Source organism: Acipenser ruthenus, chromosome 8 (genome assembly GCF_902713425.1).
Source record: "Acipenser ruthenus chromosome 8, fAciRut3.2 maternal haplotype, whole genome shotgun sequence".
Classification (NCBI taxonomy): Eukaryota; Metazoa; Chordata; class Actinopteri; order Acipenseriformes; family Acipenseridae; genus Acipenser; species Acipenser ruthenus.
This window is the reverse complement of record NC_081196.1, coordinates 62,763,273-62,907,451: the sequence shown is the minus strand read 5'-3', so window position 1 is coordinate 62,907,451 and position 144,179 is coordinate 62,763,273. Positions and strand designations below refer to the sequence as shown.

At 40.2% G+C, this 144,179-nt stretch overlaps 4 protein-coding genes and 1 long non-coding RNA gene across 15 annotated transcripts in view; 3 read left to right on the top strand and 2 right to left on the bottom strand.

Annotated features, from left to right (window-relative positions):
- Positions 1–8,204, top strand: part of LOC117407217 (runt-related transcription factor 1-like) — a 71,904-nt gene extending 63,700 nt beyond the window's left edge. For all 7 annotated transcript variants that reach the window (XM_059029438.1, XM_059029433.1, XM_059029436.1 and 4 more), the window contains 2 exons: positions 3,481–3,639; positions 4,305–8,204. In XM_059029438.1, coding sequence (XP_058885421.1) covers positions 3,481–3,639; positions 4,305–4,789 — 644 coding nt within the window. In that variant the 3' untranslated portion in view covers positions 4,790–8,204. The remainder of the gene's footprint in view (positions 1–3,480; positions 3,640–4,304) is intronic.
- Positions 8,205–22,554: 14,350 nt separating this feature from the next.
- LOC117407497 (protein downstream neighbor of son homolog) lies at positions 22,555–28,822 on the top strand. Of its 2 annotated transcripts, none has more exons than XM_059029431.1 (10): positions 22,555–23,426; positions 23,717–23,806; positions 24,477–24,680; positions 25,116–25,294; positions 25,523–25,701; positions 26,172–26,280; positions 26,681–26,794; positions 26,940–27,138; positions 27,514–27,583; positions 27,950–28,822. In XM_059029431.1, the coding sequence occupies exons 1-10, from the start codon at positions 22,992–22,994 to the stop codon at positions 27,991–27,993; spliced, it is 1,623 nt and encodes a 540-aa protein (XP_058885414.1). In that variant the 5' UTR covers positions 22,555–22,991; the 3' UTR covers positions 27,994–28,822. The 2 variants fall into 2 exon arrangements, with proteins under 2 accessions (XP_058885414.1, XP_033868490.3); XM_034012599.3 differs by having other exon boundaries at positions 22,556–23,426; positions 27,514–27,726.
- Positions 28,823–29,873: 1,051 nt separating this feature from the next.
- Positions 29,874–54,771, bottom strand: LOC117962582 (serine/arginine repetitive matrix protein 2-like). Of its 4 annotated transcripts, none has more exons than XM_059029427.1 (14): positions 54,631–54,769; positions 51,857–52,020; positions 49,945–50,164; positions 49,049–49,203; positions 43,972–48,321; positions 42,794–42,990; positions 42,076–42,222; positions 41,450–41,629; positions 37,281–37,391; positions 36,330–36,446; positions 32,097–32,244; positions 31,776–31,841; positions 31,226–31,341; positions 29,874–30,936 (listed from the first exon to the last, which is right to left on the bottom strand). In XM_059029427.1, exons 1-14 carry the CDS (start codon positions 54,711–54,713, stop codon positions 30,781–30,783), a joined length of 6,210 nt encoding a protein of 2,069 aa, XP_058885410.1. In that variant the 5' UTR covers positions 54,714–54,769; the 3' UTR covers positions 29,874–30,780. The 4 variants fall into 4 exon arrangements, 3 of the variants coding, with proteins under 3 accessions (XP_058885410.1, XP_058885411.1, XP_058885412.1); XM_059029428.1 differs by having other exon boundaries at positions 49,945–50,158; XR_009329430.1 differs by lacking the exons at positions 29,874–30,936; positions 31,226–31,341; positions 31,776–31,841 and having other exon boundaries at positions 32,106–32,244; positions 34,219–36,446.
- A 45-nt stretch (positions 54,772–54,816) lies between these two features.
- LOC117407123 (uncharacterized) lies at positions 54,817–61,682 on the top strand. Its single transcript, XR_004545031.3, has 3 exons — positions 54,817–54,953; positions 58,225–58,660; positions 61,213–61,682. It is a non-coding gene; the product is annotated as an uncharacterized LOC117407123 (long non-coding RNA).
- Positions 61,683–62,281: 599 nt separating this feature from the next.
- LOC117407122 (ribosome-binding protein 1-like) lies at positions 62,282–69,276 on the bottom strand. Its single transcript, XM_059029430.1, has 7 exons — positions 69,201–69,276; positions 68,849–68,889; positions 66,840–68,459; positions 65,943–66,025; positions 63,735–63,875; positions 62,883–63,000; positions 62,282–62,597 (listed from the first exon to the last, which is right to left on the bottom strand). Exons 2-7 carry the CDS (start codon positions 68,886–68,888, stop codon positions 62,524–62,526), a joined length of 2,076 nt encoding a protein of 691 aa, XP_058885413.1. The 5' UTR covers position 68,889; positions 69,201–69,276; the 3' UTR covers positions 62,282–62,523.
- Positions 69,277–144,179: the final 74,903 nt, after the last annotated feature.

Here is a 144,179-nt window from a genome sequence, read left to right as displayed (position 1 = left end):
CTGAGCGTCACAGAGCTGGAGCGCTCCTGTAATGTTTCAAGCAGTCAGGGGGAAAGGTTGCTAGTGGTTTTGTTTGTTCTCATTATAGAAATACAGTATGCCAGTAACTGAAACCTTCCCAGATAGATCAGGTCCTGAGATCTAAGAACAAAACAAATAGAAAAATAAAGCAAGCCTTTTGTGCACCGACTGCATGCCTGAGCAAGTTACAAACACACGTCCTTAACCCTTCATAGTACCATGAGAATGGGGCAATGTAAGGCCCTGTCCACACTACATAACCGATCTCGAGAAACGTACTCGAAACTGCTCTAATTACTACAGCTCTAAGCGTCCACACTGAAGTACCGTTTCATGTTTAGTCAGGCTTAATGCGTCCACACACCATTAGAATAGTCAGTTACAATTCCCAGCAGCGCAACGAACCGCGGAAATTAATACGATAGTATACCACCATGCACTGTATTTTATTTTAAAATAATGCCCCATATTAACAGAGGTCCATATTGCATAAATGAAATATAACATTGTGGAAAAAGTAAATCCGAACACAACACACACACACACACAAGTAGGGCTTGAAGTTTTCAGGTTTTATTTTTAATCAGGTGAAGTCCCTTTAAACAAATTGAGCTGATTCTGTTTTATAATTAAACTCAGAAAAAGCTGTTAATTACAAAACAATCTTTGTTTTTACCTGCATATCTTGCCTGAGCCTAATTCTGGTCCTCTTAATTTTATTTCAAACAGAGCTGACAAATTACGTAATTTGTTCATCCCCGATCATTTTTGCATTCGTCTAATTTAACGTTGTGTTTTTGTTATTTTCCCCACTAGTTTAACAGAGATGTCCTGACCGATTTTTTGAAGCATAAAAATGAATACCTAGTGCCGAGTGTACACAGGTAGCATGTCCTTCAGGCGCCTGCTATGAGTATTTCGCCAAAGATACCACAAAGCATTTTGGGATATTGGAGGTTACACAAAAAATGTAGTTTGGTATTACAGCGTCCACGCTTCTGATAAACCGCACTACCTGATGCGATCTAATTAGAACCGGACTCGAGACTACCTCCTGAGGTGTTCTCGAGTCCGGTTCTCGAGTACGGTATTAAATGCTGCGTAGTGTGGACGCAAACCGTATTTAGCACTTTTAAGCCTGCTTAAATGCAACTAATACGGTTTAAAGGCATAGTGTGGACAGGGCCTAACACACCTGTATGCTGTAAGGGATGGGATTATACAGCTAATGTACTGCCCTTGATTTACAGCAGCTTCCATACATGCTTCAAGTTCTTATCTGCTAGTGGATCACGGTTTTGTCCTTATTGGTGTCGGCAGCTGCATGCCCACCATAGTGTTCAGGTTTGAACAATACGAGGCGAGCCGACTGATCCGACGAAATTTCATTTATTTAGTCTGCCTTCACTTTGTATCTTTCTGCTCTGGTACAAGGCTCACCGAGCAGCAGGTCAACAAAAAGGAATTGTAAAAAAAAAACTAAAACCTGTGGGAGCTGCAGCTGCTGTGTTGCAGAAACCCAAACAGCGCAGTGAGAATGTGCACAGACTGTCTGCAGCCTGCCTGCCACAGAGCTGCTGTTTGGCAGGATCTGCTCCGGGCTCAGTGTGTGTGGGTTACAGTGTGTGTGTCTGTCTGTGTGTGTTGGTGTGTCTGTGTGTGTGGGGGGGTCTGTGTGTGTGTGTGAGTGTGAGTGTGTGTGTGTGTGTGTGGGGGGGGGGTCTGTGTGTGTGAGACTGTGTGTGTGTGCGGGAGGGGGGGTCTGTGTGTGTGTGAGTGTGTATGTGTGCGGGTCTGTGTGTGTGTGGGGGGGGTCTGTGTGTCTGTCTGTGTGTGTGGGTGTGTCTGTGTGGGGGGTCTGTGTGTGTGAGTCTGTGTGTGTGTGGGGGGGTCTGTGTGTGTGTGTCTGTGTGTCTGTGTGGGTGTGTCTGAGTGTGGGGGTCTGTGTGTGGGGGGGTCTGTTTTGGTCTGTGTGTGTGGCTCTGTTTTGGTCTGTATGTGTCGGTCTGTGTTTGTGGCTCTGTGTCTTTTGGTCTGTGTGTGTGGCTGTGTGTATTGGTCTGTGTGTGTGGCTGTGTTTTTTGGTCTGTGTGTATGTGTGGCTGTGTGTTTTGGTCTGTGTGTGTGGCTCTGTGTTTTTTGGTCTGTGTGTATGTGACTGTGTGTTTTGGTCTGCGTGTGTGGCTCTGTGTTTTGGTCTGGTTTCTTGGGTTTGTTTCTGTGAAGCTGGCAGGTTAAGAGATACAGTTATCCTGCGTGAATCTGCCTCATCTTTATCCTTTAAGGTCTTGGCAGGCAGCCAGTCATTGGGAAATGAGTTGAAAGATCACAGTTGTATCTAATGTTTGTCAAGTCTTGTGTTATTCTTGAATCCTGGGCCAGTGTTTTTTCATTGCTTCTGATCTGATAGCAGTCAGTCCTCTGTCAGGTAGCCTGCAGTGTTGACTCACTCGCGAGCAGATGTAATCAGGGCATGATGGGAAGGGGCTCTTCCTGTCTGAATGATGGCTGTGTTCTGATCTCATCCCATAAATAGACGCTGGGTTTTTGCCAAAGGAAATGATTATTAAGTAATTCAAGACCTTTTTTTTGGTGTTGCTTGCGTTGCCGACATGTCAAAGATTTGCAGCAGCTGCTTCAGCCTGTTTTAAAGCTCTTCTTCCACAGCAGTTATGATGTGTGGTTGTTGGGGTCCGGCTGTGTATGAGAGGGGCCGAGGTGCTGTACACTTCTGAAACACTCAGCACAAGATCCTGCTTCTGGATTCTTTGGTTTCATATGCTAGGATCCCTGTTTCCTTATTTCATTGGCTAGCCTAAGTTAAAAGCACTGAATTATCGTCATTGAATTTGCTGGTTGTGAGAATTTAGCTTTCTGCATTGAATCAGCACACACTGGATTCTCGATACTGTATGGAATTTGCTGACCCTCAGATCACTGTTGCTCAATTCTCTATGGTTTGGAAGTGGCTGTTTCTAAAATCCTGTAGTCCAGCGATATCTGTTCTGCCTCTCTGATCGTTGTTCTATATAATGTACGGTATTTGGATGTTTAATAAAAAAAAAGAAAGGAAATACATAAACATACCCAAGGGTCAGTGCGATCTCCTGATCTGAATTGCTGCAAATCCAAGAGTCTGTGCGATCTCCTGATCTGAATTTCTGCAAATGTAAATATTTGTATAGTTAAGAAGAGCCTTTCCTAGGACTTTACATATTGTATAGACAGCAATACACCCTGGAGACACATGCCCTTTCGAGTCCTATTTGATTCAAACAGTGGCTGTATTGAGATCAAGCGAACAGGCCCTTTTACTTATACCCGTAGACCAGTCAAGCTTTTATCAGAGTAATCTGGTGTATAATGCAGTAACCCATCCTTGTGTCCTGAGACTAAGCTGCCTGTGTGTATGTCTTGCACAGCCTGCTTGATCTGAGGTGTGTGTATTCTTGTTTTCAGATTCCAGGCAGATGCAGGTGTCCCCTTCATGGTCCTATGAGCAGTCGTACCCGTACCTGGGTCAGATCTCCACCCCGTCCGTCCACCCGGCCACCCCCATCTCCCCAGGCAGGGCCAGTGGCATGGCCTCCCTGACTGAGCTCTCCAGCAGGCTCTCCGGTAAGGGCAATGCTTGGAAGCAGCACTGCCCCCCCCTGCAGAGCCAAGCCTCATTACACAATGCCAGCTTCCTTTATAGTGCTGTAGCAAATGGATGACCTTTTCCACCTGGCACTTCTGCTAAACTTCTACAGCTACGAACAAGAGTTTTGTGTCACCTAAGATTGAGACACAATTATATACATAAAAAAATATATATGAACAGAATTTAGATATTTTATTTAACATCATGTAATCAAAGAAACTACAAAATGATATCGCTAAAGTTTACCGGAAGCCATAATAGTAGTACAGTATTTCATGTTAGATTTAGAAATGTCTAATTTTTCAATTTTTGTCAGTATATGGAAAACTACAAAGCGGTATGTAATTCAATATGTTAACGTAATATTATTCAAAATTAGTTCATTCTATAGGGTGAAGGAAAACCTTTGGCCAACGCTGTACTATTAGACATCCCTAGACTAAATGCTTACGTGGTAAAGGCTCAGTTTAGCCTGCCTTTCCTAAGATTTTACTATGCATTCATTGTACTTTATCCAGGGTTATTCTTTACTTCTCTGAGATGTGCCATGCTTGCCTGTGCTTGCTTAATTTGCCATGCTTGCCTGTGCTTGCCTTGGTGAGGCTCCGTTATCTAAGATCTGTTTTAACCCTTCTCCCAGCTGCTCCAGACCTGACAGCCTTCAGCGACCCCCGGATGGGTATCGAGAGGCAGTTTCCCACCCTGCCGGACAGCCGCTTCTCGGACCCCCGCATGCACTACCCGGGAGCCTTCACCTACACCCCTACTCCGGTCACCACTGGGATTGGGATCGGCATGTCAGCCATGAGCAGCGCTGCTCGCTACCACACCTACCTGCCTCCCCCCTACCCCGGAGCCTCCTCACAGGGGCAGACCGGTGCCTTCCAGACCAGCTCGCCCCCCTACCATCTCTACTACAGCACTTCCGCTGGCTCCTACCAGTTCTCCATGATGTCCGGGGGGGAGCGCTCCCCGCCACGCATCCTCCCGCCCTGCACCAACGCCTCCACCGGCTCGGCGCTGCTCCACCCCAACCTCCCCAGCCAGAACGAGGTGGTGGAGGCCGAGGGGAGCCACAGCAACTCCCCCACCAATATGGCTGAGGCAGTGTGGCGGCCTTATTGAATCTGAGCAACTCCTCCACCAACATGGCCGAGGCGGTGTGGCAGCCTTATTGAATCTGAGCAACTCCTCCACCAACATGGCCGAGGCGGTGTGGCAGCCTTATTGAATCTGAGCAACTCCTCCACCAACATGGCCGAGGCGGTGTGGCAGCCTTATTGAATCTGAGCAACTCCTCCACCAACATGGCCGAGGCGGTGTGGCAGCCTTATTGAATCTGAAATGAAAAACAAAACAAAACATCAATATTGGTGGCCACACTGATTTTCTTTTTTTTAATCAAAATATCTGTTGACTATGCAAGATATTTGGGAAAAGTTGTGTTTTTTTATTATTATTATTATTATTTTTATTATTATTATTATTATTAGTATTATTATTATTATTATTGTTATTATTATGGACCACTAAACAGGTGGTACTAAACGTAACTGGTTAAAAATTGTGAATGATTTACATTCAGAAACGCTGTGAATAGATTTTTTTTTTTTGCATTTTCATGGGGATGTCATGTTTATTGGAAGCTCTCCTCCTCCTCCTCCTCCTCCTCCCCCCCGATGGTTTCCCTGCTCCTCCTCAGGACCTGCTTGGCTTCACAAGGGCTGGACTGAGTCAATTCCCAGGGAAATAGTTCAGAATCTGTTTTTTTTCATGAAGAAAAACTTTCTGTAGCTTCTTGTTCTTTTTTTCTTATGAACTTCTTTGAGCTCTGATTGAACTTGGTTGGAATATATATATATATATTCTTGTGACATCAGAGTTACACTGTAATTTGTACCACACACACGCACACATAGAGACAGACACACACACACAGATAGTCACACAGACACACACACTCACGGACACACACACACACACACACACACACACACTCACAGACACACACACAGAGATGTGTGTGATGGTGAAGCCAATGTGTTCATTGCAGTGGATAACATGTGGCATTACAAACTGTTTTTTATTTTGTTTTGTTGTCAATGAGATTGTTCGAAGAGTACTCTTTGTATTTCATTGTTTAAAGCTTACTTTTTAAAATGCATGTGTTTTTCCAAAGTCGTTGTCTTCCTGTAGAGAGACTGAGAAAGGGGACTGGAGCAGCACTCACTCTGTAGAGAGACTCTGAGAAAGGGATGTGGAGCAGCACTCACTCTGTAGAGAGACTCTGAGAAAGGGGAGTGGAGCAGCACTCATTCACTCTGTAGAGAGACTCTGAGAAAGGGATGTGGAGCAGCACTCACTCTGTAGAGAGACTCTGAGAAAGGGGAGTGGAGCAGCACTCACTCACTGTAGAGAGACTCTGAGAAAGGGATGTGGAGCAGCACTCACTCTGTAGAGAGACTCTGAGAAAGGGGAGTGGAGCAGCACTCACTCACTCTGTAGAGAGACTCTGAGAAAGGGGAGTGGAGCAGCACTCATTCACTCTGTGGAGAGACTCTGAGAAAGGGAAGTGGAGCAGCACTCACTCACTCTGTGGAGAGACTCTGAGAAAGGGGAGTGGAGCAGCACTCACTCACTCTGTAGAGAGACTCTGAGAAAGGGGAGTGGAGCAGCACTCACTCACTCTGTAGAGAGACTCTGAGAAAGGGGAGTGGAGCAGCACTCACTCACTCTGTAGAGAGACTCTGAGAAAGGGGAGTGGAGCAGCACTCACTCACTCTGTAGAGAGTGCAATCAGATCTCCAGCAGGGTTAGAGCGTTCAGTCTTGTCATTTCATTCTTTGTCAAACACAAAGCCTGGGTCGATTGTAGCACTATTGAAGAACAATTCACAGAAGCAATATTGTAACAACATGGGCACCCAACAGAATTTATTTTTAGTATTGTTTTAGGTTTTTGTTTGGAGCTGTTGGGTGTCAATGTAGCCATCACTGTATTCCTAACAGCCGGGTATTTCAAAGATTTGTATCTGCCTAACTTGTGATGATGGATTGAATGTTATTGAATTTGTTTTGTTGTTGTTTTTTTGTTTTGTTTTTTTAAATGAAGGCAGGGATATTGTATATTGCTGGTCAACACAAATGATCATTTGAAAAGCAGGGCTTTAAAAAGGAACCTTGTAGAAAATGTAAATGACAAGCAGGTCAGGGATGGGCTGCAGGCAGCATCCGGCTGGGACTTTATCACTGGTTTGATGTCTTACTGATCAGGACGTTTTGTTTGGTAACACTTTCAAATAATGGCCCTGAAACCCTTTGAATCCAGCATGAATATTTTAAGAATACCATTTGAATGCTACTATACATTTCATCAGCAAAACCATAATAAATTCCAAAGAAAAGAATATACATTAAAAAGCTGATATTCCAAAAGAAATCAAACGGACAGGAAGAATATTTTGTAAAATGTTACCCTTCTTCCACTTTGTTTCTGCTCCAGGACAAGATGTACAGTAGATTTTATTTTCTTGTACAGCTTGGAAATAGAAAATCCTTTTGTTAGTAATGACAGAGTTTATTATGGTTTATTATTCTCACAAACATTTGACACAAAGTGATGTGGTTTTATATTTTTATACAGTTCCTGGTCAACAATTTGGATTAGTCCAATAGGGATGAGATTCAAACTCTCATCTACTCTGTAAAAATCTGTTGTTTTCAGGCCAGACGTGGATCTTAAGAGTTTAAAATCGGTGCCATGTGGCTTTTCGAAGACGTCTCTCTCGTCGTCCCTGGCAAGGGCCCACTGTGGAGCTGAGGACAGGCAGGAATCCTAAACCGTAACATGAAACCTCAGCTGGGTTATCAGCGAGATTAAGTTTATATTTAGTAATTTATTATTTATTTGATTTATTTGCATTTTGAATCCCTCTCTGACGCAAGCGAGATGAAGCGAGTGTCACACCCTGACCACTCGTCACTACGCTGAACTCCTTGGCCTAGATGGAATCAGTTGTTTGTCTAATGTTCTTAGAGTTTTGTGGCCGGTGGTACATAACGCTTTCCTATGATGATACACTGTAGCATTTTGTGGGCAGTGGTACAGGGCAGGCCCCTAATTTTGGATAACTCTCAATCGGTCACAACAGCCATTTGAAGTCGGTTCAGCTACTCAGGTCAAGGAGGTGCTGACTGGAATTAAAAGGCCCTGCAGTGCTCTAGTCATAAAACAGTTACTTGTGTTTGGACCCACAAACCATGTTTCCCAGCCCACAGGAGCCTGCAGGGTTGCAGTTTGTGCTCCTCGTCACATCATGCGTGTCTCCCATTGTGGTAAAAGCTTCCAACAAGAGCAGAAGGAACTTTTTTGCTGATATTTTGTTTGAGGTTGATGTGATTTATTTTGTTGACATGTCTGTAAATAGCTCCACAATGTTATTGACCCTTTTATTACACAACACTTTGCTGTTTCACCTGGGAAACTAATTGCCTAATTTTGTTTTATTTTTTAAATATACTTTTCTGTTTTGTTGCTGAAATCCACTGGTGTCTGCTGTGTTTTTTTTATTATTATTATTATTATTATTATTATTATTATTATTATTATTATTATTATTATTATTAGTAGTAGTAGTAGTAGTAGTAGTAGTCCTATTTAAGGCCCGGTGGGCGGACCACACCAACTGCCCAGTGGCAGCCGGAGAAGAAATTCAATTTAGCACCCCTAAACAAAAAGGGGTGCTAACAAGGAGTGAGCCTAGTAGTCGTAGTAGCAGTAGTAGTAGTATTTACATTACTTGTCACAATGCAATTCCATTGAGAATACAGGGAGATGCACCTGTAGTCTGTTTCTACCCCAGGATCACTCATTCTGTTGAACCCCCAGATCCTTGTGATATCAGCTCTGTGCAGGAACATGCACTACATATCAGTTAGATTGCTGCTTATATCATTAAAAACATACATTGGAATGCTCTTTACAGCAGTTGTCTCAAGTAGAAATGAAAGAGGCAAACTGGAACACCTTAAGGAAAGTGTGTGTGTGTGGGGAGGGTGGGGGGAGCCCCAATCTTGTGAAGTTTTTCAGTTACCGCTAATATTAATATTATTAGTACCGTTAAAAATAATAATCAATCATATTGAGATAGTTTGAAAGAGGGCCACGATGCCCCAGGCTGGGGAGCGTCGCTGTTCGGGGGCTGCAGATACATACAGAGCCCTTTAGATCAGCAGGGGTACATTATTAGTACTGTTAAAAATAATAATCAATCATATTGAGATAGTTTGAAAGAGGGCCACGATGCCCCAGGCTGTTTGGGGGCTGCAGACACACACAGAGCGCTTTAGATCAGCAGGAGTACGTCAGCCCCTCATGTGATTAGTGGAGAGGAATGCTGCTGGGTGCAGGGGGACGCACGCCAATCCTTCGGACACGGAGGATGAAAGGCACCTCACGTCAGCAGGTGTCACATGATCGCACACACAACCTAAGACTAAGTGTGGGAAGCCTCCAGGACTGGGACTCATTAAATACAGCAATTCACCAGGGACCAAAGAATCCTCTCTGATTTCCATAAGCAGCATTTGATTTGAACCCCTGCTCACTGAATTTACCCATGCACATGCTGACACACAGACCTGAAGCCAACCAGAAAGCACATTACCAGAGACACGCATGCTGTCCAGTGAATGACTGCAGCATAGCACAGAAAAGGTACAACAAAGTGCAGTAAAATAAAGCAAGAGGAATCTCAGAGGAGTCTTTGCACATTATTTCTTGTTTTACTATTTTTACCATGCATAAAAAGTGACCCTCCCACAATACAGAAGCACCTTCTTAAAATAATCTTAATGTGAGTTTGTATTATTCAACAGTGATTGTGTAGATAAGTATCTCATACACTGCTGATCAGTTATTTATTTACATTACACACAACATGACTTGCAGGGGACGTGGGGGCTGTTTGACCATTTATTTACCCCCCCTCCTCTCTCTCTCTCTCTCTCTCTCTCTCTCTCTCTCTCTCTCTCTCTCTCTCTCTCTCTCTCCTCTCACTTCCTCACACACAGAGACAAACAATGTCACTCTCTCCTGACTGGACAGAAACACGTGGGATCCAGTGAGTGAGCCAACCCCACAGCCTCCCAGCTTATAAGCTATTCCTGAACACAGAAGGAATTCACAACACACACTTCAGAAGACAAGCCCAGACCTGACTCCAAGCAGGCCTGTTTCTGTCGGAGCGTCGTTCCCCCAGTCTGCCGGGCCAGAAGCCAGGAAGCAATAGTGAACAAATTGAGGGATAATATTTCCACCAGCGACAGGCAGATTAAGCTCACTCACCTAGTCCCATTCACTCATTGCCTCCCAGCTTTCCAATTGGAATGCGTCCGAGCCAGAGAGGCCACTTCGTCACTGCACACCAGAGAGCTGCACTGCGGGTTTGGAAATTGCTCTCACTGGTTTCTTCCCAGTTACACAGCTGATCAATCCTATTTTGGACCAGGTGCCATCCCCAAAGAGGTCATGCCTCCTTGAAAGGGTGGAACTGACAGACCCTCAGGTGGTACCACGACTAACACAGCAATCCCAATCACCACAGCCTGTTTCACTGGAAATCAAAAGTGTTTGGAAATAAACCAGGAGAATTGAGAGTTATAATGAGTTCTGCTTCCTCTTGACAGTCTTTCTGTTGTTTAAAAATAACCCCAAGTCTCTCTGGAGACACTAAGCAAATCCACCATATCACACAGGTATAGAATAGCCCAGCTATTACCTGGTATTCCAGTCCTACTCTGTTACAATAAGCACTAGCTTTAATCAATGTACATTAGCCATGAGAATGCTCTGACAGTTTATTTTGAATAAGAGAAATTCCAGGAATGGGGGCAGTTTGGATTGAAGGATATGTAATATGAAGATCGACTGAATGAGCTGAATCTGTACAGCCTAGAAAGAAGGAGAGCCAGAGGCGACTTAATAGAAGGATTTAAAATTGTTAGTGGGGTTTAACAAAGTACTGTAAGTGCTGAGAATTATTTTTCACAGGTCACAGAGAACAGAACCAGGGGCCACGGGTGGAAGCTGAAGAAGGGCATATTCCGAAGCGAGGGGAGAAGGAGCTTTTTCATAGAAAGGGTGGTGAACCATTGGAACAGCTTGCTGGACAGAGAAGTTGAAGCAGAGACTATCGGATCCTTCAAGAATAGACTGGGTGCTGTCATCAACAATACTGTATAGCCCTCTCTGTGACCTTTAGTTAGCCTCCTGGAGGAAGGGCAGTCCGTTTAGCCACGGATTGCCAGCGGTTTCATTTCCCCTAATAACTTAGTTAGGTTTTTTTTTGTTTTTCCTCTCCTGTGTGCCGACGGACCATGCTTGCATCAAAGTGAGCGAGCATAGGTGGACCGAATGGCTTTTTCTCGTTCTATTATGTTCTTATGATCTAATTGTATTTTAACATCCTCTACCAATTTCTGCTTATTTATTTAAACATCACTGCTGAATCTTCTTAATTCAACATTCCTGGTGCCATGAATTACATTTAGGTGAACACTGGGGAGGCAGCTGTGACAATAATGGGGGGTTATGTCTAAGAGAGTAGAGTTACTGACTCTGATAGCTTGTCGCAGTCTTGCTACTACCAGCACCACCACCTGTATACTATTAAGTACACCAACACCACCTACTGGACACCTAACGCATTACAGCATACATATACACAGACAGTATTAATTTCACATGACTTTTTAGACATATCACATGACTTATAAGACTATAAAAACATTATCACTGGTTCAGCCTGGGATCAGAAACAGTTACACTGTGACAATTCTTGAATAATAATAAATGTAGTCTTGGTCATGAGTCTAAATTTAAATTTATCCAAGTTTTTTATCACATTCAATAAGCTACCACTGGGCAGTCAGGTTTATAGTTAACAGGGGGTATGTTATGTGGAGCTGTATTCTTGAAGAAAGAGGGTTCATACATGAAGCATCTACATGAAGTAAAGATATTGCACCACCGACTGGAAAAATAGGGTTCAGTAGATCAGGACAAACCCCCACCACACAGAAATGTGAATAATTCATATTTTATTGATGATTATGCGATATACAAAATGAATAATCGCCTCAAACCCGCTTGGTTTGAGGGTCCATCACCTGGCCTGCTGGACGAGGCAGTAGACCTCCCATAACTGAGAGTGCCAGGGGGGGTGGAGCTACAAGGGTGGAGCTGGCGGAGGCAGAGGGATGTGGATGAAGCAAACGCAATAGAAGGGTAAGCTACCAGTCTATTTATAGAGCTCTGATTGGTCAATATTGGATGATGTAATGTGTGTAGGGGGCGGTCCTTCCTCCCGAAACTTAGGTTATAATCATTTTGGTAGCAGTTTTGATGTATCTGCCACCATGGAAAAACATGCATCCTCAAAGCACTGTGAAGGTAATGCTTTCCCTTCCCTGCCAGGAGCACACAAAGTGAGCGCCTCTTTACAGAGCCCCTCCTGCTCCTGCTCCAGGTGTGTCAGTGTGTGCGTGTGTGTGTGTGTGTGTGTGTGTGCGTGCGTGCGTGCGTATGTGTGTGTGCGTGTGTGTGTGTCAGTGTGTGTGTGCGTGTGTGTGTGTGTGTCAGTGTGTGTGTGTGCGTGCGTGTGTGTGTGCGTGTGTGTGTGTGTGCGTGCGTGCGTGCGTATGTGTGTGTGTGTGTCAGTGTGTGTGCGTGCGTGTGTGTGTGTCAGTGTGTGTGTGCGTGTGTGTGTGTGTGTGTGTCAGTGTGTGTGCGTGCGTGTGTGTGTGTCAGTGTGTGTGTGCGTGTGTGCGTGTGTGTGTGTGTGTGTGTGTGTTTGCGTCAGTGGTGTGTGAGCTGGATTACCTCTGTTCCCACTGTCAAGTCATTGCCTCTTTCCACTCACCAAACCCAAGCAATGAAAACAACGAGGAGCGCCACAGTGGCCAATGCAACCCGCTTCCTCTAAGTGACTGAATAGACACAGCGCCGCTCACAAAGCAGGACTGTATGTTTTTTATTGAATAAAAGGCCCTTAGCCTTTTATTATTCCAAGTCAATAATAGGTTTTACAGCCTCCAAAAACTGAATCAGAAATGACAAGGTTTAAACTTTTCAAAGTAACCACACCTTATCAGTGAGCAAACAGAAATTATCATTTGAGGTTGTAATGCACCTCAAATATTAGATTTAATAACGATGACAGCATTGCTGTTGATAACATTGTCCCGGCCAGGAGGGGCTGGTGTGTGTGTGTGTGTTTCAGCTCCTTGCTGCCCCCTCCCACCTCTCTCACACTGGACGCTGTGCTGTGGAAAAACACCAGGCTACTTGACAGATTGGCCAATTAAGAAAGTTTCCAAAGATAACAAACTCTAAGCTCTATTTGTGCAGGTATTGTGTGAACGCACCTGCGTGAAGTTTGTTAACAGGGTGTGATAAGAAAGCCACTGCATCTCTGCTGATGGTTGCCGAGTAACCACAGAATAAACATCGGCTTTTGATTATTATTTTACTTTCATTCAGCGCAAAATTAAACTGAAAACAATGTTGCTTGAAAAACAGGATCTCTTAACTTTGTCTTGCAGGATTCAACCTTTTTATCTTGCAGGATTCAACCTTTGTGGTAGCCAAAAGACAGTAGACTAAGGCAATAAGGGCAAATCTAATTCTGTGGTTTTCGTCCAGTCTCAGTTGAGCCTGCATGGTACCTGTAACCTGTGTGCTGTAACCTGTTTCACTATTGTGGCAAAATGCATAGAAATAAAAGTTTTGCATCAGTAGAACTAAGAGACAGCAGATTACGACAGGCCATGCATCAAACATCACTCAAGACAGACAACATTGTCTCCTCGAAGGCGTCTCACTTTGCCAGCTGATGGTCGTGCTTTTTGTCTTTGTGATGGACCTCTCTCAATAATGCTGCAGTCGATTCATAACAGGGCACTCCTGATCGGCAAATCCTCAAACCGCAGAGATACAGCAACAGACACTCCCACTGGCATCTATCTCTATACACAACAGCCCATTCACTCAAGAGCCAAGCCTATGGACATGCTTTAAATAATATTTGCATGCAGACACACAGGGCTTGCTTCAATACACTGGGAAATAGTTATTTTGATTGGGTTAGCATATCATCGGTGATGTGTTCATTTAATCACAATAAATACCGCTCTGCTTTAACTGTTTATACAGTGCTGCTTTCAAACACCCACTGTGGTTTCTAGGGTCAATCCAATAAAAAAATCTTTAAAGTGGAGCCACCTTGAACCTGCAGCAGTGCAAGAATGAACCCTTTCACACAGCGAGGCTGCTCCAGAGACAGCAGCTCCCCCTGAACCTGCAGCAGTGCAAGAATGAGCCCTTTCACACAGCCAGGCTGCACCAGAGACAGCAGCTCCCCCTGAACCTGTAGCAGTGCAAGAATGAGCCCTTTCACACAGCGAGGCTGCACCGGAGACAGCAGCTCCCCCTGAACCTGCAGCAGTGCAAGAATGAACCCTTTCACACAGCGAGGCTGCACCAGAGACAGCAGCTCCCCCTGAACCTGTAGCAGTGCAAGAATGAGCCCTTTCACACAGCCAGGCTGCACCGGAGACAGCAGCTCCCCCTGAACCTGCAGCAGTGCAAGAATGAGCCCTTTCACACAGCCAGGCTGCACCGGAGACAGCAGCTCCCCCTGAACCTGCTGCAGTGCAAGAATTAGCCCTTTCACACAGCCAGGCTGCACCAGAGACAGCAGCTCCTCCTGATCTTGCAGCAGTGCAAGAATGAGCCCTTTCACACAGCCAGACTGCACCGGAGACAGCAGCTCCCCCTAAACCTGCAGCAGTGCAAGAATGAGCCCTTTCACACAGCCAGGCTGCTCCGGAGACAGCAGCTCCCCATGAACCTGCAGCAGTGCAAGAATGAGCCCTTTCACACAGCCAGGCTGCACCGGAGACAGCAGCTCCCCATGAACCTGCAGCAGTGCAAGAATGAGCCCTTTCACACAGCCAGGCTGCTCCAGAGACAGCAGCTCCCCATGAACCTGCAGCAGTGCAAGAATGAGCCCTTTCACACAGCCAGGCTGCACCGGAGACAGCAGCTCCCCATGAACCTTGAGTCGGTTTGGAGCAGCACTGTTAGGCGTCACTCTTTAAACAAGGATGGGGAGTTCTATAGAACAATACAGCGTCAAATTCACGTGCATTATACTGAAAATGGCCCTACAAAAGACTGTTGAGTGGAGTTACCTTTCTTATAGACCTCTATACAGCTCTGCAGTGTTCAGTGGAGTTCTCTTTCCTATAGACCTCTATACAGCTCTGCAGTGTTCAGTGGAGTTCTCTTTCCTATAGACCTTGATACTGGTCTGCAGTGTACATTATACTTTATATCCTCATGCATATTATTTTGATTGTTTCTTTTTTTTACCTGTTGTTTTTTTTATCTGTTCTTAATGATCATTTTGTTCTGATTCTGCAGTTATTTGCATGTTAAATAACATCACGTTATATCTTTCCTTCAGGGCACAAGCTCTGAGTCAGCCTGTAAGGAAGCCAATAGAAAACTGTGCACGGTTCATTTCCTCCCCCCAGAAAGAGCGAGTTTGCAATGGAACATACTGTATCTAAGCCTGTGAGAACGAACCTGCATTGCAAAGGTTAGTAAAATCTCATTGCCCTTCTTTGAAGCTACCCTTTTGTGCAGGCTAAAGGTGCATGCCAAGTCCCTGCTTCAGTGTGCCAAAACTGAGTCATCACACCCATCCAGCTTGCACAAGAAACTCTTATCACAAACAGCCAGCCATACAGCTTGCACAAGAAACTCTATTGGAGCAGCACAAGTCTGCTGGCAAAGTTGCCCAATAAAAGTGCTTTCTCTGCTGCTAGGATCTCTGTGAGTAACCAGGTGATGCAGATAGCTCTGTTATTCCAGTTTCACTGCAGGTCACAACCCGCCCAGTTGATTGGGAATATAAACAGGATGTCATGATGATGATCTATCTGTATTTAAATTCTTTAGTGCTTATGTTAAGGGATGTGACACTGCTATGATCCAGCCACCCTGACTGTATTTAGTGGTGAGGAGCCCCTGCAGAGATCCCATCTGATAATCCTCTAGTCTCAGGCTGAGAGCATTTAACAGAGCTCTGAAGCATAGAGCCATTGGGCTAGACACACAGACACACACCAGTGGAGGCTTTCATAGAGACGTGCAATTAACCCACAATACACATTCATAACAAGGCAGTCCTGGTTTCCTTCTTTCAGTGCAATGGCTTGGGGGAAACAGAAATATTTAATTAAGATAACATTACCAGGGAAGCAAAGCAAAACAAAAACTCTGAAAACCTCCATGTATGAGCCTCAGTTTTATAGACCAATTGCTCCACCTTGTGGCTTGCTACCAAAACTACACCATACATATTGTCAGTTAATTAATATTACACAAACAACAATTAATATTGTAACAAATTTTTTTTTTTTTTTTGGTTCCTGGGTAGTAAGTGTTATTTCCTAATTGCTTATGCCTCAAAGTATAGAAAATGGCTTTTATTCCCCACAAACTTTGCTTTTGTGACCAGGACAGTGATATTTTGAAATTTGCCTATTTTCCAGAACATTCCAGATAGATTCAGTGCTGAGTAAACTTGGAGTAACTTCTAGAACTTTCTAGAACTTTCCAGTAATATAAATAGTAGTATAAATACAGAGGCCTTAAGCCCACCAGTTCAGTTTAGTTCCAGCTGCCTAAGTGGATACATATCTGCATTTTTCTGAGATGGCATCAAGAGGCTGCAATGGAGGCATTCCTGATGGGTCTCCAAGGCGGTTTTACCAAGTTTCCCTGCTATCTTTGCCTTTGGGACAGCAGGGACACCAAGGCGCACTACCACAGGCGGGACTGGCCACAGCGGACCGAGTTCTCTGTGGGGAGGAACAACGTCAAGTGGGAGCCACTGGTGGACCCCCGGAACGTGCTGATGCCACCACTGCACATCAAATTGGGCCTTATGAAACAATTTGTCAGAGCTCTAGATAAGGAGTTGGCAGCCTTCAAGTACCTTCAAGACTTCTTCCCTAAGCTGTCTGAGGCAAAGGTCAAAGCCGGTGTCTTCATCGGACCACAGATAAAGAAGATCCTAGAGTGCAATGAATTCCCCAAGAAGCTCAGTAGTAAGGAGAAAGCGGCTTGGAACAGCTTTGTCGCAGTGGTTCGGGGCTTCCTGGGCAATCACAAGGCCGAAAACTATGTGGAGCTGGTTGAGACTCTGGTGAAGAACTACGGCACATGGGCTGTCGGATGTCCCTCAAAGTCCATATCCTTGATGCTCATCTTGATAAATTCAAGGAGAACATGGGAGCGTACTCGGAGGAGCAAGGCGAGCGCTTCCACCAGGATATACTGGACTTTGAATGCCGCTACCAAGGACAGTATAACGAGAACATGATGGGAGACTACATTTGGGGGCTGTATAATCGTAAATCTCGAAAAACTACTCACTTCTAAATCTTTTGTAGTCATTTTTGTATTACTTTAGTATAAATACATGTTAATTTGGATTCATATGTTGTTTTTTTCTGACTTTATGTGAACGAAAAGACACAAATTCGCCCGTTTTCTCATTGGAAATAGGTAAATTTCAAAATATCACTGTCTGGTCACAAAAGCAAAGTTTGTGGGGAATAATAGCCATTTTCTATACTTTTTTGAGGCATAAGCAATTAGGAAATAACACTACCCAGGAACAAAAATTGTGTTACATAGTGTTATTTATCAATCCAACTTGCATCTGGTTTATATTCTACATCATAGGATTAGAAACCAGATCCTATACGTTTGGCGTCTGGTTTCAATCTCTGTTCAGCATCTTTCCTCACTCAGAGTATTTGTGTTGTTGTAAATCACTGGTACACTCCCCTCCAATCGATTCTGGAACAGTACAGGGAATATATTTAGGGGTCCTCAGCCCCATGTGCACTGGCTGTGCCTGCCTGTCACTCACACTCTACAAGGACAACTGCCCTGAACTTCCTCCAGTCTTCTAAACTTTGCATCATGGCCTCCTACAGACCACCCGGATTGCACTGGGCTGGAATCAGATAAACTGGAGAGTTTATACACATTTTAGGAATATTTATGCAAGTCAGAGAACCCCCTGTCAACATATAGGGTGCGTTCTTGTAACACAGATTCCTGCAGTTCTGCACAGATCTGCATAGTTCTGCACGGAATCCCGTTCTGCAAGGGATGATGCGTGACGTCACGAAGCTCCACCCTCAAAAATCTGTGCATATCCAGCACAGCCCAGCACAGCTTTGAAAAGTAGCTGCGTGAGCAGCACACAGGAATATCCCCTAGAAAGTGTCATGAGGGCATCAGATGATTCTTAATGGTTAGGTTTAGGGGTAGGTATTGGGTTTGAGGTGTCCTGAGGGCATCAGATGATTCTTAATGGTTAGGTTTAGGGTTAGGTATTGGGTTTGAGGTGTCCTGAGGGCATCAGATGATTCTTAATGGTTAGGTTTAGGGTTAGGTATTGGGTTTGAGGTGTCCTGAGAGCATCAGATGATTCTTAATGGTTAGGTTTAGGGTTAGGTATTGGGTTTGAGGTGTCCTGAGGGCATCAGATGATTCTTAATGGTTAGGTTTAGGGTTAGGTATTGGGTTTGAGGTGTCCTGAGGGCATCAGATGATTCTTAATGGTTAGGTTTAGGGTTAGGCATTGGGTTTGAGGTGTCCTGAGGGCATCAGATGATTCTTAATGGTTAGGTTTAGGGTTAGGTATTGGGTTTGAGGTGTCCTGAGGGCATCAGATGATTCTTAATGGTTAGGTTTAGGGTTAGGTATTGGGTTTGAGGTGTCCTGAGAGCATCAGATGATTCTTAATGGTTAGGTTTAGGGTTAGGCATTGGGTTTGAGGTGTCCTGAGGGCATCAGATGATTCTGAATGGTTAGGTTTAGGGTTAGGTATTGGGTTTGAGGTGTCCTGAGGGCATCAGATGATTCTTAATGGTTAGGTTTAGGGTTAGGCATTGGGTTTGAGGTGTCCTGAGGGCATCAGATGATTCTTAATGGTTAGGTTTAGGGTTAGGTATTGGGTTTGAGGTGTCCTGAGGGCATCAGATGATTCTTAATGGTTAGGTTTTGGGTTAGGTATTGGGTTTGAGGTGTCCTGAGAGCATCAGATGATTCTTAATGGTTAGGTTTAGGGTTAGGCATTGGGTTTGAGGTGTCCTGAGGGCATCAGATGATTCTGAATGGTTAGGTTTAGGGTTAGGTATTGGGTTTGAGGTGTCCTGAGAGCATCAGATGATTCTTAATGGTTAGGTTTAGGGTTAGGTATTGGGTTTGAGGTGTCCTGAGAGCATCAGATGATTCTTAATGGTTAGGTTTAGGGTTAGGTATTGGGTTTGAGGTGTCCTGAGGGCATCAGATGATTCTTAATGGTTAGGTTTAGGGTTAGGTATTGGGTTTGAGGTGTCCTGAGGGCATCAGATGATTCTTAATGGTTAGGTTTAGGGTTAGGTATTGGGTTTGAGGTGTCCTGAGAGCATCAGATGATTCTTAATGGTTAGGTTTAGGGTTAGGTATTGGGTTTGAGGTGTCCTGAGGGCATCAGATGATTCTTAATGGTTAGGTTTAGGGTTAGGTATTGGGTTTGAGGTGTCCTGAGGGCATCAGATGATTCTTAATGGTTAGGTTTAGGGTTAGGTATTGGGTTTGAGGTGTTCTGAGGGCATCAGATGATTCTTAATGGTTAGGTTTAGGGTTAGGTATTGGGTTTGAGGTGTCCTGAGAGCATCAGATGATTCTTAATTGTTAGGTTTAGGGTTAGGCATTGGGTTTGAGGTGTCCTGAGGGCATCAGATGATTCTGAATGGTTAGGTTTAGGGTTAGGTATTGGGTTTGAGGTGTCCTGAGGGCATCAGATGATTCTTAATGGTTAGGTTTAGGGTTAGGCATTGGGTTTGAGGTGTCCTGAGGGCATCAGATGATTCTTAATGGTTAGGTTTAGGGTTAGGTATTGGGTTTGAGGTGTCCTGAGGGCATCAGATGATTCTTAATGGTTAGGTTTTGGGTTAGGTATTGGGTTTGAGGTGTCCTGAGGGCATCAGATGATTCTTAATGGTTAGGTTTAGGGTTAGGTATTGGGTTTGAGGTGTCCTGAGGGCATCAGATGATTCTTAATGGTTAGGTTTAGGGTTAGGTATTGGGTTTGAGGTGTCCTGAGGGCATCAGATGATTCTTAATGGTTAGGTTTTGGGTTAGGTATTGGGTTTGAGGTGTCCTGAGGGCATCAGATGATTCTTAATGGTTAGGTTTAGGGTTAGGTATTGGGTTTGAGGTGTTCTGAGGGCATCAGATGATTCTTAATGGTTAGGTTTAGGGTTAGGTATTGGGTTTGAGGTGTCCTGAGAGCATCAGATGATTCTTAATGGTTAGGTTTAGGGTTAGGCATTGGGTTTGAGGTGTCCTGAGGGCATCAGATGATTCTGAATGGTTAGGTTTAGGGTTAGGTATTGGGTTTGAGGTGTCCTGAGGGCATCAGATGATTCTTAATGGTTAGGTTTAGGGTTAGGCATTGGGTTTGAGGTGTCCTGAGGGCATCAGATGATTCTTAATGGTTAGGTTTAGGGTTAGGTATTGGGTTTGAGGTGTCCTGAGGGCATCAGATGATTCTTAATGGTTAGGTTTTGGGTTAGGTATTGGGTTTGAGGTGTCCTGAGGGCATCAGATGATTCTTAATGGTTAGGTTTAGGGTTAGGTATTGGGTTTGAGGTGTCCTGAGGGCATCAGATGATTCTTAATGGTTAGGTTTAGGGTTAGGTATTGGGTTTGAGGTGTCCTGAGAGCATCAGATGATTCTTAATGGTTAGGTTTAGGGTTAGGTATTGGGTTTGAGGTGTCCTGAGAGCATCAGATGATTCTTAATGGTTAGGTTCAGGGTTAGGTATTGGGTTTGAGGTGTCCTGAGGGCATCAGATGATTCTTAATGGTTAGGTTTAGGGTTAGGCATTGGGTTTGAGGTGTCCTGAGGGCATCAGATGATTCTTAATGGTTAGGTTTAGGGTTAGGCATTGGGTTTGAGGTGTCCTGAGGGCATCAGATGATTCTTAATGGTTAGGTTTAGGGTTAGGTATTGGGTTTGAGGTGTCCTGAGGGCATCAGATGATTCTTAATGGTTAGGTTTAGGGTTAGGTATTGGGTTTGAGGTGTCCTGAGAGCATCAGATGATTCTTAATGGTTAGGTTTAGGGTTAGGTATTGGGTTTGAGGTGTCCTGAGAGCATCAGATGATTCTTAATGGTTAGGTTTAGGGTTAGGTATTGGGTTTGAGGTGTCCTGAGAGCATCAGATGATTCTTAATGGTTAGGTTTAGGGTTAGGTATTGGGTTTGAGGTGTCCTGAGAGCATCAGATGATTCTTAATGGTTAGGTTTAGGGTTAGGTATTGGGTTTGAGGTGTCCTGAGGGCATCAGATGATTCTTAATGGTTAGGTTTAGGGTTAGGCATTGGGTTTGAGGTGTCCTGAGGGCATCAGATGATTCTTAATGGTTAGGTTTAGGGTTAGGCATTGGGTTTGAGGTGTCCTGAGGGCATCAGATGATTCTTAATGGTTAGGTTTAGGGTTAGGTATTGGGTTTGAGGTGTCCTGAGGGCATCAGATGATTCTTAATGGTTAGGTTTAGGGTTAGGTATTGGGTTTGAGGTGTCCTGAGAGCATCAGATGATTCTTAATGGTTAGGTTTAGGGTTAGGTATTGGGTTTGAGGTGTCCTGAGAGCATCAGATGATTCTTAATGGTTAGGTTTAGGGTTAGGTATTGGGTTTGAGGTGTCCTGAGAGCATCAGATGATTCTTAATGGTTAGGTTTAGGGTTAGGTATTGGGTTTGAGGTGTCCTGAGAGCATCAGATGATTCTTAATGGTTAGGTTTGCTTGATTTCGTAGAGTTGCCGAGCTCTGGAAGTGAAAAGCAGGAGTAAATGGCGAATGCCCTCGACTCATCTGATACCCTCAGGACACTTTCTAGGGGATATTCCTTTACACTGCAGCGGGAGGCTGGCTGCGGCTGTGAACCAAAGAGAGGATGCAGAGATAATGAATGACCTGCTAATCGTAATTCAAAGAGCTACTAAAACTACTGCTGCCCCCTTGTTAGTGGAGGGGAATGACAGCTTATCATTAGAACATAAGAAAGGTTACAAACGAGAGGAGGCCATTCGGACCATCTTGCTCGCTTGGTTGTTAGTAGCTTATTGATCCTAGAATCTCTAAGTTGTTTCTTGAAGGATCCCAGGGTGTCAGCTTCAACAACATTACAGGGGAGTTGGTTTGAGACTCCCACAATTCTCTGTGTAAAAAAAGTGCCTCCTATTTTCTGTTCTAAATACCCCTTGATCTAATCTCCACACACACACACACACACACACACACACACACACACACACACACATACACACACACACAATTTATAATAATAATAATAATAATAATAATAATAATAATAATAATCAAGACAATTTTGTTTATTTATTACCTTAAAATAAGTACATAAATAAATAAACACATAAATAAATGGATGTGTTGTCATGGCAATTGGTGATCAAAGAAATAATAACACTAAATACAATCAATAAATAATAAAGCCAGTCATTAAAGTCATAACTTTGAAGTCACAACGCATTGCAAGTGTAGGGAGTGCTGTGTTTTCAAGCACTTCACTGTGCTGCGCTGCAAGGTTTGGAGACGGCGTTTCTCTAGAATCTGCGTGTGACGTCAGAAAGACAGCAGCCAAGAGCAGCCGGCGCAGCACGCTCTGCGTGACAGAACGCAACCATACCATACCGCTGCCAGCTGCGCGCGCTCGAAACGTGGACGCGCACGCAGTCTCTGACGTTTATTATTTGGCGCGGGTTTGACGTCAGCGCGTCAGTGTTTTGTTTTTCTCAGTCTCTCAGGCGCCAAATTCGTATTTTGGACTCGTCAGGGAGCGATAAGGACAGAACTGCGTTCATAGCTAAAAGATTAACAGAACTACAACTTCAGCGACCTGGTAATTGTTGCACCGTGTTGATGTTGCAGTATTTTTATATAGACTTTCAAAATTCAGTGATCGATTTGCTTGCACTAGATCGCACTGCAGTTGTGTAGTATAGACGCGGTTTGCTTGGTTTTCAGTGGTATTTGATGCGTTTCGCGGGTTCAGCAGTACCGAAAACAATAGACACGTGTTTATCAGTAAGGTGTCAGTCAAACACGTCAAATACATACGATACCAGAACTTTCTGTCAGTTCGGTGTTGACGTGAACACAATTTAAAATGTCTGAACTAGCGGGGTACTCGCCCAGCTTCAAGAGGCCGGCGGAGATTATGCGACTGAGACGGAAGAGAGCCCGAAGTGAAGCGGGCTTGGGCACTGGCCGAAGCAACTCTGAATCGAGCCCCGGAGGAGGGCTGTCTGGGGTCCGGCGCTTCTCCCCCGGACCTCTGCGTGGCTCCGAGTCCCGGGCCGGTGGGGTGAAGCGCAGGAACCCCTTCGCAAACATCGAGAACACGTACAGCAGCCCCAGAAAGAGGACCACCCCGGAGTGCGTCAGCGATGCCGTGCCCGGGAGGGGCAGCGTGGAGTCAGAGGGTGAGAACGCCACGTTGCGGATTCTCAGCCGGAATCCAAACCGAACAAAAGCGGAGGAGCTGGACCTGTTCACCGCACGCTTACTCGGAGCCGAGGCTCTCAGTAAAGACATCAAAAAGGTACGGCGTCAGCAACGTGGTAGTGTAACTACACGAAGCATGTGGCTCGCTGACATACTCTCTATGTTTACATTTACACATAGCACCTGCTGATGTCATGTTTAAGAGTGCATGCATTCGGTAGGATTGTCTCAGACTCGTTTATGCCTGACAATATAACTCTCTTAGTGACATTATTATAGTTTCCATAAGCACCCTTTCCTATTTGAGATTGTTTATCAGCTCTGTGGGTGACCACGTTGTTTGGTACTTAAAGTCCAAGTGGATCATAGCTTCTGTTTTGTTTCCAGGTCCAGGAAGCCTGCTCTCTCCCAGAGGACGAGTCCCTTTTCGAAGAGGATTTGTCCTCCGAAGCGCAGACTGCTCCTTCCCTTATCACTGTAAGTCTTTTACATGTGCATGTATTGTCTTCACAAGTGTTTCAGAAGTCACCGAGGCGTGACGGGTGTTTCCTGGGATGCCCAGGTACAGGCAGAAGTAGCAGCCTGCTTTTATTTCATACTTGTTGCGCATAATGAAGCTCTGTGTGTTTGTGACGCTCTAAAAGACCAATAGCTGGTGATGTTGCTGTCGTTGTTTGTTCACTTGGTTAAGTAGTGTACTTCCACAGATAAGGACCTCCATTTCTGATCATCTGATGAGTGCAGTCCTTCATGAGTCAAATTTCATTATAGTAAAAATAAATACCATTTAGAGCCTTTGAAGCTTTCTGACCATATCAGTTATACAATGGTATTGTCAAGTCTTATGACTAAAAGATTAATATATTGTTAATCATACTTGTGTTAGGATCAGAGGCTTGCACCATCTGACTCTTATACAAGTGACTATAGTAAAAGCATAGCACAGTGCAATGAAGCACAGTGAAAGCATGGCAAAGACCAGCGAGTTATGGTAAAGCATATTAATAAACATGGCACACTATGGTAAACGATGGTAAATGTATAGTACGCCCGTGGGAAACGGCAGCAATCCCAGAGTCAATGGCACACTCGCATGGGGCACTCATTTGAAGCCTTGTTTCTAACTCTCAGTGGATGGTTGTTTCAGAGCCCCCGAGTCCCGAGCCCAGCCCTGCAGGAGCTTCCCTCAGGCTGCACAGAGTTCCCGGCTGACTGGAGTCTGAAGACACGCCTGCTGTTCACCTCCCAGCTGCCCTTCACCTGGGCAGAGCACCTGAAGGCACAGGAGGAGGCTCAGGGGCTGAGCCAGCACTGCAGGGCAGCCGTCAGCACCCTGCCACATAGCATACCGGTACTGCCAGGGGAGAGGGGACAGGCTCGCACAGTGGCCCAGGCTTATTAATGATTTACTCCTGTGAACAGTATGTACATTAAACATTGTCAAAGTAGATACACAAATATAGGATCACTTACTGTAATTCAACTTTTGTATAAGTGATTTTATTTTTTTTGTACAAACTGGTAACTTGGCACTGGAGAAAAGCGATTCTTGGTGAACTTCGTCCATTGGATAATATTTTGTAGCCTTACAAACAAAGTCCCTTGTTGTGCACGAGTCATTTTGATTCTTGATTTGTTTTACTTTGTTTTGCAGCTCGTGCTATAACTCGGCTTAATTACTTTACTGTCATATTTGGGAGGTGCTTTCCTTAGTGGAAAGTCTCTTACAGCAATAAGGCTTAATGAGTGCCCTGGTCCTCAGTTACTGACTGGGCGTTTGTTGCAGGAGCCTCGGAGCAGCTCGGAGCTTCGCTGTGCCTTCCAGCAGAGCTTGGTGTACTGGCAGCACCCCTCCCTGCCCTGGCTGCAGCTCTTTCCTCGCATCGGCGCAGAGCGCAGGCTGGCCGGGAAGTGCACCCCCTGGGCTCAGGACGAGGCGCTGCAGCAGCTGCTCATGAGCGAGTGGTAAGAAACACAGGGCTGTCTCTCAGCAGTACCAGACTGCAGCATTGCATAATGCAGAGAGCATTGGAGAAGCTGAGGACTAGGAGAGGGTGTTTCATTAGATCATTCCTTTGCATCATTTATTTATATTAAGATAACCCGATACTTCCTTTTTTATTTTAGGGTACATAATGTACTATTTATATGTGATCTCATTATCCATTTTAAAGTGGTTTGTTTATGTTGCAGGTCTGTGAGCTTCACCTCTCTATACAACCTCCTGCGGTCCCGGCTCTGCCCCTATTTCTACCTCTGCACCTACCAGTTCACTGTGCTGTTCAGAGCAGCGGGGCTGGCAGGAAGCGAGGGCATCACCGCTCTGATCTCCCCCACAACCCGGGGCCTCCGGGAAGCCATGAAGATGGAGGGTGAGTGCTGGGCGGCCAGGTTGGGATCAGGGGTGACACCTGGGGTGTTCTTAATTAGTTGTGTTTGCAGGTCACGGATCTGCAGCATGCTTTTTATTTGAACCTTGTTACACGTTTGCTTTTTTCTAAAGTTTACAAACCTGTGGCTGATTCTTCAGGCAAGTGCACTGCATGTCCTTAAATGTATCGTCTCAGTTTAGTACGACCTGTCTTATTACAGTATTAATGCTCTTTATGCATAGCGAGGAGTCCAACCACAAAATCATTGGGAACTCCTTGAGGACCAACAACTGGCTTTAGTTTCTGATTCTTTTGACGCCAATAAAATATTATGTTAATCATAATCTGTCAGTCTTAAGTTATTTAGCAGGTGCTATTTCCAAAACTGGTCGAAAGAAGTGATGCTCCAAATATCAAATTGGCGTCCATCAAAAAAAAAAAAAAGATTGTACCTGTGTGTTTCCGTGCAGGTATAGAGTTCACACTACCTCTGCTGGAAGAAAGGAAGCGCAGAAACCCGGGGGGGTCCGAGCCCTCCCCAGACAGAGAGCAGGAGAGTGAGGATGGAGACGGCAATCCGTGAGTACATTATTTATTGTTTCTTAGCAGACGCCCTTATCCAGGGTGGCTTACAATTGTTACAATATATCACATTATTTTTACATACAATTACCCATTTTATACATTTTTTTTTTTTTTTTTACTGGAGCAATCTAGGTAAAGTTCCTTGCTCAAGGGTACAGCAGCAGTGTCCCCACCTGGGATTGAACCCACGACCCTCCGGTCAAGAATTCAGAGCCCTAACCACTACTCCACACATGCAGTAGAAACTGTGTGTGTTCTGGTGGAGTCGCGTGAAAGCCCTGCGTATTGCTTTGTACTAACAACTACAAGTTAAGCTGTGCCGTACACTACCACAATATTTTAATATCCCCACATTCATGTCTAATTCAGGTTGTATTTTTTTGTTTGGTTTCAGGGCCCAGGTGAACAGTGATGAAGATGATGATGAGGATGACGGTGGATTCTCTTGGCTGGAGGAGATGGGGGTTCAGGATAAGATCAAGAAGCCTGACACCATTTCAATCAAACTGTATCCTTTAAAAAGGAAGCTCCTGCACAAGGTGCTTGTGTGATGGCATGAGAACGAGGGGATGCAAGCACTGTTAGTGGCAATGCATTGTGGGATTTGAATGGGTTCCTGTGCAGCTGTTCCTCCTTGACCCCCACTCCCCCAGTTGTAAAGAACACAGCGAGGTTCGTCTGGATCACAAGCCTGAGTCAGTGGTGCTGGTGAAAGGGACCAACACCTTCACTCTGCTCAACTTCCTCATCAACTGTAAGAGCGTGGTGGCAGCGGCCGGGGCACAGGCAGGGCTGCCCCCCACCCTGCTGGCTCCTGCTGCCTTCAGAGGAGCCACCATGCAGACCCTCAAGGTAAGCAGCTACGCCACACACACCAAAACCATACGTACATACACATATATATTGTCAGTCCCATTCAGTAAGGCTAACAGGCAATTGTGATAGACTATTTGTGGCAAATAGTATTTTTCCCATTGAATGCACCATTCTATAACTCCTTTTAAACAGAAGAAAATCTGAATATTTGTCTTTGACTGAATGTTAATGTTGCATGCGATTTTTTTTTCTTTTTGACCGAGTGTTCAACACAGAAGCTTTCAAGAACATTTACTTAGACTATGACTTTTCTCAAATGTTATTTTCCATGTTTTCAATGTAATGCGATGTCTCTCTGAGTTGTGGGTGTCTGGTGCCGTGTGTGTGACAGTACCTCGTATTCCCCTGCAGGCGCGCAGTTCCAATGTGAAGATGCAGGTGCAGACTGGCTACAGGGACCAGTTCAGCTTGGAGATCACAGGTCCGGTCATGCCTCACTCCCTGCACAATCTGACACTCCTGCTGAAATCAGCCCAGCAAGGAGCCTTCTCTGCGGGGCTGTACACTCACGAACCCACCGCTGTCTTCAACACTGACCCCCACACCCAAGGAGAATGCACAAAGGTGACACTTAACAGCCATGATAAATGGGGGAAGAGCCTTAGAACTGGCAATGTTTAATAAAGGGACACATGACACTCTGGGAATTACCATGTACTAAGCTTAATTTAAAACCTGTATTTATATTGTGTTTTTTTCCTGTGGTGCAGTAAGGAATCACCTTGCACTCAAAATAAACAGTTTGTAGTGCTACACTGAGTGTGTTTCCCTCCTTTTGTCCCCGCAGGAATCTGTGCTGCAGGATCTGGGGGGCTGCGGGCTGCACCCTGAAACTCTGCAGAAGCTGTTGGAGCCGGCCGTGCTGGGGAAGTCTGCTCTGAGGCAGCTTGACATGAACGAGTACAAGTACAGCTGGAAATCCTGAGACACACACAACTCCCATGCTGAATACACACTGCCAAACAGTGCTCACCCAGAAGCAGCTCCTGCCAGACACACAATCAACTGGCTTTCCCTTCTTAGCACTGCCTTTATAATGTGGCAAACTGCTATGCCAGACTGCCCGCCACAGCGGTGGAGAGAGCTGCTTACAGCCAGTATTCCAAATGGAATGGTAAATCCAGCTGCCAGACAGACTAATTAAAGCACAGGTTTACTGCGTAGCTGCTGTTCTCCCAGGCAGATCAACTGCAAGCTGTATTGTAGATGTATTGACTGCAAGTGTTTCCACAGGCAGGCTTACTGCTTGCCAGTATTAAATTGGACCTACCAGCAGATATTCTCCCAGACAGAACTACATACTGCCGTATACTGTAGCATTCTCACTGACTGGACTGCTGCATGCTAGTGTTGGCCGTCTTACCCGAGACCTGCCCAGCAAACCTGCTCTTCAAAGCACATCACCATTTTTTAGATCCTGTGCACGCTGGTATTAGAACCTGCCTCCTGGAAGCCCAGGGCACATATGAATAGAGCAGGTGGTTAATGTGGATTGGAATTGAAGAACATGCCGGTCTTAAAATGAACTTGGAAGGTCTTTGTTCTCCAATCCAATTTTTTAACTCACTCTTGTTTTTGTATTTATGAAATTTGTATTTGATTTCATTTGCCCTGTTCATCATCTGGGTATATTTTAATTAAACTAAATACTTTCCCACTCCTCTGTCTGCTTCTGAAATGCTTTGGTGGAGAAGTGCCCCTGGTATGGATGATTCAGTCGATCTGTGTGATTGAACAGCCTCCTGGAGCTGCTGCTTGTTTTTCATTTAAACTCCCTTGTTGTGGGATGTAAGCTAGAATTCAGTTCTCTTTCAGTTACAGTAGTACTTATTTATAAAATAATGGGAGTGTTTTTATTTTAGTCCCACTGCTGCTAATGATTGATTTGTTAACAGATCTGATGTTCTGGTCACTTGAAAGAATTATACATACAGCAATGCTTAAGTTTTCTGGTGCTGAATGCATGCAATTCCAGCTCCCTAAAAGCAGTTTCTGTATTTACATGTCTATTGTGACAGAAATATTCTGGATAAACAGAATGTGGAAAGTCAAGACTGATTTGATGTGTGGCATGCACTGCAGCAGAGATTGGAATTTGCTGCTCTCCTACATTTCCTTTAAAAAGTAGTCAAATTAACAAAACAGAAAACGTGTGAAAGATGCTGCACACTGTCCAGTACAGCCATAAAGAAAACTGGAGTGGGGCTGATGGCATCATATGGAAAACAGCCATTAACTGCATTTTTAAGACCACATTTTCATCCTACAAAGATTTTCTGGACATGAGTAATATGGGGGTAAAAAAACCAAAAAAAAAAACACTACTGTAATATTAACCTTTACTGCCATTTACTTTCAAAATGACACCCTTCGGAATTACGTTAGATTATTACGGTCAAATAGACAATTTAATCTAAGCACCAGCGCTAAATGACACAGGTTTTTGATTAAATTATAACCTGCATAGATCCAAGCCTGGACTGTTAGAGTTTCATCTAGCACCTATTTTTAGTAATCCACAGATGGTGTTTGGTGCAATCCATGATGATTCCCTGGTGTAGTGATTTATCTGGGTACAGGTTGAACAAATCAACCTCTAGTTCTGCATATTTTAATCATACTGCCTGCTTAAAGCAAGCTGCAATGAGCTGTTTCTGGGTGAAAACCATTACATTATTTACAGTTAACAGATTCCAAAAATAACACACATGTGCAGTTTCCAAAGGCAGCCTTCAAAGACCTACCAAGATTTTATTAATTTTTTTGTCACTTGCAAAGATAACAAAATATACAGACTGATCCCAAGCCCTTACACAGAACCATCACTTGCTGGTAAAGGGAATTCCTTTGTTTTCACTCCTTATTTAAAACCACTGTGTGAACTAGGGGACATTACAAACACCAACATATTTTATTTACAAAACAACTAGAAATGAGAGGATTATGCAAAACACAGGTAGTAAAAATCCTCTACACATGAAGATGGTGAAACAGCCACACAAAGGTAAAATATTCAGGCTGAAATAAGTTGCTGGCACAGTACATCAGACAGGCTAGTCTAGGTCATGCAGCAGCCACAGAGTTAAAGTCACTGCAGCTTAGCAGAGGAAAAAGCAAAAGTGAAAAAGTGCTGAGAATTCAGAGTACAAAGGTTCCCAACACAATATGCACAGATCTGACTGCACTGTGTGTACTCAAGGTGGCGGTATAACGACACAAATCTAGGGCATAAAAAGGTCTGAAATCATCATTTGGCCCCGATTTCTGTACACGTCTAGACTGGATATTTTTCTCTCTCCTACCTCTACTGACAATGCCTGATCGAAGCCACAACACATGGTCAAGTGGCTTTTCCTCTCAAGTGGACAACTGAAACAAAAACTCTCAGTGTAATTTTAAAACACTGCATGCACCTGGGATCTACGAAAAAACAATCGTATTCTTTCTTGCAGATGTGAACATTACAGCATGATAATTACAGCAATGCTTCAACTTGGGAAAAAAAGGAATAACTGAAAGGCATAATCCCCTGGCTCTCCCTTTTTGTTAGGAGCAGGAGCGATGCATGTGTGGGGGTTGGTGTCCCTGCTGCACCCCGTGTGTTTGGGGAGCTGGCTCTTAACTGCTGGCAGAAGTGAAGGTCGGCCCGTTTCCTATGCCCTCTTTGGACAACTCGCCCATGGCCTGCAGAGCCGCAGTGGCCGCCATGGCCCTGGCGATCTTCTTGGTGGGACTTGCTTTGCTGGGCTGGTACTCACTTCCGTTCAACATCACCTAGGGAAGAAGAAAACCCAGTCAGCAACTCACTACAGCCCCTGTAATGCACCTGTTTAAATGGATGTAACCCAGTCAGCAACTCACTGCAGTCCCTGTAATGCACCCGTTTAAATGGATGTAACCCAGTCAGCAGCTCACTACAGTCCCTGTAATGCACCTGTTTAAAATCACACACACTAAGATTGCAGTGGATGGAATCTTGCATTCTAGGACCCAGCACCTGGGGTTTATATTGTAGATGTTGCATATACTTTCTATTATTGGAATGGAATGGAAAGCTGCTCACCTTGAAAAGGAAGTTCTTGCGATGGTCAGGGCCGTTGTCATGAACCAGAACGAACTCGGGGGGTGACCACTTCCTCTTGTTGCAGATCTCCATCAGTGCGGAGATCGGGTGCTTCCCTGGAGTGGAGGAGGGGAGACAGACCAGGAACTAAACACGATGTTCTCCCTAATATCTCAACTCACTTTCTCCTATCTCGGGATTGCTTTTTCATTTTTCACATCACTTTCCCAAACAAATTCTAACACTGGATGTAAAATTGAGAACTGATTATTAAGGGGTTCTGAAAGAAAAGTAACCCACATAAAAGCAAATGGAGATGTTAAGCATTTTAACACACTGGATTTCCATTAAAGCAAAGACAGGCTATCAGGGAGAGCATCCTGTTTGGACATGTTCCTCTATTTACATTGACATGACTGGCTTCATGCATCTACACTGCCTGCTACTAGCAGTGCCCTTGATGTGGCCTGTTTAAAATCACTGAGAACAGTAACAATAATACAGACAGCAGTGTTAACTGGAAATAAAATAAAATAGAAACAGCACCTACCTAAAAGATCCTTCATGACGGTTAAGTTACCAGACTTTTGAGTCTTCTCCCCCTCAGCAACCAAACCTGCATGGACAAGAAACAGCTAGTTACCATATCTGCCCTCTGCAGCCTGGTGACGCACATGGTCAGGTCAGGTCAGCCTCCCTGCAGCAGTCTAACAGGGCGGCCTGGAACACATTTCCTGCTTGCTGAAAGAGGAGTCTAAACACCTCTTCTGAGTTCATCCAAAATCATGCACAGATAACGTTGAAAAACGTTTTCTTAATGGGTATGTTTTTACACAGCAGGACTGAGTGGCTCCGGCTTGGCTGCCCTCACCTTTGCGGTCGGTTTTGAAGTCTATCAGGATGGGCTCTGTGTTCCCCTCCCTGTACTTGCCGAGACCTTCCCCCTCTCGCCAGCCCATCTTTCTCATGAGGAACTCGCCCACCCCTCCAGCCACTGGGGCCGCCCGCAGGAACTGGTCCTGAGTGGGTGAGCGTGGGGTGGAGAGAGAGAGAGAGAGAGAGAGAGAGAGAGAGAGAGAGAGAGAGAGAGAGAGACAGGCACACAGGGAAGAAACACAAAGTTAGCAGCCATTCTCCACACACCTCTACAATCGGGTTCATACAGGCTCACACTAGCGCTCAGAGATTCATGTCAAAGTTTCAAACATTCAATATTAAGACTGCTACTTCTGGCGATTGCTTTTTTGCATTATCAATCAACACCTAGGCATATTCAATTGCTAAATTTTCAATGGGCAATCTGGGGAAAGAGAGCAATTCAAGAGCACTTTGACACAAAATTCTGTCTCTGCGATTCCTTAGAAAAAGAGCTAACATTCACATTGAACTGCAATGCAATAACTAAGCTGAAATATTAAAATCAGAACTGCTCCTCACCCATATCCACAGCTCAATAGAATTCTCCACCTACAATCATGACTTCAGACTGGGAGAACATGCAAGTGAAGCTTAGGCAGCCCTGATATTTCACTAAACCTTGAACTCTTCATTTAAAATGAACAAAGCCACTGTTCTTCAAAGGTCAGTGCTTTACACTCTGCTGCCCACAATGTAAGCAGAGCTGCTACTTCTCAAGACACTGCTTTGTTAATCTCGAAGAATCTCTGGCTGTCAGTATGGAAGCTCGTCCTTGATGCTAGGACCTCTCTCCCCTCCTCTCACTCCTGACCCTGGGATCACATGTCTAGACAGGCATCGTAATTACTGCAAACAGCTCAGTGCTTAGAGATAGAATTCCTGCACTTTACTTCCCATTGACATCATTCCTTATGTTTCTGTGGCATCGGCTGGAATAATATTTTTTGTGTGTGTGTGTACAAGTGTAAGAGGAGGGCTGCAATATAGGGATAAAGATGTGGCTACACATCTATGAAATGGAGAGTGATCTCAGCCCTGGTCCATGTGGGGAAATGTATATTGTAAATAGTGTAGATTTATTGTAATTAATGAATGAAGTACCTGACGCTCCTGGCAGAGCCTGCCTGTTGTGTGCGATTACCAGGTGTGGACTCAGCAGGTAGGTCTGTTACAGTGGGGCATCAGGTCTAAAAAAGGTTCCACTTATTCACCTTACGGCTACTGCGAAACCAAAGCCAGCTGGGCTAAAATAATGCTGAAATTCGCCTACGTGTGTGTGTGTGTGTAAGAGAGAGCAAGTAAGAACCACAACTAGGGCTGGATACCGAAGAGTGAGTAAGCGAGTCAAAACCGCCTACAGCTGGGCGAGTAGCCAGAGTTAGATTATTATTGAACAGAGAAGATTAGTTCAGAGATTGTAGATCGCACCAAAATTTTCGTACACCGTGTTGTATGTACTTTGTGCGCTACCATTGCTGGTAGTGTCAAATGAGCTGTTCAATGTGTTGATATGTAAATAAATCCTGTTCGCCTGCGGGGGCGTATCAGCTTCAACCTCCGTCTCGATCTCCTGCCAGTCACTCAGCAGTGAATGCACGCACCCACATGGCAGACAGCTACCCTGTCACAAGCATTAATACCCTGTATCTTTCTAAACAAGGGAATTTGGAGAGCTCCCTAATAAAAGCTGAATCTCAAAACAATAATTGTGTAAATATAGTAGTAGTTACAGCTGTGTATAATGGTATTTAAAACAGGATTCATTTATCTGATATATCCGCTCTTAATCTGGTCCCACCGCAGTCGGATATGCGACAGACTACTGTAGTTACTGAATCCAGATGACATATAACCGGAAAAAACAGACAGCTACAGCATTGTCCTGGCTGGAAAGAGAAAGTCACAGGGGAAGGAGAGGGTCCAGGCATCAAGTGGCAATACTGTAAACAGACATGTTTGAATCCAGTCTTAACACAGTAAAACGGCACTCCACAAATCCTCAAAATGCATAGCTATTAATTTATATATATACATCCACACATATATATATAATGATTTGTTGTTTGCGTACGTACCTAGGCCTCAATGGCCGTGGTCTGTTGTGATTAGAAGGGCCTGACAGTGACCATGGCAACAAGGCAGCTACAAGGATTGACCCTGCAACAAGTTTCCATACAGAGGGGTGAAAGTTCACAGGTCAGTCTGTGAGCGTTCACCTCTCTCCTCTACTCAACCCACCCCAAACAGACACACGCCCCCTTTACTAGAAACCACTGCTAAAATTACCAGGTAGCCAGGCGTCTCTTCTTTATAGTCATACACGCGGACAACCCACATTTAATTGAAAACTCCATAAACCGCACGTAGTGAAGCTGTTTATAGTGCATGTCTGTTAGATTTTAAGGTCTTCATGTTACCGGTGCAAAGCTGAGTGCACAATACAAGGTGTGCATATAAATCACTCTCTTAAGCATTTCAAAAAGCCTGGATGATCTTTGTTTTGGGGGGAGGGAATACTAGGAGGATCAGAGCTCATGGAAACACAGGATGCCTTTTCAGTTCAGGTCGGGTCCACCTCTTGCCCAGTTTGGCGCTCTGCTAGGAACCCCGTCATCTTCACAGCAGCTGCGGTAGCCTCAGTCAGTACAGCTGGCAGTGGGCGGTGCTACGGGGGTACTTACTTCCAGTTTTCCTCCTCCCCTCTCTTTCCCAAGGAACCTCTTTATACCAAAGAGGCCACCATGCAGAGCCTGATAGAAACCCCCAGTCACAGGGGCCCAGGGGTTCCCATCCTGTTTTGTACCTGCTTTGATAGAATTTCAACATCAACATCTGTTTTATTATCTTCAGTGGTGTAGCCAGTTCACAAATTAAAACATCTCTGGGAGATCAGAAATGTTGGTCTTCATGAAACCACAGACGCATCTTTAAAATGGAATCAAGTGGCACATGAATGCCACCCACATGAATGTCTAATCACTGTGGTTAAAGCTTTAAAAAGATTATAGCTGTTTCAGTTGGGCCCTTCAAATCAGTTCTAAACTGATGAGTCAAATAAGTAATAGTGTGGTTTGCTTCCAATTATTCGTAAAGAACCAAGGGAAATATTTAAACTTGGCTGTTAGCAGCTCAGCTTCTAAACAGGAACTGAACTGTAATATGCTGAAGGCTTACAAGGGGCATGCAATTGATTCCATTGATAGAATCTCAATGCACTTGGCAACAACCTAAGTGCAATATTTGACCAAAGTTCTAGAGTTCTGCTCTTCTTTCATGAAAACCAAACTTAAATGTACTTTTTTTTTTTTTTTTTTTTAAATAAACTGAAGTAGATCCAGAGATTAGTGAAGTGTTTACATCAATGAAAATATCTGAAACAGACATCAGGAGATCCTTACGCTCTCAAGACAGGGTTAAACACCACTGAACAGGAGCTGGGTTCAGGTAACATTCAGCATGCTGCTGAGCAGAGGCCCAACGTAAAAACAGAACAAACTAACTTGTGAAGTGAATGTTTCTGAAGTACAGCTGTGGAGTACTCAACTGAGACAGGAAAACTAAGAGGTTTCTATTCTCAAATCTAATGTGTGCTGCTGATCACAAATTGATTTTGTAATTAAAACACACAGTGAGATGCAGGTATTGTAACAGATTATTTGGACAGAAGGATTTATCCCCTTCACCACCCCTCTTACTTTCTCACCCCAATTCATTTCACAAAATCCCATTTCAAATCAAGAGATATTAACCCAGATTTAAAAGGAGAGTAAAAACACAAATTTCACACTCCCAGTACTCTTCTATACAAAGCCAGGTTTTATAATAAAGCTTGCCATTTCCAACTTAGTAATGTTAGTGTGCACAAGCAACCTGTTTTAAACAGGATGCGTTTCACACAAGGCAATATAAAGATTATTATTATTTCACTGCACCAACACTAAATTCGTGAGACGATTATGTAGTTATTGCATGGCATGGCAAGCAGTGTGTGTACTGCCTGTGTCATCAAGCTGTGCTTCCCTGCTGTTTTCAAGATGTGTGCCCTGTTCTTTACTGAGCATCTGCAGATCTGTTCCAAATGCCTATGGGCTGTGCCAACCACTGGAGGTGCCCTGCGAGTTGCAGGTGGGGGGTTACTGATCAAAAGGTCTTATGAAGCCTGGCTGGCTGTGGAGCGGAGGATTACCTTTCGTATCCAGGCCTGGGGTCCGCTGGAGGAGAGCTCTTCTGCAGACAGGACCTGGGCACCGGTGCTACCTGTGAAGCGGCCCGGCAGGTTGCTGGACTGGGCCCACGCGTCCACCTGGGGAGGCAACAGCAGAGTGAACGTTCAGATCACAACTGCTTCGACACATTACTGTGGCTGTGTTTGCCACTGAAAGACAAATCGCCATTAAAAACAACAAGTGGGTAAACACGGGTTTATACATAGGTAATTCTAATTGCTATCAAGGTCATCGTCTGCACATAACATCATACATTATAAAATACAACACAGATTCATTTAGCATGACTTTCCTTTTTGTTGGAATTATTCTTGGATATAGTAGGTAAGAATCAAGTTATCTGGACTAGAGGCATTACCAATGTATTGCAATGGGAAATGAAGCACAAGTACCAATCCTAATTTCACATTGTTGCAACCAAGAGCTGCAACTAAATTAACTCCTACTGGATTGCTAACAAAATACATTGAATAGAGACAGAATATATTTGTACTTGGATCATACTGACTCACCTGTTTAAAGACGAATCTGCTGACATATCAGGGACTGTGCATGTTTCTTTTTTATTTAAGTAACAATCTGTAAGTGTATTTTGATGCGTCATTTCAAAAAGGACACAGCACAGCAAGTAAAGCTTACATTATTAGCATAATTTAACATTTTCCCCAATGCCTTCAGTTTCTTCAATCATTTTGAGAAACGGTAATGGCATGCATGTATGTATATGGCCAAGTATTTGTTTTATGGAGAGTTCAGAGTATCCTACGTTACCAATGTACAGTAGTTGGCATGACTATTTGACAAACTAATTCCTTTTTTTTGTAATCGTAATAAAAAAAGTAATTAACATAGAATATAAAAGAAATATCCACAATTTAAGAACTACATGGAAAAAGCTGTCAAGGGCTTACCTGCTCCTGTGCTCGACTCAGCATACAAATGGCGTTGACATCGAAGGGGTTTTCTGCCAGCTTCTTCTGTGCCACGGCTCTCTCGTTCATTGCCAGCGTGATGTCCACAGGCTGGGAGAGAAAGCACCACGAATCACTAAAAGAAACGGAAACAGATCCACTTCCTTCCTCCCGCTGGGCTCCCGGCACGGGGCTCTACGCACCAAGCATCACCACTGCTTGGGGTTGAATCAGGTCAAGCACACATACACTGTGATGCTTTATAGAACAGCTTGTCAAGGATGACTGGGCAAGGGCTTGGGTACTCATCACACCCATAAACATGATGCCTCTTCGGAGCCGTTACCTTTCAGTGCAGTGCAGTCCACACACGTCTGTGCAGATCATCCCTTATACTTCAGGAGTTGTAGATTGTTATTGCAAAGTACCGGGGGGGGGGGGGGGGAGGGGCAATGCATATGTACCTCATGTGTTTTGCAAAACTGTGTAGCACGAAGACAACCAATTGTTTCCACGGTACAAAAGAAGATGCCCCTCAGTAGTCAAGATGGCATTCAAATCAAGCTCAGTGCCACACACACACACACACACACACACACTGCAGCTAAGGGGTAGCAAGGAGACTCACCAAGCTGCCTGCTTCAATAGATACTATTAATGCACAATCAGGCATGGCACTTTTATGTGTTGGCACTTACATTTGAATTAACCACTTGACCGCTATATTGACCTACTAGACCCCTCATAAAAACTGGTTCTAAAGTGATGTACAAGAAAATACGACTGCCCTTGAATGGTTTCAAGAGGTCCATTGAACTAATGCAATTTCAAGTAATATAGCATTGCTCTGTGCTGGAGTTAAAAGACATTGAAAGAAATGACATGTTTGTCTGACTTTCTTTTAGTATTAATGATGTTAAAAGAGGTTTTCCCTCTGCTGGATAAAGTCATCTGCATTACAGCAAGAATTAAAACCGCTTTCCAACTCCTCCTCCCTGCTTTGGTTCCAGAGGTTCGTCAGTATCGTTTTTGAAGATCTCAATTGCCCTCCACGCCAACTGGTTCCCAATTTCTCCCTTTTTTTGTTCCACCTTTTTCCAGGATATTTTGAAATGATGTCATTGCTTTGTGCCCCTGCAGAGAATTACGTGAAGTAAAGAATTGAAGCCATGTACTTTGAGGTCTCCATCTTTACTGATAAACCACTGCACACTCACACAAACAATGATGTCTTTAACAAAGTGGAGTTGGAAACCCCTTGAAGCACAATGAGACTCTAGTACAAGCCTGTGTTGCAACTGGATAGAGAAGTGGGCATGGCCTGAATCAGAGACCTCGTTTTCACTGCCTGGTGCTCCTGGCAACAAAACAGGGTGTTTGCACTGCTCGCCCAAGCGGCTACATCATACTCTGTAGGCAAACTGGTAAAGCACTTTGTTAAATTGAACAATTTCACGCATGACAAGAATTTCCGAGGTTGTCCAGGTTTGGAAAAAAGCACCGAAACACTGTTTTGGTTTCAGCGCCTAGCTGTGGGCAGCCGAAGCCTGCAGCGCCAGGCAGTGGAAATGAGTCAACGAGATTCAATAGGACTTCCAAGTTAACCTGTATTAGTTTAGTAAACTGGATTTCAGCTGGAATATCACTTCATATTCATTTTTACACACTCCATTAAGTGCAAATGGTTCCGAAGAGCATTCGTAACAGTTCCAAAGTAACCCAGGTAAAAAGCTCAACAGGCACCGTTTCAACCAAGAGATGTTGCTTCCATCCAAACGCATGAACAAAACAGGTTAAGTATAACAGGAAGACCACATTGCAAAGAGCAGAGTCTCTGTAGTTTTGAGACATTCGGTTTGAAGAGTAATGTTCCACTCCTGAAAACCGGCTGTAACACAACCGATAAGCACTCTGTGGAAGACTGCAATACTAACTTGTCCTGGGTAATGTTTTGCAACCAATGTCTTTCTTTTTTTCAGGTAGTTCTGGGCCGCTCAAGTAGCCAATCAGATGACTTGCACACAATCTATGAACTGCAGATTTTATTGGGGAATGAACCAAGTCGTCTTACAAAGAAACTGAACAAAATCATACAAAAAACCAGCTAGATTGATTTTAGGAGCTTCCTTTAATAATCAACATTGCATTATGTACAAAGCAAACAAAATAACAGCCGACTAAAAAAAAAAAAAAAGTACTAAAAGGTCATTTTTATATAAAAAGACAAAAATGTGGTTACATCGGGGGGGGTTTGGTGGTGGTCTACTGCACCTGTTTACACAAATATGGATATAAGTAATTTATTGGAGACCATTTCATTATTGTACTGAATTCAACAAGAGCTCAGTGCTCACAACACTGCAATGCAGAAAGAGGAGAATTAACATACAATGTGTACATCTGAGTGTGTCAAAAGCACAATGGTAAAGACTGCTGCTTGAGATTACAAAGAATGAGCATTTAGGCTAACATCACTAAACACCTATTCTATCTGTGGCTCAGTGTTTACAGTATGTATGTATATAACATATACACACACACACACTAAAGTACAGTATATACACTATATACAGTGTATAGACTATAGTACATCAATGAATATGTGTGTAAATGCGTGTTCACAACAGAGCACTGCAGTGCTGAAAGCAATCACTCTGAGCTCCACCTTGGGCAAACAACAGAGCTGGACTCAGTAGTCAGGAATGACTTCAAACAGGCAGGTCAACCCCAACGTCTACAAACCCCAAAGAAACAAGGGATTCCCAGCGGCCTCACATCTCTACATGTTGTGCACCTCAGCTCTGGAGGCTTTAATGACAGCAATCAGTCTTCAGTCAAGCAGGGTGTATTGACCAACACCAGCCAAGCACAGCTCATATTTTCTGGGTGTTTTTTTTTTTTTTTTTAATTAATTCCTGTTGATTTTGTTAAGGCTGAGATTTAAACATTTTGTATTTCTTTCACATCACACAGCACTTGTAATGTCTACTTAGTGGAAGTAAAAATGACATGCTCAGTCAAATTGTCTCAGCCAGCCACCATTATAACACGAAAGATATTGAAAAAGACTTCTTGCCCAAATGTTTGTCCAATTATATTACTAAGATTTGTTTTAGTTCTGCTGTATACCACTGATACAGCTTGAGTTTAACATTTTGGATGACCATCCAGTTCTATCTAGCATCCTTCATCAACCTTTCATAGCCCAAAGACATCTAAAACATGAAAGAATTACATTCAAAAATCTATGCAATCAAAACACAACGCAATGTCCACTGCCAGACACAGACAGTATTAATACATTGAAGTTGGCAAATATCATAACCTGACCTTGAAGGGATTTACAGAAGCATTATTGATTTTAAAGACCACACAGAAAAAACATCAGTCACTGGCTCTACAAAGAAATACTGTCTTTAGACTCAAGAATCTTGCAAAAAAAGCAACCCTGCCATGTTTTCAACTAGGTTTACAATAGTTTGGGCAGCTGGTGGTTCAGCAAGTAGCACACTAGCCATTGAGCCCAGACGCTCACAGATTAAAATCTGTGATAAGAAAAAAAAAAAATCTTAATAAAAAAAAAAAATATATATATATTCCTAAACTGCAGGAACATCAAATCACACCCTTTATCCCTAACATAACTACTAACCAACAGAAACAGCTTGTCTAGTTACTGGCGAGGAGGAAAACTTGCATTGTAACCATTTTAACAAAGAAATGTCCAATGGTTTGGGAAGGAGGGAAACAGCATTTGGTTTATCCATTGGTTACTCTGAGTTTCTACCCTGTATGTACACGTGTGTGTTTGTGTGCGTGTGGGTTTTTGTGTATTTTCCAGGGAAACTTTAACATCGTTTTCACTGCGACTTCTCATGAGTCTCTAACATGCCGTGCATGTTCACAAGCTGTGTGAATATGTATGGGTTATTTTCCACCTCTGCAAAAATCAGCCTGTCAGTTCCAAGAAGGTACTTGCATGTGTGGGTTTCTCTCTCGCTTGGTTTGCCTTGTGAATTTTTATAGGCAGGGGAGCGAGTCCTACAGGCAAGGACTCTCCCCTTGCCTCTACCAGTGCTTGTTTGTTAAGGGGGATGAGTGATCTAAGAGTCTGAACCCCCCTGCAAGCCTGCAGAGGCAGGGGGGAGGAGCGGAGGTGTGATTCCCACCTGCACAGGTGTGTCTGTGAAGACGTCGTCCTTGCTTTCCTTCTCGGCCCCCTTGTCGACAAGAACCCACTCCCCATAGGCACCATCTCCCTCCTTCTTCCTGTGCTGCGAGCCCGAAGACACTGGGAAGTCCTTGGTCAGTGCCACCTCCGTCCTGGCAGCCGGCTTCACTGACGGGTTCTGCAGAGACAAGCACAGCTTACAGGCAAGGCTCTCGCAACATACAGGGAAGAGTTATTTAAAAGAGCAAGTAGCTCCAAACTTCTGTTGCTATTGTATGGGGTTTGCAATCCTTCCAAGCGGTTCTGGGTTCTGTTCCAATATTTACTTCTCTTTTCTCTAAATCTGTCTTTACTGGGCTTGTCTGGAGAATCCTAGGTGCCTGGACTGAAAAAAAGTCTTCCTCATTCCATTCAAACCAAGTGACAATGTGACCGTTCAATTATGACAACTATGGAGCAACATAACCCAGAACCACCCAGCAAGACTGCACCATAAAATAAGACAGCAAGAGAAATGGCTTTTCCATTCAGGTAGAAAAAGATAAAAGATAGATGTTGCTTTGTGACCCAAGCACTTGATTGGACTGCAGTCTATGGATGCAGTACTGAGAACAGCAGGCTTACACTGAGACTGAAGGAAATGCCCTTGAGCTCTCCCAGTCTGGCACCCTGGCCTCCGAAGGGCTGATCCTCCTCTTCATCATCAGACACGTGCGGCTTGTTCAACACCTCATTCTCATCCTCCTTGCTCTCTGCGATCTGCTTGCACTTCTGTTAAAGCACAAACAAAATAGTTATTAACAACATTAACACTGGCAATTCCGTATGTTATTTTACTGTAGTACATACTTTTTTTTTTTTAAAAGACACAAATCTGTGAAATTCACAATACAGAACACATTTTTCCTTCATAAAACTAGCTATGATATTAGTTCAATTGTCACCAAATAACCCTTGTGTTTTTTTTTTTAAATCTAAAATACTGCAGTAAACAGAACTGAATCATTCACTTTTTTTTTTGAATGCATGTATTTACTATGAAACTGCGTAGAGCAGGGAAGCCTGTAGTAGCAACTCATTTAGAAAATACTCAGGTCATGGTGACCGATCAATTTGATTAGAATATTCAATGCTATAACCCTAGTAACAGATTTAGATTTTTTTTCTGTGCATGTGTTACACTTTACTTTCAATTTGCATTAATGAAACATTTTTATTGTCTCCCCTAAACTATGCAGTATTACATTTCAGCACAATAACTCTTTATTGCAGTAATTTATTTGGTAAGACAATTGCCACAGGTGCCACCAAATTTCCTAATCTTGGAGCCCTGACAGCGTACCTCTGTGAGCTCCAGAATGGTGCTGTTGGTCACTTTCTGGACCACCTTCTTCTTCTCCTCAACAGGCGGGGGGATTGGCAGTGGTAGCGGCAGCTGCAGTATGACAGTAGGTTTCAGGCTCTGGGGTATGGGCACACCAGCCTTGGCACACATGGCAGCAGCGTTAGCTTTCGCTATCTCTAGCAGCTGGGCCTTATCTGTCAAGGAAAACACAAAAATCAATTTGGTGTTCTAACACAATGCAGTGCTTGCCTTGTTCTCAGGTTACAAACAATTTCACGTAAAGGCTGAATGGTTATACAGAAGCCAGCATACTCCTGAAACTTAGTTATAAATCTGCGCTTCATGAAAAGGACAAGTCAAAGTCCCAGCACATCCAGAAATATTGGTCCTGCTCACAAAACTTTTAGGATCATTCCAAGGAATGTTATTTATTTATTTATTATTATTATTTTTTTTTTTTAAGGACTGATTTTTGAGTTTCATAAGCAGTTCTTTGAAAACTGAGAAAAACAATCCTTCAGCGACCTGCCCACAGTGCATGGACTGCCTGGCACTCAACCTGAATTACTGCTTCTTGGCTTTCAGGGATCCGACAACTTCCAGTCTTTTTTTCACCTTGCTTCCTAGTTTTATTTTGTGAATAGGACCGATAACAGTAGTTATACCCCTATACAGAGCCATTAATCAGCATTAAAACTATATCCATTCTTTTACAGAAGTTGCAGAAAAAAAAAAAGAGCGCCCCAAGTCAATGTTTTCTCTCTCCTTACCTCCCGATGAATGCGTCACTGGATTGCCGATGCATAGGCTTCGTTTCCTAATTCTGCCTTGCTTGCTCAAGAAGACCATTCAAATCAGGCTGACAAAACAAGTTCAACTTGAGCTGGAAAATAATTCTAGTCATGGGCACTTGCATACTGGAGTGCAACCAAGGGTGAATGTGTATTATTATTATTATTATTACATAGATTTTTTTTTAACAAAGTGTCCATAATTCAAAAACCCTGATTTTTAATTATGTACCAAAACAAAAACTACATGACAAAATGGGCCATGACCATCTCTACAGCAGAAGACACACTTTGGTTGTCTATCTGGTCAAGGCAGATTAAGCCTTGTCAGACTTGTCATATTTTGTCACGTGGATAGAGAAGTATTGAGGAGGCTGTCCTTACCCAGCTCTGTGAGGCGTGGAGGGGTCTTGCTGGGGCTCCTCCGGGTCCTGGATATTGATCTTCTCCTCCTCAGCAGCAGCACCGGAGACCTGGAGACCCTCCTCCTGTTGAAGGACCTGGACCTCCTCCAGCGCTCGATGGACCTGCTCCGGTACCTGGCTCTCCTCCTCCTTTCTGCAGAGCGAGACCTCCTGCCTCGAGACACTGAGCGTGACTTCCTTCGGGGTCTTGAGACGGAGCGAGTCCTTGATCTGTGCTTGGACCTTGAGCGCCTCGCTCGAGTGGCTGATCTTGATCTCGAGCGCTTCTTTGCAGGGGATTTAGATCTAGACCGTTTCCTTCTTGCAGGCGATCTTGATTTTGAACGTCTGTTTCTTCCACGGGACCTGGATTTTGACCGCTTCTTTCTAACAGGCGATCTCGATTTTGATCGCTTCCTTTTAGGGGATCTAGATTTTGATCGCTTCTTTCTTGTTGCGGACCTAGACCTCTTTCTTCTTATGGGGGATCTAGACTTTGATCTCTTCTTTCTTGCAGGCGATCTAGATTTGGATCGCTTTTGTTTTATAGGAGACCTCGATTTAGACCTCTTCTTCTGACTGGAAGATCTAGATTTGGAACGCTTCTTTCTAACCGGGGATCTAGATCTCTTCCTCCTTGACGGAGATTTTGACTTTTTAGTAGGAGATCCAGACTTGGAACGCTGCTTCTGCTTGGAGGATTTTAAATGTTTCTTTACTGAGGGGGATCTAGATTTTGGACTCTTGTTTCTAGTGGAGGATTTAGTGTTCGGCAAAGGAGACCGAGATTTTGAACGATTCATTTTTGTAGGTACTTCAGGTTTAGTACATGCACTTTCTGCGGGAGATTTAGATTTTGAGCTCTGTTCTAGCCCTGGGGATTTTGAATGCTTTTCTGTAATGGGAGATTTTGGACATCCGTCTGTCTCGGGCAGAGATGTCGGACAATCCTCCACTGCCAGATATAGAGATTGTGAACAAGTGTCTCGAGTTGGGGATAAAGATCCTGAAGGCATCTCTGCTGCAGGGGGGCAAGCATTTTGAGGTTGATCTATACAGGGAGTGCTAGACCCTGTAAAAACATCTGCCACTGATGGTTTAGACTCAGATTGTCTGTCAGCAGGAGTTGATACTGAAGTATCTTCCCTTGTAGGGGATTCAGATTTTGAACACCGATCTGATGCAGGGGACCTAGATTTAGAGGACTCAACATTTACTGAATGACTCTGTGTTGCTGGAGATTTGGATTGTGAGTTACTGTCTGACTGGGATGATTCAAATTTAAAGCACTTGTCTGACATGGGAAATTCAGGTTTCAGGTCAAAAGTGAGAGTCAAAGGGGATGTTAAAGTTCTGTCTATAGATGGAGGCGATTTAGGAGTTAAGTCATTTTCTGTCATTGGGGATTGTGATCTTGAGCGCTGCTGTGGTTTTGGAGACCCACTTTCAGAAATCTCTGAGGACACAGATGGTGGGGACTTTTCTCTCAACAAAGAACTGGTTTTGTAACTACTATCTACTGAGGGAGATGCTGAATTTACTGGATGCTCATCTACTGTGGTGCTTTCAGTTGTTAAAAAGTTTGCTGTCATAAGAGATGATGCTGCCCAAGTAGGGCCTGTCATAATATTAGACTTTGTGTCTTCAATCGGTGATGAATCTTCTATGCATTTTCTGTTCACAAGAGATGGTGAATTGGTCACTGGCAATTCTAATTCTGAGCAATCACCTTTAATGGGAGATCCAGACTTTGAAAGTCTGTCTGCCACAAAAGATTGTGGCATTGAATCTTCTTCCATCATTGCACAGAGAGGTCCTGCAGATATATCTGTTGTTGGAGACACTGATCCTAATGTCCTTTCTGGTTTGGGGGAAGTAGATGTTCCTGCTTTTAATGGGGTTATAGATTTGGAGCACTGGTCTTTGGCAGGGGATCCAGATTTAGACTTTGTGAACTCTTTGGTTGGGGATTTACTTCCCGAGAGCTTGCTTCTTGCTGGGGATCTAGACTTGGACCTCCCGTCCTTTGAGGGCGATCTAGACTTGGACCTCCCGTCCTTTGAGGGCGATCTAGACTTGGACCTCCCGTCCTTTGAGGGCGATCTAGACTTGGACCTCCCGTCCTTTGAGGGCGATCTAGACTTGGACCTCCCGTCCTTTGAGGGCGATCTAGACTTGGACCTCCCGTCATTTGAGGGCGATCTAGACTTGGACCTCCCGTCCTTTGAGGGCGATCTAGACTTGGACCTCCCGTCCTTTGAGGGCGATCTAGACTTGGACCTCTCGTCCTTTGAGGGCGATCTAGACTTGGACCTCTCGTCCTTTGAGGGCGATCTAGACTTGGATCGCTCGTCCTTTGAGGGCGATCTAGACTTGGACCGCTTGTCTTTTGAGGGCGATCTAGACTTGGATCTCTCGTCCTTTGAGGGCGATCTAGACTTGGACCGCTTGTCTTTTGAGGGCGATCTAGACTTGGATCTCTCGTCCTTTGAGGGCGATCTAGACTTGGACCGCTTGTCTTTTGAGGGCGATCTAGACTTGGATCTCTCGTCCTTTGAGGGGGATCTAGATTTGGAGAGTTTGTTTCTTGGAGACTTGGATTTTGAATGCTTGTTTCTTTTGGGAGACTTAGATTTTGAGTGTCTTTTTTGTTTGGGTGATTTAGATTTAGACCTCCTACGTCTGCCTAGGGATCTAGATTTTGATCGCTTATTTCGTCTCTGCGATTTAGATTTAGATCTATTCCTCCTAAGAGATTTAGACCTCCTGTGTCTTGCTGGAGATCTAGATTTTGAGCGTCTGTTTCTCCTGGGGGATCTAGATTTTGAGCGCCTGTTTCTCCTGGGGGATCTAGATTTTGAGTGCCTGTTTCTCCTGGGGGATCTAGATTTTGAGTGCCTGTTTCTCTTGGGGGATGTAGATTTTGAGCGTCTGTTTCTCCTGGGGGATGCAGATTTTGACCGCCTGTTTCTCCTGGGGGACCTAGATTTTGACCGTCTGTTTCTCCTGGGGGACCTAGATTTTGACCGCCTACTCCTCTTGAGGGATCTAGATTTTGAGCGCCTGCTTCGCCAAGGTGACTTAGATTTAGACCTCCTGTTTCTCCTGGGTGACCTAGATTTCGAACGTCTGTTTCTTACTATGCATCTGGAACGGGATCGGTTGATTCGCCTGGGTGATCTAGACCTTGAATGCCTGTTCCTTGTGATGGACCTAGATTTAGACTGTCTGGTTCTTGAGTGGGATCTAGATTTTGACCGTCTGGTTCTATGCTGGGATCTAGAACGTGATCGCTTTCTTCGTCTTGGTGACCTAGACCTTCTTGATTTTGACCTTGAGCGCTTGTTTCGTGATTGGGATCGAGATTTTGAACGCTTACGCTTGGCTGATCTAGATCTAGACCTTCTGTTTCTTGTGCGAGATCTAGACTTTGAGCGCTTAGATCTTTTAAGGGATACTGATCTCGATTTACGGCTTAACTTTAGGCGAGACCGGGACCTCGACCTACGCTTGACTGAGCTCGATCTGGAATGCCTTTTTTTAGGCTTGGGTGAAGAATGACTTCGCTTCTTTTTGGAAGTCGACCTTGATCGCCTCCTTGATGAGGAACGACCCCTTCTTGAGCTAAACTTTCCTAAAGCACGTTGCCGGCTCCTTGACCGGCTGCGACTCTTCTTAGATGGGGTCCGTCTAGAGCTGCGTTTGTTGGATCTTGAAAGGGATCGAGACCTTGAAAGATTCTCTCTTGTCTTTTTCACTTCACTGCTTTCTCTTTTATCTGTCGGCGGGTTACTCATGTCTTTCTTTGTTTCAGTCTCTTTAACAAGTTCAATTTGCTTTTCCTCAGGTTTCACAACAAACTCTTCAGAGTCCTTACCGTTAGTAGAGTCTAAAATATCTGCATGAATTGGAGCAATGATAATCTCTCCTGCTGAACAACCATTTTGTTTTGAGGTGGAAACTTCTGTAATGTCTGCTGGAAGTTGCATTTCACTGACACTAGTGTCAGATACCACCCCTGTTGGAGGGCTTAAATCCTTCTCAGGTCTTGGCTCCAGCGACTTACAAGTGTCAACCACTTTATCAACTGCAGCAACAGGCCTGTCCATCTGGCTGTCTGAGGAGTTTAACATAGAATCCAACGGAAACTTTTTTAATTCAGATTCAGAATCTGTCCCAGATCCTGAAGTGCTCACCGATCTGGAGGGAGACGGTGATCTCTTCTCTTCTTTCTGCTCCTTTTTTTTCTTCTTTTTCTTTTTCTTGTTTGCATGCTTTTTTTGCTTCTTGGCTTTGCTCCTGTGTGTTTCACCACCACTCTCTTCTCCAGCTGTAGAATAAACATATTCATTAAAAAAAGAAACAGGCAAATGCCAAAAATAAATAGTGCCTACATTAAATGTCTTTAAGGCTGTATTTTTTTCCCAGTTATCACCAATTGCACAATTCCAGTGAAATGTACCCACTGCTGTACAATACGTAGTTCCCCATGAAAAGCCATATTTCTGAAAGAGTAGTGTAAATATACATATTTTGTATCAATTAAAAACAAAAAAAATACAGCAAACGTTTGCTTTACCGACACACTACCTTTCACATTTAGGAACATGGCAGCCGTTTTAGTTTGCTTCCAGTAAATGATTGAACACATTGCATAGGGATGAACGATTACTTTAAAATGTCTTCACCAAAAAAAGACACCAGCTGCAGCAAAGATGGGAAATATTTCTGGTAAATATCACTTTGTCCAGTACAAGAAGGGGACATTTAATTTATTTGTCTGGGGATATTTTTATTTACATTTTTTTTATTATTTTGTCTGAATGCACTGGGTGAAAATCAAATGTATTTAAAAGAGGGACTGAAACTGAAAATTCTGGAATTAACAACATGTTGTATAATAACTGTAAAGAGAAAGGATCAATATTGAATAGGACCATTTTTAGAAATAAGAAATTTTTACTGTGAAAAAAATAACAGCCCAGTCAATAACTAAAGAATACTCCAAAAGTGACAGCACGAATCTGCTCTCCTTATTCTTGCTCTCTCGCACTTACCTGGCTGTGTGTTCCCTTGTTCCTCTACAGTCCCAGATGAGTCCTGTTCCATTTTTTGTTCAATCTCTCCCTCCTTCTGTGCCCTGTGCGCGATGGGAGCCTCTTCACTGGCCCCAGTCTCCTTCACAGTAGGAATCACCTCTGCACTCTTCACACTACAGAAAATAACACTTTTCAATTACTTAAGCTCAATGGGGACAAATCACATTCTCATTGCTCATGGGAAGAGTAACTGGAGACAGAATTCCTATTTGGGCACAAAGGTTAAAGAGAAGCTGCTTGAGTATCAAGATTCATTTATACTTCTGTAGCTGGTCACATTGCATGATGGTCTTCCAGTGCTCATAAGAGTCAGTCCGACCACATTATATTTGCTTATAGTTTAAAAGTACTGTAGCATTTTAAATAATTTTAGTATGTTTTCATGCAATATAAATGTAACTTATATAACAGAATGCAATATAATACTGCAAAGAAATCCATTAGCATGACTGCCAACTACAACATGTGACAAAATTAATTGAAAGCATATATACAGAAATCCTGGCTTTCATGTCATTTCTGTGTTTATATTTTATTTTTATTATTTGAGTGTCCAGGATCACATTGATATTTGTTCTAAAACTGATTTAGAAAAAATTACTTTAACATTTCTTAGAAATAGAAGGCAATATATTAACACATACAACATACACAAACTGCCTTGCATAGCACTATAAAATGATCTCTCCCCACAAAGCTTCATTCATAGTATAGGATAGAAAGAGAAACCAAGAGGGATCCACCACCATGTTTTTTTCCACATTACAATAAATGTGGATACTACTAACTCTATATATTTAATAGTACAGTGTATGAAAGCGATGCCTGGTGAAATGATGTTAAATAGAGCAGACCTGGAGCGTGACCGCAGTTCCGAGTCAGACTCCACTCCAGACTCCGAGCTGCTACCCGACCGGGAGCGGGACCTCTTCTCCTCCTTCCGTTTCTTCTTTTTCTTCTTGCTCTTGTGTCTCTTGTGCTTTTTGTTCTTCTTCCTGGGGGTCTCGCTCCCTTCTTTGCTGCCACTCTCTTCTCCAGCCTGCGAGCTCTCTGCAATCACATTGGCTTCTGCATCTGCAAATAAACAATCAACCAATAAGGTACAGTACTTCTATACAAACCGCAAATGGATCTTTTTAACAAACTGCCTGGCAAATTAAGTCATAAATCCTTCTCATATTTAAGTATACTGTCTCATATTATATATATATGTATGTATGTTTTCCTTCAAATTTAAGACGCAGCCCAAACTTCCCACCCTCAATTTAAGAAAAAATAAAACATCAAAATAAAGCTGCATTTACAAAGATTCAACCTCAATTACACACAATTCCACCTATCGCACTCCATTATTATTATTTTTTTTATAAAACCTTGATGCAGCCAATGACAGCGATGGACTTTTTAGTGAATTGGAACCCTTAAGCAATAATTGAAATATGGGGACTGGTATTTAATTATGGTTAGGGATGTGATTTTGTCACGGTGGTCACAGAACCCATGAATTTTTACATGTTTTCACTCAGCGTGAAAACAGAAAGGAGTAGTTCACGTCTTTTGACTTTTGCAAAGTTAAAGCGGTTACCAAACATCCACACACCAAAAAAAAGTGGCAAAATTAAGTTCTAAGCAACTAGCAGTGCAATATGCCAAACAATTTCATGAAAGTGGAGGGAGCGGCTTTAAGGAGGAACACACTTCAAATTAACCAAAGCCTTTGGTGCAGAAAATACACCTCTGCATACACTTGATAATGCAAAGCCTAAAGGGAGGACGTTTACAGTTCTGCAGAAGCATGAACCTGTCAACAGTGTAAATGAGAACGACCCTTCTAATCTTTAATGTACATCCTGTAATACCAACACCACAGCTGTGTTTAAATAGACATTAACAAAAAGGGTATTGTAAAATTCAATTTACAACCAGAACATTTATTTTAAAAAAATGTAATTTCAGTGTTAAGATTATTACTATTATTTAATTTAATTTATTTTTACATCGGACAAGGTATACATGTTAATTAAAAGGTAAGCATAGTCTTGTTACGGTTGTTTTCTTTTTTTTTTTTTTTTTTTTAAAGAGGTACTGTTAAAACACATAATCTATATTTACTTTAGACTAGAAGACTATATATAAAAAAACACATTAAATATGTTTACTTTGCACAAATATTATAGTATATTACATGAATAAATATATATTTTTGCGTTCAAATCTTTGTAGCCGTGACCATTCTGTGAAATTGTCTATTTTTAGCCGTGACTGTGCTGTGATTTTTACCCTGACAAAAATCACATCCCTCCCTAATTATGGTTAGCGATAATAAGCTCAGCTACCCGGAGATCGCTAACAGATCCCAGAGACCTTGAGACGCAACAGAAAATCAGGAGGTTAGGCAGGTGTGGGTCACAGCCAGATAATATGCTTGACCTTGCGAATGCGAGCACCCTCGATGACTTTATGAAAAATGCTTTCCTGTTAAAACGTACCGACGGTACGCATTTGTGTCTGCTTTTTATTGATGCACATGCGAACCAGTTATGTGAACCCGATTATAAAATATTTACAAAATAAAAAAGCCTTAAAACAAATTGATTATATATAATAGAATATATGCTTTTGATTTAACCAGGACCTTTAAATGTGTCATGCATGCGTATGTGTGTAGATATATGTAGTGGAAAGAAGAACAAAAGCCTAGACTCTAACACACGGATCAGGGCTGGTCTGCCCTGGAAGGCATACTATCTGAAGAAGCAGACTTGCCAGGCTGAGAGCTCTCTTGTGCCTCAACAATTCCGGTATGAACGCTCTCTGTTGTCTGGGTCAGCTCTTCCTGGTTTCCTTCGATGCCTGGAGCCTCATCGCTGGCATTTTTCTTATCCAAATCAGGGATCACACCTCCATTTGGCTGGGCATCGCTCTCCACACTACACCAAACACAGGAGAGTCAGTATTTTTATATGCACATTTCATAATGTAACCCCTTATAGTACTACTGACTACATTCTACTCCATGTTATATTCTTTAAACATGGACACCCTGCTGAACACCATTCACACGCTGTATTACCATGTTAACTAGTTCAGCCTACACACATTTGCATAGGCTGTGCTGCTAGGAAACTGGTTTTGTGAATTATAATAGGATGAACTGACAATTGAAATGACAAAAGTCTAAGATGGTGACCCTGGAAAATGTGCCTGGGTTTGTTGATATGGCTCGGAATTACCCAGTTAGTGGATTTATTCGAAAGACAAATGATATTACCTAATGCAATGCAAGATAAGCCATCCGCAATTTGATGCTGTGTATTAGTTAAATTAAAAACAGATCAAAACAGTCATCAAAAATGAAAAATGCCTTATGATTATGGCTTCTGATTGTTGCTGTTTTACCCTGACTTTTCTACTCTGCTTTAAAAATGTAGACCCTAACTGATACCTGTTTAGCCATTTGTGTATCTCAATCACAACTGATTTTCTGTGAAACAACTAAATGAAAATACAGTTACGCATAACGATTGTAATAAAGTGTCCAGTTTAAAATACTTTATTTTTCATCATAGCTTTAGTAAAGGTCAGTCGCTTACTAACATGTTGCGATTTTGTTTGTATGTTCTGCCTGTAAATGAAAAACGCTTGACCAACTTAAAAGTCCATTTAGTTGTTTCATAGAAAACAAATGTTTTACTATGAACACGTTTCTCAGTTGTAATTAAGATATGACTGTCTCAACGGGTATGAATTTAAAGGAGAGTAGCAAAATCAGAAGCCCACTTATGATGCAAAACATTTTAATAAACTGCAACACACACTGATGGCATCTTAAAAGCTAGCTTCCATTTTACTGCACAAGGTACCCCACTGGAACACCTGAAAGTGCTGATACTTTGACATTGAAATGCACACATATTTCCAGTAAGTCCCTATGCAAGGATATTTACTGTATTATGGAAATATTTATATATTCTACAGTATTTCACTATTGTATTAAAAAAAGAAACTTTGGAGAAACTTATGATTATCAATGTTATTTCATAAGAATCAGTCTTGAAAAAAGAAAAAAAAGTGCTTTACGTTATCTAATACTAGATACAGAATATGCCTTCTGTTAAACACATTCTTACAGTTTTGACTTATGCTATCATCAGAAATGTAGACAATGCCCAATGTCACACTTCTTTAAATGTTGTTACTTTGCATATATCAATGTGTGGAGGCAAGAAAACATCCCAATACCAATTTCGAGACGCTCTTATAATACAACTCGGACTAACTGTGATTCATAAAGCATGTCATCCTGACCTGGGCAGACGTTTTCAACCTCAGAGCATCAGCCAGACTCATTGAAAAAAACAGACTCGGACCCGGGAAAGAAGCATGATGCCAAATAGTGCACAGTAATACATATAAATAAATTGATATATTTCAGAAACCACAGGGTTTACATAATGTAAACAGTGCAATACAACCTCCGTCAATCTGAAGCATATTTACCTGGATAAGGGCGCCTGCTAAGAAATAAATAATAATAATAATAATAATAATAATAATAATAATAATAATACTAACTAGCGTACCGAAGTCAATGTAGTTGCATTACTTTCAATATTAATAATTAACGGACACTGTGGCGCATTTTCATTTGTCATAGGCCGCAATGCTGTTAATGTACAGGTAAGAAAGCGGTACAAGAGGCCTATCTATGAGTTGGGCTCTTGGATAATTTTTTTCTTAAACGGTTGTTTACATGATTTATGAAATGTGTAGAGATTTGACGCTAGAATGCATCGTCGGCAGTGTATACCTGCTTCACTTCTTTACATCGTGCAGGAGATATCCGTGAAACACACGGTGTGCTGCGTGTGGTGGCAAATACAGTTTCAGTCCTTTATTAAATAAAACTGAAAGCTTAAATTAAGAAGCCATCGTTAATTTTCAATTATGGACTAACAAAATCAATCTGCGATGTAGGTACAGTTTTGAGTCGTGCTTTTCACGGAATTGTGCTCCACAGCACATTGCTTTTATTAACTAGATCTGATCACAGCTTTGCAAGACAAGGTTGCTGGCCTGGTACTAAGCGTTTGTTGTATAGTTGTAATACTTTTTCAGTTATTCGTTTTTATATTGACCGTTAATGTTGACAATCTGCAGTGCAAGCAACGCCGATTCAGCAAAAATCAAAAGCACAATCCGGCGGTAACATATGCATGCGTGTTATTAACATAACATCACCGAGACTTATGAGATATATATGTCAAAACTGTAATAATGTGTTTAACAGAAGGCACATTCTGTATCTAGTATTATATATATATATATATATATATATATATATATATATATATATATATATATATAAATATAAAATACACACACTTCTTAAAACAAACACAAAGGCCCGCAGTTTTTAACCGGCCTTAAACACAGCGTGAACGTGCAGATCACTTTTAGGGAAATAACAGAAAACGCGAACAAACTCATTTCTAAACGAACCACGCGTGGTTAGAAATATTTTTAGGGCAGATATTTACCCGGTGTGCTGCTCTTCGTCTTGAATTTCTTTGATTTTATTCATTACGAAATCACGGAAAATCTGCTCGATGTTGGTCGCCATGACACCTGGAGCAAGACGCTAAGTCCTCCGCTATCCCAGCATCCCATTCGAGTTGCGCGGTACCAGCATGCATTGCGAAAACGTTTCGGTGAGTCCTCCACGTTCCCATAAGGCCGCATCACAGCGGAGAGCAGTAAACAACATTTATAATAGATATCGCTACCTACCTGGATGTGGTGCTCAATGAGTACCTTCGAGCTCAACACATGCTTTGCCATCGTGAAATGGCAAATTAGGAATGTAAGTAGCAGTAGATTTCATAACATCATGAATAAAGTGTATGTGTAACTATCACTATTATCTGCTGTATTATTGAATTGTGGTTTGTCACACTTGAACAAAAGTTATTGTATTTCTTGCTCTTATTGTATTGCTTGTATTGTAACACTTGAAATGTATTTGCTTACGATTGTAAGTCGCCCTAGACAAGGGCGTCTGCTAAGAAATAAATAAATAATAATAATAATAATAATAATGTGTTAATATTCTGACTTATATATATATATATATATATATATATATATATATATATATATTTAAATACACAATTTCCATTATGTAATATCTCAACATTTAAATTGTAGTCTGCTGTAATGCAAATAAAGTTTGTGAAATATTTGACTTTTTTCTTTTTATGTAACTAATTGTTTACTATAAGTTTATTGTCCTTTATAAGGATGATATACCAAAGCAAGGGGGTAAACAGCAGCTGGACACCCAGCATGTTACAATAAAACATGCTTTTCTTAAGTGTTTTTACTGATTCATGCTGTACTCTCTTCAGTATTGCTATGTATGGTATATGTAAATTAATGGAAATGGTATCCCTGAGGTGTTAAGAAAAAAGCTGCATCGCCATGTTGCATGTCAGTTTCAGTCACAATGGGCAAAACAGCAGGTCTCACTGACTTTGGTAAAGGGCTGACAGGGAAATATAGTGATGCTTCTCAGACTAGCTTGGTGCTATTTTAAAACCTTGGTATATGTACTTGAAGTAAATAAACATATTTTCAAAAGTGTGTTCAAACTGTTACGTTGTTTAAGTAGTAGAGGTTTTTCTTATAAATTGATGATTAAGTACCATTGTGTCCACTGTTATGAATAGGCTTGCTGTTCAACAAAAAATAATGAAAGTCAATTAATCAGGCAATATACACAGATGGTTAGCAGTGCTGTACACCTAGGATCAGTTAAGCCCATAAATTCATCTGTTGTGTTTAGAGTTTATCTTGCATGTGTGTTTGCAATGAGTCCTACTGTCCCCTGGCTCATCCTTGCACACTGTGACACGATTGCTCTCTGACACTAGACAAGGGCATTTTGCTTCCCCTTTAACACTTGCTATTGATGCTCTGCACACGTGCTTGTAATTCAGTCACAGTACCTTATCGCCACTCCTTGTGTGGGTGAAGTAATATAGAGTTGGTCTGGCAGGTCACCCGTTATCCCTGATCACATCATGTCAGGGTGCTGATAGATGGGGCGGGTCCTCTATATCTGAACCTCTGGGTTCACAATGGCCAAAGGCAAACAGAGGAATGGAACAATTGCGGTTTACTTTGCTTTAGCAAATTACGCTTACCTTTTCTTGAAGTATCACATTTGGAAGTAAAGGCCCTACAGTTTTTAGTACAAATGTGAGAGAAGCACATATTAAAAAGGGTGCTATGTGGGTGATTTGCAATCCAAGGAGTGCTGTGTGTGTGATTTGCAATCCAAGGACGCTGTGTGGGTGATTTGCAATCCAAGGACGCTGTGTGGGTGATTTGCAATCCAAGGACTCCTATGTGTGCATTCAGTTTGCATACAGAAAGACAACCGAAAATCCTACTATACACTTACTCTTGCAGTGCTAGAGCTGAGGAGCCCAGAAGAGGACCTTCAGTAATGGGGGTAAGAAGGACACAGAACCATAGAGACGGAACAAGTCTATATATAAAGTATACAACTCTAACAGAGCAGCTGTGTTCATTACTGTTGTGCCAGTAAATGCACACACTATCCAACACACTACTGCTTAATTAATATGACCCCATGAAAAAATAAATCTGACATCTATTTAAACCAATGATCAAGGTAAGGTGACTAGGTAGACTTCACCCAAACTGAAAATACCAACTAAAAAACTGCAGCAAAATCATAAGGGGCTTCTTAGATAGTTGGAGGCCTAATGTTTTTTTTTTTTATAACTTCTGCCCACAGTGGAAGTGTTGAACTATGCACTAGATGGCACTAAACTGCTGTTTTTCAGTCTGTTATTTGATTTCATGGTAACCACGTGCTATCAGGAAGTTCTGGTTTGTGCATTTTAATAATATATATATATATATATATATATATATATATATATATATATATATATATTTTTTTTTTTTTTCTCCACAGCATTACAAATTTAAATGAATAACTCAAACAGATCCTGTAGAATAGCCTGCTGTGTGTCTGGTCTTGTGCTGCTCAAATATTTTCCAATAGGGATTTATTAATTACTCCCGGTACCTTCTGGTGCCCAAGCAGGATGGTGGCCTCAGACCAATCCTCGACTTCAGACAGGTCAACCTGTATCTGAGCTGAAGGAGGTTCACAATGTTAACGATGCAACTGCTGTTGCAGTCAATCAGGCCAGGCAACGCCTATTCCACATCCCCATAGAACCAGCGCACAGGAAGTACCAGAAGTTGGCCTTTAAGGGAACAGCGTACAACTCCTGGGTCTTGCTGTTTGGCCTCTCTCCAGCTCCCCGTGCCTTTTTGAAGTGCATGGAAGCTATCCTGGTCCCACTGAGACACAGAGGCATCAGAGTACTGAATTATTTGAATTATGTTTCCAGTCTCCAGCTCAGGCAGGCATGCACACGGAACTTGTCACTGGCCACCTTCTATGGTTGGATCTTACGGTGATTCATGTGAAGAGCCAGCTCATGCCTTGTCAGACAGCCTCCTCTCTAGGAGTGTGCTTGGACTCCGGGTCCATGCTGGCCACTCTGTCGGATGGCAAAGTGCAGAGAATAGCCGCCTGTCTAGAGCTCTTTCAGCTCAACAGAGCACTCGCGGTAGTGATGTTCCAGAAACTTCTGGACTTGATGGAGTTCAATGTTTGGATGTGTCTGGGGGAACACTACAGTGCACTCCTCAGAAGGTTAGCAATATCATCCTGGCTTGTTGTGTTTTGCACAACATAACTCTCCATAATGGATGTTGAACTTACAGAGGAAAGATTACAGTGTCTGAAGAAAGCAGATGCTGAACCTGAAGCCCCAGTGTCGGATGGTTGAAGATGATGCAAGTACCAGGCAAGTCAGACAAAGCCTTATAGACAGGGGTTCACATAACTGGTACCAGGTACACATGCGGACCAATAAAAAAAAAAAAAAAAGCGGACTTGGTTATTGTTTTTTAAGACGCAAATGTGTTTTTTTTACATGCCTAAACAGAAAAAAAAAAAAAAATGATGTAACTTAATTTTGCTTATAGATCACTTTTTAAATTTCGTATTCACTCTCCCCTTCCAGGCTGCAAAGAAAAGTGGAGCCTTGCTAGAGGGGCTTGGTCATCCTCTTCACTTGGGCTGCTGGACATTTTACATTTTTTTGCGCTTTTGTCTTCCTTCTTTTTTTTGGTTTCAAAATACACTCTATTCTTTATCGCAGACGTACAGGTGCTCTTAAAGGGAATGTTGAATCCTTATTGGTTGTAACCTCACTCCACCACTGTGCTTTGATTGGCTGGGCGCATGATGAAACTGCACACGCCTGTGATCATTTACTCAAACAAAATAATTTGGAATCACGAACACATTTGCCAGTAGTTGGATGCTACTGGTCTGAAGTAAACAGTGAGTGAAAAATGTGCCAATGCAGAGAAGACAAGGACTCAGTGAAGACGGTTATGGATCTACTCTCCACAATACCATGGGAGAGGAGCTCTATTTGTAATTCAAACTATCGGGTAAGACATGCTTCTTCAATTAACTTCGGTGAGTGACAAGTTCGCTAAATATCCCCCAAACAAAGTCATTGATGTATTTAAGATACAGCAGGGCCCAAGCATGGGGTCCTGTGGCACCCCACTGAGTACATGGCCCCAGTTTGAGGTGTCCCCTCTTACAAGTACTCTCTGCTTCCTATATTTGTGTGTTAATCCTTGCAGTGACAGGAGCACCCTTTTCTGAATCCATGTTGGCTGTCTCCTATGATGCCTTTCCATACAGATGCTCCTCTAGTTTCCTCTTCTGATTATAAGATGTGGCTCCAGGAGCCTCAATGACTGGATTTTAATCATGTCAGTCAATTGGGCAGCAGCTGTTTGGTTAAGAAGCAGGACAATGAATATCAGAGGGTCCTAGGGCATCATCTAGTTTTTTAAAGGAGGAATACCAGAAGTCAGCAAGTGCCACTCGCTATTCTTTTTTTTTTTTTTTTTTTTTTTAATTTAGTCGTTGCCAATTAGTTTTTTATTATTTGCTCCCCAATTTGAAATGCCCAATTATTTTTAGGCTCAGCTCACCGCTACCACACCTGCGCTGACTCGGGAGGGGCGAAGATGAACACACGCTGTCCTCTGATGCGTGTGCCGTCAGCCGCCCGCTTCTTTACACTCTGCAGACTCACTGTGCAGCCGCCTCAGAGCTACAGCGTCGGAGGACTACGCAGCTCTGGGCAGCTTACAGGCAAGCCCGCAGGCGCCCGGCCAGACTACAGGGGTCGCTGGTGCACGGTGAGCCGAGGACACCCTGGCCGACCTAACCCTCCCTCCCCCTGGACAACGCTCGGCCAATTGAGCGCCGCCCCCTGGGAGCTCCCGTCCACGGTCGGCTGTGGAATAGCCTGGATTCGAACCGACGACGTCCAGGCAATAGAGCGCATCCTGCACTCTAGCGAGTGCTTTTACTGGATACGCCACTCGGGGAGCCCCGCCACTCGCTATTCTAATGCTCCGTTTATACTTAAGAGATGGATCTTAGACAGCTTCTGGACAGGTGGCTGTGTAAATTCTTTTCATTTGTTACTCCAGTTTATATCTAACTTGGCACAGATCAATCATTTCCAGGCATGCACCTGCATACAGTGGCTCTCAAAAGTATTCACCCCCCTTGGACTTTTCCACATTTTATTATGTTACAACATGGAATCAAAATTGATTTAATTAGGAGTTTTTGCCAATGATCAACACAAAAAAGTCCATAATGTCAAAGTGAAAAATAAAATCTACAAATTGTTCTAAATTAATTACAAATACAAAACAGAAAATAATTGATTGCATAAGTATTCACCCCCTTTGCTATGACACACTTAAATAAGCTCTGGTGCAATCAATTGTCTTTAGAAGTCACATAATTAGTTGAATGGAGTCCACCTGTGTGCAATTAAGGTGTTTCACATGAAGAAGATTCTATGGTCTGATGAGACCAAAATAGAGCTTTTTGGCCTCAACGCTAAGCGCTATGCTAACACTGCACATCATCCTGAGAACACCATGCCTACCGTCAAGCATGGTGGCAGCATCATGCTATGGGGATGCTTCTCTGCGTCAGGGCCTGGAAGCTCGTGAAGATAGAGGGCAAAATGGATGCAGCAAAGTACAGAGAAATCCTGGTGGAAAACCTGCTGAAGTCTGCAAGAGACCTGGGGCTTGGGAGAAGATTCATCTTCCAGCAGGACAATGACCCCAAACATACTGTACAGCCAAAGCCACACTGGAGTGGCTTAAAAACAAAAAGGTCAATGTCCTGGAATTAATTCAGGGCAATTTGTAGATTTCATTTTTCACTTTGACATTATGGACTTTTTTGTGTTGATCAGTGGCAAAAACTCCTAATTAAATCAATTTTGATTCCATGTTGTGAAAAGTCAATGGGGGTTGAATACTTTTGAGAGCCACTGTACATACACCCTCAAGATAATTACGATAACGTAGTCAGTAACAGTTAGAAAATAAGAAATTCAAATTACATTCTCCGAGTTTTTTCCCTCATATTTGGATTTTGCATTATAATGATTCTGAGTGGCTCATATTTCAATTTCTCAAATACTGTTTTGTTGTATTTTCTGATAGGCAGTCAAACAAATGTAGAATGGTGCCCCATAATGGGTTCCTGCAAGGCCCCCCCCCCCAGCACAACAGGCCTGCAGGAGTGTTGCAGTTAGAACAGAAGATCAGAAGAACAAGGAGAGGAGGCCAGTTGGCCCATCACTGCTTGTTCAAGTCCAAGTAGCTGATTGATTTCAATTGTTGAACAGAAGACGATTTTTGCAGTTGAAGTTGAAAGTAGATGTACTATAGTGTATGCAGTTTTTAAAAAAAATCAAATGGGAGATTACATTATTGATACACACTGCTTGTTGTAGAAGCAAAGGCTAGAAGCTTGAGAAAAATCCAAACTGATATTAAGATAACACTTTATATAAATAATTTCCAAAAAATGTAAATGATAAAGAAAACAAATGATACACTGTAAGCCATCACTAAAGTAATTAATTTAGGTATGTTTTTCTTTTCAGCCACTGTAACAGACGCTTTTTGTGACGATAAACCAACAAGTGCTCAAAATGGGATGCTTCCTGGATGGATTCAGGGAATATTCTGTACCTTTTCAATGGAATTTGATCTAGAGACCGTTTAGACGTCGCTCCCCATTGTTTTATCCTCGTATACAATATCTCTGCTTGTTACTCGTGCACTTATGCTTTGTTTTATATTGGAATTGTCTTTTTAAATAATGTAGTGGGATCAATGTAGTTTATGCTGATAGTGAAGATAATAAAGAAATCTGTAATCTCATAAGTTTATTCTTATTTGGTCAAAGAAGCTTGCCAGGGATCAATGTCTTTGGTTCTCATATTTCTGAAGAGATCCGACATGCACAATTTCATTTCATACTTCTGAAGAGATCCATAACCTTGACCCTTGTTACTGTTCTTCTTTTTTCAAAACACAGTCATTGAAAGTGTATTTTCATGAACATGTTCATACACTTTTAAACATGCTTTCACTTTCTGTCCTACCTGACCATTTGTATTTACTAAGATAACAAACTTTGCCCGTCTAAATCCTATCCTAGGTATTAACTACTTCTGGCCAGGAATCAAAAACTACACGGTATTTGTGTGCATCACTTACATTTTTTTTTTAAAGGACCTCTGAATACACATGTTATCAATTTATCTAAAAAAATATGTTCCTTAGTTTTTCATTCCTAAGCATACCTTATTCCAAAGCATCTCAAAGAGCCTCCAAGTAAAGACACAATGATTTGAATCAGGTCTTAAATACAGATAATGTGATGTTTGGTGTTGGATCAAAGAAAGGTAAATACTGCCATTGTACTGAAGTGATAGCTTAACAAATACTTTGAGAACGCTTCTGCAGTATGAATATTGACAATTATATTCAAAGAGGCACGGTGTTGGAAAGATTGGGACAAGCAGCAGTTTTGAAAACGTATTTACGCTTCACAGCGGTGTCTTGTAGTGAACAGGCATCACTGGCTGTTCAATATTACTTTAATAGCTCAGAATAAACCAAAGAAAATTTGAAACAGAATCAGTGAATTATAAAACTGCCATTGAGAGTTTTATTATTAACGCCAAACAAAAATGACCCTGATGTAGCCCAATCATAATGAACAGGTACTGAAATACAGATAAATCAACAGCCACTTGCATAAGGACCGTCCAGCGGATCAGCTAATCTAGAGCTGATGCCCATCAAAGGTGTGAAAAGCAAAGGAGTTGGCATGGGGAGGTCTCTCTGGCAGGCTGCAGGGTAGGAGTCAGCTGATCCTCCTGCTGCACCCATGGCTTAGTGATTCATCAGGCTGGGTACGGGTAGGAACAGATGAAGGACCTCTTCTCTGAGCAGTCCGCAAGGCTCCACCACTTCAGGTCTGCGAGAGAGAGGTTGTGAAACACTTCTTTGTGGTAAATAGCGTGTACAACTTCTAGCAGGTAACAAGTGATGAATTATTATTATTATAATTATTAGTATTAGTATAAGTATTATACAGAACATAAGGGGTTATCTATTAATGGTTTTAATCCAGCATTTATTAATTAACTGTATGGAAGTGCATTTCTGTAGTGTATTTTGCTTGTACAAAATAAACACCACATGCAGCAAGTAAATAAAACATACTGTGAAACTAATGCTACAGTTCTATGGCATTGCTCACCCATCATGAACATTTGCAGGCAGTATTGGTCATCACCCTTCTTGTCATGGTTGGGCTCTCCGGGCATCCAGTAGCTGTATCCCCAATTGGACCCATCAGTCCATATGTACTGTCCAGTCTAAGAGGGACACAGGGACAGAATGGGCAGGACACAAAGCATACCAGCCACAGATGCCTATCCTGCACTCACTTAAATCTGAAACTCATGTTGCCAGTATCACAGTCACCGCTTAGCACTAATCTTGGACTTCATTCCCAAAGGTAACATTATGTAGTCCAAGATTAATACTGACTGGGATCTATCTGTGAAACTAGCCTAAAACTTTTTCTCAGTTTAGCCTACTGTTAACTTAGTAAGTAAATCAAGTATAGGTAATATCTATTAACTAATACGGTTAGCCATTTGTGCCTGATAACCTGAGTGCAGCGGAACACAAGGAGAGCACATTAAATCAATTCACATTCACAGTGCCTGTTCACATTTCTAATTAACCTCGAATGACAGACAAAGGGCTTTGTGGGAGTTACCTGCCTGCCAAGTTTATATTGGTTTACATTTTTCCGAGAATCAGCAACCTGGAATATTGCATTCATTCATTTGTGAATATCCCTAATCTAGACAGATTACTAAGGGATGCATAGGCACCATGGCAAACTGACTCCCACACCAGTAATGCTGTGTGTGCATTAACTGAATAAAGACAATCTCTGGTTCAGCTCAGTCTTGGACGGCCTCCTATAATGTTTGGTATGGCGGTCCAACATCAGTGCTTCTCAGGGTCAGTGCAACCAGACGATAGAGAGATAAGAAGCAAGGTTTCCAGGCAGAGCAATGCAGTGCAGGTCACTGACCTCCATGAAGTCGAATGCTCCCAGCCAGGTCAGGGTGGGGCTCCCGTTGGCTGCCTTCACCAAGCCGACCAGCTGGTCATGCTGAGCGGCACTGTTCACAGAGGCAAGGTGGCCACCAGCAAAAGAGTCCCTGCAGTACACCTGGAGGGAAGGAGGGCACCTGCATTAATGCATGTGTGCATGTGTGCGTGACATCTGTGTCGTGGTGGCATTTTTTGTTATCGAAAACTGTCTAAAAAGATGAGTTAATAGCTAATGCATGTTAAAGCATAGGTAAGCATTGTAAAATCCACAGAGGTTATGATGAAGCATATTTAAACATGACAAACCATGTTAAACCATGCATAGTATAGTCATGCTTGGGAAGACTGCACATTTACTGTGGTAAACTTCTTCAAGGGTTTATACTACTACTAAACAGCGCACAATGAATCCCTTGTTTGTGAATCTCAAGTTCTTATGTCATTTCACTTGTGGAACTCCACCTACAATAGTTGTCATGTAACGGACCAATAATACTGTAGATTCATACCAGTGGTGTAGTCCAGGGTATATGCAGGTAAACGATGTTTACCCACTTTTAATTTGGGCAATATAGTTTTTACTCACTTCTCATATAAGAGATACAGATTTTACTCACTTCTGCTCTCCTGTGAAATGCAAATCCTGGGTTAAAGACAAAATATTTTAACGGTGAGCGTCTGTTTTACGTTGCTGGGTGTGAGACTGAGCTGAGAGCTTTCAGTTAAAACTGTGGCATGAGCAGGGGGGGGCGTGGCCACTGGAATGCGTGTTCTGTGTCTCTGTGTGTGTGTGTGTGTGTGCGTGCGTGTGTATGCATGTGTGTGAGCGAGTATGAATGGTTGTTTATGTTCTGTTAATGTTATGTTGTTAGGCTCGCTGGACCTGCAGGGCAGTGTTAACAGCCTTCATCCTAGCCTGTGAAAGGACGCTCACAGAACTGTTCAGTGAAGTGCAGCGTCGGCTCTGTGACTGTTCATGTGAACGGCACCTCAAAGAGTAAAGGACTGTCTGGGGGGCTCTGGTTGGCTGAGGGCCTATAACAATGTATCTGTTCATGTTTATCTGTTCAATCTATCTGTTCAACTCTACCAAATAGGGCAGTGTACCCACTTTTTTATTTACCACTACACCACTGGTTCATACGGTTACGCAACCTTTGTGTGTGTATGTGTGTGTGTATCTATGTACAGTATATTTTTTAACCACATGTAAGTGTGTACTTCTGTAGGATTTTCAGTTTGCTTTTTGGGTGTGCTGTTTTAAATAAAGCCATGGCCCTACAGAGTTGGTTTTCAGTGTGCCTTTTGGGTGTGCTGTTTTGAATAAAGCCGTGGCCCTACAGATTTGATTTTCAGTGTGCTTTCTGGGTGTGCTGTTTTAAATAAAGCCGTGGCCCTACAGAGTTGGTTTTCAGTGTGCCTTTTGGGTGTGCTGTTTTGAATAAAGCCGTGGCCCTACAGAGTTGGTTTTCAGTGTGCCTTTTGGGTGTGCTGTTTTGAATAAAGCTGTGGTCCTACAGAGTTGGTTACATATGTGAGAAACTCTTCACAACAAAGGACAAACTGGGTTATTGCTATGCTGGCCTTCAGGGTGTACCACAGCACACTCTAGTGGTTTGACAAAAGAACAGCAATATTCATCAAGCATTAATGTACCAGCAAATGCACTGCAGCCCAATGCATTTACTAACATTCTACTGCTTTATGAATATGACCGCACGAAAAAGAAAACAGCTGACCTTCTTTTAAATTAATAAACATACCTGAATCAGCTGCCATAACTGATTTTATTTTACCATTCTGAATTACAATGTCTATGTGTTCGCTCTGGAAATATGCAGTAAATATGCATTTCCCGTAACACTGCAGTGTGAATTTATATATTATTATACATTAATTGCATGAATTTGTGAATCCAGGAATTCACATGCATCCCAGAAACAATAATAAAAAGTATAAGATAATGAATGTTTTTAAGCATTCCAGTCCACTAGCAGTTTGAGGAATGTGTATTTGTATATTAAGAAGCATACCACACAGCAGCTAAACTAGGAAAGGGTTCAATCGCCAGAGTAAGAAGAGCTGCACCTGTGTGTTGCAGAAGATAATTGTTGTTCAGTTTTGAAAACGTACTTGAATATTTGAATCTCAAGATCTTATTACTGATCTACAGTACTGTACATACCTCAGCTTCCCTGAAATCCTTTTTCATTTGGAAGAATCTGTAGCATTTGCCATTCATCACATACCCCCAGCACCGGACCGAGGCTGTGGAGGGAGAGAAATGTTCAGAACTGTAAACTCACACTGTAGCCCTCATCCCCTGGTCTCTCATCACATACCCCCAGCACCGGACCGAGGCTGTGGAGGGAGAGAGATGTTCAGAACTGTAAACTCACTCCCCTGGTCTCTCACTGGTGCTGGGCATGCTGTCAGACTGACTGCAAGAGGAGGGTTACTGTTCACTGCAGGAGGAAGACATGGAGAGACACAGTCCCATATTCACAAGGCATTAGCATGCCGGGGAGTGCAGTGCAGTCCTGAGTGTCCGGCTCCACTCTGGGAGTGCTAGAGAGCAGAAAGGAAAGCTGACTTTCTTCCTTAGTTTTTTTTATTAAGCAAAGCGGTGGTTCAGACAGGGAACTCAGTACTTTAACCTTAGATCTAATCACATAAACATCCATCGTAAATGCAATAGCTAGTATCTTATTTGTTCTTTGATAAACAATAAGTCCAATGATCAGCAAGGAAAGGATTTATATCTTATCTCAATCCATTGCGTCCCTGCTGTGCACCAGAGTTCACCTCCTCCCCGTCCCCACCTGTTTTTTGGCTTTGTCTAATGGGGAGGGCAGCTATCCTGCCCCCTGCCCATGGCTTCCCTATGGTCAACCTCTCCACTTATCTGCAAGCTAATTTATGGGCAGGGGTACCTCGAAAGGAGAGGCCAAAGGTCAAAGACTGTAATGTTGTCTAGTTTGTGTTTTAATAAATAATCTATCACAAGAGTTTCGTGGCTGAACTTGCTTTCTCCTTTCTTTCTTTCTTTCTTTCTTTCTTTCTTTCTTTCTTTCTTTCTTACCTCTTGTCATGTTGGACCCCTCCATTTCCCCCACAGCAGTTCTCCTGACATCACCTCTCATCACTGTCAGCTGCTGAGACGGCTCAGTGCCTTGCTGGTACCGGAGGATCTCATTTTCAGTGCCTTGCCGATACTGGATCTCATTTCCAGTGCTTTGACGTTGCTGGATTTCATTTTTAGTGTCTTGCTGTTGCTGGATCTCATTTTCAGTGTCTTTCCAGTATTGGATCTCATTTTCAGTGCCTTGTCGGTATTGGATCTCATTTTCAGTGTCTTGCTGTTGCTGGATTTCATTTTCAGTGTCTTTCCAGTACTGGATCTCATTTTCAGTACCTTGCCTGTACTGGATCTCATTGTCAGTGTCTTGCTGTTGCTGGATTTCATTTTCAGTGTCTTTCCAGTACTGGATCTCATTTTCAGTGCCTTGCTGTTGCTGGATTTCATTTTCAGTGTCTTTCCAGTACTGGATCTCATTTTCAGTACCTTGCCTGTACTGGATCTCATTGTCAGTGTCTTGCTGTTGCTGGATTTCATTTTCAGTGTCTTTCCAGTACTGGATCTCATTTTCAGTACCTTGCCTGTACTGGATCTCATTGTCAGTGTCTTTCCAGTACTGGATTGTATTTTCAGTACCTTGCCTGTACTGGATCTCATTTTCAGTGCCTTGCTGTTGCTGGATTTCATTTTCAGTGTCTTTCCAGTACTGGATCTCATTTTCAGTGCCTTGCTGTTGCTGGATTTCATTTACAGTGTCTTTCCAGTACTGGATCTCATTTTCAGTGCCTTGCTTGTACTGGATCTCATTTTCAGTGCCTTGCTGTTGCTGGATTTCATTTTCAGTGTCTTTCCAGTACTGGATCTCATTTTCAGTACCTTGCCTGTACTGGATCTCATTTTCAGTGTCTTGCTGTTGCTGGATTTCATTTTCAGTGTCTTTCCAGTACTGGATCTCATTTTCAGTGTCTTGCTGTTGCTGGATTTCATTTTCAGTGTCTTTCCAGTACTGGATCGTATTTTCAGTACCTTGCCGGTACTGGATCTCATTTTCAGTGTCTTTCCAGTACTGGATCTCATTTTCAGTGCTTTGCCCATACTGGATCTCATTTTCAGTGTCTTTCCAGTACTGGATTGTATTTTCAGTACCTTGCCTGTACTGGATCTCATTTTCAGTGCCTTGCTGTTGCTGGATTTCATTTTCAGTGTCTTTCCTGTACTGGATCGTATTTTCAGTACCTTGCCTGTACTGGATCTCATTTTCAGTGTCTTTCCAGTACTGGATCGTATTTTCAGTACCTTGCCTGTACTGGATCTCATTTTCAGTGTCTTGCTGTTGCTGGATTTCATTTTCAGTGTCTTTCCTGTACTGGATCGTATTTTCAGTACCTTGCCTGTACTGGATCTCATTTTCAGTGTCTTTCCAGTACTGGATCGTATTTTCAGTGCCTTGCCTGTACTGGATCTCATTTTCAGTGTCTTTCCAGTACTGGATCGTATTTTCAGTGCCTTGTCGGTACTGGATCTCATTTCCAGTGCTTTGATGTTGCTGGATCTCATTTTTCGTGCCTTGCTGTTGTGGGAGGATCTCCTTTTCAGCAGGGGCAACTGGTGCAGCAGTTAGGCCTGTTCAAATAGTACAAGTATTATTATTATTATAATTATTATTATGATTATTACTGTTATCACTATGAAATGTGTTGTGTATATGTGCCTCACAGCAGTTTCTTTGCTGGCTCCGATAATACAGATTCCACCCAAGTCATAGAGAAAACGTAAGTACCTTAAACTGATGAAGTCTAGCTACAAGCCAAACGTTCACCCCTGTTTTGTACACCCTAGTCTAATGAGATGTTACACCTACAGGTGTGTATGTTCTGTTTCATTAGAGACTGTCCTGTTCCAGGTAAGAACTCTAATGACAACCCAATGTAAAAAAAATGCTTAATAATAATAATAATAATAATAATAATAATAATAATAATAATAATAATAATAATTAAAATAAATATTACCTGCCACACCCAGCATCAGAAGCAATACTATCTTGTGCATTCTGAAAAAAAGATTTCCATGAATAAGAACACATATTTCAAAGCTGCATATACCATGACAATGACGTGGTGTACCATTAGACTGTTATACAGTTCAAAAAATAAAGTGTAATGGAAAATCAAGATCCCACCTACAATTTAGAATCATTTATAATATTAATAATAATGATGTGGTGTACCTGAACCGATTAAAAAATTTGAATAGAACATCATGTCAATGCTTGCCTTAAATATAATTTAAAAGCTAATAATAATAATAATAATAATAATAATAATAATAATAATAATAATAATAATAATAATAATGCATTACCTTTACTTGTACACCCTTCTCTGCAGTCCAGTCTCAGATATCAGTGTAATTGTGAATGCGGCAGAGTTTTCACTAATTTTGGGGCACAGTGATAAAACGGGCTGTCTATATCAGGTATCTTGACTGAGCTTTGCTCTTTCATATGCAAATTATCATTATTGTTGTAGCTGTATTACACGCTGGCACGAGTGCCTGGAGTTTGTACCATGTACAGCTATAAACATGGAATGCATATATTACCCCATGTCCTGGAGGGGGAGTGCTTTATCAAGAGACTTCTGCAAAGGTGCAGAGATTGCAGGAATAAGAACCACACATATGAACCCTGCAGACTGTCATGCATCTTATACTAAGTAAAGAGGACTAATACTGCTTACATTACAAACCCCACATTAGAACCCTAATTACTAGTAAATCTAATTAAGAGACAATGACCGGCATTCAGTTCTGCTCAACATAAAGTCCAATATATTCATGTTTGGTTCATGGAGCAGAGCAGCAGAGCCAGGGTGCTGCAGCCAAGGCTTTGTATTGGGAACCCTTGAACAGAGATTCTATTTAAGAACCACACTGTGAATCAAATGGTTCCATTTAGAATCTTTCAGTTTCACCCATTACATAACGGAGCCTTAAGGAAACACCAGAAACCCTATTTTCTAAGACCTGCTAAGCTTTCAAAAGCTTTTATGTATTTATTCCTGAGTTTGCAAAACAAAAAACATTCCTATTGTTTGATAACTTGGATTGCGATGGGTGTTAAACAGGTCTATTCTAAAATGAAAAGGAAGTTTCCTGAACCATCTTTTCAATTATTAATTATATTACCTCACACAAGCTAAGCAATATTGCAGTTCATTTCAGAGTGTTTTACGGTTGATAATATTGATTCCAAATTCCATTGCTGGCTGTTATTAGATAAGAAAACATAGACTGGAAACAGAAAAGGGGCATAAACAACTGTACAAGCTTTATAGAGAGACAGATACCGTGGAAAAGATCACTTTTCTAAAGACACGCAACCAAAAGACGTATTACATTCAGTGCTTCCTACTGTGTTATATTTGAGCTATGAGCTATATATATATATATATATATATATATATATATATATATATATATATATATATATATATATATAACCCCAGAAATGTTTTTGTCAGCCAAGTTCCTTCGAAGTGGAAGTGCATCATGAAAAAACAGTGCAAATGGCATTCAGTAAATTCTAAATGAAAAAACAACTTACTTGTTACCAAGATCACTAAACATTCAACGGGTAATTAAATCAACATCATAAAAAAAAATATTGAAATTCTTGGCTGTCTAAAGAAAACACATTTTTGATATGTTTTTAAACAATCAGATGTTTATGTAACTTTGAGTTAATATTCTGAATGTAATAGCAGCTATAACAGAACAATGCAATCATCTAAACTGAGTTAATATTCTGAATGTAATAGCAGGTATAATAGGACAATGCAATCATTGTTTGATTCCAGTGGCTGGAGCCTTAATTAATTATTTAATCATTTATTCAACTCACAGCTCCAGCCACATTTCCATGTGTTTTTGAAGGGACGATTTTGTCCTGTTACCGCTATATTCCCCACACATACACACACCCTGTGCACCACTGCATACATACATACATGTAACACAAAATACTCACAAGGGCGGGTGTATCACGCCACAATGACCAATAGGTTATTAGCCAAACAAATGTTATTTAACCGCATAATTAAAAAAAAAAAAACGATATTAACATAATGTAGATATGTATATCAGTCTAAGGGAACACCACGCCATTCATGTTATTATTATTATTATTATTTATTTCTTAGCAGACGCCCTTATCCAGGGCGACTTACAATCGTAAGCAAATACATTTCAAGTGTTACAATACAAGTAATACAATAAGAGCAAGAAATACAATAACTTTTGTTCAAGCAAAGTACAAGTGTGACAAACCACAATTCAATAATACAGCAGATAATAGTTATAGTTACATCAGGATATGATTAAATAGTGATAGTTACATCAGGATGTGATTAAATACAAAGTACTACAGGTTAAACACTTGGCAGATTACAGTATTCTGAAGTACAGGATTAAATGCATATATCATGTCATTGTCATGGTATATGCAGCTTTGAAATATGTGTTCTTATTCATGGGAATCTTTTTTTTTCAGAATGCACAAGATAGTTTTGCTGCTGATGCTGGGAGTGGCAGGTAATATTTGCTGTAATAATTTTTTAAATACTATAATAATTATTAATTATACATTTTCTAATATTGGGGTGTCATCTGGGAAAAAAAGGAATTGTAGGAAAGTTTTCTGGAGTTTTGTGTGTGTGTGTAGTATATATAAGAAAAAAAAAAATTATGACAACCTTGGCCTTTAGAGTATACAGTTAAAATGTAATGACTAATACACAAAAGGTTTAAATGATTAAAACATGATTTATTTCAGGACGTTTCTTTCAAAAGCCCTTCTTCAGCTGTGCAGAAAGAAAAGCAATCACAGTGCAGTACACTTGTTGTTTTTTCTTTTTACATTTTGCTCAGGCTTGAGGGCAGCTGCACGCATCAATGACTTCACTGACCCCCAGAGGGAGACCGTTGCACAGGTGGCGAGGCCTAGTGGAGGAGGAAGGGAGGATGGAGGAAATGAAAAAGCAAGATAGAGAGTAAGGGTGTGACTATAGAAGTTACAGAGAATAACCTACCACACACAAAGGTGACAAAAAAATACTAATTCTACAGCCAGTAATATTGTGATAGCCAGAAGTTAAATACAATGTGTGGAATTGTACTGAGGAAATCATAGAAGTCAGTTTGAGAGGGACCACAAGCTTCAGACAGTCTATTCATCATATTGGATCTGACCTCAGTCAGTCTGGTTGTATTATAACTGTAAAAAACATGTTGGGTGTTTTTCAGACAGCTTTCTGAAACGTAATATTTGAGCAATGGTTTCCTTCCTTCCTTTCTCCCCCTTACAGAACACTTCTCCTTGAAATAAAACACTGGGTCCAGGAAACACATTGACAAAGGCCTCTCAGAAACATGTTGTCTTGTTCCTTTTCAATACTATTGAATTTGTTAAGGTTGAGGGTTTAAAGTTATGGATTAATTTTTAGGAACTACAGAGAATTGCTGTTGAAGGAGCATTAACCCAAAATCTATGGTAACACTTTACATGTCTCTAATTACTGTGTATTTACATAGTAGTTGCATAGTAAATATATGTATACTTACACATCATTACAATGCTATTGTGTATAGTTACAATGTACTTAATATTTTGCATGATATATGTAAGTACACAATTGTATCAGAAATGGGTTAGGGTTAGATTTAGAGTTAGAGTTAGTGGGGTTAGGGTTATACCATGCAAAAAGATTTACACTTAAGTACATTGTAACTATACATAATAACATTGTAATGATGTGTAAGTACACATGTATTTACTAGGTAACTACTATGGAAATCCAGAGTAATTAGAGACACTTGATGTAAAGTGTTACCCAACCCATTGTCTTACCTCTTATTATCATTACATTTGCAATATGGCAATAATGTAATAAAATGGTATGCATGACAAGCTCACTTCCATGATCAAGAACAAATATGAGCATTTTATATGTGCTTCACATGTGTATGCAGGTATCAGGGATATGCAGGGTCACACACTGTCATTTCATATTTTGTAATGCAGGGTTTGGACACTTTGTCAGTCTTCTCTCTCTCTGTGAGATTAAAGGAGTCTTTGAATGTGCATCTCAGCTGCTTTATACAGCATTGCCTCAGACTGACTTCATTTTAATGGAGCTTCACCCTGTAAATGTCTCATGTAAAACATGCCTGTATAAATCTAGGGGTTTTATAAAAATGCATCATATGCAGTGTTGTTTTTCCTCATGGGATATTACATGACATACCTTCTTCCACTGATCCACTGTGTCAGTCTGTTTCCAGCCAGGCTTGAGCAATTTCCGTGCAAGTGACCTCAGGTTGCTACTGGAGTTACTGCAGGTGCTTCTGTAGAGTGTGTGTGGGTGGGAGTTTGGTCAGTCTGTGCACAGCACTTGGTGTTTTTGAGTTCGCTGTTTTCATCAGCACCAAGCTTTTTTTCTTTTCAAAGCCTGTCGTGGTTTCTCACTGGAGATTTGTTTTTTATTTTTAGTACTTATTGTGGTCAGAAAAAGAGCTGCAAAGCATTGAGCTCACCATTAGCCTATAAACCATTTCATTTCTATATCAATATAGACCTATGCTCTGGATATGTAATGTGTGGCTTTTCAGCATGAAGACATCTTATACAGTAACGGTAACCTTGCAGTCTACAAGTCTATTTTTAAAATTTACAGCTAAAATAGCTTTTCTGAAGTACCTGGTTTGTTTAAAGAAATGAATGAGCACTTGGTCAACTGATCAAGAAAGGGGATGACGCAGCTGATTTTGTAGGGGATCCAATATATTTATTGGTCTCTTATGAAAAATACAAGACAACAGGATGAATAAAGTAGCCATGAAACTGTGCTCCAATTAAAGCCAGCACATTGATTGGTGCATTATTATTATTATTATTATTATTATTATTATTATTATTATTATTATTATTATTATTATTATTATTTATTTATTAGCAGACTCTCTGTAGTGTTTATACTCTCTGTAGCCAAGGCAGTCTGGTTTTTTATTTTGAATATAACCTATAATATTTTATTTTTTTATATACAAGCCTGTTGTTATCTCTACTGGACCTGGCAGCCATCAATTCTTTCGTTTTGTACAAGGAATGCACAGGGGGAAAATATCAGTAGGAGAGATTTAATCTTGAAGCCACAGTGCTTCTGCAGAAACATTTTGATCAGAACAGTGCAGAGCAGCAGAGTGCTGCAGCTAAACCCTTCAGTGCTGCACCGAGTGACACCCCCCAGAGAAAACATGTTACTTTCGTTTGAAATGTATTTGTATGTACATATGCCTGTTTATTTTATTATAGTTTTTCATTTTTTGAAGTGGTGTTTTATATGTGCTAAGTTTAGAAAATAAACCCTTTTATGTTTAATTGTTCATTTAAATACGGCGTTTTGGCTGTGCAGATGTTTAATATGACGTGTTTGAATAAAGCTTTTGTGTTGTATCTGATAGTTTGTTCATTTTAATACTGATGTTGTTTAAAATGTAACAGTCATAATGACTGCCAGTGATGGTTTTAGGTCTGAGTATAACCAGGGTGGTTCTATTGTTAAAAGACAGCATAGGCCCCATTTCATTTATTTTAATAGAACATATTGAGCACCATTGCAGTTCAGATCCAGTAAATCAACCCCGCTTTCTCTTTCACAGTAACAAACAACACACAATGGCAACTAAGGGCTAGGGGGAGACACTGACATATTTATGTGTGTCCTTTTAGGCCACAACACAATTCCCCCTAAATGTGTGTGGATTCAGAGTCCGGGTTCTTGTACACCCCAGTGTGTTTCCACATTGTTTACAAGAGTGCCCTGGTGCAAGAGGGGCACTGAGATACAATCAGAACCAGTACAACATCCAGGCAAAGTCACGCCACACACTGGGCTGCTCATACAGTCAGTGCTGTTTAAATATGCACATGTCTACTGACAAGTCTCAATTAACCCCTTCACTGCTACGGCTTTTTCAACGCCCAGTGCCAGAGGTTTTTCTTGAATTTGGGACTGAATCATTTCAAAGTCAATTTTCTCACAAATCTCTAAAGGAAACACAGCACAATCTGAACTTTTTAATGATATCATTTACTTGGGCATATCTACTTAATGTATTGAGGAATCGCAAAATACTAAATGTAAAATACAATTAAAAATTATATTCTCTTTTAAATTCTATGCAACTTTAAATCCCTGGAAAAGTAATTTCCTTCATGGTAATTAGACAAATTGCATGTGTCTTGCATTGCAACTATCTATGGAGAAATAAAGGAGTTAATATGTTTCTGTCATGGCTGTGTCAACATTTTTATTAATAAATAATAATAAACATTTAAAACAAAACATTGTCGGGTCAATATGTAAACTATACATAGCTTTAAATGTAGACAAAAACTAAATTCAAAATATAATTTTCAAAAGACTAAATTCCCCTACACATGTCCTAAAATGTTGTAAGCGATTACTCACTCGCAGCCTTTAGGGCACTGACATATTTATAATATTAATATTACTGCGGATCGTGCAGCATAGCCTGGGACAGTAAACAGCAATCAATAACGATTGATCAGTTCAGAAAATAACTATTCAAAATAAAATACAATTTGACAAAAATACCTCCTGAGGGTCTGCTAAATGTTGTAGACACAGAGAAATCCTATAGGCCAGTTTAGGCATCAATCATTCACTGTTTGATTGATGTGAAAGTTGCGCCAATCAAATTACTATAAAAAATAGCAGACTTTTTTGTTTGCTTGTTTGACTTCCGCATCCGACAAGGAGAAATAGTATACAGGGCAGTTTACATGTCAATCATGCACTTTTTAAACGATGTGACCGATACACTATTCACATATTTTGAGAGCTTAAACCCTTCTACACACTCTGTAAAAAAAATGGAAATGATCGGGTGCTCGCAGCCGGCGCTACAGTGAGATTTATTTTAGGACGTACACTGTACGCCCCCTGGCACTGAAGGGGTTAAAGTGAAGTGAAATATACTGTAGTGCCAACAAAATGGTGCCAGTTCTTTTTAAAAGAGGTTGTGTACAGAATGCATTGACATGCATTTCACACTTATTCTTTACTATGTAAGATACTATAGTTGCTCATAACAAACTATAGTAAAGTATTAAAATAGTCAATAAAACCTTTATATATATTTTTTAAATAAAATATATGTAACTTTTTACATGCACCCCAGGCTTACATTTTTGTTCTGTTTTTTTTGTACTGTATACAGTATCTTTTTTTAGAACCACACACGAATGGAAAAACAAACACAAATATGTTTTTTATTGAAAGTAGGTGTGAAATGATAGCCTGCTGTCTATATTGTCATATTTCCTGGACATCACATGTCTTAATGTACAATGAGAAGGCTGATGACTGATAAGGCGTATGGAAAATTAACTGTTGACCACCGGATACAAGTACATGTTGATCAAGAAAAAAAAGGTTTTATTTGAAGCATGCGGTTTGATCTTGTAACGTAGCGACAAACCAGACTGCAGTGAATGCGTGTGTTATTGGAACTGGGCACATTTTTTTTTTTACCACAGAGGTTGATGCAAGTCAATAATATTTGCAAGCCGTATTTGCAAAGTAAAACTGAAGAAGAGAATTAAACCAAAAGCCAAACGTTACGCTGCTGGAACTCATTTTTGAAGTATGTAGAACTGACAAGAAGGGTGAGTGCTTTATGTCCACAGCCCCTGAATTTCAGAGCTGTAGAAAAATCTGTAGAGCTACGCTATGTTATACCAACATATAGCACTCCCACAGACAGACTTCCACATTTATGTCAGTCTGGCTCGGGCATGTTAAAATAATAAAACAAGTTGCATAAATCCCACATATTTATTTATATGAAATATAATTATCACTTAATGATAAAATACATGAAACCAAACTGTGATTAAACCATTTTAAGACAAAACAAAAACTCAAACAAAGCATATGACAAAGCAACAAAGTAGTCACATCAATTGACAAGTTTATATGAATTCTCCATGCAGTGAATAGTCAGAGCAAGTTACATGTAAACTTATATAGAAAACATGACCATGAAGTGATAACTGTACAATATTGAATACAAAAAAACAATGTTCTAGCAGTATAAAAGTGGGCATACAATAAACAATGACAACAGAACAAGAGAAATAAGGTGCTCCTTTAATAGCAATATCTTTGGAATGTGTTGCACTGAAATGTTCGAAACCCAGGCTGGATTAACTCTAATACTCTGGTGGCATGTGCGCTCTGTGAATCTGCAGGAAGGCTCTGTCTCAGGAGGTGGTAAATGTGATACTAAATAAAAATGTATATTTACAAATGACCTTATAGACCTACTGCAGGTTGTAATGTTATTATTCTTATATAAAATACATGTGAACAGATGCACATCTCCTAATAGTAAATTAGAAGACTGCTCATGTAAAAATGGAACATAACAATAATTGAAATAGTTTCAGCACCATCAGAAAGTATTACAAGTGATACAAAGAGTAGTTAAAGTAAAACTTATATTCAGGGTTACACTTGGAGAGGCAGAATACATGTTTGCCTCCATACAGCAAGCACTGTGCCACCCGGCTTTGATGGAACAGGGCACTTTTGCTCAAATGTTTTCTCAGTGAATTAATAAAATAAATCAATGTTTGCAGGACCCTGTGACAGGGCAGAGTTCTGCACATGTATGTTTGTTTAGTAGGGATGGGGTTGAAAACCCATCCTGCAATGTACAATCCTGCATTCTCCCCCTTCCAATAGGACAGGCCAGTCAAACATGTGAGAATGGGTGTGTTTTTATTACACTTTGCACTGGAGCAAACGCTGACTAAATCAGGTCCACTGTACAGAGCTGCTCAAAAATGTCAAGAAAGGCACTGTTGATATATGTAAGCACACAATTGTATCAGAAAAGGGTTAGGGATAGGCTTAGGGTTATATCACACAAAACATTGTAATTATGTGTATGTGTGTATGTACTAAGTAAATACTATATAAATACAAAGTGACTAGAGACACTTATTGTAAAGTGTTACTGAAAGGTCTTTGGATGGTGGCTAATATGTAATTCAATACTGTGTCTTAAAATTATTCATGCAGGGAATTATTAAAAAAAGAAATATAAAACAATCATTGAGTAAAATAAATAACATGTTTGTACACTCATACCAGACCTGCATTGTGCTTGTGTGTTTTTACTGTATACAGTGTATCTTTTTTTTAACCACAAACAAATGGAAAAACACTTTATATTTTCTCACGTCTTCAATTAAAAGCAGATGTGAACTAACAGTCGACTGCTTTTCTGACCGGGAGGTCGTTGAGTTCATGACAGTTTTATCACAACAGTTGCTTTTGAAACACCATACGAAAGTAGAAGAGGACTGTCTATATGGCATGTTGCTGTCTATAATTCCACAGCAGCAGAGGTTGAGGCAGCCCAACAGTAAGCTAACGTAAAAACAAAATGTAAAACCAGGCTGGACAACATTCTGTCTTGTGCAGTAACATTTCAAAATAATTCTTTAACAGAATGAAATCTTCAGCCATTATTTAGGCAAGTGGCACACTTTTGAAGCATGCAGAATTGAGAAGAAAGAGTGCTTTGTCTGCACAAGCCTTACATTTCAGAGCTGCACAACACACTCTACAGCTACTCTGCACAGAGCTCCCCTTATAAGGAGCTCTTTATACTACAGAACCAGTTCTCAGCAGCATGGGCATGGGGGTGAGCACTGTATTGTATTATACCGGTATGTAGCCCTCCTACACACAGACCCTGACAAATAATACCATTGAATTCATATTACATTAAAAATGAGTTGCATACATCTTATATTTTTAATGTATTTTTGGAGCCATCTTTCAAAATACAAACAGATGTGTTGAGAGCGTATTCTGGAGAGATGTGTTATTATTATTTAAATCTTAGCAGATGCCCTTACCCAGGGCGAATGTGTAAGCAGTTTATGACAATGGCTTACAGATAAAAGACCATAGACACCTTACCAATTGTTATTCTGACCCCTCTGACTGGACTAATAATGTTTGAAAATCATATGCAAACATAATGATCACTTATGACCAGTGGTGTAGTCAAGCGAATGCTGTTCTGGTACTTTGTTCTATAGGCAGAACCTTAACTTAAGAATTAACTTAATTCTAAAAGAATCTTTTCTGATTTATTATGAAAATGCTTATATGGCACCTGACCGGTCTAATTCAAGTGCCTGGACACCAATGAAGTAATCTATTTTCTGTGGGGAAAATTAAATTAAAGTCTTTACATTGAATAGGCACTAGGAACAAAAAAAACAGTGTCTGATTCCCTACATCCCAGTTTTGATGGTACATTCCGAATCGGAGTCTGATAACCGGCATATATTTTATTGTTTGCAGAGTCAAGAGTCAGACACATCTCTCACACAATTGTCTGATCCAGTCAGTCGTCCTTGTGATGGAATGAAGAGAAGATTAGGGACTTCTGTTACAAACTACAGCACTATAAGAAAGCAGTAACACTTTATATTGAGGCGGTGCTTATTAATGTTTTATAAATTACAGCACCAGAACCACTGTTTTTATCTGATGAGATGAAATGCGGCAGAGCCAGGGAAAAACAAGATATTCAGAATGTAGTGTAAAATGTAATAGTCCAGAATGTGTGGCAGATAGTCTTTAAAAAACATTAAAAAACAATTTTAATTGTAGTGATACTGTTCTTAAATTGGTGATGAATAAATAATAACCAAGTGTTTGTGTGATTTGCAATTTTATTGGATGCAGAACTCCAGAATAAAGACAGGGGGAGGACGTGATATACTATACAGGGCATCGTGGTGATTGAAGTTCTGCTCTGGGGATGACCTCATAAGTGAAAAGAATAGAAAAAAAAAAAAAACATGCATGATAAAAATAGCCAAAAAATAACCAAACCACCAAAGACAACATTTACCCACTAGATGCTTCAAAACAAGCACTGATCATGGGGGAGTAGCCACTAAGTTCAATGTACATATAAAACGTGTATTCATATCATTTGTTTTAGAACAATCAATATGTTAATTGGCGTTCCGGTACTTTAAGATTTAGGACTACACCACTGCTTCTGACTGGCTTCACAGACCCCAATTAGCACTAATCTTGGTCTACCTTACCTACAATAACATTAGGTAGTCCATGATTAGTGCCTATCAGCATATTTGAAACTAGCCCTTAATGATAAAAATCCATACAACCAAACTGTAGTTAAACCATATTAAACAAAACAACTACTAAAACAAAGCAGTCACAGATATTGTGTCAAAGTCGACTATTTACATGAATCACAAGCTTCCCATGCAATTGCAAATATATATATATATATATATATATACAGTATATATATATATACAGTATATATATATATATATATATATATATATATATATATATATATATATATATATATATATATAAAACATATATAAAACATGATCATGTATTGATATAGAGTCAAATTAAACAATATTTTAACAATATGAAACATGGAATACAATACACACAATGGAAATAGAACACAAAGAAATAAGGTATTAATTTCATAACAGTATCTACTGAATGTGCTGCATGTCAATGTTCACAGTTTAAGACCTCTAACCCAGCCTGACTTTGATGAACAAACACATTTAAACAGCTGAACACAGGCAGTTTCCTGAGAGCAAATTAGATGGCAGTACAGTATTGTTGAGCTATTTGTGCATGGAGGTCTATTCAAATGAGATGCCAGTACAGTATTGTTGAGCTATCTGTGCATGGAGGTCTATTCAAATGAGATGGCAGTACAGTATTGTTGAGCCATCTGTGCACTGGAGGTCTATTCAAATGAGATGACAGTACAGTATTGTTGAGCTACCTGTGCATGGAGGTCTATTCAAATGAGATGCTAGTACAGTATTGTTGAGCTATCTTTGCATGGAGGTCTATTCAAATGATACAAACTGCAGCAATTTTAAATACTCCAGCTCCCAATTGAAGAGTTTGAGCAAATGCTGTTATTTTGTGCCGGACAGCACTTTTAAATGCACATTCCTACACTGTCCCCACTGTTTAATCAACCCAATATAACACACAATATACCCACAGTTTATTATCTACAAGGCAGCAGTGTGGAGTAGTGGTTAGGGGCTCTGGACTCTTGACCGGAGGGTCGTGGGTGCAATCCCCAGTGGGGGACACTGCTGTTGTACCCTTGAGCAAGGTACTTTACCTAGATTGCTCCGGTAAAAACGTATGTAAAAATAATGTGATATCTGAATAATGTATAATGTGATATCTTAAGTCGCCCTGGATAAGGGCGACTGCTGAGAAATAAATAATAATAATAATATTCATAGTAAAAATACAGAGCATATGAAATGCTTTAACCCTGGAATGGCATTATAACTGCAGCTTGAGTGTTAAAGTAGCCTGTGTTTGGAAACAGTGTGGACAGAATTGTTATTGCACTCTGTACTGCACTCGCACTTCAGCGTACACACTTTCTTTATTCATGGCTATCTTCTTTTTTCCAGGTTTATTTCTTCTCTGATCGAAATCCAAGGCAGCGTAATCCAGCATTTGCTGATTCTGCAAAAGAGGCCATTATGGAACTGTTGTATTTCTCAATGTATTTCCATCAGTTATATGCAATATTTGTGTAGCACTTATTCGTAGCGATAGCAGGGTATGAACTGTAATTAAATTTTAATAACGGTGATCATTATTGTATAATTACATGGGAATGCCCTTCAGTTTGTTATGTGATGTAATACAATGGTAATAAAGTCCATTCTAATGTAATTACACCCATATGTTATCTCAAATATATACTGTACTATTATTAATATTATTTTTAATAGATTGTCAATATTTCTTATTACCAAGATGAATGAATGTACCTGATCATTTGCTGAGTCAGCATTTGTGTGGTCTTCTACGGTCTGATCTGTTAAGTATGTGAGAGAAAGAGAGAGAGAGAGAGAGCAAGAGAGAGAGAGAGAGAGTTTTTGTATTGAGTCTCTCATTAATGTTGAAGTAATGATTATCATGACATTATCAGGAGGTTTTCCTGAGGCTTGGTGTTTCTTATGAGCACCCAGCTATGAGCAATGAGAATAAAAGAATGAATCCAGTCTGTGTCCCCATTATTGGAAGTAAACCAAGTTTCTGTTTGTAAACAGCCCTGCACTTCACTGTCAGTATGTTAGCTTAAAAGCTCCGCACGGAGATATTAAATGCTGGCTACACACGTAATGGAATATAACTTTAAATACACTTGAATCAGCTCACCTGAGAAGCTCTTACATTTCCCTTCCTTGATGCGCAGGCACACAAGCACAGTCATTGAAATCAGCAGCACGATGTTTGTCACAGCCAACACAATGACAGGAGGAGTAAAAAGGGACTCATCTCCTGCTGGTTAGAGATAACATTTATAATAAGAATAATCTATTTATTACATGTTTCTTGTATTTCACTATATACAACAGTAACATCAGCCCTTTTTTTTACCTAATTCCTTTTCTGTGACTTTGAATATTACGTTGAAATGTGCATTGTAAACACAGTGCATATGTTAGACATTTGACATTTTTAGAACCCAGGATTCTTTTCATGTTCGGCATGGGGTTGTCTTGTGAATGCTCCCATCATGATGCAGAAAATGAAATTATAAATATGTACCTACATAAGCACTTCTAAGAAATGAACTGTTCATTGTGCAGAGAACATAAAAAAATCTTGTCATCATATCCAAAAACTGCAAACTAACAAGAAAAATTGGTCAGCTTTACATACTACTGTCTGTAGCAGAAGAGCTGCTAGTGTATTTTGAGAAGTGAAGGCATGTTCAGCACACAGCAGACTAGATTTACTTGAGTGTGATACTGGAACTCACTTTGACAGTAGAGAAGTAAGCGTTTTTCTGTCCAGTGAGCCTTCAGAACATAAAAAAAACCTCCCATTGATTTCTATTGCTTTGCTCCATTACGCGGTTCAGTGACTAACTTTCTATTTAAACAATCACTGCACTCAGATACGCAATCCAATGCTGCTGTGGCGGGATTGAAGTACGGAGTGCCGAAAGACACAGCAATGCGATTAACACTAGAAGCACCAGAGATATACTCATACCTAGAAGCCCCACAGCAGTCTTTCTGACGGCTGTATTCAAACCACTGTAAATAGTACCTAGAAACTGTCGGATGTATTTTTTTATTTAAATTTTACTTAGTATGTTACATACACATCTGAAAAACCGAAGCACATATATATATATATATATATATATATATATACATATATATATATATATATATATATATATATATATATATATATATATATACACTACCGGTCAAAAGTTTTAGAACACCCCCATTTTTCCAGTTTTTATTGAAATTTAAGCAGTTCAAGTCCAGTGAATAACCTGAAATGGTACAAAGGTAAGCGGTAAACTGCCAAAGGTTAAAAAAAAAAGTTTAGGTTACCAAAAACTGAAAAATAATGTACATTTCAGAGTTATACAAAAAGGCCTTTTTCAGGGAACAAGTAATGGGTTAACAACTTACAGCTGTTCTGCAGCAATGGAAGTAAATTAAGCCCTGAAAGTTGATGCTAACAATTCCTACAGGTGTCCCAACTTTTGACAAACTCTGACAGGAAGAGGTCTGGCAGACCCAAAGCCACAACAGAATCAGAAGACAAGTTTCTGAGAGTCAACAGCTTGCGTGATAGGCGGCTCACAGGACAACAGCTTCAAGCACAGCTTAACACTGGTCGAAGTAAGCAAGTCTCAGTTTCAACTGTGAAGAGAAGACTTCGAGCTGCAGGTTTGACAGGTCGAGTGGCAGTAAGAAAGCCATTGCTAAGATGGCAAAATAAGAAAAAGAGGCTTGCCTGGGCCATGAAGCACCGCCAGTGGACTACTGAAGATTGGAAGGAGGTCTTATGGACCGATGAATCAAAATTTGAAATCTTCGGTTCATCACGCAGGGTTTTTGTACGCGGTCGAGTAGGCGAAAGGATGGTTCCTCGGTGTGTGACACCAACTGTCAAACATGGAGGAGGAAGCGTGATGGTCTGGGGCTCTTTTGCTGGATCCAGAGTCGGTGACTTGTACAGAGTGACTGGCACCCTTAACCAAAACTGCTACCACAGCATTTTGCAGCACCATGCAATACCCTCTGGTATACGCCTAGTTGGTCAGGGGTTCATCCTACAGCAAGATAATGACCCAAAACATACCTCCAGGCTATGTCAGAACTACCTTAGAAGAAAAGAACAAGACGGTAGGCTTCAAATCATGGAATGGCCAGCACAGTCTCCAGACTTAAAACTCATCGAGCTGGTTTGGGATGAACTGGACAGAAGGGTGAAAGCAAAGCAACCTACAAGTGCAACACATTTGTGGGAACTTCAGCAACAGTGTTGGGAAGAACTTTCCGAACAATATTTGATTTCCATTGTAGAAAGAATGCCAGGAGTGTGTTCGGCTGTTATATCTGCAAAAGGTGGCTACTTTGATGAGTCAAAAATTTAGATTAAATTTTGTTAAACAAAACGATTCCATGATTTCTTTTTTTATCTCCAATTGTTTATTTGTTCTATGCTTTAATTTCAGAGTACATTGAGACATTAAACTGCATAAATTTCAATAAAAACTGGAAAAATGGAGGTGTTCTAAAACTTTTGACCGGTAGTGTATATACGTATATACAGATATATATATATATATATATATATATACAGATATATATATATATATATATATATATACAGATATATATATATATATATATATATATACAGATATATATATATATATATATATACAGATATATATATATATATATATATATATATATATATATATATATATATATATATATATATATATATATATATATATATATATACAGATTATATATAAACGATCTGCACTCACTTGAGTTCGTTGCCCCTTTAAGAATCGACCCGACACACAGAAATGGATTTTTCTAAGCGCGTTTGCGCAATTTTTTAATAAACAAAAACACAACAAATACAAAAATCAAATAACACCTAGCTCTTCTGGAGCACTAACTCGACTTACAGGAAACACCCTGACTAACGCGGGACAGCTAAGCTGTTTACCCGTCTTCACAAACACACTGGTTTAAACCGCACTTACTCTCTCTTCGTTTGGCTACTCGGAGACAGCGCACCTACTGCCTCCTTCCACTCAGCAGCCCCGAGCAGACTGCTTGCACTCCTTTTAAACTCCCGCACCTGGGCTTAATTTCTAATAACGCCCAGGTGCGGAAGACAATTAACAATAAAACAATTAAAGCAAACAATTGAAACAATAAAACAATACAAAACGGTGCATTCTCACAAGTTTTTTTTTTCTTGCAGGGAGGTTAACACCCTCCTTGCCGTCTCTCACAACCCGCTATATTACATATCCCCCCCCTTGTCTTTCCAAGACACCGGCCATGAGACGGCCACCTCCTCCCCTAAAACACAACCACCCATAAATGTCAATTTTCGCCCTCCTCCACGGGCGAACTCGAGGGTGGATCGGTCCACGTCCTGGGTCAGCCAGGTAGGGACCGCGCACCAGCGACGAGGGACCCCACCGGTTCGTCAGGGGCGACCGGCACGACAACCGGGGCACTGGAGGCTGCAGTAGCGGGCAGAGGTCTGCAGCTGGGACCCAGTGCAGCGACGTCCGGTCAGCAAGGGGGAGCGACGTAGCGACCAGGGGGAGCGTACGCGACGTCTGGGAGCAGCACAGCGACGTCTTAATGTCCGGGAGGAGCGGAGCAGGGGACCAGGTGGAGAACTGTGCCCGATCCTGCCGACTCCTGGGCTCCAGGTCAAGTGAAGGGAGGTCCAGGCTAACCGACAGGGTGTCCAGGAGCAAGGGGTGAGGGACTGGACGCAGCGACACCGGACTGGACCGTAGGGGTGGTGGTCGGGGCTGTGGTGGAGGTACGCTTGTCACCTCCTCCCTAGGCTCCGGAAGCGGCAGCTCCTCCCCTCTGGGCTCTGGCAGCGGCAGCTCCTCCCCTCTGGGCTCTGGCAGCGGCAGCTCCTCCCCTCTGGGCTCTGGCAGCGGCAGCTCCTCCCCTCTGGGCTCTGGCAGCGGCAGCTCCTCCCCTCTGGGCTCTGGCAGCGGCAGCTCTTCCCCTCTGGGCTCTGGCAGCGGCAGCTCCTCCCCTCTGGGCTCCGGCAGCGGCAGCTCCTCCCCTCTGGGCTCCGGCAGCGGCAGCTCCTCCCCTCTGGGCTCCGGCAGCGGCAGCTCCTCCCCTCTGGGTTCTGGCAGCGGCAGCTCCTCCCCTCTGGGCTCTCGGGACAGCAGCTCCCACTTTTGTAGCAGCCGCTCCAGTTCCGTTGGCTCCCGCTCTTGTATTCTCAACGGGGCCCCGCCCAGCTCCTGTCTCTGCCTCTCCATCTTCTTAATCTGCTCCACCTGAGCAGCAGTGTTTTTATTGAACATCTCAATCAATTCTTTAAAATCCATTTGGGTCTCCAGGGGCGCCCACAATCGCTGCCACCAAATGTAAAAGAAACTCACTCACTTGAGTTCGTTGCCCCTTTAAGAATCGACCCGACACACAGAAATGGATTTTTCTAAGCGCGTTTGCGCAATTTTTTAATAAACAAAAACACAACAAATACAAAAATCAAATAACACCTAGCTCTTCTGGAGCACTAACTCGACTTACAGGAAACACCCTGACTAACGCGGGACAGCTAAGCTGTTTACCCGTCTTCACAAACACACTGGTTTAAACCGCACTTACTCTCTCTTCGTTTGGCTACCCGGAGACAGCGCACCTACTGCCTCCTTCCACTCAGCAGCCCCGAGCAGACTGCTTGCACTCCTTTTAAACTCCCGCACCTGGGCTTAATTTCTAATAACGCCCAGGTGCGGAAGACAATTAACAATAAAACAATTAAAGCAAACAATTGAAACAATAAAACAATACAAAACGGTGCATTCTCACAAGTTTTTTTTTTCTTGCAGGGAGGTTAACCCCCTCCCTGCCGTCTCTCACAACCCGCTATATTACAATATATATATATTCTAACAGCAGCGAGGGTGTGTAAGACAGCAGGGACGGGGTTAATTTCCTCCCTGCAGAAAAACATGTGAAAATGCACTCCCAGGGCAATTGTTAATTGATTTATTGTTTTAATTTGATTATTGTTTAGTTGTTAGTTATTCCCTTCACCTGGAAAAAATTGTAAATTAGGACCAGGTGCAGGGTATTTAAAGAGGGCAGTTAATCTGCTCGGGGCTGCTGAGTAGAAGGAGGCGGATAGTGTGCTCTGTCTCCGAGCAGTCGTACAGAAGTAAGAGCTGTGACAAGCCTGTGTGGTTTTCTGTGTGTGTTGGGCAGGTAAACAGTTTAGCCGTCCTGCGAGTTAGACAGGGACTTACCTGTGTAGTTAGCGCTCCAAAACGGAGTTAGGTATTTGTTTCTGTTTTGTTTGTTTTGTGTTTGTTAATTAAAAAAATAGCGCAATAGCGCAGAAAATCCATTCCTGTTTGTATTGGGTCGTGTTTTTAAAGGGGCAACGAACCCGAGTGGCAGCGGTTTATCTCCACGACGCCTTTCTGCACAGGGCAAGGCTGTTCGAAGTTTTATTTATTTTTATTTTTATTTTTACCTGGCATTGGCATCTCTTGCAGCTCTTAGTGAGGCTGCCAGCTTCTTGTGAAGTTCCTGTGCTAACTGTAAAATATATTCTCTCCTTGGTAAATTCTTCTCCGTGCATTCGTTGTAAAGTATCCAGCTGGCAAGCAGGCGCCAGCTTTTCAAAAGGCTGATTGAAAAACAATAGACTGTCATTCATTCATGCAGAGAGTAGAGACTAATCTAATTACAGCTAAACACAGTGCAGACTGGTAGATAAAAATAATAAAGTAGAATACCGTTCTGTATAATGAAAATACAATTGTTTTATGTATGGCCATCAATGTGACTGCTCCCGGGACTTTTAGGTATAATGTAATATATCTCCTTTACTTCTGCACTCCCGCGTTTCATGCTTTGTGAGAATATTTAATACATACGAACAGAAGGGTACATGAATGCACAGCCCCATATGTGTTACACGACTGGAGAAAATTACATTTTAAAACCAAAAACCACCAAAATGACCACGGCTGGGCTTCTAGTGTTAACCTGCTAATTGCAGAAGTTAACTGTGATTAATTGACAGCCCTAATATATATATATATATATATATATATATATATATATATATATATATATATATATATATATATATATATATTTATATTCATTTTGCAGCTGTAAGCAAGATTTGAAAATTGTGTGTGACACATCTGAAATGCTTTTCCCTGAGAATGGAATTAAGCCTAGGTTTCTAATCTTTCTGCGTTTATTATTATTATTTTTTATTAGCAATGTTTTTTTTTTAACAAAAACAAAAGCTCACCCGTACTCTCCTCCTTGGTTCCATTTCCATTACTGATCTCCCCACATGTCACCTCTGCACAATAGTAAGACTGCAGCGATTCAGAGATACGAGGCTGAATAATCCTTCCTCTGGATTCAATACCTAAACACAGCCAGGGAGATATTATATATATATATATATATATATATATATATATATATATATATATATATATATATATATATTTAATTATTAACATTTCTGTCAATCTTTATGAGACCCATGGTCCACATACACAAACTATTCAACCCTTTTGCTAAGTCAACATACAGATTCAAATAAACAACGACTATCTCCATTAAAACAAAGATAATTCAATTTGTTTGGATCTTCAGGGTCATCAGAATTGGGCTTGATAAATACCTGCAAAAAATTATTTTTCGCCACTAAATGTAATTGTATGTGGAAGGCAAGCCCAGTGTGTATTAAGTAAGAATGAAACATACTGTATACTGTATAATGAAGCACTGAGGTACGACACGTGGCCCGACATGAACCCACCCCCTGGAGTGCCTTAATGCTATTATAAATCACATTTAAAATTACTGTATTTACTTACCTTTTAAATTAACACAGCAAATTAAAAAAAAAGGTTATATATAGCATGTATTTATTAAAATCTTAAGTACATTTCTGTATATCAATTACATGAACCTATTATACTAATTCATTAATGGCCATATATAACTTTATAAATTACATTAATAAGTGTGATAACACGATTTGTTTAGCTTATCCAGGTCTGCAGGTGTTATTGGGGGATAGTGTGTTGCTTTGTCATTTCCACTTCATCTCAGTTTTTTAATTACTGCTAGAATACATTGTTAGCTGTGTTAAATGCAGAATCTTTCGCTAAATTCACTTTTGTGCTGTACGGCAGATCATTCAAAGGGATTGATACCGGCTCGCAGACTGATGAAGCTGGAAATGCTGTACTGCTCTCCATCTTTATTTCCTACAGAAGCATAACATTCCCTAAGGAGACTGTTCTTCCTGAGAAAGTAATTGAAAGGTAACAGGTTTACCTATTTCTTGAAGCCAGTTTTGTATGATGTTCCCAGCCCATTTGGAAGCTTTTATTGTGTTATTTTGTTCGTTTCGTTCAAGTTTGACTTTTTCTTTTAAAGTAAAGTAAATAATTGGTACCGGTACTTTGTCAGATTCGGGAAATTGATCTTCATACCATTCGTCGAAGGTTTTTCCTTTAAATTAATGCTAATTTACAGATATTAAACAATATAGAATAATGGCATATAAATTTAAATTAGAAGCTTTTGATGATGCGTCTGCATTGAAAGGTTATGTGGGATTAATGTATGGATAGAACGCAGCTAACCAATAAGAAAGCAGTATTTTTCCAAGCAGGTTTATAATGATCCCTAGAAGAAAATGATACAAGAATGTCAGTATGGATTAGGGTTGCCACCCGTTCTGGTTTTGCCTGGATTGTTCTCTTTTTGAGGCAGCTGTCCAGGGAAATCTGTAAGACTTCCCGGGACATTAAATGTCAAAGTATATGATTTATTTATTTATTTATTTATTTATTTATTTATTTATTTATTTATTTTGTACGAAATGACTCTGGTCCCTCGGTTTTTTGTAAATCAGAGGTGGGAACCCTAGTATGGATTGCTCACAAGTTACATTTCTATGGTTTGTTTCATGTTCTTGTGCAGTCAGTTTTGAACATGGAAAGGTTATTCACCTGTGACATGTATGAAGCATGGAGGTCTTTAATATGATTATATGCTTGCTGTAAACACGTACAGTAATGGTCTATTGTAGTTCATACTAAAAAATACAATAATAATAACCTATAATAATCAATAGGCATATCTGTAAATAAATCATAACTTTATTAAGAATCTTAGTTTATGTGTGCCTTTTTGTCTTTTTTGTTATGTGTTCTTTTTGGGCATGTTTTTTTTTCCACAGAGGCTGCAGCTGCTTTGTTATGTGTAATGTGATTTCAAATTGAAGCACAAGTACAGTGGCTCTCAAAAGTATTCACCCCCCTTTTCCACATTTTACTGTGTTACAACATGGAATCAAAATTGATTTAATTAGGAGTTTTTGTCACTGATCAACACAAAAAAGTCCATAATCTCAAAGTGAAAAATAAAATCTACACATTGTTTTAAATTAATTACAAATAGAAAGCAGAAAATAATTGATTGCATAAGTATTCACCCCCTTGAGTCAATATTTGCTGCCACCACCATGCTTCATGGTAGGCATGGTGTTCTCAGGATGATGTGCGGTGTTAGGCTTGCGCCAAACATAGCGCTTAGCGTTGAGGCCAAAAAGCTCTATTTTGGTTTTATCAGACCATAGAATCTTCTTCCACTTGGTCTCAGAGTCTCCCACATGCCTTCTGGCAAACTCTAGCCGAGATTTGATGTGAGTTTTTTTCAACAATGGCTTTCTTTTTGCCACTCTCCCATAAAGGCCAGTTTTGTGAAGCACCAAGGCTATTGTTGCCATATGCACAGTGTCTCCCAGATCAGCCATGGAAGACTGTAACTCCTTTAGAGTTGCCATAGGCCTTTTGGTGGCCTCCCTGACTAGTGCCCTTCTCGCCCGGATACTCAGTTTTTGAGGACGGCCTGTTCTAGACAGATTCATAGTTGTGCCATATTTTCTCCATTTCTTAATAATGGACTTTACTGTGCTCCGGGGGATATTCAATGCCTTGGAAATGTTCTTATATCCTACCTCTGATTGGTGCTTTTGAAGAACCTTATTCTGGATTTGCTTTGAATGTTCCTTCGTCTTTATGATGTAGTTTTTGTTAGGAAATGTACTAACCAACTGTGGGACCTCCCAGAGACAGGTGTATTTAACCTGAAATCATGTGAAACACCTTAATTGCACACAGGTGGACTCCATTCAACTAATTATGTGACTTCTAAAGACAATTGGTTGCACCAGAGCTTATTTAGGTGTGTCATAGCAAAGGAGTGAATACTTATGCAATCAATTATTTTCTGTTTTATATTTGTAATTAATTTAGAACAATTTGTAGATTTTATTTTTCACTTTGACATTATGGACTTTTTTTGTGTTGATCAGTGGCAAAAACTCCTAATCCATTTTGATTCCATGTTGTAAAACAATAAAATGTGGAAGTCCAAGGGGGGTGAATACTTTTGAGAGCCACTGTATGTGTTGTTTGTTTGGTAATTTACTACATTTTGTATGTGTTCAGTTTCCACGTACAATATCATATTTATTTTTCAACTTTACATTTCTGATTGTTTTAAAGGCATTTACTGGTTTTATTTAAGATATATATTTAAAAAAAGTTTAGGACTTCAAAATACATTTTATACAATGAAGAGTGTTAAAATATACATTTTAAAACAACTTTTATGTGTGTCAGTTGCAGTGCTGTTTACCACTGATGAAGGTGTTGATTGAAGATTAGCTGATTTAAATATTCATGCAGATTAGTTCTGATCAGTTTTTCTGTATAAAATGAGGGATTCAAGCCCATGTCCAAGAACACTAGAATGGTATCGGATGGAGCATTGCTGCCACAACAAGATCACCATCCAGACTGTTTCAATGCAATGCTGAGCACAAACCCCTGAATAGTGTTTAATAACGGCAATTATTACATTTAACATTACCCAGGATAGAATATTCTCTTGAAGGTCTGCCTGCTATTGGATATTATTTGCATTAAAAGATGTCTGAGACAACAGTAGGGACAAGATCAACAGATAAGGAATTGAACTTTAGTTTGACTGCACTTTAGTTTAGGGATCCATGTATAAAACATTTATAAATGTGTTGTGATCATTATTCTTTTTTTTTTTTTTAATTTAGTCGTTGCCAATTATTTTGTTATTATTTTCTCCCAATTTGGAATGGCCAATTATTATTATTTTTAGGCTCAGCTCACCACTACCACCTCGGTGCTGACTCGGAAGGGCGAAGACGAACACACGCTGTCGTCCGAAGCGTGTGCCGTTAGCTGACCGTTTTTTTCCCATTGCGGACTCACCATGCAGCCACCCAAGAGCTACAGCATCGGAGGACAACGCAGCTCTCGGGCAACTTACAGGCAAGCCCACAGGCGCCCGGCCTGACTAGCTCAGGGGTGAGCTGAGGACACCCTGGCCGACCTAACCCTCCGTTCCCACGGACGGCACTCGGCCAATTGAGCGCCACCCCCTGGCAACTCCCGTCCTCGGTCTGCAAAGGAATAGCCTGGACTCGAGCTTGCGACGTCCAGACTATAGAGCACATCCTGCACTCCACACGGAGCGCCTTTTACTGGATGCGCCACTCGGGAGCCCTGTGATCATTATTAACAAGGAACAGAAGTTTACAGCAACATACTCATGACACATTACTAGTATAAATGTCCATGTTATAAAGTAATTTCAAAATGCTCAATTTGAATTTCGTCAAGTCATTTAGCGGCTGCTGTAACTCTTTAGCTTCACTATCTTGTCCTGGCTACATTTACTGCTGTTGTCCACATTATTTTTTCTAAGGTCTTTTTATAATAATATTTTTAGCCAAATGGCCTCCTCTCATTCTTAAATTAAATGTTATTATGCCTTTTTTAAGAGAATTGATAATATGCAATGCAAGCATTGACTGTGAGAAGTGCAGATAAAACATATTTCAGTTTTTACTCCCATCCCAAGAAACATTTTAAAGGAACATTCAAAATATATTTTAAGTAACCTTAACCTTACCTTTAATCAACAGTGCAGTTCCATTCCCAAAAAGCACACGACTGCCTTCCAGTGCTGCGCAGTAATAAATAGCCATATCCGATGATTCCGTCTTTAAAATTGTGAGGTTAAAACTGCTCTTGTTTTTTTTCATTTGGAAACTTGATTTACTACCAAATTCTTCATAAAAGGTAGGCTCTGCTTCTCCATAAACTGTTAGTATACACACGGGAGGCTGTCCAATGACTTGCTTGAACCAAGCCTGAGTGGTGTGCTGAGGGCTAAATACAGAACACTCCAGGGTCACAGACTCTCCAAGCTGGGCTGGCTCTGAGAGATGTGGCTGGACAATGAGCTGTGCTGGAATCTCATCTGTAAATTACAAAACATGACTGTGAGGGTCTTCAGGCAATTAGCTCACTAGCGAGTTAGCGGGAGCTGTTTTAATTATTAATAATACATGCACAGGGATGAGACCCCTTTAATGTTTCACATATTTTATTTTGTAGAATTGAATGTTAGTGCAGATTCAGTTTTCTCCTATGTTATGAAGATTACAAGCAAAAAAATAAATGTAAGATACAACTTTACTAAAGAGCTGGCTGCTGTTTTTGTTTCTGACCATTTGCTTAAATTACAAATTAAATATTTCTGTATGAAAATAAATGTATATCATATTAAAATGGATTTCTGTAGCAGTTTCCTACTTAATGTAGTTTACTGATTACATTAAAAAATAAACAGGTTCACACTTACATGCGATGCAGAACAATACATTAAGCAAGAAGAGTCTGTTCATTTTAGCAGCTCCTCTGATCTGATGACTGCTTTTCTGTTGAATGACCAAAAGATGAAACGGAATGCAGTGTGTGACTTGAAAAATATACCTCTGAGCAACACAATAGGTAGGTCATCTTATGTGATTGGGTGACTGAATCAGGAAAACCATGCCCTGTTTTTAACATTTCAAAGTATCTATTATAAAGAACAGCTCTATAGCCTGCATATACTGTAGGACAACAGCCATCGGTGCCTTTAGCTGGGGCTTATAGGTGCAGGTCTCACAACCATTCAATGCATTAAGCAATTACTATTGAATATTGTATTTATTGATTGATTGATTGACTGATTGATTCATTCATTTATTTGCTGCTAGTTTAAACACAGTGCATAGTACCCCAGTATGTTTTTTCTGAAAGGGAAAAAAAGCTAACTTAAAAAAAGGGTTCAATTCTTCAAAAGTGTCTTGCTACAAACTGACTAGAATATGTATTGGCTATCTGAGGAAATCATTTGTTTTCTTTTTCATTTTCATGAAAACAAAGGGTATTTCAGTTTTCAAAGTCTCTGCACTGGCAATGGAAGCAAATCCAGGTACAGAACACTACTGACAATTTTACAAGAACCAGTCAGAACATCTGACAACACAGGACTTTCAGAAATCATTGGTGCTTAAGAAAAAAAAAGAAAGTAAAGGCAGATAGTGTCTCATATTGGTAAACAATTCCTCTTTTTTGTTGTCTCATTGGTACTTTATGGTTCATATTTCATACTGAATTTGGTCAATGGATCTTTGTATTTTGTTTTCAATACAAATCTGGCAATGTGTGTTTCTAATGTTGGAACTGAATATGTTAACCCTCTTGCTAGGAGAGCCTGTTTTTGAAGAGCCTAGGTGAAAGTTAAAGCTGTTTCCTGTTTACAGTGCCTTGCATAAGTATTCACCCCCTTGGACTTTTCCACATTTTGTAGTGTTACAACCTGGAATTAAAATGGATTTAATTAGGATTTTTTGTCACTGATCTACACAAAATAGTCCATAATGTCGAAGTGGGGAAAAAAATCTACATATTTTTCAAAATTATTTACAAATAAAAAACTGAAAAGACTTGATTGCATAAGTATTCACCCCCTTTGCTGTGACACCCCTAAATAAGTTCTGGTGCAACCAATTGCCTTCAGAAGTCACATAATTAGTTGAATGGAGTCCACCCCTGTGCAATTAAAGTGTCACATGATCTCAGATTAAATACACCTGTTTCTGGAAGGCCCCAGAGTTTGTTAGAGAGCATATCTAAACAAACAGCATCATGAAGACCAAGGAGCTATCAAAACAAGTCTTGGATAAAGTTCTGGAGAAGCACCAATCAGGGTTGGGTTATAAAAAAATATCCCAAACTTTGAACATCCCCCGGAGCACCGTTAAATCCATTATTAAAAAATTGAAAGAATATGGCACAACCGTGACTCTGCCTAGAGAAGGCCGTCCACCAAAACTCATTGACCAGGTAAGGAGGGCATTAGTCAGAGAAGCAACCAAGAGGCCAATGGTAACTCTGATGGAGCTGGAGAGATCCACAGCTGAGATGGGAGAAACCGTCCCTGGGTCAACTATAACCCGGACACTCCACAAAGCTGGGCTTTATGGAAGAGTGGTGAGAAGAAAGCCATTACTGAAAAAAAAAACATATCAAATCCTGTTTGGATTTTGCCAAAAGGCATGTGGGAGACACAGCAAACATGGAAAAAGGTTCTCTGGTCTGATGAGACCAAAATTGAACTTTTTGGCCTTAGCACAAAACGCTATGTGTGGCGCAAAGCCAACACTGCTCATCACCCTGAGAACACCATCCCCATGGTGAAGCATGGTGGTGGCAGCATCATGTTATGGGGATGCTTTTCATCGGCAGGGACTGGGAAACTGGTCAGGATTGAGGGCAAGATGGATGGAGCCAAATACAGGGAAATTCTAGAGGAAAACCTGTTTCAGTCTGCAAGAGACCTGGGACTGGGGCGGAGGTTCACCTTCCAGCAGGACAATGACCCTAAACACACAGCCAAAGCTACACTGGAGTGGTTTAAAAACAAGAACTTGAATGTTTTAGAATGGCCCAGTCAAAGCCCAGACCTCAATCCGATTGAGGATCTGTGGCAAGACTTGAAAATTGCTGTTCACCAACGGTTCCCATCCAACTTGACAGAGCTTGAGCAATTTTGCCAAGAAGAATGGGCAAAAATTGCAGGATCCAGATGTGCAAAGCTGGTAGAGACATACCCAAAAAGACTCACAGCTGTAATTGCTGCCAAAGATGCTTCTACCAAGTATTGACTCAGGGGGGGAATGCAACCAACAAATGTCATTTTTTTGTTTAATAAACTTTTGTGTCACAATAAAAAAATATTTTGCACCTTCAAAGTGTTAAGTATGTTGTGTAAATCAAATGGTAAAAATTCCAATTAAATCCATTTTAATTCCAGGTTGTAACACTACAAAATGTGGAAAAGTCCAAGGGGGGTGAATACTTATGCAAGGCACTGTAGATGCAATCTTGATGGCATGATCCGGAATTGGGAAGATGGAGTTGCAGGAGAATTCTCCACACTGCATGAATCCAAAAAGAACATGATAGCATGCACTCCATTAAAATGTCCTCATAGGGTGTGAAGCAATGTCTGATGTAATGGACAGGCGTTTCAAGGTTGGTGGAGGTTCTGTTTTTTGGATACCTCGGAGAAGAAGTTTTATTGATGATTGAGACTAGAGAGGTGGGCATTGAGAGCCAGATAGGTGGATGTGGAATTGTATATCCAAAGAAAAAGATGAATGGTTCGCATGCATAAGTGGTGATGAGCATAGCAGTAGGTTATGAAGCAAGCATGTGATTAAGTTTGAATTCTGTCGGTAATACTGAAGACATGGCACAGAAAAACTTATAGGCTGATTTATAAGAGGCTTTGGTAGATGGAGCTATAGACTTGTAAGATCTTGCTGATTTGAGAAGCTGGGAATATCCAACAATCGAGATATGGATGCTCGGCCTGGGGGAATTATTCTGATGACGTACTTTAAATGACCAAGTAAAGATAGCAAATCCCCTTTGGAGCAGGTTGAATGAATTTGAAATTCAGAAATGAGAATTCTGAGGCGACCCAGTTTCTTTTGGGGGTAAGCAATAATCCGTGGCTAAACGGACCGCCCTTCCTCCAGGCGGCTACCTAAAGGTCTTATTGTGTAAGCACGGAAGTTAGTTTATGCGTATTTGGAAGGATCGGAGGGTTGTGGGTTCAATCCCTGGTACACTGCTGCTGTACCCTTGAGCAAGGTACTTTACCTAAAAATAAATTGCTCCAGTAAAAACCCAACTGTATAAATGGGTAATTGTATGTAAAAATAATGTGATATCTTGTAACAATTGTAAGTCGCCCTGGATAAGGGCGTCTGCTAAGAAATAAATATTATTATCCTGCACAACGCTTCAGACAGAGTGTTGAAAATCTTTGGACTGCTGCAGCAACCAAAGGTTACTCTGCGTGTGTTAAGGATCTGCGGTTGTCTGTTCTTGACTTTTCCTAAATACATGTATTAAATACCCTGATGGTGTTTGAAAGTCAGAATCGCAAAAATAAAAAAGTTATGAGCACTTCTACCTAGAACCGCCAAAAGTAGTCATTTTAACGGCTTGTTACAATACATGCTTTTATTGTTAGTATAACCTACAATACACTATCTATTATATGTATACAAGCCAGTTTGTTATCTGTACCTCTGCTGAGTTTACAGCAGTATGTATTTGAATAGAATATTGCTCTTGAAGTCTGGATATGTGTTATCCAAGTATCTATTGTAATCCTATCAATTCCTTGGAGAACTGCTGTCTGGCTGTCTACATGAGCATATATAGTCTGCTGTCTTATAATATTACTATTAAAAGAAATCTTGATATGTTTGCGTTTTGATTTGAGAGCAACTACAGATATATTTGCCTTGGTATCAGAAATTTGGAACAACTTCACTGAAAACAACATTGCCTGTTTCAAGCTAAACATAAAACACTACATGGACAAGCAGCTGTTTCCGACAAAAGCACGGTGTCGCTGGACAAACAAACCTGTCAAATTTGAATCAGGTTTTGGCTGGCAGCGGACCCTACCACTACCTGTGCAAAGATGAAACTCGCCCAGCTGGTCAGAGACTGGGTGACAGTGTGTTAGGCTGATGTAACCGTGCTTAGGAAAATAGATAAATGCTACCAATATATATATATATATATATATATATATATATATATATATATATTGTAGAAGGAATGAGGTATACAGAGGGTACAATAAAGTAAATGAAGTAAAAAGAACGGTTGTACCAAAACGAAAACGCTGTATAAATGGGATGTATTAAGAAGAATGTGTTGCTGGTTGTTTTTAAATCCCGTTGTGAGAAGTAAGGGATAGAGTGAACTACAGAACCCATAATCATTAGCGTGACCAGTCAATGCATACCGGGTAATTAGCGCAGGTTTAAATTGACTGGCAAAGCTAATGAGAGGGGGGTCGTAGGAACGGTGGAGAGTTCCGTGTTGATTGTAGAGACGGCGAAAGTCTACAATATTAAAATTGTTGAAGTAGTTGGAGACGGCGTACGGTGGAAGATTTAAATTGAACAACGAAGCACAGTTCAGTTTATGAAGAAGGAAAGCTGTAAGCTTTCTTTTATTGACCTGAAGAGGCACTTCGGATTTATAAAAACAACCAGCAGTTGAAACGTCTTTTAAGTTGGACGAAGTACAGAGGCTTAAAGGAAGGGTATGTAAACCCAGGTTTTTGCATTGTTATTCATTCGCTGTTACCAGACAGATGGCCTGTGTTAATGTGTACAGGGAACTGGCGTTCTTTGTGAGACTGACTGATTGTTAAGATTCTTGCGGTGCACTAACAACACCGAGGACGCTGCTGGAAAGTACCACACTGCTTGTGCACGCAAAGTGCGCGTCTGTTCTTGTGAGACGTGAAGTAACAGCGTGTTTAATTCTTTTTACTCAACGGAGTGGATTTACAATGCGTATAAGTCAGTGACTGTTATATCTCTGAGCTACGGGGAACAAAGGCTGAGAGAGCAGAGATTGGCACACACGGTGTACAGTGGAAGAAAAAACACCGTGTGCTTTATTTGAAGTACTGTTTTATTAGTTGTTAGGATTGGTCTCTGGACGGTATACTTTTTAACTTTAAGACCTGCAGCATATAAAGGACTTCCACCAAGTACCAGGAGGGGCAGTCGTGTCCACCCTGCAGTACAGGACCTCTGTAACCCAGGAGCAGCAGAGCGGAACCAACGTACTCGCTGGAGGAGGGGTGGCCTGTCTGTGCACTGCCTCTAGAGGGGACTGGAGGAACTGTATGCAACGCAGGAATAAAGTAACTGTGGTTTATAAGGGTTGGGAGTGCCCACTAGAAAGCTGAACCTACTCACCTTGCAGTTCCACGCCAGGAGGTTTAAGTGGATGGTGAGCGACGGACCTGAGACAATCCTGAACTTTATTACGTGTATGATTTACTCCCTCAAGACTACAGGGACACTCTATGTTGTGTTGTGGATAACGCAGAAAGAGCAGCAGCACAATAAAAGTTACTGTAGTTTTGCATTTCCTGTGTGGCGTCCATCTGTTCACCCTGTTCTACACCTTCTGGCTATCCTACACATTACGTAACTAATACCAACCGGGTTACACTTGGTGGCAGTGGTGGGATAGCCAAAACTGCAGGATTCAACTACAGTACCCACCTGACCGTAGAACACCATTGAACATGGCAAACATGGACGTCTTGCTACAGACCATGATAAACATGGCCAGTGCGCAACAGGAAGCAAACCGGTTGCAGAATGAACAGATACATGAAGCAAGGGTAGAAAGAGTGGCTATTTTTCAACGGTTGGAACAAGTGGCTACAGCCCCTACTTCCTCTACTCCATCTGCAACCAATGCATCAATCAGGTCAACACATGTCCTGAACAAGATGACGAGCGGAGACGACATCGAGGCCTATCTCTTAGCCTTCGAGAGGACTGCAATCCGAGAGGGCTGGTCACGTGATAAGTGGGCCGGAATTGTCGCACCTTTTCTGGTTGGAGAGGCCCAAAAAGCTTACTTTGACCTGGCTCAAGAGGAAGCTGACAGTTACGACGTACTCAAAGCTGAGATCTTAGCCCGGGCTGGGATTACTACTGCTTTGAGAGCCCAAAAATATCACGCATGGAGCTTCAAGATGTCACTACCGCCAAGATCGCAAATGTTTGATCTCATCCACTTAGCCAAGCGGTGGCTAAAACCAGATGAGAACAGCAGTCACCAGGTTATTGATCTCCTGGTGATGGATCGATATCTCAGAGCCCTTCCATCGCCTATGAGAAAGTGGGTGGGCCAAGGAGATCCAACTACACTGAATGAGTTTATCTCATTGGTGGAACGCCAACTAGCGGCCGAAGAGTTGGTGCGCACAACTGCGAACGCCAGTCCTAAAACTTCAACGCCTGACCCGGTGGAAAGGAAGCAGCGCGTCTACTTCAAGACGGGTAAGCCCTCTACAAGGGGTAATGAAGAGCGGCATACAGTCGTGAAGGGACAAATGCAGGGGGCGGGGCGTGGTATAACATGTAAACGAGAGGGAGTTGATTACTCTTTTTACAAATGTTATAAATGTAATGCAATGGGTCACATTGCTAGGCACTGTCCGCAGACGGTAGAGCCTATGCAGTGCAATATGGGGCATCACTTTTGTGGTAGCATTGTAATACCAGGGAAGCTGGAAGGCAAAGCTCCCTATGTAGCAGAAGTAGGTATAAATGGAACCATAGTTAACGCTGTCATTGATACTGGTAGCTCATTAACTTTAGTAGCAGCAGATTTAATAGCTACAAACCAATTGGACAATAATTTCACCATAGGTATTACATGTATACATGGGGATGTGAAATGTTACCCCACCACTCTGGTTACTGTGTTATTTCAAGGGCAAGTGTACACTCTGAGAGTGGGTGTGGTGCGCAGTTTACCCCATCGTGTAATCCTTGGTAGAGATTATCCAGGATTCAAAGACCTGGTAACCATAAAGAGGGAATTGGCATGCCCAAAGCTAAAAGGTACAGTAGGGAATACTACTGATGAGAGTCTAGTAACGTTGTTTCCATTTAGCGATGCATCCTTGTTTGAAGGGCCACGGCCCCATAAAATTTATAAGAGTCGTCGACAAAGACGCCTAGAAAAATGGAAAGTGTCACCAGGTAGAAATGTCTTGGTGGGAGAAGTTGGAAAAAGGGCGGGGAAAGGTGTAAGCACCCAGTGCTTCCCCAATGACATATTAGAGGGAACTGGTGAAGAGGTTGTGGAGATAAATGACGGTGGGGTAGATAATTGGTATGATACATTTTCTCCTTCAACCAGGAATTTTGGGCGGGATCAAGCGCAGGATCCCACGCTAATAAACATTAGAGAGAAAGTGGTTTCTATTAATGATGTGCCCGTGGAGAATGTAACTGTTAACCCCCAAGAGCATTATCTCATTAAAAATGACTTGTTGTATAGGGTTACGGTAATTAATGGTAATCAAGTAGAACAGCTGTTGGTACCCAAGGCATATCGTTTACTAGTGTTAAAATTAGCACACAATCATTTGTTTGGTGCCCATTTGGGAAGTGAGAAAACATTACAACGTATAGTGCAAAGGTTCTATTGGCTAGGGATTAACAAAGAAGTAGAACGGTTTTGTAAATCCTGTCCTGAATGTCAAAGAGCTAGCCCCAGACCTAGTTTCAGAGCTCCTCTACAGCCTATGCCTATTATAGAGGTACCCTTCGAAAGGATAGCTATGGATCTGGTAGGTCCGCTGAATAAATCAGCTAGGGGACATGAATATGTTCTGGTAATTTTAGATTACGCCACTAGATACCCTGAAGCGATTCCTTTACGGAACATGGCATCAAAAACCATTGCCAAAGAGTTAATCCAGGTATTTTCTAGGGTGGGAATCCCCAAAGAGATCCTGACGGATCAAGGGACCCCGTTCATCAGTAAACTGATGAAAGATTTGTGTAAATTGCTGCAAATAAAGCCAATTAAAACATCTGTTTACCATCCACAAACGGATGGATTAGTAGAACGTTTTAATAAAACCCTTAAATCAATGTTAAGGAAGGTGATATCCAAGGATGGGAAAGACTGGGATTTACTGTTACCCTACTTAATGTTTGCAGTTAGAGAAGTACCCCAATCTTCCACAGGCTTCTCGCCATTTGAATTGTTGTATGGGCGTCAACCACGGGGAATATTAGACGTTGCCAGGGAAACGTGGGAGGAGCAAAACAAACTAGGTAAAAATATAGTGGACCACATTATCCAAATGCAGGACCGGATAGATAGGGTCACTCCCATTGTCACTAGTCACCTTAAACAGGCACAGAGGAAACAGGCAGTGCAGTATAACAAACTGGCTAAAGTTCGTCAGTTTAACCCTGGAGATAGAGTGATGGTGTTAGTCCCTACTCCAGAAAGTAAGCTCTTTACCCATTGGCAGGGACCGTATGAAATTATCGAGGCAGTGGGGCCAGTAAATTATAAGGTGCGCCAACATGATAAGCGTAAGAAGGAACAGCTATATCATGTTAATTTATTAAAGCCATGGGTAGATAGAGAAGCTTTAACAGTTGAAACTGGACAGGCAAGTCGCAGTCCAGAGACACCCGTAGAAAATAATATGGAGAAAGGTGGTAAAGAGGGTCAAATAAACGTAGGACCGGACCTTGCAGAAAAACAGGTACAAGAAGTACGTAGAATGGTACAACGGCACAGTGAAGTGTTTTCCTTAACACCGGGCCGAACAAGTGTTATAGAGCATGACATTGTGACAGCCCCGGGTGTTAAAGTTAGAGTCAGACCATACCGCATACCGGAAGCAAAGAAAGCAGATGTTCTGAAAGAACTAGAGTTAATGAAAACCCTAGACGTAGTTGAAGAGTCGCATAGCCCATGGAGTAGCCCAATTGTCATGGTGGCTAAGCCCAATGGCACTTGGCGCTTTTGTAATGACTTCCGACAGTTAAACGCTGTATCAAAGTTTGATGCCTACCCCATGCCAAGGGTAGATGAGCTTATTGAGAGGCTAGGTAAGGCGAGGTATTTAACCACGTTGGACCTTACCAAAGGATATTGGCAAATCCCATTAACACCGGGTGCACGGGAGAAAACAGCTTTTTCCACACCGTGGGGATTGTACCAGTATAAGGTAATGCCTTTTGGGTTGCATGGCGCACCGGCATCGTTCCAACGCCTAATGGATAAAGTTCTAAGACCTCATTTAGAGTATGCCTCTGCGTATATTGATGACATTGTCGTGTTTACAGAGTCGTGGGAAGATCATTTAAAAAAGGTGGAAGCCGTTTTGGGTAGCTTAAGGGACGCAGGTTTAACAGCGAACCCTGAGAAGTGTTATGTAGGCTTGAAAGAAGCAAAGTATTTAGGGTATGTGGTAGGTGGTGGTATTATCAAACCTCAGGTCAATAAGGTAGAAGCCATAAAGAGCTGGCCAACCCCGCAAACGAAAAAACAAGTGAGGGCATTTTTAGGTTTGGCAGGGTATTACAGGAGGTTTGTACCAGAATTCTCAACTGTTGCAGCACCACTAACTGATTTAACTAAAAAGTCAGCTTTGAATAAGGTTAACTGGACCACGGAGACGGAGGCAGCGTTCCGTGAGATCAGTAAAATATTGTGTAGTGAACCAGTATTAACGGTACCTGATTTTGCAAATAAATTTATCTTGCAGACAGATGCGTCTGAAATAGGACTAGGAGCAGTACTGTCGCAGATAAAGAATGGTGTAGAGCACCCAGTCATGTATTTAAGCAGGAAGCTCTTGCCTAGAGAGACTCGTTACGCAGTAGTGGAAAAGGAGTGCTTGGCTGTGAAGTGGGCAATTGAGTCCTTAAAGTACTATTTGTTAGGACGAGAATTCATCTTAGTCACTGATCACTCGCCGCTGAAATGGATGAAGGAAAATAAAGAACGGAATGCGAGAGTAACTAGATGGTTTCTAGCTTTACAGCCTTACAAGTTCACAATTGAACATCGTAGTGGTAAGCAGAATGCCAATGCTGATGGCCTCTCTAGAATACATTGTTGGGGTAGTAAGGTCGCTCGAACCGGTAGGTTAGAGCTGAGTGGGAGGATATGTAGAAGGAATGAGGTATACAGAGGGTACAATAAAGTAAATGAAGTAAAAAGAACGGTTGTACCAAAACGAAAACGCTGTATAAATGGGATGTATTAAGAAGAATGTGTTGCTGGTTGTTTTTAAATCCCGTTGTGAGAAGTAAGGGATAGAGTGAACTACAGAACCCATAATCATTAGCGTGACCAGTCAATGCATACCGGGTAATTAGCGCAGGTTTAAATTGACTGGCAAAGCTAATGAGAGGGGGGTCGTAGGAACGGTGGAGAGTTCCGTGTTGATTGTAGAGACGGCGAAAGTCTACAATATTAAAATTGTTGAAGTAGTTGGAGACGGCGTACGGTGGAAGATTTAAATTGAACAACGAAGCACAGTTCAGTTTATGAAGAAGGAAAGCTGTAAGCTTTCTTTTATTGACCTGAAGAGGCACTTCGGATTTATAAAAACAACCAGCAGTTGAAACGTCTTTTAAGTTGGACGAAGTACAGAGGCTTAAAGGAAGGGTATGTAAACCCAGGTTTTTGCATTGTTATTCATTCGCTGTTACCAGACAGACGGCCTGTGTTAATGTGTACAGGGAACTGGCGTTCTTTGTGAGACTGACTGATTGTTAAGATTCTTGCGGTGCACTAACAACACCGAGGACGCTGCTGGAAAGTACCACACTGCTTGTGCACGCAAAGTGCGCGTCTGTTCTTGTGAGACGTGAAGTAACAGCGTGTTTAATTCTTTTTACTCAACGGAGTGGATTTACAATGCGTATAAGTCAGTGACTGTTATATCTCTGAGCTACGGGGAACAAAGGCTGAGAGGAGCAGAGATTGGCACACACGGTGTACAGTGGAAGAAAAAACACCGTGTGCTTTATTTGAAGTACTGTTTTATTAGTTGTTAGGATTGGTCTCTGGACGGTATACTTTTTAACTTTAAGACCTGCAGCATATAAAGGACTTCCACCAAGTACCAGGAGGGGCAGTCGTGTCCACCCTGCAGTACAGGACCTCTGTAACCCAGGAGCAGCAGAGCGGAACCAACGTACTCGCTGGAGGAGGGGTGGCCTGTCTGTGCACTGCCTCTAGAGGGGACTGGAGGAACTGTATGCAACGCAGGAATAAAGTAACTGTGGTTTATAAGGGTTGGGAGTGCCCACTAGAAAGCTGAACCTACTCACCTTGCAGTTCCACGCCAGGAGGTTTAAGTGGATGGTGAGCGACGGACCTGAGACAATCCTGAACTTTATTACGTGTATGATTTACTCCCTCAAGACTACAGGGACACTCTATGTTGTGTTGTGGATAACGCAGAAAGAGCAGCAGCACAATAAAAGTTACTGTAGTTTTGCATTTCCTGTGTGGCGTCCATCTGTTCACCCTGTTCTACACCTTCTGGCTATCCTACACATTACGTAACTAATACCAACCGGGTTACAATATATATATATATATATATATTATTTCACTGTAATTTGCAAAACCGTTGAAGAACAGCCTGGTTGCAACAGTAAAAAAAGAAGAAGAGCGTTTCCACCAGCTGCGCAAAACGTAGTACTCGGTGAAAGCAATCTCCGGTGTCCAGTTGCTGTTTTTACAATGTACTGGACATGGCAGCCATCAATTCCTTAGTTTTGTACAATGAATGTACTGGGGAAAATATCAGTAGGAGAGATCTCTTATGATGCTAGCCACTGAGCTTTGGCAGAAACATTTCGATCAGAAAACTGCAAAGCGGCAGGGAAACGCAGCTCAACCTGGATACAGTGCGCAGCCATCAAGTGACACACGCAACAGAAAACAATGCCAGGTAACTAAATGCAATAAAAATAAAACACCGGATATCTGTGCCAAGGGCGGCGCCACACTTGGGCCTGAGGGGCCTGGGTTGGGCCCACCCATTTTGATCATGGGCCCACCCAGTTATGGAGCGATTGACAATCAACCCTTTGCAGTCCATTTATTAAGTGCGTGTCAGGTGCATCAGTTCCAATTTATTTTCACACGTGCAGTTAATTTTAGACGCGCTGTTTAAAAGTATTTTTTTCCACAGTCAAACTGGTTTAAAAGGCCCTGCATATCAACAAAGCACTCACTAGGCATCTCCAGCCCCACCCTTTTGTTCGCTATAGATTTCACATATGCTAAGAAATAAATATTATTATTATTATTATTATTTATTTCTTAGCAGACGCCCTTATCCAGGGCGACTTACAATTGTTACAAGATATCACATTATACATTATTTCACATTATACAGATATCACATTATTTTTACATACAATTACCCATTTATACAGTTGGGGTTTTACTGGAGCAATCTAGGTAAAGTACCTTGCTCAAGGGTACAACAGCAGTGTCCCCCACTGGGGATTGAACCCACATCCCTCCGGTCAAGAGTCCAGAGCCCTAACCACTACTCCACACTGCTGCCCGACTAATAATAATAATAGTCGTACATACCGATCAATCATCTCCTGATCACTCGTTTTATCACCAAACGCCTCAATAATGCGATCATTATTTTATTACTATAACATCTCAAAAAAGCTCTGCAAATGTCCGTGATATTCTCTGAGTGTGGATGCAGTAGCAGCCAGCTTGTTTCCTTATGGCTGGCGTTATCTGATGCCTGGGGCAAGTATGACTATTCATGAAATACGCCCTTTTTTTTTCGGCTTGTCTCGGCTCCTGTCGCTCCCACTCGGCCATTGAATGGTTTTCTCAGCTTTATCCGGAGAAAAAACGACTAGAAACCAGTTTTTTGCGTCTTTTTGTTGATGTCGGACAGGGTCCGACATTGGACCGGATAGGAATAATTGATAGGACCGCAAAGGGTTAAAAACATTTCATGCCAAACCGTATCAGACTGTAATCTGCTGCAGCGAGTCTAGCTCATCCTTGTGGTTCAAAAAATATATCCGCCCCACACACCTCAGCACCGTTGTCATGGTTATGAAAAAAAAAGATTGCCGATTGGATGGCTGAGATATGAGATCTTACGTCTTCGATACTATGGTACCGAAATTACAGCACGTCGGCAGCATACATACAGGAACTTCTCGTTCATTGAAAGGCATGCAAGCAACCAGCTTGTGCAGCTGCTGTTTAGTTATTTTTTGCATTTGCAATTAGCTATTTAAGTACCTACACAGGGCAACAGTGTGGGGTAGTGGTTCGAGCTCTGGACTCCTGATGGGAAGGTCGTGGGTTCAATCCCAGGTGGGGGGCACTGCTGTTGTACACTTGAGCAAGTAAAAACCCAACTGTATAAATCGGTAACTGTATGTAGAAAATGTGATATCTTGTAACAATTGTATGTCGTCCTGGATAAGGGCGTATGCTAAGAAATATAATACAGAATGTTTAGCCAACTTTGCAGTAAACCATAGCTATATTTATGTCTTACGCATTAGCAATGTTCCTACAAATTTTGTAAAAAGAAAACAAACCAACGAATCAACAAATGCACCATTAATGTAAGTAACTACATTTCATTTTATCAACTTGAATTCAGTTGACTGATGCAGCTGAGATGTACGTTATGCTCAACTCATACCTGTTTTGTTTTTGTTCCCATATAACTGACACTTTTTTAAAGCTCAAAGGGAAGTATTAACGTTCACTTTTAGTCACTGTATGAGAGCTTTTTAAAATTTAAGCTCACTTTGGGAAGTTGAAACACATGCAAGAGCTTTTGTCAGACGCTAACGTTATAGAATTTGTGCTGCTATGCCTGTTGGTAGTAAATCGGATTTTCGACTGTCAAAATGTTTTGGTAGAGTGTGCGTTCTTGGAGAATATGGTGCTATTTCTGACAGTATATAGTCAAAGATCTTCTAGTTACTATAAAGATCTTTGATAGAGTGTCCTCAGTACGCATATTAGTAATTAAGTCATTAAGTTTACGTAATTTGGGGCCCAGTCAGGAATTAAATCCTGCAGCCGCTACTGATCTGTGTGAAAGAGCAGTATGTGGTAAATGCACACGACAAGTTGATAAGCGTTACATCTGTGTGGATTGTGTTAATATGGGGGCTACTTTGAAGTATGTTTCCCTGAGTCCTCATTCCCGTTACACAATGGGAACTGAGTTATTTTCTTTTTTTATGTTATTTTTTATAAATAATTATTTCGATTTTACAATTGTGTATGTAGGCCTACATATAACCAGTTTACAGCTGTTTACACAATATTTTGTCTTGAAATGTTTATTTTATTATAGGTTTTCATTTTTTTAAGTCGTGCTATGCAGTAGGGTAATGTGAAAAAAAAGCCTTTTATGTTATTTTTGTAAATAATGACTTCATTTTCACAATTTTGTATGTATATACAACTTCATCATCGTCGCATTAACGTTTAAAAAAAGAAATGTTTTTTTATTTTTTTATTTTTTATTTTGTAAGTAGCCTATAGTTTGACACATTTGAGGCTACCCTGGAGAATAATTCAAATTAGTCTCGCATTGACAGGAAGGGATGGTCGGCTCTTTTTCACATCAGCTTGAGGTAAAGTGAATTGTGTCGTACTGACCGTGCTGAAGCAGGCGGAAAGCTAACTGGTGGAGGTTTCCATTGTCCACCACTTTCATCTTTAGAAAATATAATTGCATTCTTAGATCATTACGTATTCTGCCAAAATAAACAGTCAGAATAACTAATCTTTTAGCTGTTTCCACAGCTTTAGAAAAGACTGAATCGGTGGGAAAAAAAGGAGTGCAAAAAAAAAACACCCATTTTGTTAAAGTCGACTAATTTACATGAATCACATGCTTCCCATGCAGTTGCAAGTATATATAAAACATGACCATGTATTGATATGGAGTCAAATTAAACAATGTTCTAACAATATAAAATATGGAACACAATACACAAAATGGAAATAAGGTATTCATTTAATAACAGTATCTTTTGAATGTGTTGTATGTTAATGTTCAGAGTCTAACCCAGCCTGACTTTGATGAACAAAAACATTTAAACAGCTGAATACAGGCAGTTTCCTGAGAGCAAATGAGATGGCAGTACAGTATTGTTGAGCTATCTGTGCATGGAGATCTATTCAAATGAGATGGCAGTACAGTATTGTTGAGCTATCTGTGCATGGAGGTCTATTCAAATGAGATGGCAGTACAGTATTGTTGAGCTATCTGTGCATGGAGGTCTATTCAAATGAGATGCCAGTACAGTATTGTTGAGCTATCTGTGCATGGAGGTCTATTCAAATGAGATGCCAGTACAGTATTGTTGAGCTAACTGTGCATGGAGGTCTATTCAAATGAGAATAGAACACACAATATAGCCACTGTTTACCTTCATAGTAAAAACACAGATCATATGAAATGCTTTAAACCTGGAATGGCATTATAACTGCAGCTTGAGTGTTAAAGTAGCCTGTGTTTGGAAACTGTGTGGACAGAATTGTTATTCCCACTGCTGCACTCGCACTTCAGCGTACACACTTTCTTTATTCATGGCTCTCTTCTTTTTTCCAGGTTTATTTCTTCTCTGATCGAAATCCAAGGCAGCGTAATCCAGCATTTGCTCATTCTGCAAAAGAGGCCATTATGGGACTGTTGTATTTCTCAATGTAGTTGCATCAGTTATATGCAATATTTGTGTAGCACTTATTAGTATCGATAGCAGGGCATGAGTAGAACTGTAATTACATTGTAATAACGGTGATCATTATTGTATAATTACATGGGAATGCCCTTCAGTTTGTTATGTGATGTAATACAATGGTAATAAAGTCCATACTAATGTAATTACACCCATATGTTATCTCAAATATACTGTACTATTATTAATATTATTTTTAATAGATTGTCAATTTTTTTTTTATTACCAAGATGAATAAATGTACCTGATCATTTGCTGAGTCAACATTTGTGTGGTCTTCTACAGTCTGATCTGTTAAGCATGTGAGAGAAAGAGAGAGAGAGAGAGTTTTTGTATTGAGCCTCTTATTAATGTTGAAGTAATGATTATCATGCCATTTCAGTGCACACTCCCCACCATGATCTTATCACAATGTTCACTTGCACATGGAAACAAGTAGAAGTGCAGATTATCAAGAGGTTTTCCTGAGGTTTGGTGTTTGTTATGAGCGCCCAGGTATGAGCAATAAGAATAAAAGAATGAATCCAGTCTGTGTCCCCATTATTGGAAGTAAACCAAGTTTCTGTTTGTAAACAGCCCTGCACTTCACTGTCAGTATGTTAGCTTAAAAGCTCCACATCGAGATATTAAATGCTGGCTACACACGTAATGGAATATAACTTTAAATACACTTGAATCAGCTCACCTGAGAAGCTCTTACATTTCCTTTCCTTGATGCGCAGGCACACAAGCACAGTCATTGAAATCAGCAGCACGATGTTTGTCCCAGCCAACACAATGACAGGAAGACGAAAAAGAGACTCATCTCCTGCTGGTTAGAGATAACATCAATAATCTTTATTATTACATGTTTCTTGCATTTCACTATATACAACAGTAACAGCAGCCCTTTTTTTAATTCCTAATTCCTTTTCTGTGACTTTGAATATTGCGTTGAAATGTGCATTGTAAACACAGTGCATATGTTAGATATTTGACATTTTTAGAACCCAGGATTCTTTTCATGTTCAGCATGGGGTTGTCTTGTGAATGCTCCCACCATGATGCAGAAAATTAAATTATAAATATGTACCTACATAAGCATTTCTAAGAAATGAACTGTTCATTGTGAAGAGAACATAAAACATCTTGTCTTCATATCCAAAAACTGTAAACTAACAAGAAAAATTGGTCGGCTTTACATACTACTGTCTGTAGCAGAAGAGCTGCTAGTGTATTTTGAGAAGTGAAGGCATGTTCAGCACGCAGCAGACTAGATGTACTCGTGTGTGACACTGGAACTCACTTTGACAGTAGAGAAGTAAGCGTCTTTCTGTCCAGTGAGCCGTCAGAACATAAAAAATAAAAAATAAAAAACCTCCCATTTATTTTTAGTGCTTTGCTCCATTATGCGGTTCGGTGACTAATTTTCTATTTTGACAATAACTGCACTTAGACACGGCAGGATTGAAGTACGGTGTGCCGAAAAATAATCTCCAAAAATATTAACCTGCCTATCACAGAAGTTAACTGCAATTAATTGACAGCACTAATATATATACAGTATATATATATATATATATATATATATATATATATATATATATATATATATATATTAACTTTAAAATAAACATTAATTTTTAAACCGAGTTAAACATTTTGTTTGATGTGTTATGTGAGTATTATATTTTGCAAGGTGTTTGATGCATTTGAAATGTACACTTCATTTTGCAGCTTTAAGCAAGATTTGAAAATTGTGTGAGATACATCTGAAATGCTTTTCCAGGAAAATGGAATTATACCTAGGTTTCTAATCTTTCTGTGTTTATTATTTTTTTTATTAGCAATGTTATTTTTTTTTTAGCAAAAACAAAATCTCACCCGTATTGATCTTCTTGGTTGCATTTCCATTACTGATCTCCCCACATGTCACCACTGCACAATAGTAAGACTGCACCGATTCAGAGATACGTGGCTGAATAATCCTTCCTCTGGATTCAATACCTAAACACAGCCAGGAAGGTATTCAGGATTTTTTGTTTTTACTTATTAACATTTCTGTCAGTCTTTATGAGACCCATGGTCCACATACACAAACTATTCAACCCTTTTGCTAAGTCAACATACAGATTCAAATAAACAACGACTATCTCCATTAAAACCAAGATAATTCAATTAATGTTTGGATCTTCAGGGTCATCAGAATTGGGCTTGATAAATATCAGCAAAAAATAATTTTTTGCCACAAAATGTAATTGTATGTGGAAGGCAAGCCCAGTGTGTATTAAGTAAGAATGAAACGTACTGTATACTGTATAATGAAGCACTGAGGTTCGACACGTGGCCCGACGTGAACCCCCTGGAGTGCCTTAATGCTATTATAAATCAGATTTAAAATTACTATATTTACCTTTTAAATTAACACAGCAAATTAAAAAAAGGTTCAATATAGCATGTAGTTATTAGAATTCTAAGTACATTTCTGTATATCAATTACTTTAACCTATTAGAACATAAGAACATAAGAAAGTTTACAAACAAGAGGAGTCCATTCGGTCCATCTTGATTGTTAGTAGCTTATTGATCCCCAAATCTCATCAAGCAGCTTCTTGAAGGATCCCAGTGTGTCAGCTTCAACAACATTACTGGGGCAGTTGGTTCCAGACCCTCACTAATTCATTAATGGCCATATATAACTGTATAAATTACATAAATAAGTGTGATAACACGATCTGTTTAGCTTCTCCAGGTCTGCAGGTGTTATTGGGGGATAGTGTGTTGCTTTGTGATTTCCACTTCATCTCAGTTTTTTAATTACTGCTAGAATACATTGTTAGCTGTGTTAAATGCAGAATCTTTCGCTAAATTCACTTTTGTGCTGTACGGCAGATCATTCAAAGGGATTGATACCGGCTGGCAGACTGATAAAGCTGGAAATGCTGTACTGCTCTCCATCTTTATTTCCTACAGAAGCATAACATTCCCTAAGGAGACTGTTCTTCTGAGAAAGTAAATGGAAGGTAACAGGTTTACCTATTTCTGTATGATGTTCACAGCCCATTTGGAAGCTTTTATTGTGTTTTTTTGTTTGTTTCATTCAAGTTTGAGTTGATTTAGTTCTGTTTCTGTTATTCCACTGTCCCATTTTTCTTTTAAAGTAAAGTAAATTATTGGTACCGGTACTTTGTCAGATTCGGGAAATGGATCTTCATACCATTCATCGAAGGTTTTTCCTTTAAATTAATGACAATTTACAGATATTAAACAATATAGAATAATGGCATATGAATTTAAATTTAAAAGCCTTTGATGATGCGTCTGCGTTGAAATGTTTTGTGGAATTAATGTATGGTTGATAGAACACAGCTAACCAATCTGAAAGCAGGATTTTTCCAAGCAGGTTTATAATGATCCTTAGAAGAAAATGATACAAGAATGCCAGTATGGATTAGGGTTGCCACCCGTTCTGGTTTTGCCTAGATTGTTCTCTTTTTGAGGCAGCTGTCCTGGGAAATCTGTAAGACTTCCCGGGACATTAAATGTCAAAGTATTTAATGTTTAGTATTATTTATTTATTTATTTATTTATTTTGTACCCTGTTTTTTGTAAATCAGAGGTGGGAACCCTAGTATGGATTGTTCACAAGTTACATTTCTATGGTTTGTTTTATGTTCTTGTGCAGTCAGTTTTGAACATGGAAAGGTTATTCACCTGTGACATATATGAAGCATGGAGGTCTTTAATATTATTGTACGCTTGCTGGAAACACGTACAGTAATTGTCTATTGTAGATAATACTAAACAATACAATAATAATAACCTATAATAATCAATCAGCATATCTGTAAATATATCATAGCTGTATTAAGAATCTTAGTTTATGTCAACATTGTAAATGCGCAGCCTTTCTCTCTTTCTTTTTTGTTATGTGTTCTTTTTGGGCTGTTTTTTTTTTCCACAGAGGCTGCAGCTGCTTTAATATGTGTAATGTGATTTCAAATTGAAGCACAGGTATGTGCTCTTTGTTTTGTTATTCACTACATTTTGTATCTGTTCAGTTTCCACGTACAATATCATATTTATTTTTCAACTTTATATTTGTGAGTGTTTTAAAGATATATATTTTTAAAAAAAGTTTAGGACTTCAAAATACATTTTACACAATGAAAAGTGTTAAAATGTACATTTTAAAACAACTTTTATGTGTGTCAGATGCAGTGCTGTGAGGTGTTGATTGAAGATTAGCTGATCTAAATAATCATACAGATTAGTTCTGATCAGTTTACTGTATAAAATGAGGGATTCAAGCCCATGTCCAAGAACACTAGAATGGTAACGGATGGAGCATTGCTGCCACAACAAGATTACCAACCAGACTGTTTCAATGCAACGCTGAGCACAAACCCCTGAATAGTGTTTAATAACAGCAATTACTATGATCATTAGACACATTACCAGTATAAAGGTCCATGTTATAAAGTCATTACAAAATGCTCAATTTGAATTTCTTCGAGTCATTTAGCGGCTGCTGTAACTCTCTATCTTCACTATCTTGTCCTGGCTGCATTTACTGCTGTTGTCAACACTTTTTTCTGTAAAGTCTTTTTATAATAATATTTTTAGCTAAATGCCTCTCCTCTCATTCTTAAATTAAATGTTATTATGTCTTTTCTTAAGAGAAATGATAATATACATGGCATGCATTGACTGTGAGAAGTGCAGATAAAACATATTTCAGTTTTTACTCCCATCCCAGGAAACATTTTAAAGGAACATTCAAAATATATTTAAATTAACCTTTGAGTTTACCTTTAAGCAACAGTACAGTTCCATTCCCAAAAAGCACACGATTGTATTTCAGTGCTGTGCAGTAATAAACAGCCATATCCGATGATTCCGTCTTTAATATTGTGAGGTTCAAACTGCTGCCACTGTTTTGCAGTTGGAAACGAGATTTGTTGTTAAATTCGTCAAAAAAGGTAGCCTCTGCTTGTCCATCATATTTTAGTATACACATAGGAGGCTGTCCAATGACTTGCTTGAACCAAGCCTGAGTGGTGTGCTGAGGGCTAAATACAGAGCACTCCAGGGTCACAGACTCTCCAAGCTGCGCTGTCACTGAGAGACGTGGCTGGACAATGCGCTGTGCTGGAATCTCATCTGTAAATTACAAAACATCACTGTGAGGGTCTTCAGTCAATTAATATCAAAGTATCAAAGTATCTAAGCATCAAAAATATAAAACAATGACTAGACAAGATATTTCTAGCATGGCACAGATCACCAATCTAAACAAGGTCCAGTCCTGTTTTAATTATTAATAATACAAGCACAGGGACGAGACCCCTTTAATGTTTCACATATTTTATTTTGTAGAATTGGATGTCAGTGCAGATTCAGTTTTCTCCAATGTTATGCAGATTACAAGCAAAAAAATAAATGCAAGATACAGCTTTACTAAAGTGCTGGCTGCTGTTTTTGTGTCTAACCATTTGCTTCAGTTACAAATTAAATATTTCTGAAGGAAAATAAATGTATATCATATTAAAATGGTTTTCTGTAGCAGTTTTCTACTTGATGTAGTTCACTGATTAAATTAATAAATAAACAGGTTCACACTTACATGCGATGCAGAACAATACATTAAGCAAGAAGAGTCTGTTCATTTTAGCAGCTCCTCTCATCTGATAACTGCTTTTCTGTTGAGTGACCAAAAGATGAAACGGAATGCAGTGTGTGACTTGAAAAATGTACCTCTCAGCAACGCAATAGGCAGGTCATCTTATGTGATTGGGTGACTGAATCAGGAAAACCATGCCCTGTTTACAACATTTCAAAGTATCTATTATAAAGGAAAGCTCTATAGCCTGCATATACTGTAGGACAACAGCCATCGGTGCCTTTTAGAACTGAGCTGGGGCTTATAGGTGCAGGTCTGAGAACCATTCAATGCATTAAGCAATTACTATTGATTATTGTATTTATTTATTTATTTATTTTTTTTAATTCATTTATTTCAAAAAGTGACCATGCTGTTAGTTTAAACAGAGTGCATAGTACCCCAATGGAAATGGAAGCAGGTCCAGGTACAGAACACTACTGACAATTTTACAAGAACCAGAAAGAGCATCTGACAGTGCAGGACTTTCAGAAATCATTGGTGCTTAAGAAAAAAAAGAAAGTAATACTTCTCACAAGGTGGATAGTGTCTAATATTGGTAAACGATTCTTCTTTTTTGTTGTCTCATTGGTATTTTATGGTTCATATTTCATACTGAATTGTGTACTGTTCAATAAATCTTTCTATATTTTTTTCCATACAAATCTGGCAAATCTTAACCCTCTTAATAGGAGCCTGTTTTTGAAGAGCCTAGGTGAAAGGTAAAGCTGTTTCCTGCTTAGATGTAATCTTGAAGGCATAATCCAGAATTGGGGAGAAAGACTTCGATCAGAAAACTGCAAAGCGGCAGGGAAACGCAGCTCAACCTGGATACAGTGCGCAGCCATCAAGTGACACACGCAACAGAAAACAATTCCAGGTAACTAAATGCAATAAAAATAAAACACCGGATATCTGTGCCCAGTGTGAAAGAGCAATATGTGGTAAATGCACGTGACAAGTTGATAGGAGGCTGTGTGGTCCAGTGGTTAAAGAAAAGGGCTTGTAACCAGAAGGTCCCCGGTTCAAATCCCACCTCAGCCACTGACTCATTGTGTGACCCTAAGCAAGTCACTTCACCTCCTTATGCTCCGTCTTTCGGGTGAGACGTAGTTGTAAGTGACTCTGCAGCTGATGCATAGTTCACACACCCTAGTCTCTGTAAGTCGCCTTGGATAAAGTACATACAGCAATTTACACCTGTTTACACAATATCTTCTTTTGAAATGTTTATTCTATTATAAGTTTACAGATTAAATATTATTGAAATACTTTAAAACAAACAAAAAAACTGTAAAACTCTGATTACAATAAAATATTATAATAATATTTTTAATTTACACCCCTAGGTTTTTTATTGATTTTTCTTTTTTCTTCTTTTGTAGTATTAATATTTCTTTATATATTGTAGCGATCCTGGCTTTCGCGAGAACTGGACTAGAGTCGCTGGGACGAAGTATTGTAAATGTGTTACTATCTGTTCATTCCCTGTGTTGTGTGCCCGACCACGCCATTAAGAGAATGTATACGGGGAGGGTATAAGGGTGTGAATGCAGGGTGGGAAGGTCGTTTGGGGACCGTAGTTTAGGGTGTGAGTGTGTGGGTGTATAGGGAGGTTGTGTCATTGTTTATTGAAGTTAATTGAGAAGTTTCTTTTGTTACGGGGAATTAGCCAGTTTCTTTCCCCCCTCCCCTCCTCGTCTTCGAGGATTGGTTTAGCCCTGAGGGATGAGGGCTATAGGAACTGACGTCAGTAGCCTCCGCAAGTTCTTCAAGTGGACGGAGTGATTGAAAACTTGTTCCTGTTAGAAATAAATTCGCCAGTTTAGAACGATAGCCAATTACGCTGAGATATTGAGTACCCCTGTTGTGTGTGAGAGGGAAGTGGGTAGGCATAGACACTAGTAGGGTTTATTATTTTGGCATGGGGCTGGGCTGACAAAGGCCTGTATAAAGTGTATAGCACAAAAAAAAAAATACTGGCTGTTTTATTATCCTTGACACGGCTTCTGGAACCTCTTCTTTATTATTTAAAAAAAATAAGTCTCATAGCGACCGCAAGTCGCTACAATACATACATATATATATATATATATATATATATATATATATATATATAGTGTGACCCTGAGCAAGTCACTTAACCTCCTTGTGCTCTGTCTTTCGGGTGGGACGTAGTTGTAAGTGACTCTGCAGCTGATGCATAGTTCACACACCCTAGTCTCTGTAAGTCGCCTTGGATAAAGGCGTCTGCTAAATAAACAAATAATATATATAAAACATAATAATCACATATATAATTACAGGCAGATAGAGATGAAGTAACTTTGTAACTTCATCTCTATCTGCCTGTAATTATATATGTGATTATTTTGTTTTCTTGAATACTAAAAAAAGATACAATTTATTAATAATTTGAAGGTATCTGTGATTTTAAAACTTCAGGATTATTTCTATGTAGTATTAGAAATGTAAAGAAATACAAAAACTTGGGTTTTGTCATTTAAGGTTTGCTGTTAACTTGTCTCCCGTGGAGAAGATTTATTTTAAAGGCAGCAAAATATGGAAATTGCACGTTACTTTTCATTAGCGTGTCAACATAATTTTAAAAGGTTTACAAAACTTGAACATGTTGCTCAATGTGTCACTAAAGGTTGTTTTAAAAAATATTTTTTTGTCTGCTTGTTACGTTTTTCAGCCAACGCAATATCTTTCTTTAGCTGTACCTGAGAAAATGCAGTGAAAACAAAAGCAGCCATATTTAGCTGGAAACGAGGTATTCTCAGCCCAGCTAAGATTTTAGTTTTGGTTTGAAGGCAGCAGGAGCTTAGCATGATTTATAATTTTTGCTTGACAGACGCCCCTATGCAGGGTGACTTACAGAGGTAACAAGTTATTACAATACAGCTAAGAGATTACAATACAGCTAAGAAAAAAAGCAATACAGCTTTTTTTGGGGGGGATTTTTTTAGTTTCTGTTTGCACTTTGTCAAATGAAACGGTTTTTGCAGTTATTGTGCACAGAGTGTTTGTTTCTGTGGGTTGTATGTATGCTTATGTGTTTTGTATTTGTAGTGTATACGTGCAACTACTGTTATAAACTGCAAAACATGTTCGCCTTGCTTCACTCAGCCCTGTACATTTTCAGTCTTGGCTACGTTGCGCTGCTCAAACCCCAGGGACATATTAGATGTATTCAGAGTTTTAATTGATTTAAATCATGTTTGTAATGTAAACTATTTCCTGTGATGTCAGACCTTTGGTACTTGCCCGTCCACCCGAAGTGGGGGCCCACCCAAATTTCCATTCCTAGCTACGGCCCTGCTTTAAACAATTATAAATCTGACTTAAAAGACTAAACAGCAATAGGAAAGTCAATTTAATAACCTGTTGTAAAGCCGCCTTTCCAAGTTTACTACTTTATTCTGCACCGTACAGAAAGCATGTTTTCCTTGTTGAAGTTTTTATTTCTACTTTTCAAAGGTAAGCCCAATGTATATCTGAAGTGCAAAGCAATGTGTACCCTGTATCACTGCTGAACATCAATCTGTACACCTAAATAAGAAGCTTAAAAATGGGTTATAAGACAAGATAACAAAGGAAAGCAAATTTCATGTTAGACAGTGAAAAATACATATGGATAAGAAGCTGAGCGAATAAGAAGACAACTTCAACATCCTCGCATTAACGTTTAAAAAAAGAAATGTTTTTTTATTTATTTATTTTTTTTATTTTGTAAGTAGCCTATAGTTTGACACATTTGGGGATACCCTGGCAAATAATTCAAATTCTTCAGATCAGCTTGAGGTAAAGTGAATTGTGTGCATTGCAATGGGATTGTATTTTAGTTTGGGATCGTAGCACGCATGCATGCACGCACACACACACACACACACACACACACGCACGCACGCACGCACGCACGCACACACGCGCACGCACGCACACACGCACACACGCACACACACCTGCTTCTAACATACCAGGGAGACGTGCTGACTTGCTGTCTCTCTTTTTCACTGGTGGATAGTCGTATTGACCGTGCTGAAGCAGGCAGAAAGCTAACTAGTGGAGGTTTCCATTGTCCACCACTTTCATCTTTAGAAAATATAATTGGATTCTTAGATCATTACATATTCCGCCAAAATAAACAGTCAGAATAACTAATCTCTTAGCTGTTTCCGCAGCTTTAGAAAAGACTGAATCGGTGGGAAAAACAGGAGTGCAAAAAAAAAAAAAAAACGTTGAAATAATGCGATCCTCCAGCGGATCTCCTTTGAAAATAACACCCATTTTGTCAAAGTCGACTAATTTACATGAATCACAAGCTTCCCATGCAAGTATATATAAAACATGACCATGTATTGATATGGAGTCAAATTAAACAATGTTCTAACAATATCAAATATGGAATACAATACACACAATGGAAATAAGGTCTTCATTTAATAACAGTATCTTTTGAATGTGTTGTATGTCAATGTTCAGAGTCTAACCCAGCTTGAACAAACACATTTAAACAGCTGAACACAGGCAGTTTCCTGAGAGCAAATGAGATGGCAGTACAGTATTGTTGAGCTTTCTGTACACTGGAGGTCTATTCAAATGAGATGCCAGTACAGTATTGTTGAGCTAACTGTGCACTGGAGGGCTATTCAAATGAGATGGCAGTACAGTATTGTTGAGCTATCTGTGCATGGAGGTCTATTCAAATGAGATGGCAGTACAGTATTGTTGAGCTATCTGTGCACTGGAGGGCTATTCAAATGAGAATAGAACACACAATATAGCCACCGTTTATCTTCATAGTAAAAACACAGATCATATGAAATGCTTTAACCCTGGAATGGCATTATAACTGCAGCTTGAGTGTTAAAGTAGCCTGTGTTTGGAAACAGTGTGGACAGAATTGTTATTCCCGCTGCTGCACTCGCACTTCAGCGTACACACTTTCTTTATTCATGGCTCTCTTGTTTTTTCCAGGTTTATTTCTTCTTTGATCGAAATCCAAGGCAGCATAATCCAGCATTTGCTCATTCTGCAAAAGAGGCCATTATGGAACTGTTGTATTTATCAATGTATTTGCATCAGTTATATGCAATATTTGTGTAGCACTTATTAGCACAGATAGCAGGGCATGAGTAGAACTATAATTACATTGTAATAACTGTGATCATTATTGTATAATTACATGGGAATGCCCTTCAGTTTGTGATGTAATACAATGATAATAAAGCCCATTCTAATGTATACTGTACTGTTATTAATATTATTTTTAATGGATTGTCAATATTTTTTTTATTACCAAGATGAATAAATGTACCTGATCATTTGCTGAGTTAACATTTGTGTGGTCTTCTATGGTCTGATCTGTTAAGCATGTGCGAGAGAGAGAGAGAGAGAGAGAGAGAGAGAGAGAGAGAGAGAGAGAGAGAGAGAGAGAGAGAGAGATTCAGTCATGTATTAGTTTTTGTATTGAGCCTCTTATTAATGTTGAAGTAATGATGATCATGCCATTTCAGTTCAGAATCCCCACCATGATCTTATCACAATGTTCACTTGCACATGGAAACAAGTAGAAGTGCAGATCATCAGGAGGTTTTCCTGAGGCTTGGTGTTTGTTATGAGCTCCCAGCTATGAGCAATAAGAATAAAAGAATGAATCCAGTCTGTGTCCCCATTATTGGAAGTAAACCAAGTTTCTGTTTGTAAACAGCCCTGCAAGTCACTGTCAGTATGTTAGCTTAAAAGCTCCACATGGAGATATTAAATGCTGGCTACACACGTAATGGAATATAACTTCAAATACACTTGAATCAGCTCACCTGAACAGCTCTTACATTTCCCTTCCATGATGCGCAGACACACAAGCACAGTCATTGAAATCAGCAGCACGATGTTTGTCACGGCCAACACAATGACAGGAGGAGTAAAAAGGGACTCATCTCCTGCTGGTTAGAGATAACATTCATAACATCAATAACCTACATTTATTACATGTTTCTGGCATTTCACTATATACAACTGTAACATCAGCCCCTTCTTTTACCTAATTCCTTTTCTGTGAATTTGAATATTCCATAGAAATGTGCACTGTAAACACAGTGCGTATGTTATGCATTTGATATTTTTAGAACCCCGAAATCTTTTCATGTTCGGCATGGGGTTGTCTTGTGAATGCTCCCATCGTGATGCAGAAAATTAAATTATAAATATGTACCTACATAAGCATTTCTAAGAAATGAACTGTTCATTGTGCAGAGAACATAAAAAACCTTGTCATCATATCCAAAAACTGCAAACTAACAAGAAAAATTGGTTGGCTTTCCATATTACTGTCTGTAGCAGATGAGCTGCTAGTGTATTTTGAGAAGTGAAGGCATGTTCAGCACGCAGCAGACTAGATGTACTCGTGTGTGATACTGGAACTCACTTTGACAGTAGAGAAGTAAGCGTCTTTCTGTCCAGTGAGCCGTCAGAACATAAAAAAAAAAAAAAAAACTCCCATTCATTTTTAGTGCTTTGCTCCATTACGCGGTTCGGTGACTAATTTTCTATTTAGACAGTAACTGCACTCAGACACTCAATCCAATGCTGCTGCTGCGGGATAGTACAGTATGCCGAAAGACAATGTGATTAACATGCGTTAATGTCAAAAGGCTGGCTGAGTGGTGACACGTCAGAGCTGGAAGACACAGACAGACACAGTGAGGTTGGTGAAGCTGAGCACTTGGTTGTGCTCAGCATTTAATAAACAAAACAAGCGAACACAAAAACAGGACACGGCACTCTACGCCAAAATAAATAGACAAACAAAACGCACTAACATTAACAAACGGTGGATGCACAGACAAACGAACAAACACGGTGAGTGAAAACACTATTTTATTACTCTTTTCGTTTAACTCCTCTCCACACCCGTTCTCCACTCACCGAACACCCAACCCCGAGTGAGTGAAAACATGCTGCTTTTATGCAGTTGTACCGAGACTCGATTGCTAGTCAATCATTCAATTGGAATCTCGGTACAACTGCACGTGAATTAATTAAAGTGCACTCCCGTGACCACACATTACATTTTAACCAGCACGTGAAGTGATTTGTGCCATCCTCGTGCCTAAATACAAATCTACATTTTTAAATACACGTGAAACACAGACCCGTTTATATCCCGTGTACCATCTCTATACACCAACATTTACACGCAACACGTACAACACAGAAATGCACACAGGGGCGGAGCACATTGCCACAGTTAAAAAAAATAATCTCCAAAAAAATTAACCTGCTAATCACAGAAGTTAACTGCGATTAATTGACAGCCCTAATTTATATATATATATATATATATTTGCTTGCGATTTGTAAGTCGCCCTGGATAAGGGCGTCTGCTAAGAAATAAATAATAATAATAATAATATATATTTAGCAAAAACAAAAGCTCACCCGTATTGTCCTCCTTGGTTCCATTTCCATTGCTGATCTCCCCACATGTCACCACTGCACAATAGTAAGACTGCACCGATTCAGAGATAGGAGGTGGAATAATCCATCCTCTGGATTCAATACCTAAACACAGCAAGGAAGGTATTCAGGATTTTTTTTTTTACTTATTAACATTTCTGTCAGTCTTTATGAGACCCATGGTCCACATACACAAACTATTCAACCCGTTTGCTAAGTCAACATACGGATTCAAATAAACAACGACTATCTCCATTAAAACAAAGATAATTCAATTAATGTTTGGATCTTCAGGGTCATCAGAATTGGACTTGAGAAATACCTGCAAAAAAATATTTTTCGCCACAAAATGTAATTGTATGTGTAAGGCAAGCCCAGTGTGTATTAAGTAAGAATGAAACGTACTGTATACTGTATAATGAAGCACTGAGGTACGACAGGGGGCCCGACGTGAACCCACCCCCTGGAGTGCCTTAATGCTATTATAAATCAAATTTAAAATTACTATATTCTTGCAGCTTCTTGAAGGATCCCAGTGTGTCAGCTTCAACAACATTACTGGGGCAGTTGGTTCCAGACCCTCACTAATTCATTAATGGCCATATATAACTGTATAAATTACATAAATAAGTGTGATAACACGATTTGTTTAGCTTCTCCAGGTCTGCAGGTGTTATTGGGGGATAGTGTGTTGCTTTGTCATTTCCACTTCATCTCAGTTTTTTAATTACTGCTAGAATACAGCTGTGTTAAATGCAGAATCTTTCGCTAAATTCACTTTTGTGCTATACGGCAGATCATTCAAAGGGATTGATACCGGCTGGCAGACTGATAAAGCTGGAAATGCTGTACTGCTCTCCATCTTTATTTCTTACAGAAGCATAACATTCCCTAAGGAGACTGTTCTTCTGAGAAAGTAAATGAAAGGTAACAGGTTTACCTATTTCTGTTTGATGTTCACAGCCCATTTGGAAGCTTTTATTGTGTTTTTTTGTTCGTTTCATTCAAGTTTGAGTTGATTTGGTTCTGTTTCTGTTATTCCACTGTGCCATTTCTCTTTTAAAGTAAAGTAAATTATTGGTACCGGTACTTTGTCAGATTCGGGAAATGGATCTTCATACCATTCATCGAAGGTTTTTCCTTTAAATTATTGACAATTTACAGATATGAAATGTTATAGAATAATGGCGTATGAAATTAAATTTAAAAGCCTTTGATGATGCGTCTGCGTTGAAATGTTTTGTCGAATTAATGTATGGTTGATAGAACGCAGCTAACCAATCTGAAAGCAGGATTTTTCCAAGCAGATTTATAATGATCCTTAGAAGAAAATGATACAATAATACCAGTATGGATTGTTCACATGTTACATTTCTATGATTTGTTTCATGATCTTGTGCAGTCAGTTTTGAACATGGAAAGGTTATTCACCTGTGACATGTATGAGGCATGGAGGTCTTTAATATTATTGTACGCTTGCTGTAAACTCGTACAGTAATGGTCTTTTGTAGTTAATACTAAACAATACAATAATAATAACCTATAATAATCAATAGCCATATCTGTAAATATATCATAGCTGTATTAAGAATCTTAGTTTATGTCAACATTGCAAATGTGCAGCCTTTCTCTCTTTCTTTTTTGTTATGTGTTCTTTTTGGGCTGTTTTTCTTTTTCACTAAGAGGCTGCAGCTGCTTTGTTATGTGTAATGTGATTTCAAATTGAAGCACAGGTATGTGTTCTTTGTTTGGTTATTTACTACTTTTTGTATGTGTTGAGTTTCCACGTACAATATCATATTTATTTTTCAACTTTATATTTGTGAGTGTTTAAAGGAATTTACTGGTTTTTTTTTTTAAAGAGTGTTAAAATAGATGGAGCATTGCTGCCACAACAAGATCACCATCCAGACTGTTTCAATGCAATGCTGAGCACAAACCCCTGAATAGTGTTTAATAACAGCAATTATTACATTTAACATTATCCAGGATAGAATATTCTCTTGAAGGTCTGGCTGCTATTGGATATTCTTTGTATTAAAAGATGTCTGAGACAACACTAGGGACAAGATCAACAGATGGGTAATTGAACTTTAGTTTGACTGCACTTTAGTTTAGGGATCCATTAATAAAACATTTATAAATGTGTTATTAAATATTGTGATCATTATTAACAAGGAACAGAAACTTACAGCAACATCCTCATGACACATTACTAGTATAAAGGTCCATGTTATAAAGCAATTACAAAATGCTCAATTTGAATTTCTTCGAGTCATTTAGCGGCTGCTGTAACTCTCTAGCTTCACTATCTTGTCCTGGCTGCATTTACTGCTGTTGTCCACTTTTTTCTGTAAGGTCTTTTTATAATAATATTTTTAGCTAAATGCCTCTCCTCTCATTCTTAAATTAAATGTTATTATGTCTTTTCTTAAGAGAAATGATAATATACAATGCAAGCATTGACTGTGAGAAGTGCAGATAAAACATATTTCAGTTTTTACTCCCATCCCAAGAAACATTTTAAAGGAACATTCAAAATATAATTTACTAAACCTTTGAGTTTACCTTTAAGCAACAGTACAGTTCCATTCCCAAAAAGCACACGACTGCCTCTCAGTGCTGCACAGTAATAAACAGCCATATCTGATGATTCAGTCTTTAAAACTGTGAGTTAAAACTGCTCTCGTTTGTTTTCATTTGGAAACGTGATTTATTACCAAATTCTTCATAAAAGGTAGGCCCTGCTTCTCCATAAACTGTTAGTATACACACGGGAGGCTGTCCAATGACTTGCTTGAACCAAGCCTGAGTGATGTGACGAGTGTACAATATAGAGCACTCCAGGGTCACAGACTCTCCAAGCTGGGCTGTCACTGAGAGACGTGGCTGGACAATGCGCTGTGCTGGAATCTCATCTGTAAATTACAAAACATCACTGTGAGGGCCTTCAGGCAATTAGTGTCAAAGTATCTGAGTATCAAAAACATAAAACAAGGTATTTCTAGCATGGCACAGATTGCGATCAGGACTAATCAAATCACTAATCTAAACAAGGTCCAGTCCTAGTATGTTCGGATTAGCCGGAGCTGTTTTAATTATTAATAATACAAGCGCAGGGATGAGACCCCTTTCACATGTTTTATTTTGTAGAATTGAATGTTAGTGCAGATTCAGTTTTCTCCAATGTTATGCACATTACAAGCAAAAAAATAAATGCAAGATACAACTTTACTAAAGTGCTGGCTGCTGTTTTTGTGTCTGACCATTTGCTTCAATTACAAATTAAATATTTCTGAGGGAAAATAAATGTATATCATATTAAAATGGATTTCTGTAGCAGTTTTCTACTTGATGTAGTTTACTGATTACATTAATAAATAAACAGGTTCACACTTACATGTGATGACTGCTTTTCTGTTGAGTGACCAAAAGATGAAACGGAATGCAGTGTGTGACTTGAAAAATGTACCTCTCAGCAACGCAATAGGTAGGTCATCTTATGTGATTGGGTGACTGAATCAGGAAAACCATGCCCTGTTTTTTTAACATTTCAAAGTATCTATTATAAAGAACAGCTCTATAGCCTGCATATACTGTAGGACAACAGCCATCGGTGCCTTTAGCTGGGGCTTATAGGTGCAGGTCTGAGAACCATTCAATGCATTAAGCAATTACTATTGAATATTGTATTTATTGATTGATTGATTGACTTATTGATTCATTCATTTATTTGCTGCTAGTTTAAACACAGTGCATAGTACCCCAGTATGTTTTTTTCTGAAAGGGAAAAAAAGCTAACTTAAAAAAGGGTTAAATTCTTCAAAAGTGTCTTGCTATAAACAGACTAGAATATGTATTGGCTATCTGAGGAAATCATTTGTTTTCTTTTTCATTTTCATGAAAACAAAGGGTATTTCAATTATCAAAGTCTCTGCACTGGCAATGGAAGCAGGTCCAGGTACAGAACACTATTGGCAATTTTACAAGAACAAGTAAGAGCATCTGACAACACAGGACTTTCAGGAATCATTGGTGCTTAAGAAAAAAAATAAAGTAAAGGCAGATAGTGTCTCATATTGGTAAAAAGTTTCTTCTTTTTTGTTGTCTCATTGGTACTTTATGGTTCATATTTCATACTGAATTTGGTCAATGGATCTTTGTATTTTGTTTTCAATACAAATCTGGCAATGTGTGTTTCTAATGTTGGAACTGAATATGTTAACCCTCTTGCTAGGAGAGCCTGTTTTTGAAGAGCCTAGGTGAAAGTTAAAGCTGTTTCCTGTTTACAGTGCCTTGCATAAGTATTCACCCCCCTTGGACTTTTCCACATTTTGTAGTGTTACAACCTGGAATTAAAATGGATTTAATTAGGATTTTTTGTCACTGATCTACACAAAATAGTCCATAATAAAGTGGGGAAAAAAATCTACATATTTTTCAAAATTATTTACAAATAAAAAACTGAAAAGACTTGATTGTATAAGTATTCACCCCCTTTGCTGTGACACCCCTAAATAAGCTCTGGTGCAACCAATTTGCCTTCAGAAGTCACATAATTAGTTGAATGGAGTCCACCCCTGTGCAATTAAAGTGTCACATGATCTCAGATTAAATACACCTGTTTCTGGAAGGCCCCAGAGTTTGTTAGAGAGCATATCTAAACAAACAGCATCATGAAGACCAAGGAGCTATCAAAACAAGTCTTGGATAAAGTTCTGGAGAAGCACCAATCAGGGTTGGGTTATAAAAAAATATCCCAAACTTTGAACATCCCCCGGAGCACCGTTTAATCCATTATTAAAAAATGGAAAGAATATGGCACAACCATGACTCTGCCTAGAGAAGGCCGTCCACCAAAACTCAGTGAACAGGTAAGGAGGGCATTAGACAGAGAAGCAACCAAGAGGCCAATGGTAACTCTGATGGAGCTGGAGAGATCCACAGCTGAGATGAGAGAAACCGTCCCTGGGACAACTATAACCCGGACACTCCACAAAGCTGGGCTTTATGGAAGAGTGGTGAGAAGAAAGCCATTACTGAAAAAAAACCCATATCAGATCCTGTTTGGATTTTGCCAAAAGGCATGTGGGAGACACAGCAAATGTGGAAAAAGGTTCTCTGGTCTGATGAGACCAAAATTGAACTTTTTGGCCTTAGCACAAAACGCTATGTGTGGCGCAAAGCCAACACTGCTCATCACCCTGAGAACACCATCCCCATGTTGAAGCATGGTGGTGGCAGCATCATGTTATGGGGATGCTTTTCATCGGCAGGGACTGGGAAACTGGTCAGGATTGAGGGCAAGATGGATGGAGCCAAATACAGGGAAATTCTAGAGGAAAACCTGTTTCATTCTGCAAGAGACCTGGGACTGGGGCAGAGGGTCACCTTCCAGCAGGACAATGGCCCTAAACACACAGCCAAAGCTACACTGGAGTGGTTTAAAAACAAGAACTTGAATGTCTTAGAATGGCCCAGTCAAAGCCCAGACCTCAATCCGATTGAGAATCTGTGGCAAAACTTGAAAATTGCTGTTCACCAACGGTTCCCATCCAACTTGACAGAGCTTAAGCAATTTTGCCAAGAAGAATGGGCAAAAATTGCAGGATCCAGTTGTGCAAAGCTGGTAGAGACATACCCAAAAAGACTCACAGCTGTAATTGCTGCCAAAGATGCTTCTACCAAGTATTGACTCAGGGGGGGAATGCAACCAACAAATGTCATTTTTTTTGTTTAATTAACTTTTGTGTCACAATAAAAAAATATTTTGCACCTTCAAAGTGTTAAGTATGTTGTGTAAATCAAATGGTAAAAATTCCAATTAAATCAATTTTAATTCCAGGTTGTAACACTACAAAATGTGGAAAAGTCCAAGGGGGGTGAATACTTATGCAAGGCACTGTAGATGCAATCTTGAAGGCATGATCCGGAATTGGGAAGATGGAGTTGCAGGAGAATTCTCCACACTGCATGAATCCAAAAAGAAACATGATAGCATGCACGCCATTAAAATATCCTCATAGGGTGTGAAGCAATGTCTGATGTAATGGACAGGCGTTTCAAGGTTGGTGGAGGTTCTGTTTTTTGGATACCTCGGAGAAGAAGTTTTATTGATGATTGAGACTAGAGAGGTGGGCATGGAGAGCCAGATAGGTGGATGTGGAATTGTATATCCAAAGAAAAAGGTGAATGGTTTGCATGCATAAGTGGTGATGAGCATAGCAGTAGGTTATGAAGCAAACATGTGATTAAGTTTGAATTCTGTCGGTAATACTGAAGACATGGCACAGAAAAACATATAGGCTGATTTATAAGAGGCTTTGGTAGATGGAGCTATAGACTTGGCCATGTAAGATCTTGCTGATTTGAGAAGCTGGGAATATCCAGCAATCGAGATATGGATGCTCGGCCTGGGGGAATTATTCTGATGACATACTTTAAATAACCAAGTAAAGACAGCAAATCCCCTTTGGAGCTGGTTGAACGAATTTGAAATTAGGAAATGAGAATTCTGAGGCGATCCAGTTTCTTTTGTGGTAAGCAATAATCCGTGGCTAAACGGACCGCCCTTCCTCCAGGCGGCTAGCTAAAGGTCTTATTGTGTAAGCACGGAAGTTAGTTTATGCGTATTTGGAAGGATCCTGCACAACGCTTCAGACAGAGTGTTGAAAATCTTTGGACTGCTGCAGCAACCAAAGGTTATTCTGCGTGTGTTAAGGATCTGCGGTTGTCTGTTCTTGACTTTTCCTAAATACATGTATTAAATATATTGACAGTGTTTGAAAGTCAGAATCGCAAAAATAAAAAAAGTTATAAGCACTTCTACCTAGAACCGCCAAAAGTAGTCATTTTAACGGCTTGTTACAATACATGCTTTTATTGTTAGTATAACCTACAATACACTATCTATTATATGTATTCAAGCCAGTTTGTTATCTGTACCTCCGCTGAGTTTACAGCAGTATGTATTTGAATAGAATATTGCTCTTGAAGTCTGGATATGTGTTATCCAAGTATCTATTGTAATCCTATCAATTCCTTGGAGAACTGCTGTCTGGCTGTCTACATGAGCATATATAGTCTGCTGTCTTATAATATTACTATTAAAAGAAATCTTGATATGTTTGCGTTTTGATTTGAGAGCAACTACAGATATTTTTGCCTTGGTATCAGAAATTTGGAACAGCTTCACTGAAAACAACATTGCCTGTTTCAAGCTAAACATAAAACACTACATGGACAAGCAGCTGTTTCTGACAAAAGCACAGTGTCACTGGACAAACAAACCTGTCAAATTTGAATCAGGTTTTGGCTGGCAGCGGACCCTACCATTACCTGTGCAAAGATGAAACTCGCCCAGCTGGTCAGAGACTGGGTGACAGTGTGTTAGGCTGATGTAACCGTGCTTAGGAAAAGAGATAAATGCTACCAATATATATATATATATATATATATATATATATATATATATATATATATATATATATATACAGTGCCTTGCAAAAGTATTCAGACCCCTGACCAATTCTCTCATATTACTGAATTACAAATGGTACATTGAAATTTCGTCCTGTTTGATATTTTATTTTAAAACACTGAAACTCAAAATCAATTATTGTAAGGTGACATTGGTTTTATGTTGGGAAATATTTTTAAGAAAAATAAAAAACTGAAATATCTTGTTTGCATAAGTATTCAACCCCCACACATTAATATTTGGTAGAGCCACCTTTCGCTACAATAACAGCTTTAAGTCTTTTGGGGTAAGTATGTACCAGCTTTGCACATAGCCCATTCTTCTTGGCAGATTTGCTCCAGGTTGTTTAGGTTGGTTGGACAACGCTTGTGGACCGCATTTTTCAAATAGTGCCACAGATTCTCAATGGGATTGAGATCAGGACTTTGACTGGGCCACTGTAGGACATTCACCTTTTTGTTCTTGAGCCACTCCAATGTTGCTTTGGCCTTGTGCTTGGGATCATTGTCCTGCTGAAAGGTAAATTTCCTCCCAAGCTTCAGTTTTTTAGCGGACTGAAGCAGGTTCTCTTGCAGTATTTCCCTGTATTTTGCTCCATCCATTCTTCCTTCAATTTTAACAAGATGCCCAGTCCCTGCTGATGAGAAGCATCCCCACCACCACCATACTTCACTGTAGGGATGGTGTGTCTTGAGGCATGGGCAGTGTTAGGTTTTCGCCACAAATAGCGCTTTGAGTTTTGGCCAAAAAGCTCTATCTTGGTCTCATCTGACCACAATACCTTTTCCCACATTGCAGCTGGGTCACTCTCATGCTTTCTGGCAAACTCCAGACGTGCTTTCAGATGGTACTTTTTGAGTAACGGCTTCTTTCTTGCCACCCTCCCATACAGGCCAGTGTTATGCAGAGCTCTTGATATGGTTGACTGGTGCACCATTACTCCACTCCCAGCCACTGAACTCTGTAGCTCCTTCAAAGTGATTGTTGGCCTCTCTGTGGCTTCTCTCACAAGTCTCCTTCTTGTTTGAGCGCTGAGTTTTGAGGGATGGCCTTTTCTTGGCAGTGCCTGGGTGGTGTGATGCAGCTTCCACTTCCTGATTATTGATCCAACTGTGCCCACTGGGATATCCAAACACTTGGATATTATTTTGTACCCTTTCCCTAATCTATGCATTTGTATTACTTTATCTCTAACTTCTGTAGAATGCTCTTTGGTCTTCATTTTCCTTCAGATTCACAGCCTGACCAATGATCCTTCAACAGTGGGGCTTTTATCCAGAAAATGTGACAGCAACTTTAATGGTTCACAGGTGGAGTCCAATGGTAAGGTAAGTGTGTCCTCGTTAGGGCAATTTCTTTCATCGGTGTAAACTGGGAGCTTCCACAGCACAGTGTTTGAATACTTATGCAAGCAAGATATTTCAGTTTTTTATTTTTCTTAAAAATATTTCCCAACATAAAACCAATGTCACCTTACAATAATTGATTTTGAGTTTCAGTGTTTTAAAATAAAATATCAAACAGAACGAAATTTCAGTGTACCATTTGTAATTCAGTAATATGAGAGAATTGGTCAGGGGTCTGAATACTTTTGCAAGGCACTGTATATATATATATATATATATATATATATATATATATATATATATATATGTATGTATATATTATTTCACTGTAATTTGCAAAACCGTTGAAGAACAGCCTGGTTGCAACAGTAAAAAAAGAAGAAGAGCGTTTCCACCATCTGCGCAAAACGTAGTACTCGGTGAAAGCAATCTCCGGTGTCCAGTTGCTGTTTTTACAATGTACTGGACATGGCAGCCATCAATTCCTTAGTTTTGTACAATGAATGCACTGGGGAAAATATCAGTAGGAGAGATCTCTTATGATGCTAGCCACGGAGCTTTGGCAGAAACATTTCGATCAGAAAACTGCAAAGCGGCAGGGAAACGCAGCTCAACCTGGATACAGTGCACAGCCATCAAGTGACACACGCAACAGAAAACAATGCCAGGTAACTAAATGCAATAAAAATAAAACTTCTGATATCTGTGCCAGGGGCGGCACCACGCTTGGGCCTGAGGGGCCTGGGTTGGGCCCACCCATTTTGCTCATGGGCCCACCCAGTTATGGAGTGATTGACAATCAACCCTTTGCAGTCCATTTATTAAGTGCATGTCAGGTGCATCAGTTCCAATTTATTTTCACACGTGCAGTTAATTTTAGACGCGCTGTTTAAAAGTATTTTTTTCCACAGTCAAACTGGTTTAAAAGGCCCTGCATATCAACAAAGCACTCACTAGGCATCTCCAGCCCCACCCTTTCGTTCGCTATAGATTTCACATTTGCTAAGAAATAAATAATAATAATAGTCGTACATACCGATCAATCATCTCCTGATCACTCGTTTTATCACCAAACGCTTCAATAATGCGATCATTATTTTATTACTATAACATCTCAAAAAAGCTCTGCAAATGTCCGTGATATTCTCTGAGTGTGGATGCAGTAGCAGCCAGCTTGTTTCCTTATGGCTGGCGTTATCTGATGCCTGGGGCAAGTATGACTATTCATGAAATACGCCCTTTTTTTCGGCTTGTCTCGGCTCCTGTCGCTCCCACTCGGCCATTGAATGGTTTTCTCAGCTTTATCCGGAGAAAAAATGACTAGAAACCAGTTTTTTGCGTCTTTTTGTTGATGTCGGACAGGGTCCGACATTGGACCGGATAGGAATAATTGATAGGACCTCAAAGGGTTAAAAACATTTCATGCCAAACCGTATCAGACTGTAATCTGCTGCAGCGAGTCTAGCTCATCCTTGTGGTTCAAAAAATATATCCGTCCCACACACCTCAGCACCGTTGTCATGGTTATGAAAAAAAAAGATTGGTGATTGAATGGCTGAGATATGAGATCTTACGTCTTTGATACTATAGTATTGAAATTACAGCACGTTGGCAGCATACATACAGGAACTTTTCGTTCATTGAAAGGCATGCAAGCAACCAGCTTGTGCAGCTGCTGTTTAGTTATTTTTTGCATTTGCAATTAGCTATTTAAGTACCTACACAGGGCAACAGTGTGGGGTAGTGGTTCGAGCTCTGGACTCCTGATGGGAAGGTCTGGGGTTCAATCCCAGGTGGGGGGCACTGCTGTTGTACACTTGAGCAAGTAAAAACCCAACTGTATAAATCGGTAACTGTATGTAGAAAATGTGATATCTTGTAACAATTGTAAGTCATCCTGGATAAGGGCGTATGCTAAGAAATATAATACAGAATGTTTAGCCAACTTTGCAGTAAACCATAGCTATATTTGTGTCTTACGCATTAGCAATGTCCCGACAAATTTTGTAAAAAGAAAACAAACCGACGAATCAACAAATGCACCAGTAATTTAAGTACCTACATTTCATTTTATCAACTTGAATTCAGTTGACTGATGCAGCTGAGATGTATGTTATGCTCAAGTCATACCTCTTTTCCTGTTTTGTTTTTGTTCCCATATAACTGACACTTTTTTAAAGCTCAAAGGGAAGTGTTAACATTCACTTTTAGTCACTGTATGAGAGCTTTTTAGATTTAAGCTCACTTTGGGAAGTTGAAACACATGCAAGAGCTTTTGTCAGATGCTAACGTCATGGAATTTGTGCTGCTATGCCTGTTGGTAGTAAATCGGATTTCCGACTGTCAAAATGTTTTGGTAGAGTGTGCGTTCGTGGAGACTATGGTGCTATTTCTGACAGTATAGAGTCAAAGATCTTCTAGTTACTGTAAAGATCTTTGATAGAGTGTCCTCAGTACGCATATTAGTAATTACGTCATTACGTTTACGTCATTAAGTCATAAATGGACCGTCCGTGAAAATTTGGGGCCCAGTCAGGAATTAAATCCTGCAGCTGCTACTGATCTGTGCCTGTGTGTGAAAGAGCAGTATGTGGTAAATGCACATAACAAGTTGGTAAGCGTTACATCTGTGTGGATTGTGCTAATATGGGGGCTACTTTGAAGTATGTTTCCCTGAGTCCACACTCCCGTTACACAATGGGAACTGAGTTATTTTCTTTTTTTATGTTATTTTTTATAAATAATTATTTTGATTTTACAATTGTGTATGAAGGCCTACATATAACCAGTTACAGCTGGTTACACAATATTTTGTTTTGAAATGTTTATTTTATTATAGTTTTTCATTTTTTGAAGTCGTGCTATGCAGTAGGGCAATGTGAAAAAAAGCCTTTTATGTTATTTTTGTAAATAATGACTTCATTTTCACAATTTTGTATGTATATACAACTTCATCATCGTCGCATTAACGTTTAAAAAAAGAAATGTTTTTTTTTAATTTTTTTTATTTTGTAAGTATCTGATAGTTTGACACATTTGGGGCTACCCTGGAGAATAATTCAAATTAGTCTCACTTTGACAGGAAGGGATGGTCGGCTCTTTTTCAGATCAGCTTGAGGTAAAGTGAATTGTGTGCATTGCAATGGGATTGTATTTTAGTTTGGGATCGTAGCACACACGCACACGCACGCACGCACTCACACACACACACACACACCTGCTTCTAACATACCAGGGAGGCTTGGGCTGACTTGCTGTCTCTCTTTTTTACTGGTGGATAGTCGTATTGACCGTGCTGAAGCAGGCGGAAAGCTAACTAGTGGAGGTTTCCATTGTCCAACACTTTCATCTTTAGAAAATAGAATTGTATTCTTAGATCATTACGTATTCCGCCAAAATAAACCGTCAGAATAACTAACCTCTTAGCTATTTCAACAGCTTTAGAAAAGACTGAAATTTTATTCAAATGAGATGGCAGTACAGTATTGTTGAGCTATCTGTGCATGGAGATCTATTCAAATGAGAAGCCAGTACAGTATTGTTGAGCTATCTGTGCATGGAGGTCTATTCAAATGAGATGGCAGTACAGTATTGTTGAGCTATCTGTGCATGGAGGTCTATTCAAATGAGATGGCAGTACAGTATTGTTGAGCTATCTGTGCATGGAGGTCTATTCAAATGAGATGGCAGTACAGTATTGTTGAGCTATCTGTGCACTGGAGGTCTATTCAAATGAGATGGCAGTACAGTACTGTTGAGCTATCTGTGCATGGAGATCTATTCAAATGAGATGGCAGTACAGTATTGTTGAGCTATCTGTGCATGGAGGTCTATTCAAATGAGATGGCAGTACAGTATTGTTGAGCTATCTGTGCACTGGAGGTCTATTCAAATGAGATGGCAGTACAGTATTGTTGAGCTATCTGTGCATGGAGGTCTATTCAAATGAGATGGCAGTACAGTATTGTTGAGCTATCTGTGCACTGGAGGTCTATTCAAATGAGATGGCAGTACAGTATTGTTGAGCTATCTGTGCATGGAGGTCTATTCAAATGAGATGGCAGTACAGTATTGTTGAGCTATCTGTGCACTGGAGGTCTATTCAAATGAGATGGCAGTACAGTACTGTTGAGCTATCTGCATGGAGATCTATTCAAATGAGATGGCAGTACAGTATTGTTGAGCTATCTGTGCACTGGCGGTCTATTCAAATGAGATGGTAGTACAGTATTGTTGAGCTATCTGTGCATGGAGGGCTATTCAAATGAGTTGGCAGTACAGTATTGTTGAGCAATCTGTGCCCTGGAGGTCTATTCAAATGAGAACAGAACACACAATATACCCAGTTTACCTTCATAGTAAAAACACAGAGCATATGAAATGCTTTAACCCTGGAATGGCATTATAACTGCAGCTTGAGTGTTAAAGTAGCCTGTGTTTGGAAACAGTGTGGACAGAATTGTTATTCCCGCTGCTGCACTCGCACTTCAGCGTACACACTTTCTTTATTCATGGCTATCTTCTTTTTTCCAGGTTTATTTCTTCTCTGATCGAAATCCAAGGCAGCGTAATCCAGCATTTGCTGACTCTGAAAAAGAGGCCATTATGGAACTGTTGTATTTCTCAATGTATTTGCATCAGTTATATGCAATATCTGTGTAGCACTTATTAGTATCGACAGCAAGGGCATGAGTAGAACTGTAATTACATTGTAATAATGGTGATCATTATTGTATAATGACATGGGAATGCAATTCAGTTTGTTATGTGATGTAATACAATGGTAATAAAGTCCATACTAATGTAATTACACCCATATGTTATCTCAAATATACTGTACTAATATTATTTTTAATAGATTGTCAATATTTTTTATTACCAAGATGAATAAATGTACCTGATCATTTGCTGAGTCAGCATTTGTGTGGTCTTCTACAGTCTGATCTGTTAAGCATGTACGAGAGAGAGAGAGAGAGAGAGAGAGAGAAAGAGAGAGAGAGAGAGAGATTAGTTTTTGCCTCTTATTAATGTTGAAGTAATGATTATCATGCCATTTCAGTTCAGAATCCCCACCATGATCTTATCACAGTGTTCACTTGCACATGGAAACAAGTAAAAGTGCAGATCATCAGGAGGTTTTCCTGAGGTTTGGTGTTTGTTATGAGCTCCCAGCTATGAGCAATAAGAATAAAAGAATGAATCCAGACTGTGTCCCCATTGTTGGAAGCAAACAAAGTTTCTGTTTGTAAACAGCCTTGCACTTCACTGTCAGTATGTTAGCTTAAAAGCTCCACACGGAGATATTAAATGCTGGCTAAACACGTAATGGAATATAACTTTAAATACTCTTGAATCAGCTCACCTGAGAAGCTCTTACATTTCCCTTCCTTGATGCGCAGGCACACAAGCACAGTCATTGAAATCAGCAGCACGATGTTTGTCACGGCCAACACAATGACAGGAGGAGTAAAAAGGGACTCATCTCCTGCTGGTTAGAGATAACATTCAAAACATCAATAATCTTTATTATTACATGTTTCTGGCATTTCACTATATACAACAGTAACAGCAGCCTTTTTTTCCCTAATTCCTTTTCTGTTATTTTGAATATTACGTTGAAATGTGCATTGTAAACACAGTGCATATGTTAGGCATTTGACATTTTTAGAACCCAGGATTCTTTTCATGTTCGGCATGGGGTTGTCTTGTGAATGCTCCCATCATGATGCAGAAAATGAAATTATAAATATGTACCTACATAAGCACTTCTAAGAAATGAACTGTTCATTGTGAAGAGAACATAAAAAAATCTTGTCATCATATCCAAAAACTGCAAACTAACAAGAAAAATTGGTCAGCTTTACATACTACTGTCTGTAGCAGAAGAGCTGCTAGTGTATTTTGAGAAGTGAAGGCATGTTCAGCACACAGCAGACTAGATTTACTTGAGTGTGATACTGGAACTCACTTTGACAGTAGAGAAGTAAGCGTTTTTCTGTCCAGTGAGCCCTCAGAACATAAAAAAAACCTCCCATTGATTTCTATTGCTTTGCTCCATTACGCGGTTCAGTGACTAACTTTCTATTTAAACAATCACTGCACTCAGATACGCAATCCAATGCTGCTGCAGTGGGATTGAAGTACGGAGTGCCGAAAGACACAGCAATGCGATTAACACTAGAAGCACCAGAGATATACTCATACCTAGAAGCCCCACAGCAGTCTTTCTGACGGCTGTATTCAAACCACTGTAAATAGTACCTAGAAACTGTCGGATGTATTTTTTTATTTAAATTTTACTTAGTATGTTACATACATATCTGAAAAACCGAAGCACATATATATATATATATATATATATATATATATATATATATATATATATATATATAGTGACAGCAGTGAGGGTGTTTAAGACAACAGGGAGGGGGTTAATTTCCTCCCTGCAGAAAAACATGTGAAAATGCACTCCCTGGACAATTGTTAATTGATTTATTGTTTTAATTTGATTATTGTTTAGTTGTTAGTTATTCCCTGCACCTGGAAAAAATTGTAAATTAGGACCAGGTGCAGGGTATTTAAAGAGGGCAGTTAATCTGCTCGGGGCTGCTGAGTAGAAGGAGGCGGATAGTGTGTCTCCGAGCAGTCGTACAGAAGTAAGAGCTGTGACAAGCCTGTGTGGTTTTCTGTGTGTGTGTGTGTGTGTGTGTGTGTGTGTGTGTGTGTGTGTGTTGGGCAGGTAAACAGTTTAGCCATCCTGCGAGTTAGACAGGGACTTACCTGTGTAGTTAGCGCTCCAAAACGGAGTTAGGTATTTGTTTCTGTTTTGTTTGTTTTGTGTTTGTTAATTAAAAAAATAGCGCAATAGCGCAGAAAATCCATTCCTGTTTGTATTGGGTCGTGTTTTTAAAGGGGCAACGAACCCGAGTGGCAGCGGTTTATCTCCACGACGCCTTTCTGCACAGGGCAAGGCTGTTCGAGGTTTTATTTATTTTTATTTTTATTTTTACCTGGCATTGGCGTCTCTTGCAGCTCTTAGTGAGGCTGCCAGCTTCTTGTGAAGTTCCTGTGCTAACTGTAAAATATATTCTCTCCTTGGTAAATTCTTCTCCGTGCATTCTTTGTAAAGTATCCAGCTGGCAAGCAGGCGCCAGCCTTTCAAAAGGCTGATTGAAAAACAATAGACTGTCATTCATTCATGCAGAGAGTAGAGACTAATCTAATTACAGCTAAACACAGTGCAGACTGGTAGATAAAAATAATAAAGTAGAATACCGTTCTGTATAATGAAAATACAATTGTTTTATGTATGGCCATCAATGTGACTACTCCCGGGGCTTTTAGGTATAATGTAAAATATCTCCTTTACTTCTGCACTCCCACGTTTCATGCTTTGTGAGAATATTTAATACATACGAACAGAAGGGCACATGAATGCACAGCCCCATATGTGTTACACGACTGGAGAAAATTACATTTTAAAACCAAATATATATATATATATATATATATATATATATATATATATATATATATATATATATATATATATTCATTCTGCAGCTGTAAGCAAGATTTGAAAATTGTGTGTGACACATCTGAAATGCTTTTCCCTGAGAATGGAATTAAGCCTAGGTTTCTAATCTTTCTGCATTTATTATTATTATTTTTTATTAGCAATGTTTTTTTGTTTTTTTTTAACAAAAACAGAAGCTCACCCGTACTCTCCTCCTTGGTTCCATTTCCATTGCTGATCTCCCCACATGTCACCTCTGCACAATAGTAAGACTGCACCGATTCAGAGATAGGAGACTGAATAATCCTTCCTCTGGATTCAATACCTAAACACAGCAAGGAAGGTATATATATATATATATATATATATATATATATATATATATATATATATATATATATATATATATATATATATATATATATTTAATTATTAACATTTCTGTCAATCTTTATGAGACCCATGGTCCACATACACAAACTATTCAACCCGTTTGCTAAGTCAACATACAGATTCAAATAAACAACGACTATCTCCAGTAAAACAAAAATAATTCAATTAATGTTTGGATCTTCAGGGTCATCAGAATTGGGCTTGATAAATACCTGCAAAAAATTATTTTTCGCCACAAAATGTAATTGTATGTGGAAGGCAAGCCCGGTGTGTATTAAGTAAGAATGAAACGTACTGTATAATGTATAATGAAGCACTGAGGTACGACACGAGGCCCGAAGTGAACCCACCCCCTGGAGTGCCTTAATGCTATTATAAATCAAATTTAAAATTACTGTATTTACTTACCTTTTAAATTAACACAGCAAATTAAAAAAAAAGGTTCAATATAGCATGTATTTATTAAAATCTTAAGTACATTTCTGTATATCAATTACATGAACCTATTATACTAATTCATTAATGGCCATATATAACTTTATAAATTACATTAATAAGTGTGATAACACGATTTGTTTAGCAAATCTCCAGGTCTGCAGGTGTTATTGGGGGGATAGTGTGTTGCTTTGTCATTTCCACTTCATCTCAGTTTTTTAATTACTGCTAGAATACATTGTTAGCTGTGTTAAATGCAGAATCTTTCGCTAAATTCACTTTTGTGCTGTACGGCAGATCATTCAAAGGGATTGATACCGGCTGGCAGACTGATAAAGCTGGAAATGCTGTACTGCTCTCCATCTTTATTTCTTACAGAAGCATAACATTCCCTAAGGAGACTGTTCTTCCTGAGAAAGTAATTGAAAGGTAACAGGTTTACCTATTTCATGAAGACAGTTTTGTTTGATGTTCACAGCCCATTTGGAAGCTTTTATTGTGTTTTTTTGTTCGTTTCATTCAAGTTTGAGTTGATTTGGTTCTGTTTCTGTTATTCCACTGTGTCGTTTTCCTTTTAAAGTAAAGTAAATTATTGGTACCAGTACTTTGTCAGATTCGGGAAATGGACCTTCATACCATTCATCGAAGGTTTTTCCTTTAAATTAATGCTAATTTACAGATATTAAACAATATAGAATAATGGCATATGAATTTAAATTATAAGCTTTTGATGATGCGTCTGCGTTGAAAGGTTGTGTGGGATTAATGTATGGTTGATAGAACGCAGCTAACCAATCTGAAAGCAGGATTTTTATAAGCAGGTTTATAATGATCCTTAGAAGAAAATGATACAAGAATGCCAGTATGGATTAGGGTTACCACCCGTTCTGGTTTTGCCTGGATTGTTCTCTTTTTGAGGCAGCTGTCCAGGGAAATCTCTAAGACTTCCCGGGACATTAAATGCCAAAGTATATGATTTATTTATTTATTTATTTATTTATTTAGTATCCTGTTTTTTTGTAAATCAGAGGTGGGAACCCTAGTATGGATTGATCACAAGTTACATTTCCATGATTTGTTTCATGTTCTTGTGCAGTCAGTTTTGAACATGGAAAGGTTATTCACCTGTGACATGTATGAAGTATGGAGGTCTTTAATATGCTTGTACGCTTGCTGTAAACACGTACAGTAATGGTCTTTAGTAGTTAATACTAAACAATATATTAATAATGACCTATAATAATCAATCAGCATATCTGTAAATATATCATAACTGTATTAAGAATCTTAGTTTATGTCAGCATTGTAAATGTGCAGCCTTTCTCTCTTTCTTTTTTGTTATGTGTTCTTTTTGGGCTGTTTTTTTTTCCACAGAGGCTGCAGCTGCTTTGTTATGTGTAACGTGATTTCAAATTGAAGCACAGGTATGTGCTCTTTGTTTGGTTATTTACTATATTTTGTATGTGTTGAGTTTCCATGTGCAATATCATATTTATTTTTCAACTTTATATTTGTGATTGTTTTAAAGGCATTTACTGTTTTTTTTGTTTTTTTTAAGATATATATTTAAAAAAAAGTTTAGGACTTCAAAATACATTTTATACAATGAAGAGTGTTTAAATGTACATTTTAAAACAACTTTTATGTGTGTCAGTTGCAGTGCTGTTTGCCACTGATGAAGGTGTTGATTGAAGATTAGCTGATTTAAATAATCATACTGATTAATTCCGATCAGTTTACTGTATAAAATGAGGGATTCAAGCCCATGTCCAAGAACACTAGAATGGTAATGGATGAAGCATTGCTGCCACAACAAGATCACCATCCAGACTGTTTCAATGCAATGCTGAGCACAAACCCCTGAATAGTGTTTAATAACGGCAATTACTATGATCATTAGACACATTACCAGTATAAAGGTCCATGTTATAAAGTCATTACAAAATGCTCAATTTGAATTTCTTCGAGTCATTTAGCGGCTGCTGTAACTCTCTAGCTTCACTGTCTTGTCCTGGCTGCATTTACTGCTGTTGTCAACACTTTTTTCTCTAAGGTCTTTTTATAATAATATTTTTAGCTAAATGCCTGTCCTCTCATTCTTAAATTAAATGTTATTATGTCTTTTCCTAAGAGAAATGATAATATACATGGCATGCATTGACTGTGAGAAGTGCAAATAAAACATATTTCAGTTTTTACTCCCATCCCAAGAAACATTTTAAAGGAACATTCAAAATATATTTTAATTAACCTTTGAGTTTACCTTTAAGCAACAGTACAGTTCCATTCCCAAAAAGCACACGATTGTATTTCAGTGCTGTGCAGTAATAAACAGCCATATCCAATGATTCCACCTTTAATATTGTGAGGTTCAAACTGCTGCCACTGTTATGCAGTTGGAAACGAGATTTGTTGTTAAATTCGTCAAAAAAGGTAGGCTCTGCTTGTCCATCATATTTTAGTATACACGTGGGAGGCTGTCCAATGACTTGCTTGAACCAAGCCTGAGTGGTGTGACGAGTGTTAAATACAGAGCACTCCAGGGTCACAGGCTCTCCAAGCTGGGCTGTCACTGAGAGACGAGGCTGGACAATGCGCTGTGCTGGAATCTCATCTGTAAATTACAAAACATCACTGTGAGGGTCTTCAGGCAATTAGTGTCAAAGTATCTGAGTATAAAAAACATAAAACAAGGTATTTCTAGCATGGCACAGGTTGCGATCAGGACTTATCAAATCACTAATCTAAACAAGCTCCAGTCCTAGTATGTTCGGATTAGCAGGAGCTGTTTTAATTATTAATAATACAAGCACAGGGATGAGACCCCTTTAATGTTTCACATATTTTATTTTGTAGAATTGGATGTCAGTGCAGATTCAGATTCTGTCCAAGTTTATGCAAATTACAAGCAAAAAATAAATGCAAGATACAACTTTACTAAAGTGCTGGCTGCTGCTTTTGTGTCTGACCATTTGCTTCAGTTGCAAATTAAATATTTCTGAAGGAAAATAAATGTATATCATATTAAAATGGTTTTCTGTAGCAGTTTTCTACTTGATGTAGTTTACTGATTACATTAATAAATAAACAGGTTCACACTTACATGCGATGCAGAACAATACATTAAGCAAGAAGAGTCTGTTCATTTTAGCAGCTCCTCTGATCTGATGACTGCTTTTCTGTTGAGTGACCAAAAGATGAAACGGAATGCAGTATGTGACTTGAAAAATGTACCTCTCAGCAACGCAATAGGCAGGCCATCTTATGTGATTGGGTGACTGAATCAGGAAAACCATGCCCTGCTTTTTTTAACATTTTTTTTTTACTGTAGGACAACAGCCATCAGTGCCTTTTAGAACTGAGCTGGGGCTTATAGGTGCAGGTCTGAGAACCATTCAATGCATTAAGCAATTACTATTGATTATTGTATTTATTTATTTATTTATTTATTTATTTATTTATTTATTTATTTATTTATTAATTTCAAAAAGTGACCATTCTGTTAGTTTAAACAGAGTGCATAGTACCCCAGTATTTTTTTTTCTGAAAGGGAAAAAAGCCAACTTAAAAAAGGGTTGAACTCTTCAAAAGTGTCATGCTATAAACAGACTAGAATACGTATCGGCTATCTGAGGAAATCATTTGTTTTCTTTTTCATTTCCATGAAAACAAAGGGTATTTCAATTATCAAAGTATCTGCACTGGCAATGGAAGCAGGTCCAGGTACAGAACACTACTGACAATTTTACAAGAACCAGTCAGAACTTCATTAGTTCAGTAGAAATCATTAGTGCTTAAGAAAAAAAATAAAGTAATACTTCTCACAAGGTGGATAGTGTCTCAAATTGGTAAACGATTCTTCTTTTTTGTTGTCTCATTGGTACTTTATTGTTCATATTTCATACTGAATTGTGTATTGTTCAATAAATCTTTCTATATTGTTGTGACAGTCTGGCTTGCAGTGGTGATGTCACGGACCAGGAAGTACAGAAACCAAACAACAGTGGCACTCAGCATGTTTAATAAACAAAACAAATGATTTTAACAAAACAACAAAACACAAAACAAAGAGGCACAAGGGCCAAACGAATAAACAAATATTGTTTAGCAGTCGTTTTTAACTGTCGTTATTTTTTCGCTCGCTCTCTCCGCTCCCCGTACTCTCCTCTGTACACTCCACCCTGAGTGCAGAGGGCTGCAGGTTT

Bases quoted from the DNA above. Each gene is read 5' to 3' on its own strand.
- LOC117407122 (XM_059029430.1), bottom strand. From the start codon at position 68,888: ATGCACAAGATAGTATTGCTTCTGATGCTGGGTGTGGCAG. The intron at 68,460-68,848 runs GTAATATTTATT...CTATTTGAACAG, and splicing joins TCTGATGCTGGGTGTGGCAG to GCCTAACTGCTGCACCAGTT. The intron at 62,598-62,882 runs GTGAGCAATGCC...TCTCTCTCGCAG, and splicing joins CCTGCAAATGTTCATGATGG to ACCTGAAGTGGTGGAGCCTT.
- LOC117962582 (XM_059029427.1), bottom strand. From the start codon at position 54,713: ATGGCGACCAACATCGAGCAGATTTTCCGTGATTTCGTAATGAATAAA. The intron at 42,991-43,971 runs GTAAGGACAGCC...TTTCCTTGACAG, and splicing joins TCCACGCCTCACAGAGCTGG to ATAAGGCCCAGCTGCTAGAG. The intron at 42,223-42,793 runs GTACGCTGTCAG...GTGCTTTAACAG, and splicing joins CCATTCTGGAGCTCACAGAG to AAGTGCAAGCAGATCGCAGA.
- LOC117407497 (XM_034012599.3), top strand. From the start codon at position 22,992: ATGTCTGAACTAGCGGGGTACTCGCCCAGCTTCAAGAGGCCGGCGGAG. The intron at 23,427-23,716 runs GTACGGCGTCAG...TTTTGTTTCCAG, and splicing joins TCAGTAAAGACATCAAAAAG to GTCCAGGAAGCCTGCTCTCT. The intron at 25,702-26,171 runs GTGAGTGCTGGG...GTTTCCGTGCAG, and splicing joins GGAAGCCATGAAGATGGAGG to GTATAGAGTTCACACTACCT.